Here is a 144,179-nt window from a genome sequence, read left to right on the forward strand (position 1 = left end):
CAGAGCCACTCTAGTGCCTGGGGCAGAGGCCAAGGAGCCATCCCCAGCGCCCGGGGCCATCTTTTGCTCCAGTGGAGCCTTGGCTGCAGGAGGGGAAGAGAGAGACAGAGAGGAAGGAGAGAGGGAAGGGTGGAGAAGCAGATGGGTGCCTCTCCTGTGTGCCCTGGCCAGGAATCAAACCCGGGACTTCTGCACGCCAGGCCGATGCTCTACCACTGAGCCAACCAGCCAGGGCCTAAAAGTTTATTTTAAAAATCAAGAATATGTACTATTTTACATATGGAAAAATTTCAGTAGACTTCAGTTCCTCACTATTCCAATAAGCAGAGTTTTATATGGATGTTTAGGGCATAAACTTCTCTACAAAAGCTCATTACTGAATAAATTCTTGTACTGTTGCCTTGGCCGTCTTAGCCTCCTCAGAAGGAAAGGCCAGATGGCATCAAAGATATGTGTGGAAAAAAAATAAAAGCAAAATCCTGGGATAAATAGAGTATGTAGCTTTTCTCATTCTTCCTTCCCAGAGAATGACACCCCTTTGATGGGAAGAGTGAACAGATTATAAAAGATAGGAAAAACAGAGATATAGTAAGGCAGTGGTTTGGCTCTGAGCTCAGTGAGATAGACAAGAATAGCAGGAGGCTGCCTCTGATGAGTGACCGACCCCACATTTTAGGGTGAATATGCAACAAGTTTTCTGATGTCCTTCTGTGTTGTTTTGCCTAGCTTACCAAGAGACAGTGGTTCAGGGCCTGAGGCCCCCACCCAGAGAAAAAGCCCATATGACTGAAGCAAGGACAGAGTATAAGGTGAGAAAGAAGTCCTCCTCAAACAAACAAAAGTGTGTCCCTAAAAAGGTCACTTAAGCTCCCTTTGGAACAAGTTCCCTGCTCTAATGCTTTTCTCAAATGTTCAGAACCTACAACAGCCATCCTGATGCACTATGCTCTCATAAGCAAGCGCAGCTTTTCGGGAAAGTATACAGTCTTTGGACAATCTTTTTTTGTTTGTTTTTTGCTAATACCCCACCTATTTGGACTTTGGCTGCTATTGAAGGAATGGCCACTTACCACTTACCTGTGCACAAGGTTAGGTTTCACTACATTCTCCCTTTTTTTTTTCTTTTCTGTATTTTTCTGAAGCCGGAAACGGGGAGAGACAGTCAGACAGACTCCCGCATGCGCCCGACCGGGATCCACCCAGCACGCCCACCAGGGGACAACGCTCTGCCCACCAGGGAGCGATGCTCTGCCCATCCGGGCGTCGCTCTGTTGCGACCAGAGCCACTCTAGCGCCTGGGACAGAGGCCGAGGAGCCATCCCCAGCGCCCGGGCCATCTTTGCTCCAGTGGAGCCTCAGCTGCAGGAGGGGTAGAGACAGAGAGGAAGGAGAGGGGGTGGGGTGGAGAAGCAGATGGGTGCTTCTCCTGTGTGCCCTGGCCGGGAATCGAACCCGGGACTTCTGCACGCCAGGCCGACGCTCTACTACTGAGCCAACCAGCCAGGGCCCATTCTCTCTTTTTGAGTAGAATCCAATTCTACTTCTAGTCATAGAAGAGACTTAGGCTAATCAAGAAGTTTAAGTTCTTAAAAAAACCTGTGTGACAGGGGCTGGTGGTAATAATAGTAGAGAAAAGGCAGTAGTAATAATAGACGTTTTACAAGCAGAAAATAAAGGAATCGTGGATTTAGGGTCTGACAGTTCTTCAACACAGATGCTAAACTGAAGGGTGAAATGTGCCAGGGAAAGAGTCAAATAGAACAGTACAATCCATGTACTAAAGGCACCACCTTCCTTAGAAGGTCGTGGTCCAGGCTCTAAGTCTTCCATTAGCCAGAGTTCCCTGAAGCAAGGATTCTGGACTGAGGTTCCTGAAGAGGCCTCTGCAGCACTCTGGGTGGTGAGGGCCTTAGGGCAGCAGGATTTAGGCTGGTTGAAGACAGTCAGTTAAAACTGAGACTTCATGGGAATTGCATTAAATTTGTATATTGCTTTGGGTAATATGGCCATTTTGATTATATTTATTCTTCCTATCCAAGAACAAGGAATATTTTTCCATCTCATTGTATCTTTTTCGATTTCCCTTAACAATGCTTTGTAATTTTCATTATATAGGTCCTTTACATTCTTTGTTATGTTTATTCCTAGGTATTTTATTTTTTTTGTTGCAATCGTGAAGGGGATTATTTTTTTGAGTTCGTTTTCTAATATTTCATTGTTGGCATATAGAAAGGCTATGGACTTTTGTATGTTAATTTTGTATCCTGCGACCTTACTGTATTGGTTTATTGTTTCTAATTATCTTTTTGTGGAGTCCTTCGGATTTTCGATGTATAGGATCATATCATCAGCAAAAAGTGATAGCTTTACTTCTTCTTTTCCGATATGGATGCCTTTTATTTCTTTGTCTTGTCTGATTGCTCTGGCCAGAACTTCTAGCACCACGTTGAATAAGAGTGGAGAGAGTGGACAACCCTGTCTTGTTCCTGATTTAAGGTAGAAAGTCCTCAGTTTTATGCCGTTTAATAGGATGTTGGCTGATGGTTTATCATATATGGCCTTTATCATGTTGAGATATTTTCCTTCTATACCCATTTTGTTGAGAGTCTTAAACATAAAATTGTGTTGTATTTTATCAAAAGCCTTTTCTGCATCTATTGATAAGATCATGTGGTTTTTGTTCTTTGTTTTGTTCACAGTGGCCAAGACATGGAAACAACCAAAAAGCCCTTCAATAGAAGACTGGATAAAGAAGATGTGGCACATATACACTATGGAATACTACTCAGCCATAAGAAATGATGACATCAGATCATTTACAGCAAAATGGTGGGATCTTGATAACATTATAAGGAGTGAAATAAGTAAATCAGAAAAAAACAAGAACTACATGATTCCATACATTGGTGGAACATAAAAATGAGACTAAGAGACATGGACAAGAGTGTGGTGGTTACCAAGGGTGGGGGGGGGAGGGAGGACATGGGAGGGAGGGAGGGAGAGAGTTAGGGGGAGGGGAAGGGGCACAGAGAACTAGATAGAGGGTGACGGAGGACAGTCTGACTTTGGGCGAGGGGTTTGCAACATAATTTGATGACAAAATAACCTAGACATGTTTTCTTTGAATATATGTACCCTGATTTATTAATATCATCCCATTACCATTAATAAAAATTTATTAAAAAAAAAAAACAAAAAAAAAAAAACTGAGACTTCATGTACAAAAGTGTGAAAAGCAACAGCTTAAAGCTAAAACTGAGACACATAACTTAAAAACAAGAGGAAACAGAGAAGATAGGTATAGAATACCACCAAGCAAAAACACAAAGAACCAATGGAGGCAGAGAGTTACCAGAAAACAAAAGATAAATTGGCACCCTGGCCACTTGGCTCAGTGGATAGAGCAGGAGTCGGGAACCTTTTTGGCTGAGAGAGCCATGAACGCCATATATTTTAAAATGTTAATTCTATGAGAGCCATACAACAACCTGTGTATGTTACACATTATCCAATAAAAATTTGGTGTTGTCCTGAAGGACAGCCGTGATAGGCTCCAGCCACCCACAACCATGAACATGAGTGGTAAGAAATGAATGGATTGTAATACATGAGAATGTTTTATATTTTTAACATTTTTTTTTATTAAATATTTGTCTGCGAGCCAGATGCAACCATCAAAACAGCCACATCTGGCTCGTGAGCCATAGGTTCCTGACCCCTGGGATAGAGCATTAGCCCAGCATGCGGACATCCTGGGTTTGATCCCCAGTCTGGGCACATATGAGAAGCAACCATCTGCTTTTCTTCCCTTTCCCCTTCTCTCCTCTCTCTTCCCCTCTCTTAGCCAGTGGCCAGACTGTTTAGAGCAGGGGTCTCGAATTCGCGGCCCGCGGGCAGCATGTGGCACACCAAACAATTTTGTGCAGCCCACAGACTAATCCACGAAGTTCAAAATATTTTGGATAAAATTAAGTAAGCCTAGGGGCCTACTTGTATTTTTCATTTCTCTAGCATCCTAGCTAGATATTAGCTTAGTTAACAGCAGTTGTGATGCGAACTACAGTTTCTGGTTGTTTTGTGACACTGAGTAAACTGCATGTACGATTGTGCTTGTTGTACTGATTTTTTTTTTGTTTTCAACTGCAGTGAGAAAAGTGTTGCATAACAGTTGCCTTTTGTAGACCTAGTGTGGCCCGCCGAACGGCTGTGATCTTGCTCTGCGGCCCACATGCTGAGTTGAGTTTGAGACCCCTGGTTTAGAGCATCCACCTCAGGCATTGATGATAACTCAGTTGATTTGGCCCCAGATGGGGGTTGTCAGGTGGATCCGGTTGGGGTGCATGCAGAAGTCTTGCTCTCTATCTCCTACTGTCACTTAAAAAAAAAAAAGATAAATTCTCCATAGAACTCTTCATGCATCAATATTTACAATAAATCTAAATGAACAGAATTCACCAATAAAATGACAGAGTAACAGACTGGATCAAAATCCAAAATCCAACAATATTACTGCCTTCAGGAGATACAACCAAGCTGGAAAGACAAATACACCCTCAAAGTGAAAGGGTGAAAAATGATTCACCAAGCAAATGGCACTGACAGAAAAGCAGGCATAGCTATACTTATATCTGACAAATAGTTTTCAAGACAAAAGAGGTAATGAGATAAAGATGGAAATTTTAAAATAATTAAGTAGATACTACATCAAGAAGACATAAGCCTGACCTGTGGTAGCGCAGTGGATAAAGCGTTGACCTGGAATGCTGAGGTTGCCGGTTCAAAACCCTGGGCTTGCCCGGTCAAGGCACATATGGGAGTTGAAGCTTCCTGCTCCTCCCCCTTCTCTCTCTTTCTCTCTCTCTCTCTCTCTCTCTCTCTCTCTCTCAATCTCTCTCTCTCCTCTAAAATGAATAAATAAAAAAAAAGATAAGAAGCAATTAAAAAAAAAGACATAACACTTCTCAATATACATGCACCCAATTGAAGAGCACTAAAGTATATTTCTTTTGCAATTGCAACAACAAAATAATAAAATACCCACAAATAAACTTAAAATAATATAAAGGACATAAACACTAAAAACAGCAAAGCATTATTAAAGAAGATTAAGACACAATAAAATCCATGTTCATAGACTGGAAGAATCAACCTAGTTATAATGTCCTTATTGCCCAAAGCAACACACAAATTTAATACAATTCCCATGAAAATCCCAATGACATTTCTTAAAGAAACAGAAAAGAATAATCAGATTTGTATGGAAGCACAAAGACCCCAAATAGAGCAATCTTAAGAATAAAGCCAGAAGTGTAATAATACTCCTTAACTTCATATACTACAGAGCCACAATAATCAAAACAGCATGGCACTGGCAGAAAACAGACACACAGACCAATGAAACAAATTGGGAGCCCAGAAATAAACCCAGATGTATACGGGCAAATAATTTTTTACAAAGGAGCCAAAACATACAATGGAGAAAAGAAAACCTCCTCAATAAATTATGCTGAGAAAGTTGGAAAGCCACACAAAAGAATGAAATTCCACTGCTATTTATTCCCATATACAAATTAATCCAAAATGGATCAAAACCCTAAATATAAGTTCTGAAACAATAAGTTACATAGAAGAAAACATAGGTACTAAACTTATGGACTTTGGTCTTAGAAAGTATTTTATAAATTTGAGCCCACAGGCATGGGAAGGAAAGGCAAAAATACACTGCTAACAAAGATTAGGGGAACAGGGAAAGTGCAGATACTCCAGTACTTTCAGCCTTTTGTATAGAGCATTTTCACCAATGAAATACAAGTTGGTTTTACATCTCATTTGCATAATCAGACAACTTTCTTTCATTTGTCATTTGCTTTTCTGATGTTCTCATTTAATAAAAAAATCAAATGCTTCTTTTATTGTTTCATATTCATTTTGAAATATCCCCTAATTTTTGTGAGCAGTATAAATAAATGGAACTATATCAAACTAAAAAGCTTCTTCTGCACATTAAACAAAATTGCCAAAAAAAAAAAAAGCAACCAACCTAATGGGAGATTTTTCCAAGCAAGAGCTCCTTTAAGCAGTTAATATCAAAAATATATAAAGAACTCATATAACTCAACACCAAACAAACAAATAATCTAATTCAAAAAATGGGCAAAGGACCTGAACAGACACTTCTCCCAAGAAGACACATAAATGGCCAATAGGTATATGAAAAGATGCTCAACTTCACAACTTATTAGGGAAATGAAAATCAAAACTACAATGAAATACCACCTTACACCACCCTTGTTAGATTGGCCATCATCAACAAATAACAAGTGTTGGAGGTTGTGGAGAAAAAGAAACCCTCATTCACTGCTGGTGGGAATGTAAACTGGTACAACCAGTACAGAAAACTGTATGGAAACTCCTCAAAAAATTAAGAAGAGTTACTGTATGACCCAGTAACCCCTGTTCTGTGTATCTACCCAAAATAACTTGAAACATTTATTTACAAATATGTATGCAGCATTACACATGGTGGCCAAGACATACAAACAACTGAAATGCCCTTCAATAGATGATTGGATAAAGATGATATGGTACATATATAAAATTGAATACTACTCAGCCATAAAAAAAGAATACTGCCATTTGTGACATATGAATAGATCTTTTAAAAATTTTTATTATGTATTAGTTTCAGGTGTACAACTTACTCTACATAGTGTTCCCCTCTATATTTCCAATATCCCAAATGGCACCATGCATAGTTATTAGAATATCACTGGGATCTTGAAAATATCATGTTAAGCAAAATGAATTAGATAGAAAAAGAACCATATGATTTCATTCATGTGTGGGATATAAAACTGAAAGCAAAAAATGAACAAACAAGATATACAAAAACTCAGACACAGGTAACAGTATGGTAGTTAACAGAGGGGAGGAGGCGAGGGTAGTAAACAGTAAAGGGGGACAAACAGTGATGGAAGATTTGACTTTGTGTGGCGAGCACACAATGCAATACAAAGATGTATCACAGAATTGTACACTTGAAACCTATACAATCTTATCAACAAATGTCAACCCAATAAATTTAAGAAATCAACAACAAAAGGCTACAGCTTATATGGTGTTTCCCCCATAACTCCCTCTCTGGTGGCTTCAGCCCCCTGTCATTCCCATTCTGACGTTCTGTGTCAGCTACTGCCATTTCCACGATTCCTCTTTGGCTTGAAGCTGAAATAAATTTAGAGAAAAGGGGAAAGAAGACCCATTTGTTTCTCTGATGTCCCATTGAAGGGCTTCTAGGTCAATGTGTATTCTTTTAGCTTCACAGGCTGAGTAGTATGAAAAGAAGAGCAGGACAGGCTCCACTTGTTTGGATCAGGAACTTCACTTTTCAGCCTCTACCCCTCAAAGTCCATTCTTCCTAAGGCATGAACAGGTTGAGGGTGTTTTCTTTTCCCAGAGCAAGCCCATTCTATTACCTTTCATTTTTCCTTAATCCAATTGACCTTTCCCTCTATAAAGAAATCAGTCTGATGAAGGGGAATAAAACTGTACTGGGGGAAAAGAAAACAATGAAACCATGAGAAACAGAAAATGTATTATTATTTTAATAGCTATGTAAACTGGAGCCCTGAGAAGCTGCAAAAGGACTTTCCCAACTAACTTGTGCATCCCTATATGACAAGTACCAAATGAGAGTAGCACATCCAGGAGAACAAAATTAGAATTCAGAAAAAAGGCACACCAGATCCTGATTCCTCTCTGAAATACTATATTATAGTAGTTCTGAGCAAAAATCTTCATAGCTGGTTGCTGAAAGCTAGATCTGATACTGGGGCAATTGTTAAGGCACCAGTTGTCCTGAGGAGGAAGATGAGTACTGTGAAGGAGGGATGGCAGCTTTGTTTCTAGGAAAGTAATAACTGATTAAGGGTAGTCAAGGAAGATACATTTCATCACTTCTACATCAACTTCGCTAAAAATACTAGTTGTCTAGTTTAGTAATTGTTGGAATAACCACTCCAGTTGTATGCCTTTAAGTCCCTTTCACCATGTCATAAACCCTTCAGATGTTGTTAGCACTTATCACTGCTATTGTTGATATACCAGAATACTTCTGATACTGTTTGAATTGTGCAAGCATATAAAACATGACCTCTCAGCTTAGTTTTTCTAGTGATTTAACTACCTTGAAAATCACCACTAAGAATTTCAGTAAGTAAAAAGATATAGTTTCTATATGATTATAACATTTATAGGTCAATCAATTTAGCTTCTTCTAGTGATTTTGGAATTAGTGTAGTAGTTCGAACAATTCTAATTCACAAAACAAAGAGGTTATTATAAGAAAGTACTAGTGTAGCAAAACTAGATTATATCTTAATGGTCAAAATGAATTTCACAGTGTTCCTTAAGAATATATTGAATAGGTTCAGAAATTAAGTAATTCACTTGTTTATATTAGGGAACTTGAATGAAGTTCCTAGAATCAGGCCTTCCTCTAGAGGCATGAAGGAGCTCTAGAGAAATGATGTAAAAAAGATTCACTATGTTACCAAATAAAAATTGTAATTGACCCCTCCCTTCATGTAGCTTTTAATCTATCTTGTTGGCACATAGAAAAGCTTGGATGTATTTGTCTCCTTTGATATAAACAAGTTAGAAAGTGCTTCTTAGATTTTCTCTCATTAAAGAGGGGCAGAGTAAAAACTGGCTGAGGAGGACTTGGCCTTGGATTAAAAAGTGCTACCAGAGGCCCTGGCCAGTTGGCTCAGCGGTAGAGCGGCTTCCTGGTGTGCGGGGGACCCAGGTACGATTCCCGGCCAGGGCACATAGGAGAAGCGCCCATTTGCTTCTCCACCCCTCCCCCTCTCCTTCCTCTCTGTCTCTCTCTTCCCCTCCCGCAGCGAGGCTCCATTGGAGCAAAGATAGCCCGGGCGCTGGGGATGGCTCCTTGACCTCTGCCCCAGGCGCTAGAGTGGCTCTGGTCGCAGCAGAGCGACCCCCCGGAAGGGGCAGGGCATCGCCCCCTGGTGGGCAGAGCTTCGCCCTCTGGTGGGCGTGCTGGGTGGATCCCGGTCGGACGCATGCGGGAGTCTGTCTGACTGTCTCTCCCCATTTCCAGCTTCAGAAAAATACAAAAAATAAAAATAAAAAAATAAAAAGTGCTACCAGAAAATGTAAGACATTTTTCCTTTTGAGCTGAGGGGACACTATTAGAGTAACAAAAGGATACATGTAAGTTGGAATGCCTTTTGCAGCCAAGTATTTCCGTATAAGGCGCTCAGTACCATACCAGTTAAAACCTTTTGTAGCATGTCCAAGGCGTGGAAGATGGACACTTGCTGTTGAAAAGAGAAAAAGAATAGATTATGATGTCTTTCTTCATCAAAAATTGGTTAAGGGAAAAAAAATTGGTTAAGGGAAAAACATCTTTAATTCATTAATAGGTATAATACACAGGAAAAAATAATCTTTAGTCATTCTGTGGTTTCCAATGGACCAAATGTATAAAATCATGGTGCATCTCATTCAAAGCATAGAATTATAATGTCAAAAATACTCTGGGGATGGAAGCATGGAATACTATGCAGCTGTGAAAAAGAAGGAAATCTTTCCTTTTGCAATGGCATGGATGGACCTGGAGACTATTATGCTAAGTGAAATAAGCCAGGCAAAGAAAGAAAAATATCATATGATTTTACTTAAATGTGGAATCTAATGAACAAAGTGAACTGAGGAATGGAATAGAGGTAGAGGTGGGGTCACGGGGACCAGAGGGACAGCTGTCAGAGGGAAGGGGGATGAAGGGATGGGATCGGAGAAGGTGAAGGGATTAGTGAAATTATATATATATATATTTCACTATATATATATAACACAGATTATATATATATAATTATATATATATTATATAACATATAACACAGAGATACAGATAACAGGACAGCAAAGCCCTGAGGGAAAGGGGGAGGGAGTTAGGGGGAGATGGGGAAAAAGGGGTGTAAATAGGGACACGAGGGTGGGGGGGAGGGTGTTATATTCAGTGAGACACTTGAATCCAATTTAATACAATAAATTAAAATTAATTAAAAAAATATTCTGAGGAGGTACTGCTAGGGAAAAAAATTCAATTCACAAGGACCGAAGGCCCTAAAAATAAGTAAGTACAATGGAAACAGAATATGATCAATGGTCAAGATGTAATTAAAATAAGCAAAGATTCTTAAAAAGTCAATCAGTTCAACAAACTCTGAGATATACTGGGTTTGGAAACAACACTAAACTACAGTTTTTGACAGAGAAATATCTGCTGATGTGGACTATGTCTCTCCAAGAGAGGACATAATAAACAGCATTTCCCAACTACATATGACCAGTTTACTTTATCTCTGGTGCTCTGCTTCATCATCTGTAAAATCATGATATAAATACCCCTGTGGGTGTGGATGGTATGCAGAGATCATGGATACAGAAGTGATTTTGAAAGGAAAAAGAGCTTTACAAATACAAGATGACAAGGTAGTTACTTCTGTCGCTTCTCATATCAGGACTTACCTTTACCAGGTAGATTAAATGAGTTCTTGACATTTCTCACCTCAGCTTAAAAATCACACTGTATGCTTGGGAACAGAAATACATCTACTTCTGAGAATAGATGTAAGAACTTACCTTTCTTTTTCTTTGCTGCTAAAAATATCTTCTTCAGGCCCTCTTCCAGGGCTGCCATCTTAATGCCAGACAGGACATTGGAGCAATCACGGTGCTGAGCCACAATTAAGGCCAACTAAGGAGAAACCATCATTAATGGCTGACATGGCATGAGATGGCTACATAGTCAACTAAGTGACCTACCCTTGGATAGAGTGTGCACAATCCTCCAATAGGAACAACCCCTTATGGATCACTCAGGCGTTAGCTTTCAATGCTCTGCCTGAACAGTCATATATTAGCAAGCCGACGATTTCACACACCACTGTAATTGCTCTATTTTGTGGTACCTTTACATAAGCTTTCATTACTCTTTTTAAGATATGTTTAAACATGAGTCCAAGACATGCTAGCCTTTCTAAATGCTCTCAAGGATAAAAAAAGAATTTTTCATAAAAGTCTTTTGAGGAGCAGAAAGGTCTTTCGGGGTTCTTTTACTCGAGCCCACTATCTGGTGATCAAGTAAGCTCTGGTTACGAGGATAAGCAGCCATTCTATCTCTGTTCAAAATGCTAAATATCTCCCACCTCCTAACCTAAGTGGAGTAGAACGGGAGAGAATGTCAGGGAATATCTGGGACTGACATCACTAGTTATATCATAGTCACGGTACCCTACTCACTGTAAACATTTCATGAGTCACTGGATTCTGAGCATCTTATACACAACCACTGTGTCATTTTTATTTTTTAGCATTTTAGAAATAACTGAATTACTGAACAAGCAGAAACCACTTTGCTATTAGGCACTCGGAACAGTAGCCTCAAGAAATGTGTGAGACTAATGAGATTGATGACATCAGAGTAATGGTGGTATGAGAGATACTCCTGATCTCTCCCCTTGAAATTTCAACAAATTCAACAACTATAATGCAGTGAAAGTACTCCAGCTGGGCTCACAGGCATACTTGAAAGATCCACGTACCAAATGAACTAAAGAGGGGAAAGGTTGAAAAGGGGGGGGGTGGAAGATAAAATGCATTTGAGGTTGGCTCTGGAGAGGAGACAAATCAAAGTGACTGGGGTTTTTTTCTCTGCCAGTCTATGGGGAAGAGAGAAGCTCGGGCTGTCTGGGTTTCATCTGAGAGGTACAAAGAGGGAAACCAGGAGTGACTGGGTCTCCTTCTGCCTGGAGGAACAGTGAGATAGAGGGGCACAGGGGGAGATACAAAACCCAAGTGGTGGCAGAACATTGGGTCATGGCCAATGTTCCCATGGTCTTCCTGCAGTCTGTGCTTAGCACAGAGACAGAATAAGTGCAGCCCTACCCCCAGCCTCCCAGATCCCACCTCCCTCACCTCACAGGTACAGAAAGTGGCAGAGACAAACCCCACAGCTAGCTATCCAGAGACACTCTTTCCCCAGAAGAACATAGGTGCTCCACATCTGGTCCCCTGGTCTGTTGAGATGTGGGGAGGAGCACCTGGAGGCCTGAGATTGCCATTGCTAGAGCCTTAAAGCCAGAAAGCCTAAGCCAGAAAGCAGAAGCCATAAAACCCTCCCTAACAACATGCCCCACCCAACCAACGTGATCATGGCCCTGCCCACATCATTGTGACAGCAACATCTCAGTGGAGAACAGCCCAGGAATTTCACAGGGCTAAAACTTGTAACAGCAACACCTGCTGGAAAAAAACAGTAACCTCTCAAAACAAATTTATTTTTCCTTTTCTTTCATATTTTCCTTTTGTCCTTCTTTTTCTTCTTTTTCTTTTTCATTTCATTTTCTTTAATTTTTATCTCATTCTTATTTTATGTGGATTTTTTGTTTTAGATTTTTTGAGTTTACAATCTGTTTTCTGTGTTTTTTCTTTATTAGTTATTATTTTTAAAACTTTTATATTTTATTGTAGTTTTTTTATTTTAATTTTTCATTTTTTGTTGTTTTTGTTAGAATGTTTAACAATACCACTCTCAAATGCCATCAAGGAAGAAGAAATCAAATACCATGGCTACACAAGACAGAGACATAGTTCAGAAAGAAAATGAAAAATCTCTAGAACAATAATCTCAATCACATGGAAATCTTGGAGTTAAATGATAGACAATTCAAAAATTGAAGTTCTGATAATACTCAACGAGATGTGAGAAAACACCAACAGGCAACTTAATGAGCTCACTAAAGAGACTAAAACTCTAAAAACAGAGATGAAGAACTCAATACATGAATTGAAAACAGGCAGAAAGATGAACTAATATAACAAGCCAGATAGAGGAAAGAATCAGTGACATCAAAGAGAGGCAACTAGAGAGATACTAAAGAGACTCATGAATTAAAAAAAAAAAATGAAGGCTCAACAAGAATTGTCTGACTCCATCAGAAAAAGTGATATAAGAATAATTGGTACAGGGGGTCCTTGAGTTACAACAGTCTCAACATACAACATTTCAAGTTTATAATGCTAACTCTCATAAAAACTTTTAAAAATTGAGATGTGAGTGTTTCAGTTATTATGGATGCCTTGCAATAATATAAGTCATCAACCTTCCAGACAAACCTGGAACGATTCTTTTTTTTTTTTTTTTTTTTTTTTTTTTTTTTTTACAGAGAGAGAGTCAGAGAGAGGGATAGAGAGGGACAGACAGACAGGAACAGAGAGAGATGAGAAGCATCAATCATTGGTTTTTCGTTGTGACACTTTAGTTATTCATTGATTGCTTTCTCATATGTGCCTTGACCATGGGCCTTCAGCAGACTGAGTAACCCCTTGCTCAAGCCAGCGACCTTGGGTCCAATCTGGTAAGCTTTGCTCAAACCAGATGAGCCTGAGCTCAAGCTGGCGACCTTGGGGTCTCGAACCTGGGTCCTCTGCATCCCAGTTCGATGCTCTATCCACTGCGCCACTGCCTAGTCAGGCTGGAACAATTCTTTAAGAATAGATCTGCAACAGATCCTGTACCCTCTACATAAGCTGCTTCTCAAAATGAAACACCTGTAGTACAGGTAGAATCATCTCCAGCATCTCCTGAATGTTCCTTAGACAATCCTGATTCACCTGACCCAGTATCTCCAGCACCTTCTGCTGGTTCTCCTGCCTCTTCAGCTTCCTCCTCTCAATAGGTCACTCTCTCTACCCTGCAATGTCCCTTCCAGTGTGCAAGCCAACCACAGGAATAAAGGTAAGAAATTTTTTATACTAATTTTTTTGTCATTTTTTCTTTTACTACAGTACAGTGCCATTCATGACACTATGGATAGACCTTGAGAACATTATACTGAGTGAAATAAGTAAGAACAGAAAAAGCTAAGAACTATGAGGAAATTCCAAGATAGCAACAGAGGTACATGTTCCAACTGCCACCTTCCAGGACCAAATTGGATTACAACTTAATTTAAGAACAATCATCTTGAAAAACTAACATTGGACCAAACAAAGAGGAGTCTATAAACAAGGCTCACAGAAGAAGCCAGAAGACTGGTAGGAAAGGCGGAGACATGGAATGGCTGCCCCAGGCCCAGGAGTGAGCAGTAGCAGAGGATCCCAAGGGATTCTCACTGTGGGGAGGTTCGCCCTGAGAAGGGAGGGTCCTAAGCCTCAGGCCAGGTGCCCCATCCTAGAGCCCAAGAGCCAAGAGGTGTCCACACAGCATTTGGCAATTAAAATAACCGAGGTTTCTGTATGTGAGAAAGAGACACAGGTTCCATCTTAAAGGGCCAGTGCAGAAGGTCTCATTCACAGCCACTTACCCAGGGCTCTGGCAGAGGGAGGGCTGGGAGGACTGAAAGGACTAGAGTTGCATGAGGAGAGTGTGAAGTTGGTGGCTCAGGAAGAGACACTGTGAGGGACAGCCACCAGAACCTCTGTGCTGAGTCACTCTCCAATACCAAAGTTATCATCCTTCTTGGGTGGAGCAGTCCCCTTCAAGCAGCATCAGCCTGGGGGAAAGCAATTGCCCCACCCTTGGGAGTCTCTCTTGTTCTACCCCATGGAGAATGGGCCATTCTGAAAAGTCAGCTAGGAAGCAGGGACATGTAAGTGAATCAGTTTTCCAGTACCAAGGCCAGACCTTGTCCCTGCACTCTCTCAAGCCTATGACTGGTGCTTCCTCCTTAAAGGAGATTCAGTAGAAACTGTCCAGACTGTGAGCAGACCACATCTCTCGGTCTCAGAGGCCACCTCCACTGGACTCCTGGGGCTACACCCTACTGAGGTCTGTGAAAAAAGTCTAGACAGACTGATACCTGGGCCAAACCATACCCACCAACCTTCCTAATCCCTGAATTGTCTGAGGCTCTAGACTCTTCCAGAGATTTTTTTCAGTGGCCGAGCCCAACAAGCAGAGAGAGGCTGAAGGAGGCAGAGCTCAGGGAACCTTGGCCTTTTGCTGACTTTCCCCCAGGCCCAGTGTGGGTAAAAGCCAGCCTAGGTCTGTGACTTGGTATTTGCATGTGCACCTGAGCCGAGCAGAGATAGCCACAAACTCTGGATTGCTTGTAGCTCAAAGAAGGTTGCTAACAGTCATAGGCAGTGTCTCCCAATGGTCTGGGCCAGGTTCCCTCCAGGGAGGCCCTGGGCTGACAGATCCAGTAACCAGCTGCAGAGAGCATCAGTTCAGAACCTAACAACCCTTGCTAGTGGTGTGTCCTAAGGAAAGGTTCCTCATACCAAGTCCAGCTGAGGCAAGTTCCACTATATGTGATTAGCACCAGCACAGTGGCTCATGTACATTGGACAGAGTAGAACTTCAGAGTCAGCAGGAACACATGTTGGATATCGTGCCCCGCTGGGCTAGGTTAAACAGGGGTAAGGTAGAAAGTGGCTAGGAGCACAGACATTTAAAGTGTGGGTCCCCATAAGTCCATTGCTGGGTCTAGTTGAAGGGCTTAGCCAGGTTCAAGGGAGGGGGGGCACAGTCAGCCCCAGGAGAGGACTCTCTCAGTCTTCCTCCCTGAGACCAGGGTCTCACCAGCTTGAAAGACTTCAGCAGAGGGGACTGTTAGCCCCACCCAATCTGAACCTGCTGCTCACCTTCCTGGGAGAAACAAAATTTGAGTATCCAGAAGTGGCTGAGGGATTAGGCTCTAGAGTAGGGGCCACTTTCCTCTTACTAATCTCCTGACCAAGAGATCCCTGATGTAGGGAGTCCCACTAATGCTGTATTCCTACTTCAGCTGCTCTAACTCACCAAGCTTGCTACCTGTAGAGGGGTTGATTGGGTGAGGCCAGTCTGAGCCCCCACTATAGTCTTTCTACAGAATACTCTGTGGGAAGACCTGCAAGCAGCAAGAGGAGGAGGTGAAGCAGAAAAGTGGAGACAAATCTTATGGAGCTTGGGGCTTTTACAGAGCAGCTGTCAGCTCTAAGCAGGAGGAAGCTGAACTTTATACACATGTTGGCCCCTTCCACACTACCCAGGCACAGAAAATGCAGACACAAACAGTAAATAGAGCAGTAGCTCCAGACAGGTAGACCACGGAAGTTTACAAACAACGGCTGATGCCAACCCAAGAAGACCTAGAACCAACACAATCAGTAGTGCATGGCAGACAACACTGACCCTAGACTCAGCTAACTACACAAGCAGCACGCACAAAGGTGGAGTCCACCAGACACCAAACACTGTGGAGAATAACTACACCCAACAGGACAGACACTACTACACAGTGTCTAATACACATGATCAAGGTTGACCCTTAGAGCCAGCCAGCCTGAAGGGATAACGGCACCCACAAAAGGATCAACTGCATTCAATACTCACATACAATCGGAGGGAAAATACTACCCTCAACAAGCATTCCTAGAACAAGGAAATCAGGTGGCCTGGAGGTCAGTACCACTGAGCCCATCTTCCTCATAGACACCACAACAAAATTCAAGGTCAGACAGCACTATAAAATACAGACAAAATGGGCAAAGAAATACGACCAAAATGAATCAAGAGAAATCACCAGAAAAAGAACTAATTTAAATGAAAGTTACCAAACTACCAAATGCAGAGTTTAAAATAATGATTTTTAGGATGCTCAAGGATCTTAGAGCAACATTGGATGGTCACAACATCGGATCATTTACAATAACATGGATGGACCTTGACAACATTATACAGAATGAAATAAGTAAATCAGAAAAAAAACTAAGATGAATCCATACATATAAGGGACATAAAAATGAGACTCAGAGTCATGAACAAGAATGTGATGGCAACAAGGGTGGGGGTGGGGGGAGGGGGGATGGGGTGAAGAAGGAGAGAGGGGTTGGGGGAGGGGAGGGGCACAAAGAAAACCAGATAGAAGGTGACAGAAGACAATTTAACTTTGGGGGAGGGGTATACAGCACAATCAAATGTCAAAATAATCTAGAGATATTTTCTCTCAACATATATACCCTGATTTATCCATGTCACTGCATTAAATTTAATAAAAATATATATATATAAAAAAAAAGAGCAAACATCAAAAAGGACATTGAAATCATAAACAAAAACTAGTCAAAAATGACACATACAATATCAGAAATGAAGTCTGCACTAGAAGGAATCAACATGAAAGCTGGAATGCCCACTAGTGGGCAGGAGAGACCAGGTTGACCAGCACTGCAAAAGTGGGCAGTTTTTATAAAAAGGTGTGCCATCACAGGAATAGACACTTCTCCAAAGAGGACATACAGATGGCCAATAGGCATATGAAAAAATGTTCAATGTCACTAATCATTAGAGAAATGCAAATTAAAACCACAATGAGATACTACCTCACACCTGTCAGAATGTTGCTCATTAACAAATCAACACACAATAAGTGCTGCCCAGAGTGTGGAGAAAGGGAACCCTCCTGCACTGATGGTGAGAATGCAGACTTGTGCAGCCACTGTGGAAAACAGTGGGCATTTCCTCAGAAAATTAAAAATGGAACTGTCTTTTGACCCAGCTATTCCACTATTAGGAATATGCCCTAAGAATACCAAAACACTGATTCAAAAGAAGATATGCACCCCCATGTTTATGGCAGCATTGTTTACAATAGCCAAAATCTAGAAACAGCCCAAGGGTCTGTCAGTGGATGAGTGGATTAAAATGCTGTGGCATATATACAGAATGGAATACTACATAGCTGTGAAAAAGAAGGAAATCTTACCTTTTGTGATGGCATGGATGGACCTGGAGATTATTATGCTAAGTGAAATAAGCCAGGCAGAGAAAGACAAATATCATACGATCTCACTTATATGTGGAATCTAATGAACAAGGTGAGCTGAGGAATGGAACAGAGGCAGAGATGGGGTCACAGGAACCAGAGGGACAGCAGACAGGGGGAAGGGGAATGAGGGGATGGGATCAGAGAAGGTAAAGGGATTAGTAAAACTATATATACGTAACAAATAGATACGGACAACAGGACAGCGAATCTCAAAAGGAATGAGAGGAGGGAGTTAAGGGTGGGAGGAGTAAAGGGGGTTTAATGAGGGGCACGTGGATGGGGGGTGAGGGTGTTATCTTGAGTGGGACACTTGAATCCATGTTAACACAATAAATTAAAAATAATAAAAAGAAAAAGAAAATCAATGAAGAAAAAAGAACTTTATGATTTCACACATAAGTGGGATATAAAACTGAAGCTCATGGACATAGATAAAAGCAAAGTGGTTACCAGGGGGAGGGGTATGGGGGGAGGGCATTTGGGAAAAGGAGTAAAGAGGGACCAATTATATGGTGACAGAAAATAATCTGACTTTGGATGATGAGTATAAAACATAATCAACAGTTCAAATGTTATAGGAACGTTTTCCTGAAACCTATGTACTCTTATTGATCAATGTCACCCTGCTAAATTTAATTTTCTAAATAAAATTTTTTAAGAAATGTGCCTCTCGGCCTAGTTTCTAAATGTCTTTTCTAAGTCAGTAATGTTTAGCTCAAATTTTAAATATGAATTTAAGCCTGGAAAAATTTAGGTAGGTGTGATAAATAATACATATTACAAAAATTCCAAATGGCAGGCAAGTGGGAAACACAAGAATCAAAACAAGAAATTTAGTGCAAGCAGAGGAAATACAGATTGGTTCTCAGATATGGCTGGCTTGAAAACTCAATCTTTTATAGAACTTTTCATGTAAGAAATGATGAAACCTCTCAGAGGTTTTAGTCATGTTTTCTTTTTGTTCAGTAAATGTGTACTGAGCATTTCCTATGAGCCATACTGAAGGGATAAAAAAAAACAAAATTAAACTCTTTGCAATTAAGGGCCTGCCTTCTAGGACAGTGGAGGGTAACACGGGGTAGGGGATGACAGTGCTCCAGAAGCTGTGACAAACAATATGGTGGTTGGGGGAGTGCAGCAGAAGGTCAAGTTCAACCTGCGTATTGTAGGCTGAATAGTGGTCCCCGAAACTAACATATTGAAGCCCTAATGCTTAGTACTTCAGAATGTGACTGTATCTGAGGTAAGACCTTTAAAAAAATAAAAAGGTCTTTAGGGTGGGACCTAATCCAATCTGACTGATGTCCTTATAGTAACAAGAGATTTAGACACAGAGGAAAGACCATGTGAGGACACAGCACGAAGCTGACCACCTGCAAGCCAAGGAGAGAGGCCTTAGGGGAAACCCACCTTGCCAGCACCTTAGTCTTGGACATATGGCCTCGAGAACTGTGAGAAAATAAATTTCAGATTTTTAAGCCACCCAGTCTGTTGGGGCAGCCCTAGCAAACTAATACACAGCTAGAGAGGCCAGTGGGTGAGGAAGAGGTTTCAAGAAGAGGTGATAGGAGTCACATTTTATCTCTGAGAAAGAGATGTAGTTTTTTCACTTACCAAATCTTGCCCTTTGTTTCTTGACTCTTTATCATCAATAGGAAATAAAAGGACACCTCCCAAACTCAAGTCTGAGGTGAAATAAAAAGAAACAACAGAAAGAATATTAAGTTCACTAAGACTGAATCCAATCAGGTATCAAATCTGCATTTTCTCACTCTCCTGGACTAGTCACTGCCTTAGCCAGGTACTCATTTTTTCCTCCTCAAAAAATACTGTTAGACTTTATATTTATTTTACAACAGTTTACTATTTACATTTATTAAATACCCTCTTATCCCCTACTACCCCAGGCATTGTGCTCTAACCCTGGGGATTCAAAGATGAATATAATATTCTCTGTAAGTGCCCTAACTTCTGTCTTTAGAGAGCTCAGTCCTCAAAGTAGCTTCCTGCTCTCAATATAGTGTCACCTGGGCCATTTGAAAGCTGAACCATTTTTGCCTGACATTTATATTTACCACTGTCATTAAGGTAGGACTTAGTTCCCAAAAATACTCAAGTTTTAAAAAATATCATTCCTTCAAAGCCTGGCACAGTACTTTACACATAGAAAGGAATACTTTTTGAATAGAAATTACTTAGCTAAGGAACGTATTTATTTCCTGCCTCATGTACAAGGTTTATTTCTTTATTCTCATCCTCCCAGTCCCCCTCCCCTTTGGCAACCATCAGCTTATTTTCTGTACCAGTGGGTATGTTTGTTTTGTTTATTCATTTGTTTTGTTTTGTTTTTAAATTTCACATGAGTGAAATCATACATATTTGCCTTTCTTTGTTTTGATTTATTTCACTTAGCATAATATCCTCTAGGTCCACCCATGTTGTCACAAATGGCAAAATTTCATTCTTTTTTATTGCTGAGTAATACCTATATGTGTACCACATCCTTTTTAATCCATTCATCTACTGATGAACATTTAGGTTGATTCCGTATCTTGGCTATTACTAATAATACTGAAATAAACATAGTGGTGCATATCTCTTTTTCAAATGAGAGTTTTTGTTTTCTTCAGATAAATATCCAGAAGTGTAATTGCTGAATCATAAGGCAGCTCCATTTTTATTTTTTGAGGACTTTCCATACTGTTTTCTATAGTGGCTGCACAAATTTGCAATCCCACCAACAATGCACAAGGGTTCCCTTTTCTTTACATCCTCACCAGTACTACTTGTTTGCTCCTTTACTTATTGTGGTTTTAATTTACATTGCCCTGATAATTAACGATGGTGAACATCTATTCATGTCTGCTGGCCATCTGTATGTCCTCTTTAAAAATGTCTATTCATTTCCTCTGCCAATTTTTTAATTGGATTGCATGGGATATTTTTAGTGTTAAGTTGTATGAGTTCCTTATATATTGGATATTAACCCTTTATCAGATGTATCATTTGCAAATATCTTCCCCTATTCAGTCAGTTATCTTTTCATTTTGTTAATGGTTTCCTTTGCTGTGCAAAAACTTTTTAGTTTGATGTAATCCCATTTGTTTATTTTCCCTTTTGTTTCCCTTGCCAAGAAGACATATTCAAAAATACTGCAATATCGGAGTTTAGTACCTATGTTTTCTTCTAGGAGTTTTATGGTTTCAGGCTTTACATTTAAGTCTTTAATCCATTTTGAGTTTATTTTTGTATATGGTATAAGAAAGTGATCCACTTTCTTTTGCATGTGTCTTATCCAGTTTTCCCAACACCACTGACTGAAGAGCCTCTACAAATTTATCTATTAAGGGTTATCTAATGTGATGGCACAAAATTGTTCATAGTTGTCTCTTATTGTCCTTTGTGTGTTTATAGATTCAGTTATAATTTTCTCCTCTTTCATTTCTTTTTATTTTTTAATTGAGAGGAGGGAGGCAGAGCGACAGACTCCCACATGCACCCCAATAGGGATCCACCCAGCAAGTCTCCTAAGGGGGACACACTGCCTATCTGGGCCACTGATCTGTTGCTTGGCAACTGAGCTATTTTTAGCATCTGAGCGAGCCCTGGGGCTAACTTGCTCAACCACAGAGCCATGGCTACAGGAAAGGAAGAGGAGAGGAGGAGGGGAGAGGTGAAGGAGATGGCCACTCTCCTGTGTGCCCTGACAGGAAATGAGGTACTCCTACCCCTTCTCTATGCCATGAGAGAATACTGTTCAGACTTCTAAATCCCCCTAGCACCAAACAGCTTTACCCCAAGCTGTGCTAACTTTATAGTACAACCTCCTTCCCTTCAGCACCCAACTCTTGTTAGCACTTTAATGGTGTGTCTGATTTCTCTCTCACAGGTTTCTCACATTTTCATGGGAGATTCCCTATGAAGATGGGGTGAACTGGGTAAGCAATGAAATGCTAAACTTCAATATACATTCAGGGATCAACATTTATCTAAATATTTGCACATTCATTATCCTCATTATAGTCCCATGAAGTAGATGGAATATTACTCACAAGTTACAAATGAAAAAAAAGGCACAGCGAGGGTAAAGAACTACCTCAAAATAACATTACAACTAGCTAATTGATGTTAGAATTCAGACTCCAACTAGCCCTTCTGATTCCTAATCTACTGTTTTTTAAACTCACATACCTGTCTTAAGTGCCCTCTCTTATTCCATCCCTAACCCTTCTCTCTGCTGTGCTCTTTACCTTTCATTTTCCCAGCCAGCTCATATATTTTTCTTGGCTCAGTGGATCGTTTCTCCAGAGCTGTGAATAAACCACCTCTGCCCCAGCGGCCAGAGTCATCTGAAAGAAGAAAGAAAATTTTCTTTTATACAAGGCAAAGTCTAGTCCACAGTCTAAAAAAATAAAGGTACACCAAATAGACTTGTAAAGGAAAATTTTTTCTTCCCTCTGTAATATCAATCTAATCTAGGAATATCATAGGTTGAATTTCTCAAATATGTTTAGGTTTTCTATAGTATACCTGACCATGATAACAGAAAAGCATCGAAAAATTTAATGACCTGAAAGAGCAAAATTTCTGTGGTACTTCTATAATTCCTGGGAAGTGACTGAGGAAAGATGGGAGACAGATGTAGATGTAACATAACAAAGAAAGTTGAAGCACTGGTTCTACAATGCATGACTCCCATTTTACAGGTAAGGAAGAGGAAAGTTTAAATGACTTATTCAATCTGGTGCTAACATAGCTGTTTAGTACCTTGTATTTAGAGTCATTCATTCATACTATAAATATTCATTAGCATGTATTACAGCTAAGGCATGGTTCTAAGTGCTAGAGCAGTGGTAGTCAACCTGGTTCCTACCGCTCATGAGTGGGTGTTCCAACTTTCATGGTGGGTGGTAGTGGAGCAACCAAAGTATAAATAAAAAGATAGATTTAACTATAGTAAGTTGTTTTATAAAGATTTATTCTGCCAAACTTAGAGAAAATCTGACATAAAGTACTTGGTAATTATTATTATATGCTTTAACTTGCTGTAATTCTGCTTTATAAATTTTATTAAGTAAAGTTACTTCCCTACTTTATAAATCACCATTACTGTGGGACCGGTGGGTGTTTAGAAAATTTTACTACTAACAGAGATACAAAAGTGGGCGGTAGGTATAAAAAGGTTGACTCCCCCTGTGCTAGAGTTATAGCAGTGGACAACAAAACACCCTGCTCCCATGAAGCTTATTTTCTAGTGCAATGAAACAGTTAAATAAGCAAATACATATGTAATATATTAGGTGTTGATATGTGCCATCAAGTAAAATAAGGTAGGAAAGGGGACAGAGAAAAGTGGAGGGGTGAGGACAGGTTCTGTTCTATATGAGGCAATCAGGTGAGATCTCTCTGACACAAAGACATTTGAACAATGCTTGACGGTGGCTATCTGGGAAAACAATGTTCCGGGAAGAGGATGTAAAAAATAAAGAGTGCAAATGTCATGAGGGGGGAACATGCTTGGAATTTTGCTTTTTCTCAAAGGATTCGTTTGTCTTATAGATGTTGCCTCCTTTCACTTTCTTAAAAACCTTGTGAAGAGAATAATGTAGATATTATCCCATTATATGGATAAGGAAGTTGAGACCCAGGGAGGTTGGGTTACTCAACCAGGTAAACGAGAGATGAGAGTCAAATCCAGGTCTCTTGATTCTAAAATTCACACTTCTTTTGACCACACAAGATCGCACTGGGCCCATCAATCATGCCTAGGTCAGGGTTCTGCTCATTCTCCCCAGTTCTTGGCACCATAAAGATTGAGGCTCCCACCCTAGGCCGTAACACTTCTCCTACCTACACAGTGCACAATCACAGCATCCTCTGCCCCAGCCTGTGGGTGGGTGACATCACCACTAACATATTTGATGGAGGTCGAGTCTGAATCTTTATAATCCAGATGGGCTGAGGTCGCATCTTCCCTGTCCTCTAGGTCCTCTAGTTCACTCTCCTCAGAAGGCAGGCAGAAGGACTGATAGTTGTTGGACTCCCACCAGGCCACCCTTCAACAGTCCAGAGAAAAAGAAATTAACTGGGAGAATCACAGTTTTCCTAGAGCACATTTTGTAATGCTATTCACAAACAGTAAGTATCAAGTTGGGAAAACAATTAGAAACTCACCCCAATTTTCTGCCTATTTGTGAATACACAAGGTTTACTGATTAGCCTAACTGCCTCCTGACTATACTTCAATAATGAGCAGCCACCTAATATCCTCATTCTTAAGAATATGACTAAAAGTGGCTGTGAGTAAACTACATTTTGTTAGCTACAATAAAATCTTAAATATACTTGCCTCAATTTAAGGTTTTATTTAAAAAATTTTTAATTTTAAATTAAAGTTTGTATCTTGTCTGCCTTAGGCACTCAGGACTTTTTTCACTTAAGTAAACTATTTAGGTTAAAGTTTAGTCTCTCAGACCCTGGCCGGTTGGCTCAGCGTATAGAGCATTGACCCCTGGTGTGCAGACATACCAGGTTTGATCCTTGGTCAAGGCACATATGAGAAGCAACCATCTGCTTCTCTTCTCCTCCCTCTGCCGCTTCTCTCTCTTCCCCTCTTGCAACCAGTGGCTGGACTGGTTCAAGCATCAGCCCCAGGCGCTGAGGATAGCTCAACTGGTCTGAGCAGCAGACTCAGGCACTGAGAATAGTTTGGTTGTTTCAAGCATCAGCCCCAGACAGGGGTTGTCAGGTGGTCTTGGTTGGGGCACATGCGGGGGTCTGTCTCTCTATCTTCCCTCCTCTCACTTAAAAAAATATAAATAAATAAAAAAGTTTAGTCTTTAAAAAAGTATTCCATTACCAATAGGAGCTATTAGCTTTACAGAAGTTTTCTGCAATTTTAAAGTGATGTTCAGCTCTAGACTTACTATACAATTCTTTTATCAATTATGACTCTCAGCTTTATTAATAATACAAATTATACACACATACTTTTTCTTATGTTCCTCTTCTTCCTTTTTCCTCTTCTTCTCCTCTATTAGTCTCTTTCTCTTGGCTGCTGCTTCTTGTCTTTTCTTCCTTCTGTCCTCCAGCTCTTCTGGACTTAAAATCCACTTCCTCTTGGTAGACTTCTCCACAAGGCCTGGGATGAGAACCTGTTGGAAGAAAAAGATCCATAAAAAAAAAGTTTGGGGGATGCCTGTTCCTTCATGAGTCTCATTCAAACCTAGAACACACTCTGTATGGAAGTAACATGTTTAATATTTCACAAATCATTGCATCACCATGCCACATGTGTGCTAGAAAGACACTTCAATTAACACTTCCATCACTCATCTCACAAGCATGGAGACCAGGACATTGTCCTGCTCTAAACTCAACTAAAGCACTGGCATGGCTGGTACAGCAAGGCATCATTTTGATTAATTTCATTAGGAATAAGGTACTTCAAAAAAAATAACTTTTTTAAAATTGAAAGCATATCTTGCAGGATGTCATATTAGGTTTAACCTTTTTTTTTTTTTTCTGAAGCTGGAAACGGGGAGAGACAGTCAGACAGATTCCCGCATGCGCCCGACCAGGATCCACCCGGCACACCCACCAGGGGGCGATGCTCTGCCCCTCCGGGGCGTCGCTCTGCCATGACCAGAGCTACTCTAGCACCTGGGGCAGAGGCCAAGGAGCCAACCCCAGCGCCCGGGCCATCTTTGCTCCAATGGAGCCTTGGCTGCGGGAGGGGAAGAGAGAGACAGAGAGGAAGGAGAGAGGGAGTGGGGAAGCAAATGGGCGCTTCTCCTATGTGCCCTGGCCGGGAATCGAACCCGGGTCCCCCGCATGCCAGGCCGACGCTCTACCGCTGAGCCAACCAGCCAGGGCCTAGGTTTAACCATTTTTAATGGAAATATTCCTACAATTTATTATATTTCTTTCTTAAACAGAATATTGCACATCATGATTATCTCAATAATAGCCGGCACCCAATGAGCACATACTTAGTGCCAAATAATGTGGACATTAGAAATAGTGTTTGAGTTCTTACATTGCCTTTATTTCGGAGTAACCGGCCCTCTTGACTAGTTTTCTCCAAAATGGTTTTCTGAAGATTCATCAGTTGCTCAAATGATTTTCTGTCTTCTTTACTGGGCTCCTTAGAGTAATCTTTACCTTCAAATAAGTACATATGATTTTCTAAGAATATAAAACACAAAAAGAGAAATGTTAGATGCTAAAAAAAATGGATTAGCTCTATTCAAAGCAATAATCAGGGTGAACAAAAAAAACAGCCTAGCCAAAACTTTCAGAACTGTGTTGAATAAGAGTAGAGAAAGTGGGCAGCCTTGTTTTATTCCTGATTTTAGATAAAAAGCCTTACTTTTTTTCACCATTTGGTATATTATTAGCTGATGGTTTGTCATATATGGCCTTTACTATGTTGAGGCACTTTCCTTCTATACCTATATTATTTGTTTTAAACATAAAGAGATGTTGTATCTTATCAAATGCCTTTTCTGCATCTATTGATAGGATCATATGATTTTTGTCCTTTGTTTTGTTGACATAGTGTATTACCTTGACCAGTTTACATATGTTGAACCATCCTTATGCTCCTGGAATGAATCTCATTTGATTGTGATGTATTTTTTTTAATGTATTGTGGTAGTCAACTTGCTAGTATTCTGTTTAGGATTTTTGCATCTGTATTCATTAGAGATATTGGTCTATAGTTTTCTTTTTTTGTGTTGTCCTTGCCAGGTTTTGGTATAAGGGTCATGTTGGCTTCATAAAATGTGTTAGGGAGTACTGCTGCTGCTTCTACTTTTTTGAAGACTTTGAAAAGGATAGGTACCAAATCTTCTTTGAATGTTTCATAGAATTCACTAGTGTAGCCATCTGATCCTGAACTATTATTTTTAGGGAGGTTTTTAATAGGTGTTTCTATTTCCTCCCTGCTTATAGATCTATTTAAGTTTTCCACTTCTTTATCACTCAATCTAGGAAGACTGTATAGTTCTAGAAATTTATCCATTTCTTCTAGATTGTTGAATTCAGTACCATATAATCATTCACAGAGCAATCAGGCAAGAGAAAAAAATAAAAGGCATCCATATCAGAAAAAAAGAAGTAAAGGTATCACTTTTTAAATATATGATCCTGTATATAGAAAACCTTTGGCTTGCTGGCTCAGTGGTAGAGCATTGGCATGGAATGTAGATGTCCTGGGTTTGATTCCCAGTCAGGGCACACAGCAGAAGTGACCATCTGCTTCATCAACCCTACCCCTCCTCATTCTCCTTCTCTCTTCCCCTCTCACAGTATGGCCTGATAGGTTCAAGCATTTTGGCCCTCAGCTCTGAGGATGGCTGTGGAGCCTTTGTCTCAGGTGCTAAAAATAGCTTGGTTGTAAGCATGGCCCCACATGGGCAAAGCATCGGTTCTAGACATAAGACATACGTGGAAGTCTGTCTCTCTATCTCTCTTCTACTCACTTGAAAAAAGGAGAAAAAAAACCCCAAAGGTTCCACAAAAAAACTATTAGAAATAATAAACCAATACAGTGAAGTCACAGGATACAAAATCAATATACAAAAGTCTATTGCTTTCCTATATACCAAAGATGAAACTTCAGAAAATGAACTCAAAAACACAATTCCTTTTAGAATTGTAACAAAAAAATATAATAAAATACCTAGGGATAAACTTAACAAGAGAGCTGAAGGACCTATATGCTGAAAACTATAAAACATTATTGAAAGAAATTGAAAAAGACACAATGAAGTAAAAAAATATTCCATGTTCATGAATTGGAAGAATCAACAGTTAAAATGGCCATATTACACAAAACAATATAAAAATGTTATGCAATCCCCATCAAAATCCCAATCTCATTCTTTAAACAAGTAGAATAAAAAGTCACCAGGTTTGCATGGAACCATAAAAAACCCCAAATAGCCAAAGCAATCCAGAGAAAAAAGAATGAACCCAGAGGCATCACCACTTGACTTCAAATCAAACTACAGAGCCACAATAATCAAAACAGCATGGTATTGGCAGAAAAACCAACATACAGACCAATGGAACAGAATCAGAGCCCAGAAATAAAACCACATATATATGGAAAAATAATCTTCGACAAAGAAGCCAAGAACACACAATGGAGAAAAGAAAACCTCTTCAATAAATGGCGCTGGGAAAATTAGAAAGCCACATGCAAAAGAATGACACTTGACTACAGTTTGTCCCCCTGCACAAAAATTAATTCAAAATGGATCAAAGACCTAAATATAAGATTTGAAACAGTAACTTACATAGAAGAAAACATAGGCACTAAGCTCATGGACGTTGGCCATAGAGAACAATTTATGAGTTTGACTCCAAAGGAAAGGGAAGTAAAGGCAACAATAAATGAATAGGATTATATCAAACTAAATAGCTTCAGCACAAGAAAAGAAACTGACAACAAAACAGACAGCCAACCAAATGGGAGTTGATATTCACAAACAACAGCTCTGATAGGGGGTTAATATTCAAAATAAAGAACTCACAAAGCTCAGCAAAAAACAAGGAAACAATCCAATTAAAAAATGCGAAAAGGACCTGAAGAGAACTTCTCCCAAGTGGACAAATGGCCAAGAGATATATGAAAAAATGTTCATCTTCATTAGCAATAGAGAAATGCAAATGAAAACTACAATGAGATACCACTTCACACCTGTTGGATTAGCTATTGGAGAGACTGTGGAGAAAAAGGAACCCTCATTCATAGCTGGTGGGAATGTAAACTGGTACAACCATTATGTAAGTACAGTGGTTCCTCAAAAAAATTAAGACTAGAACTACCATATGACCCAGAAATCCTTCTATAGGATATCTACCCAAAAAACTTGTAAACAACTCGTAAACATTAGTATGTGAAGACACATGCATTCCCATGTTCATCACAGCATTATTCACAGTTGCCAAGACTTAAAAAAAAACCAAAGTGTCCTTCAACAGAGGATTGGCTAAAAAGATGTAGTACATATATACAATAGATTACTACTCAGTCATAAGAAATGATGACATATTGCAATTTACGACAACATGAATGGACCTTGAAAATATTATAATGAGTGAAATAAGTAAATCAGAAAAAGCTAAGAACTAAATGACTTCACATATAGGTGGAATATAAAACTGAGAATTATGGACATGGATAAAAGTTGAAGTGGTTACGGGGGTGGTGCAGGGAAGGGAGTAAAGAGGGACAAAAATATGGTGACAGAAAATGATTTGATTTTGGTGAAGATTACACAACATAATCAACAGTTCAAATGGTATAAAAATGTTTACCTGAAACCTATGTTCTCTTATTGATCAATGTCATCCCTTTAAATGTAATTTAAAATAAAAAGGAACAGCCTATATTCTAAACGGGGTTAAGACTACCTATGATGAAGGTAGTGCATTTATGATTCCACTGACACTGATGGGTTTGGGATCCACAAGGGGATCTCACACATTAACTTTTCAAAGGAGAGCATAGCTAAAGCCTTTTGGTCGTCTCTAGATGGTCTGTGAGTCTCTGTTATGTACCTCCATCCTGTTGAGTCTTAAATCACTCATCACTTATTCATGCCACACTATTCCTCAGCAAAAATCTTACATTAAGGTATCCAAAAAAACATATTCTAAACATACTTTTAATACTCAACTCATTTCCCCTTTCCTATATATTTTTTTAAAAACCTATCAATTTGATGAGAAATATGAAGAATTATAAATAAAATTCCTTATATAATTCCTTAGATTTACAATAGTCTTTCTAGATTGCATGAAGCATTTTCATGAGCCTATCCACAATCCTGGTATAACTATCCCCACTTAAGAAAGGAAAAACTGAGGATCAGACAGGGATTAAGAGATATCTGAATTCTTACTGCTAATAAGTAAAGAAAGCAGAATTTCTGACTCCTAAGACCAGGAGCTTTTTTCAGTATATTATTATGTCCATAGAAGCAAGGTGAGATAATAGGCCAGCAAATAATAACTACAGCAATAACAACACTGCTTAGATGACATTGTATGCCATCAGAACACTTATACATCTATTATCACATTAGATCTCTGCAACTGTTTAAAAGAGAGAAATAGACATTAACAGCACCATTTTACAGACTGGCACACAAAAGCTTAAAGAGGGTAGGTGATCTGACAAGATCATAAATCACTGATAAGGGAAACTCATAACAAGACTAGCAACCACAGAGATGTGAGATGATTCTAAAGTAAAGTGCATTTAATAGCATGTTACCAAAGAATGTATTTTCACAGTATTATGAAATCAGCTGTTTGTTATAAAAGCAAAACATTTTCATTCTCAAGAGATCAATGGCTTCACACTTGCACCCAAATACAAGCAGCTATAATTTTGATTGGTATTTGCTAATTAAATCAGCAGTGGGCTTTCAATGAAGTGCTCTATCAACATGTGGGAAAAAATACAGAGCTTATAAGTGTCAAATAGAATCAAATATGCATGCTTCATATTGCATGCAATTCTCAACTTACAAACCTGGTAGACTGCCTGAAAAAAACCATTGTGTTTTGGCAGGTGGACTGAGAAATATAATTACCATTCTGAAAACCAGTAAAGATTTTGTTCTAGTAAACATTAGAAAAATAAGATGACATTCATCTAGATGAGTTCAGAAATGGGTCTAAGCTTCAGTTTTTTGTTGTTGTTGTTTTTTTACAGGGACAGACAGGAACAGAGAGAGATGAGAAGCATCAATCATCAGTTTTTCATTGTGACACCTTAGTTGTTCATTGATTGCTTTCTCATATGTGCCTTGACCGTGGGCTACAGCAGACCGAGTAACCCCTTGCTTGAGCCAGTGACCTTGGGTCCAAGCTGGTGAGCATTTTGCTCAAGCCAGAGGAGCCCACGCGCAAGCTGGAGACCTCGGGGTCTCGAACCTGGGTCTTCCGCATCCCAATCCGACGCTCTATCCACTGCGCCACCGCCTGGTAGGCAGTATTTGTTTTTTTAATTAATAAATTAAATTTAATGGGATGACACTGGTCCATAGGAACACATAAGTTTCAGGTATACTTCTCTATAGCATTTAAATTACTCATTGTGTTGTGTGTCCATCACCCAAATCAAATCATTTTCCATTACCATATTATTTGGCCCTCTATGCTGGCCTCCCCCAAATCGCCTCCCTCTGGCAACCACTTCACTTTGTCTGGGTCCATGAGTCTCACTTTTTTATCCCACCTATGTGTGGAATCAAATAGTTCTTAGATTTTTCTGATAGACTTATTTCACTTAGCATAATATTCTCAAGGTACATCCATGATGTCTCAAACGGCAATATTTCATCATTTCTTATGGCTGAGTAGTACTCCATTATATACCATATCTTCTTTATCCATTCCTCTATCAAGGGACACTTTGGTTGTTTCCAAGTCTTAGCCACCATGAATACTGTTGCAATGAATATGGGGGTGCATATGTCTTTGAGAACAAATGTTTTCTAGTTTTTCAGATAGATACCCAGTAGACAGATTGCTGGTTCATATGATAGCTCTATTCTTAATTTTTTGAGGAAACACCATACTGTCTTCCATAGTGACTGTACCAGTTTACATTCCCACCAGCAGTGAAGGTTCCTTTTTCTCCACAACCTCTCCAATATTTATTACCTGTCAACAGCCAGTCTGACAGGTGTGACATGTTATCTCATTGTAGTTTTTATTTCCATTTCTTTAATAGCTTGAGAAGATGAGTATCTATTCATATATCTGTTGTCTGTCTTCATGAGAGAAATGTCTGCCCAGACTCTCTCCCCAGTTATAAACTGGATTGTTTGTATTGCTGAGCTTTGTGAAGTTTTTATATATTTTGGACAGTAACCCCTTGTCAGAGCTGTTGTTTGTGAATATCATCTCCCATTTGGTTAACTACTTTTTGTTTTGTTGCAGGTTTCTTCTGCTGTGTGGAAGCTTTTCAGTTCAATATAGTCCCATTCATTTATTTTTGCCTTTCTTCATCTTTGGGGGTCTTCATAAAATGGTCTCCTTGGTCAAAACATAGTACCTATGTTTTCTTCTATGTAATTTATTGTTTCAGATCTTATATTTAGGTCTTTGATCCATTTTGAATTAATTTTTCTGCATGGGAACAAACTGTAGTCGTTTCATTCTTTTGCAATGAAGTTTCATTCTTTTCTAATTTTCCCAGCACCATTTATTAAAGAGGTTTTCTTTCTCCATTGTGTATTTTTGGCTCTTTTATCAAAGATGATTTGTCCATTTATATGTGGTTTTATATCTGGGCTCTCAATCTGTTTCATTGTTTTATGTATCTTTTTCTTCCAATATCATGCTGCTTTGATTACTGTGGCTCTCTAGCATAATTTGAAGTCAGGTAGTGTGATACCTCCACCTTCATTTTTTTTCTCAGATTTGCTTTGGCTATTAGGAGTCTAAATATTTTTTGTTTTGTTTCTTTAAAAAATTACATTGGAATTTTAATGGGGACTGCATTAAATGTGTATATTCCTTAGTTTAGGTAATATGGCCATATTAACTATGTTGATTCTTTCAATCCACAAACATGGAATATTCATTTCATTGTATCATTTTTAATTTCTTTTAATATTGCTTTGTCTGCCTGACCTGTGGTGGCGCAGTGGATAAAGCATCGACCTGGAAATCCTGAGGTCGCCGGTTCAAAACCCTGGGCTTGCCTGGTCAAGGCACATATGGGAGTTGATGCTTCCAGCTCCTCCTCCCTTCTCTCTCTCTGTCTCTCTCTCCTCTGTCTCTCTCCTCTCTAAAAATGAATAAATTTAAAAAAAAATATTGCTTTGTCATTTTCAGTATATAGGTCCTTTCCTTTGTTAAGTTTATTTATAGGTATTTTTTGTTGTTGTTGCAATTGTAAAAGAAATTGTTTTTCTTCAATTCATTTTCTGAGGTTTCGTTGTTGGCATATACGATAGCAGACTTTTGTATATTGATTTTGTATCCTGCAACTCTGTTTATTGTTTCTTCTAGTTTTTTTGGTGGAGTCTTTGGAGTTTTCTCTATACAGATGATGTCATCTGCAAAAAGTGATACCTTTACTTCTTCTTTCCCAATATGAATGCCTTTTATTCTCTTCTCTTGCCTGATTGCTCTGGCTAGGTCCTAGCCTACATGACGTCCAGAACTACATTGAATGGAGTGGTGAGAGTGGGAGCCTTATCTTGTTCCTAATTTTAGAGGAAAAGCTTTCAGTTTTTCACCAGTAAGCATAATATTAACTGAAGGTTTGTCACATATGGCCTGTATTATGTTGAGGTACTTACCTTCTATAACCATTGAGTTGAGTGTTCTCATCACAAATGGATATTGTATCATACACTGAATGCCTTTTCTGCATCTATTGATAGGATTATATTTTTGTCCTTTTAAACTGTAGTCTATTGATTGATTTTCATATGTTGAACCATCCTTGTGCCTCTGGAATAAATCCCAATTGATCATAATGTATTGTTTTTTTTAATGTATTGTTGTATTTCATTTGCTAGTATTTTGTTTAAGATTTTTGCATCTGTATTCATTAGACATATTGGTCTGTAGTTTTCTTTTTTGTGTTATCCTTACCAGGCTTTGGTATCAGGGCTATGTTGGCCTCATAAAATGTGTTAGAAAGTATTACCTCTTCAATTTTTGGAAGACTTTGAAAAGGACAGTTACCCAAATCTTTTTTGAATGTTTGGAAGAATTCACTAGTAAAACCATCTCATCCTAGACTTTTATTTTGGGAGAGGGTTTTGATAGTTGTTTCTATTTACTCACTGTTTATCAGTCTATTTAGGTTTTCTACTTCTTCATGATTCAGTCTAGGAAGATTGCATAGTTCTAGGAACTTACCTATTTCTTCTAGAATGTTGAATTTGGTGGCATATAGTATTTCATACTATTCTAGGTATGATCCTTTGTATATCTATGATTCTGTAGTAACTTCTCTTTTATTTTGGATTGTTTATATGAGCCATTTCTCTTTTTTCATTAGTGAGTCTAGCCAGGGGCTTGTCAATTTTATTAATCTTTTCAAAGAATCAGCTCTTTCTTGTATTAATATTTTCTATAGTTTTTTGTTGTTTTTGTTCTCTATTTCATTAGGTTCTGCTCTAATTTTTATTATTTGCTTTCTTCTGCTGACTTTGGGTTGCCTTTGTTCTTCTTTTTCTAGTTCTATAAGATGTAATAACAGGTATTTACTTAGAAACTCTTGTTTCTTGAAATAGGCCTGTAATGACATGAACTTACCTATTACTGCTTTTACTGCATCCCAGAAGTTTTTGATATGTCACGTTGTCATTCTTATTTGTCTATATATACCTTTTGATCTCTGGCTTTATTTCTTCTTTGATCCAGTCATTTCTCAGAAGTCTGTTATTTAATTTCCATGTTTTTGTGGGTTTCTTTACTTCATATTTGCAGCTGAGTTATAATTTTAGAGCATTACGGTCAGTGAATATGCTTGGTATAATTTCAATCTTCTTTAATTTATTGAGGCTAGTTTTGTGGCCCAACATTTGGTGTGTCCTTGAGAATATTCCGTGTGCACTGGAATGTATACTTTAATATTCTGGGATAAAAAGTTCTATAAATGTTAATTATTTCCATTTGGTTAGTTTGTCATTTAAAGTTAATGTTTCTTTATTGATTCTCTGTTTGGATGATCTATCTAGAACTGTCAGCAGAGTATTAAAGTCCACAACTATGATTAACTTTTGTCTGTTTATCTCTTTAGTTCTGTTAGTAGTTGTTTTATATATTTTGGTGCTCCTTACTCTGGCACACATATATTAAGAAGTGTTATGTCTTCTTGATGTTGTGTCCCCTTTATCATTATGAAATGTTGATCTTTGTTGTTATCTTGAAGTTAGTATTGTCAGATATAAGAATGACTATATCTGCTTTTCTTTCAATACTATTTGCATGAAGAATCATATTCCACCCTTTCACTTTGACTACATTTGTCCTTGCAGCTTAGATGTGTCTAGATGGTTGGGTTGTTTTTTTAATCCAATATGCTATTCTGTGCCTCTTTATTGGTGAGTTTATAGTCCATTTACATTTAGAGCAATTATCGATGTTTAAGGATTCCCTATAGCCACTTCATGGTTTGTTTTCTGGTAGCTCTGTGCTCCGTTGGTCCTTTTTCTTTGTTTCTGTCCATTGTTTTTGTTTGGTGGTATTCCATACTTCTTTCCTGTTTCCTCTTTTTTAGGCTATGTGTTTCAGTTGTTTTGTTTTTTTGGTGGGTGGTTACCATTAGGTTGTTGAAAAAAAAGTTTCATATATACAATAGTCCTTGTCTTATGAATGCTTCTTCCCTCCATCCTCCTTTGCTAGTTCAGACCTTTATCCCCTCCTTTTATGTTTTTGTTGTCATAGATTATTCATTTATAGCATAAACTTTTTTGAGTTTTACTTGTAGTTTTGTTTTGTTTTGTTCTTTGTATCCAGTATCCAGTAGAATAACCTCAAGTACATCTTGCAGTGGGGGTGATCTGATAAATTCCATCAGCTTCTCTATCTTTGGAAAAGTTTTTATTTCTCCTTCATATTTTAAGAATTATTGTGATGGATACAGTATTCTTGGCTGGTAATTCCTCTCTTTAAACTTTGAGTGTTTGGATCCATTCTCTTCTGGCTTGTAGAGTTTGTGCTGAGAAGTCTGATGACAACCCAATGAGCCTTCCTTTATATGTTAAGCTCTTCTTTCCCCTAGCTGCCTTGAAGTTTCTTTCTTTTTGACATTTTTATTACAATGTGCCTTGGAGAAGGCTGTTCGGGTTGAAGTAACTAGGTGGTGTGTGCTTCATGGATTTGAGAACCTACCTCTTTCCATAGGCCTGAAAGTTCTCATCAATTATTTGTTTGAATAGGCTTTGTGTTCCCTTCTTCCTCTCTTCTTCTAGTATACCTATTATTCTTATATTGCTCTTTCTGATGAAGTCTGACAGTTCTCGTAGAGCTCCAACATTTTCTTGAAATTCTTGAGTTCTCTCTTCTTTCCTCTGCATCACCTCTAGATGCCTGTCTTCGACGTCACTGATTCTTTCCTCTATCTTGCCAGTTCTATTAGCTAAACCTGTTAGTTCATTTTTCAATTGGTATACTGAATTCTTCCATCTCCAGAATTTGTTTGGTTCTCTTTAAAGTTTCAATTAATTTGGTAAAGAACTTGTTTTGTTCATTAATCTGTTTTCTGAGTGCATTAAATTGCCTATCAGTATTTTCTTGCAGCTGAGTTTTCAGAACTTCAACTTTGAATTCTCTATCATTTAAATTCCAAATGTCCAAGTATTGCTTTCTGAATATTTCCACTTTATTTATGAACTATGTGTCTTTCTTATTCATGGTATTCAAAGGACTCCTTCTCGGTCTAGTAAGCATTTGTGAGCACCACTTTCTTAGTACATTCCAAGAGGTTTGTTTCTATTATTTTCCAGTAGGTGGCGCTGGATTTCAAGTTTTAGCTCTGTGAAATCCCCTGGCTGACCCACTGTGATGCTGCAACCACAATGATAGGTGTGGGGCAGGCTGTGAGGACTATCATTTTCTTAGTTCTTCCTCCTGGCAATGGTGATCTTGGGCCTCCACATGTTCTTCCCTGTGTCCTGACAGACCAGGGGCCAGACTTAATCAGAGTAACCCTATTCTTCAGGGGGCACAGTGACTCTGCAGAGTTATCTCTAGGGTATGCTACTATTGCTCTTTGCATCCCACAAAGGGAGGTATGATCTGGGAGCTCAGGGGACTGCAGAGCTTGTATTTCTTTTTCTCTGTCCTAAGGGCAGGCTACAGACAGACTATGGGAGCACCAGCAGTGTCTGAGAGTTTTGTCTTCTGCCCTGTCCATGCACTCAGATGCTGATCTAGTTTTTGCACTCCTCTGAGTACCCACCCACACTGCTCTTCCTGGACACACTAGGTTTTTCTCCTCTCCAGAATCCCACCATGAGTGCTCAGCTGAAGGGCTGCATCTTTATCTTTCACCCAGGTCATTCCTTGCCCACATTTAGTTGTTTCAAATGTGTGGATCTTTCAGACATGCCTGTGAAACAAGTTGGGATTCTTTCACTGAGTTATAACTTTTTCAAATTGTAGAAATTTCAAGGGGAGAGATCAAAGGGATTTTTCACTTCACCATTCCTCTGATGTCACTTTCTGAACTTCAGTATTTTATGTAATTAAAATGTATCTTAAAAATAGGATCTTATGTACCTTTTTCTTTTTCCACCTACAATCACTAAATGGCAGTAAAGGGATTTTTAAAAAACATGTGAGGCAACAGTAAAAAATTAAGAAAAACAAAATCATCTTGTGATTTATATGTATTGCTTCACTAAAAAATTAAAATGGTACCTACACCTCATGGGGTATTGTGAAGATTAAATTAAAAGGGCACATGACACAGTAGACACTTTTGATTGAGTATAGAATAATCAGTGTTAACTAAAATTTAAAAAACAAATTAGGCCCTTGCCGGTTGGCTAAGTGGTAGAGCATTGGCCTGATGTGTGGAAGTCCCGGGTTTGATTCCCAACAGGGCACACAGGAGAAGCGCCCATCTGCTTCTCCACCCCTCCCCTCTCCTTTATTTCTGTCTCTCTCTTCCCCTCCCAGAGCCAAGCCTCAATTGGAGCAAAGTTGGCCCAGGCACTGAGGATTGCTCCACCTCAGGTGTTAGAATGGCTCTGGCTGCAAGGGAGCAACGCCCCAGATGGGCGGAGCATCGCCTCCTGGTGGATTTGACAGGTGGATCCCAGGCGCATGCGGGAGTCTGTCACTCTGCCTCCCTGATTCTCACTTCAGAAAATAAAAAATATTAAAAAACAAATCATTGTACTATTCAGAAAAGAAATTACTATGTAGAGACCACCATACTACAGATAGTAGAATTTACTAATAAAGTGATGTTTGCAACTAAGGGAGGAAAAGCACATTATGGTGGAGATTGATACCACCATAAGCATCAACATTATCAATCTGGTTCAAAGTTCAGCTGTAAGGCAATAGCCAGACAATGTCCAGTCAGTCTAGAAGAGTTCTTGGACCAAGTAAGTCTTAAACAGTGTGCCTAAGATGAGAACAGGGATGGGTAGAAAACAAGATGTTCCAGAGAGCAGCGCTGAGAACCCCATCTCACATTCTAGCTTAAAGTAGATGTACCCTTTGCACTGTTCTCACCCCCTACTTACTTCCTTGCTCTTGCTCTCTGCTTCCTTCTTCTGCTGTAGGCAAGGCATCAGAGATCCACTGGCCATCTTTTGTTTCTCCCAGGATAGACTCCAGGTCTATTTCATCCATGCTGCTCCCCTCAGAGGACAGCAATTTATCCAAACCGAATTTCAGTATCTCACCCAACTTGAATGTAGAAAACAAAGTCCAGTCAGTTTTCATGAGAACAAACATTGAGATATTAGGGATTTGCTAAGTGACTTGAAGATACCAGGCACAGTCTTCCCTAATGGTCAGTCTTGCTTCTCTTCCCAAGATAAGAAACCAATAGCACCATTTAGTAGTTGATGGGTAAACAGAGAAGTGATAAATGATAATCAGAGATGTTGACTTTGACAATTCTCAGTGACAGTAACAATATATAGGCCTCCAATTCTTTTTTTCAAAGAATAACAGTAACTTCTTTCATTACTTTAGCACTTCTGACCAAGTTTTTTCATAAGTATTCCTAATAGCCACATGAGATGTCAAAGACTCTGTTAGCTACTCTTCCACCTCCCCTACTGCCAAACTTCCTGAAAAGAGAAAGCTACACAAGGTACTTACCCTCTGTCATTAACTGAGTTTCTTTCTTCCTTTGGCAATCTGGTTTCCTACTACAGTACTCTATGTAAACCAACTTCACTAAGACCAGTTACAACTCCTGATTGCTGGACCTGAAGACCATTTCTCATCTTCCTGGATGTTCCTCTGGAAATGCACCATCCTGCTTCTCTTCCCTTCTCTCTAATACCCTCAGCCTATTCCCTAGGGCTGTAGGAATCACTCAAAGAGTTCAGTTCATGTAAAAACAAAATGTCTAGCTTGCCTGCCACCATGGTTAAACATGCACTCATCAGTTGGGAACCAAAGGAAAAACAAAAAAAGAAATAAACACATCTTACCCTTGGAGGTAAACAAAAACCAAACAAGTAAACACATAAAATCCAGGGTTACTATTTCTAGTTCTAGTCCTAAAATAAATTAAACCTTGAGCCTTTCCTGTACGTTACTGACTCCCTCATAAGAACAAAATGAGCCTTGTCCTTGGCAAAGCCGGTACGTAAAGATACGTACTAGCCTTTGTGGCTAAAAAAAAATGTGAGAAAACTGCTGTTTCTTTTCTAACCCATGCTCAGATTAATTCTAAACTTGGTAACTCTGATTATAATATTGTGTATTTTTTTTTAGAAATACTTGTATTTTGTTTGCTAAATCAGTCTTTTTAAAGCTGCTCTCACAAACCTTTGCAAATGAAATTCCTGTTTCTAAATTTTTCTCTAACAACAGTTTGTTCATATTTTACCTTTTACTGAAAACTGTTGACTAAAGCCTAAATTATCTTCATTTTCCTAAAATTTTGCTCTACCTTCTATCTTCCTAATTCCTATCCTCATCAGCCAGGCTTAGAACCTTATAGCCATCTTTGAATTTCTATCACCTTAGTTACCCACCTCTAAACAGCAGATGCCTGTCATTTCTTCTTTTGCAATGCTTCTCATCCAGACCCTCCCACTGCGACTGCCCATCAGAGATTTATTGCTCCCTTCATGCCTGGATCTTTCCTGTATCTAAGAGTTGGTCTCTCTGCTTTCAGACCCTCATTCCTGGGTCATAATACAGATTCTAATTTTAACTCAAGGGCTGCAATAGAGTAAATTTAAGCCCTCTTCCAGAAGCAAGCTTTCTCTAAAGTCTTCCAAGTCTGCATGTGTTTCCAATCCAGTATCTCCTTCAACTACATAATTAACTCTAGTTTTTTCATCCATTCTTTCTATGGCATAATTTTGAATTCCCAACCTCGATCATCCTTCTTTGAGTATAAAGTAATGTAAATCTCTGGTCAAAGGGTCTGGGGTTAAGATGGAGGCATGGGATTAATCATCATTTATTATGTGTAATTCTTTGTTTTATCTAACTCTTTTAACATCCCACTGAGGTAGCTTGCAGTATTCTTTCAGAAAAGTAAACAAAGTAGACCTGAGTGGTTAAGATATCTACTCAAAGACACACAGTCAATTAGTAACAAAGGTTGGGTTTGACTCAAAGTCAGATAGACCCAAAGCACATCATTATTCTATATTCTGCTGCCTTTTTATATCATATTCATTTCTAGCTCCTACAGCAGCCTGCATGCAATAGGAAGTATGGGAGATAGAGTTTGGCCAGGGAACAAGTGTGTAGTTGAGAAGAATGGGTGGTACTATTATTCTTTTCATTTATTTTGTCATCTACAGACAGCACTGACTATAAATCTTGACATAGTCTGAAGTCAAGAACAACCTTTTATACCTGGACATCAGCATCAGCTGCAGGCTTCTGGGATCCCAGAGTAAAATGACCTCCCTCTATGATCATGCTGGTGAGTTGCAGCTTGGAGGCAGCTTTCCTACAGATTATTTCTTCCACAGTGTCCCTGCCAATCAGCCGAATAACTTTAACAGATCTGTATAGAAGTCAAAGAAGAAGAGTATGCTATGAGTCTGCAAAGATGGGTGTAAGCATTGAAGGTTGATGCACCTAAAAGGAAATAAACCAAAAATGCCATGTTTGGGGCACAGCTAAAGGGAGACTGTTATCTGTAGACTGAGCATTTGTTAGATCTGATCTCACAAGGTTTTTCACTGAACCTTCCGAAGAGACTCGAGGAAGGGTTGGTGAGGTGTCCAGACTTAGAATTCCTTATCTGTGGCAAAAGGAAACCTCTGGTAGAACTGACTTATCCTCAGGTCAAAGAGTAAGACCCATCTTTTTAGCTTAGTTCCATAACACCGTAACTTCATTTTTTAATTGAATTAGACCTTAACTTAGGAAGGATTCATTAAACTTCTGAAGGTTCCTTTAGTCCTTTCACAATTTGATTTTGCTCTTTTTAACAAAGCAAGTCTAGAGTGAGAATGTACCCTGCCCAGTCAGCAGCAAACCTAGGCTATCACCTAGTGGTCTCTCAGCCTCCTATCTGGGACTGTCACCAGGACTGCATTCTTCACTTTCCTCCCCCACCCAGAACTGCTGAGGAACCAAGAAGTGAAAAAAGTGTTGATGCTTAAATTTCTTACTTGTTCTGGCCAATTCGGTGAGCCCGGGAGGCCGCTTGCAAGTCATTCTGAGGATTGAAATCGCTGTCAACAAAAATAACAGTATCTGCTGCCGTTAAGTTCATGCCAACTCCACCTGAAAAAAAATGCACAAAGCAATGTAATCAGCAGTACATGAACTAGGGACTAGAAAAGAAAGACACAGGCTACAGAGGTCAGATTTATAAACCGGATTGTCAAAATAACTGGCTTCCTCCTTCAAACTCACCCTCATCTCCCACTTTAGAAACTTGTAGTGAATAAAAGTACTCCCTGAGCTTCTATTGCCTGATTTGGAAAATTTACTGAAAGTAACAGAATGAGGGGAGCCAGGGTAAATAGCAAAAGTAGATACTTAAGTTAGTACCCTGAAGCCATTTTAAGTCTTCTGTTCAAAAATTTTGGTTGGTTCGGCCCTGGCCGGTTGGCTCAGCGGTAGAGCGTCGGCCTAGCGTGCGGAGGACCCAGGTTCGATTCCGGCCAGGGCACACAGGAGAAGCGCCCATTTGCTTCTCCACCCCTCCGCCACGCTTTCCTCTCTGTCTCTCTCCTCCCCTCCCGCAGCCGAGGCTCCATTGGAGCAAAGATGGCCCGGGCGCTGGGGATGGCTCTGTGGCCTCTGCCTCAGGCGCTAGAGTGGCTCTGGTCGCAACATGGCGATGCCTAGGATGGGCAGAGCATCGCCCCCTGGTGGGCAGAGCGTCACCCATGGTGGGCGTGCCGGGTGGATCCCGGTCGGGCGCATGCGGGAGTCTGTCTGACTGTCTCTCCCTGTTTCCAGCTTCAGAAAAAAAAAAAAAAAAAAAAAAAAAAAAATTTTGGTTGGTTCAACTAATAATAGTCTATGGAAAATGTCACACGTTAAACATGAGAGACGTCTTCTGCTGTGGTCACTGTTAAGAGAAGAGCACTTAGCATTCATTCCAAGTTACAACTAAGTACCAAGACCCTTGACACAGTTAATGAAATGATGGAACCACATTTATTACATTCTTAGGCAGAGCGAGAAATACCTCCCTCTGTTCTTGTTTCCACATTAATCAAAGAGAAAAAAACAAAACTAACCTCAGGATAAGAATTTTCCATGGGACAACTTTCTGGTCTGCCTTCAGCACTGTTGGAAAAGGGCTGAGGAGGCTCCTTTACTATGAAAATTAATTAAGAGCACTAAAGGCAAATTACAGCCTTCTCTTTGATTAATGTGGAAACAAGTATAAAAGGGACTCCCACTTGCCAGGGTTGTTACAGCTGATTGCTGAAACAAGAAAGCCCAAAAGGGCTTGTTTCAAGAGTCTAGATTAAGGACTACCTTTTGAGATAGGCTACAGACTCTAAACTGGATCTCATAACAAGTCAGGAAAGAATATTCTAATTAAAGCCTTCAAATAGATTAATTTTGGATGACATCAGAGTAATGGCAGTGTGAGAGATACTCCCGATCTCTCCCTTGAAATTTCAACAAATCAAACAACTATAATGCAGTGAAGGAACCCCAGCTGGACTTGCAGGTGAGATTGAAAGATCCATGCACCAAATGGACTAAACGTGGGGTGGAGTGGAAGGGGGGCAAAAGACAAAATGTACCCATGGTGGTCTTTGGAGAAGAGGAGACAAACCTGGAGTGATTGGGTTTTTATTCTCTTCTGGACTATGGGGAAGAGGGAACTCAGGCTCTCTGGATTTTGTCTGAGGGGTACAAACAGGAAAATGCAGAGTGACTAAGTCTCCTTCTGCCAGGAGGAATGGTGAAACAGAGGGGCAGAAAGGGAGATAAACCAAACTGACCAGAGCACAGGGTCACAGCCCCATGTTCCTGCAATCTGCCTGTAGCTCACACGCAGCAGAGACAGAGAAAACTAAAGTGCGGCCACCCCAACTTCCCAGATTCCAACTCTCTCACCTTACGGTACAGAGAATGTCAGAGACAAAACCCACAGCTAGCTCTCCAGAGCCACTCTCCCCTCCAAAGAACAGAGGTGCTCCACATCCAGTCCCCATGTCTGTTGAGACATGGAGAGCAGTGCCTAGAAGGCTGAGATCTCCACTGCTAAAGCCAGAAAGCCAGAAAGCTGAAGCCCTGAGGCTGAAGATGGAAAGCCCTCATAACCTGCCACACCCATCAATGCAACTGTGGCCCCACTTTCATCATTGTGAAAGCAATATCTCAGCAGACAGCCAAGGAACTTCACAGAGCTGAGCTGTAATATACTGACATCTTCTGGAAGAAACCTCTAAAACCAATTTTTCCCCCTTATTTTCCTTTTCTCCCTTTTTTTCTTATTCTTTTTTTATCTTTTTCATTTTTGGATTTCATTTTCTTTAATTTTTTATCTTTTATTCTTATTTTTTGTGAATATTTTGTTTTTTATTTTTTCTTTGCTTTTGATCTTTTTTGCAGTGGTTTTTCTTGTCAGAATTTTTTATTGCATACTTTTTTAAATTTTTCAATTTTTTTAGTTTTTTTTGTCAGGTTTCTTAACAATACCACTCTCAAATGCCATCATAGACTAAGAAATCAAATACCAAGGCTACACAAGACAGAGACGTAGTTCAGAAAGAAAATGAAAAAATCTCCAGAAGGAAATCTCAATCACATAGAAACCTTAAGTTCTGAAAATACTCAACGAAATACGAGAAGATACCAATAGGCAACTTAATGAGCTCAGAAAACAAATTAATGAACAAAACAAATACCTCACCAAGGAAACTGAAACTGTAAACACAAAGATGAAGAAATCAATACATGAATTGAAGACTGGGGTAAGAAGTTTAGCTAATAGAACAAGCCAGACAGAGGGAAAGAATCAGTGACATCGAAGACAGGCAACTAGAGATGCAACAAAGAGAAGACAAGAGACTTACACATTAAAAAAAACTGAGAGTGCTCTACAAGAATTGTCTGACTCCATCAGTAAGAGCAATATAAGAATAATGGGTATATCAGAAGAAAAAGAGAGGGAGAAGGGAATGGAGAGCCTATTCAAACAAAGAACTGAGGAGAATTTCCCAAGCCTATGGAAAGAGTTAGAGCCTCAAATTCAAGAAGCAAACAGAGCGCCAGGTTAGTGCAACCCAAACAGACCTACTCCAAGGCACACTGTAATAAAATTGTCAAAAATCAATGACAAAGAAAGACTCCTCAAGTCAGCTAGGGAAAATAAGACCATAACATATAAAGGAAAGCCCATTAGGTTATCATCAGACTTCTTAGCAGAAACCCCACAAGCCAGAAGAAAGTGGACCCAAACATTCAAAGTACTGAAAGAGAGGAATTACCAGCCAAGAATAGTATATCCATCAAAGTTATCCTTCAAATATGAAGGAGAAATAAAAACTTTTCCAGACATACAGAAACTGAGTGATTTATCACCAGAAAACCCCCACTGCAGGAAATACTCAAGGGGTTATTCTACCAAACACAAAGAAAAAAAAAATCAAAACTACCAGTAAAAACTCCAACCAGGTCACAATAAAAATAAGGATAATCTGTGACAATAACATAAAAGGGAAGAGGATAAAGGTCTGCAGTAGCAAAGGAGAATGGAGTGCAGAAGCACTCATAAGACAAAGAAGTCCTGTATATATGAACATTTTTCTCTTAATAACCTAGTGGTAAACACCCACGAAAAATCCACTACTGAAATACACATCTGTAAATCAGCTGTAAATCTGCTTTAGCACTAGCAGGAGGTAACTGCAGTTTTAACCTACTCTGTAGCCATCTCGGATCCCTATAATCCCAACTAAAAAGAAAAAAAAAACCTAGATTTTTATTAACCTGTTACATTATTCCAGAGATACTTATGGAGAAGGGATAAGTAGTGGATAGGCTATCTGATTTCACAAATTGATGATTGGGAAGGAGAGCTACCTTTACTGAATTATGAATAAAATTTTCCACAAAATTATTGAAATCTGGGACAACTCCAATTCAATAATTAAAGTAGATTAAAATTATTTTTCAGCCTGACCAGGCAGTGGCACAGTAGATAGAGCGTCAGACTGGAATGCAGAGGACCCAGGTTTGAAACCCCAAGGTCACAGGCAGGCTCACCAGCTTGAGCGTGGGGTCACTGGCTTGAGGGAGAGATCATAGACATGAACCCATGATCACTGGCTTGAACCCAAAAGTCGCTGGCTTGAGCAAGAGGTCACTCACTCTGTATAACAACCCCCCTCCATGTCAAGACACATAGGAGAAAGCAATCAATAAACAACTAAGGTGCCGCAATGAAGAATTGATGTTTCTCATCTCTCTCCCTTCCTGTCTATCTGTCCCTATCTGTCCCTCTCTCTGACTCTCTGTCTCTGTCAAAAAAAAAAAATTTCTTCTTCAACAGTCCCAGGTTTCAGCCTTACTTATTTGATGACAGCTTAAATAGGCTGAATATAAAAGAATACCATGCCAGAAGTCCAGTACCTTGATAAACTTATGGCAACTACCTAAATCCCTTTTTTATACTCTTTAGTAGTACCCTAACTTTCAGAGAAATAAGAAAAAACATACTAAGTGTAGGGATGTAAAAGTCCTGTGTCACCCATTATTTGTTGGCCTATGTTTTGTCAATTATTTGTCATTGCCTATTTGTCTTACCTGCCCTGGTACTCAGAAGAAATACAAAAATGGGCTGCTGTCCAAAGTTTTTAATGGCCAGGTGTCTCTCTTCTCCTCTCACAGAACCATCCACACGCTCATAGCTGTAGCCTTCACACACAGGAAGAAAATAAATATTAACCCTTTTTAATATTCTATGCAGAATAAAACACTGTCAGCTCAAAACCAAATGCTAATTTTGTTCCTTTCCATATGCAGGCATCCCCTACTTTATGCAAATCCCATGGACAAAATCTAAATTTAAGGGTAAATTTATCGTTTTACCAAAGAACTCACCATAATGTATTCCTCTGGTTTTTTAAATACATGCAGTTGATGTATTTGACATTCCTGGACTTAATAATTCAGTTCTGACAATCCAAAGCAACCCTAAAGCACACTGTGGACCATGTTATTTGGCAGTTTTCCAATTTTGCTAAGACACAATTCTTACTTATGCAAGCAGTAAGACAAGCACTTGGGAGCTGGTGAGTGAGCCTACCTGATGGCCCAGCAGCTGCCTTTCACAGAAGCTTCAGGCTTCATTACACACCCATGTTGGGAAGGGGAATTATATGCTCAAGCCATGTTTGTAAATCTAAGGAATCCTCCACAGAATAGCATTTGCTGCAATTGTCCACTGAACTATGTATAGGAAAGTACCTGGGGGACATCAAGGGGCTCTGAGAGACCAACTATGAGTTCATTTCTTTTTCTTTTTAATCTTTTTTTATTTTTCAATTACAGTTGACATACAATATTATATTAGTTTCAGGTGTACAACCCAGTGATTAGATATTATATACTTACTAAGTGAACATCCCAATAAATTTCATACCCATCTGACACTACACAGTTATTACAATATTATTTTATTATTGACTATATTCTCTATGCTGTACTTTACATCCCCATAACTATTCTATAACAACCAATTTCTCCTTAATCCCTTCACCTTTTTCACCCATCCCCGAAATGTTAATTTCATCCCTTTCCATATATAGCTCAAAATGTTCTCTGTATCTGTGAGTCTGTTTCTGTTCTAATTGTTCATTTGTTTTCTTAGATTCAATTGTTGACATTTATTTATTGCCATTTTATTTTGTGTGTTTAGCAAGAAAGACAGGGAGAGAGATGAGAAGCATCAACTCGTAGTTGCATCCCTTTTAGTTGTTCATTAATTGCTTCTCATATGTGCCTTGACTGGGAAACTCAAGGCAAGCCAGTGACCTTTGGCTCATCATCTCAATGATCCCATGCTCACACTGGCAATCCCATGCTAAAGCTGGTGAGCCTGTGCTCAAACTGGATGAGCCTGCACTCACGCAGGCAACCTCAGGGTTTCAAACCTGGGACCTCAGCGTCCCAGGTAGATGCTCTATCAACTGTGCCACCACCAGTCAGACATTATTTATTGCCATTTTACTGTTCATATCTTTTATCTTTTTATTCCCCCTTACATTTCATGTTAATATTGGTTTGGTGGTGATGAACTCTTTCATCTTTTCCTTGTCTGGGAAGTTTCTTATACATCCTTCAATTCTAAATGATAGCTTTGCTACATAGAATTATCTTGGTTGTAGGTCCTTGCTTTTCATCACTTTGAATATTTCTTGCCACTCCCTTCTGGCCTGCAAAGTTTCTGTTGAGTAATCAGCTGACAGTCTTACAGAACTCTCTTGTAACAAACTGCTTTTGTCTTGCTGCTTTTAAGATTCTATCTTTGTCTTCAACCTTTTGCATTTTAATTATGATGTGTTTTGGTATGGGATTCTTTGGGTTCATCTTGTTTGGGACTCTCTGCACTTCTTGAACTTATATGTCTATTTCCTTCACCAGGTTAGAGAAGTTTTTCTGTAATTATTTTTTTCTTTTTTGTGTGTGACAAGACAGAGAGACAAAGAGAGGGACAGTTAGGGACAGACAGACAGGAAAGGAGAGAAATAAGAAGTATCAGTTTTTTTGTTGCGGCACCTTAGTTGTTCATTGGTTGCTTTCACATATGTGCCTTGTCTGGGGGCTACAGCAGAGTGAATCCTTGCTCAAGCCAGAGACCTTGGGCTTTAAGCCAGCGACCATTGGGTTCACACCAGCGACCATGTGGTCATGTCTATGATCCCACGCTCAAGCCCATGACCTTGGGCTCAAGCCAGCAACGTTGGGATTAAAACCAGCACCTTTGGGCTTAAGACAGCGACCATGGGGTCATGTCTATGATTTCACACTCAAGCCAGCAACCCCGTGTTCAAGCTGGTGAGCCTGCAATCAAGCCAGATGAGCCTACCCTCAAGCTTGTGATCTCAGGTTTTGAACCTGGGTCCTCTGCATCCCAGTCCAACGCTCTAGACACTGCACTGCCGCCTAGTCAGGCTCATAATTTTTTTAAGTAGGTTTTTTGGGTTGTTTTACAGAGCCACAGAGAGGGATAGATAGGGACAGACAGGAACGGAGAGAGGTGAGAAGCATCAATCATTAGTTTTTCATTGCGACACCTTAGTTGTTCATTGATTGCTTTCTCATATGTCCCTTGACCATGGGGCTACAGCAGACTGAGTAACCCCATGCTAAAGCCAGTGACCTTGGGTTCAAGTTGGTCAGCTTTGCTCAAACCAGATGAGCCCGCGCTCAAGCTGGCGAACTCAGGGTCTCGAACCTGGGTCCTTCGCATCCCAGTCCGATGCTCTATCCACTGCGCAACCGCCTGGTCAGGCCAAACAGGTTTTTCAAATAGGTTTTCAATTCTTCTCTCTCCTTCTGGCACCCCCACCATATGAGTACTGGTACACTTGAAGTTGTCCCAGAGGCTCCTTACACTGTCTTCATTTTGGTGGGATTCTTTTTTTGTTTTGTTTGTTTTAATGCGGTGAAATTGATAAATCAGGGTACATATGTTCAGAGAAAACATCTCCAGATTATTTTGACATTTGATTATGTTGAATACACCTCACTCAAAGTCAAATTGTCTTCCATCACCTTCTATCTGGTTTTCTTTGTGACCCTCCCCTACCCCACAACCACCCTCCGTAACCATCACACTCTTGTCCATGTCTCTGAGTCTCGTTTTTATGTCCTATTTATGTATGGAATCATATAGTTCTTATTTTTTTCTGATTTACTTATTTCACTCAATATAATGTTATCAAGGTCCATCTATGTTATTGTAAATGATCCGATGTCATCATTTCTTATGGCTGACTAGTATTCCATAGTATATATGTACCACAGCTTTTTAATTCACTAGTCCACTGACAGACACTTGGGTTGCTTCCAGATCTTCGCTATTGTAAACAATGCTGCCATAAACATGGGGGTACATTTCTCCTTTTCAAGCTGTGCTATGGTATTCTTGGGGTATAATCCTAAAAGTGGGATGGCTGGGTCGAAAGGCAGTTCGATTTTTAATTTTTTGAGGAATCTCCATACTGTTTTCCAAAGTGGCTGCATGCACCAGTCTGCATTTCCACCAGCAGTGCAGGAGGGTTCCCTTTTCTCCACATCCTCACATAAAATTATTCTGTGTTGTTTTGTTGATGAGCACCATTCTGACTCGTGTGAAGTGATATCTCATTGTGGTTTTAATTTCCATTTCTCTAATGATTAGTAATGTTGAGCATTTTTTCATATGCCTATTGGCCATCTGTATGTCCTCTTTGGAGAACTGTCTATTCATTTCTTTTGCCCATTTTTTGATTGAATTGTTTGTCTTCCTGGTGTTCAGTTTTACAAGTTCATTATAAATTTTGGTTATTAACCCTTTATCAGATTCAATGTCAAATATATTCTCCCATTGTGTAGTTTGTCTTTTTATTCTGTTCTTATTGTCTTTAGCTGCACAAAAGCTTTTTAGTTTGATATAGTCGCATTTGTTTATCCTGTCTTTTATTTCACTTGCCTGTGGAGATAAATCGGCAAATATATTGCTGCAAGAGATGTCAGAGAGCTTACTGCCTATGTTTTCTTCTAAGATGCTTATGGTTTCACGGCCTACATTTAAGTCTTTTATCCATTTTGAGTTTATTTTTATGACTGGTGTAAGTTGGTGGTCTAGTTTCATTTTTTTGCAGGTAGCTGTCCAATTTTCCCAACACTATTTGTTGAAGAGGCTGTCTTTACTCTATTGTACGCTCTTAATTCCTTTGTCAAATATCAGTTGTCCATAAAGGTGTGGGCTTATTTCTGGGTTCTCTGTTCTGTTCCATTGATCTATATGCCTGTTCTTATGCCAGTACCAGGCTGTTTTTTTTTTTGTTTTTTTTTAATTTTTTTTTTTATTTATTTATTCATTTTTAGAGAGGAGAGAGACGAGAGAGAGACAGAGAGAGAGAAGGGGGGAGGAGCAGGAAGCATCAACTCCCATATGTGCCTTGACCAGGCAAGCCCAGGGTTTCAAACCGGCAACCTCAGCATTTCCAGGTCGACGCTTTATCCACTGCGCCACCACAGGTCAGGCTCCACCAGGCTGTTTTGAGTACAATGGCCTTGCAGTATAACTTGATATCCAGAAGTGTGATACCTCCCACTTTATTCTTTCTTTTCAAGATTGCTGAGGCTATTTGTGTTCTCTTTTGGTTCCATATAAATTTTTGGAATATGAGTTTTATATCTTTGAAGTATGTCATTGGTATTTTAACTGGTATTGTATTGAATTTATAAACTGCTTTGGGTAATATAGACATTTTAATGATGTTTATTCTTCCTAGCCATGAGCACGGCATATGCTTCCACTTGTTTGTATCTTCCCCGATTTCTTTTATCAATGTTTTATAGTTTTCCAAGTATAAGTCTTTAATCTCCTTGGTTAAATTTATTCCTAGGTATTTTTATTTTTTTGGTTGCAAAGGTGAAGGGAATTGCTCCCTTAATTTCTCTTTCTGACAGTTCATTGTTAGTGTATAAAAATGCCTCTGATTTCTGAGTATTAATTTTATATCCTGCCATCTTGCTGATTTATCCGGTCTACTGGTTTTTTGACTGAGACTTTAGGGTTTTCTATACACAATATCATATCATCTGCAAATAATGATAGTTTTACTTCTTCTTTTACAATTTGGATGCCTTTTATTTCTTTTTCTTGTCTGATTGCTGCGGCTAGGACTTCCAGAACTGTGTTGAATAAGAGTGGTGAAAGGGGGCACTCCTGCCTTGTTCCTATCATAAGGAGATTACTTTTAATTTTTGCCCATTAGTATGATGTTGGCCATGGGTTTGTCATTGATGGCCTTTATCATGTTGAGGTATGTTCCTTGTATTCCCATTTTGTTGAGAGTTTTGATCATGAATGGGTGCTGAATTTGTCAAATGATTTTTCTGCATCTATTGAAATTATCATGTAGTTTTTCTCCTTCCTTTTGTTTATGTGATGAATCACATTGATTGATTTGCGAATATTGTACCAGCCTAGCCTCCCCAAAATAAATCTCACTTGATCATGCTGTATGATTTTTTTCATATATTGCTGGATCTGGTTTGCTAATATTTTGTTGATGATTTTAGCATCTAAATTCATCAGCGATATTGGCCTATAATTTTCTTTCTTTGTGTTGTCGTTGCCTGGTTTTGGAATCAGAATTATGCTCGCCTCATAAAAGGAGCTTGGAAGTCTTCCTTCCTCTTGAATTTTTTGAAATAGCTTGAGAAGGATAGGAGTTAGTTCTTCTTTGAATATTTGGTAGAATTCACTTGTGAAGCCATCAGGCCCAGGACTTTCTTTTTGGGGGAGTTTTTTGATAACTATTTTGATCTCAGGTCCCTTTAAGAAGAATCCTGGGTCTGAGAAATCTGTCTCTTTCTCACAAACTGTATGCTGACTTGTTTCGCAGCTAAATACTGTTCTAGGCTCTGGGGCTGCAGGCTGGGGCTTTGTTCCTGGGGTTCAGGACCCTCCCCTCTCCGCTAAACTCACTTCCCACCACGCGAGTCTCTCCTGGCTGCCGTTCGCTCCAGGGAGCTGGGCAGCCCTCTCCGCGTTTCCTACCAGTCTCAATGTGGCTTCTTCGGTGTTCCTTGGTTGAAGCGTCTCTTAGTTTAGTCCAAACTTGGTTTTTCCAGATGATGGTTCTGAAAATTAAGTTGTAATCCACTTTGGTTCTGGGAGGCGGAAGTTGTTACGTCTGCCTACTCCATCGCCATCTTGTCCCACCCATTTTGGTGGGATTCTTTTTTTTCTGCTGTCCTCACTGGGTGCTTTTTGCTTCCTTATATTCCAAATCACTGGTTTTGATTCTCAGCTTCATTCACTCTACTGTTGACTGCCTGTAAATTATTGATTTCAGTTAGTGTATCCTTCATTTCTGACTGGTTCTTTTTTACAGTTTTTATGTCCTTTTTCATGTTGTTGAAGTTCTCACTAAGTTCCTTCTAACCATTGTTTAACTCTGTATTTGATAGTTTGCTTTCCTCCTTTTCATTTATTTTTACGAAAATTTTTCCTGTTCTTTTTTTTGAGACCTGTTCCTTTGTCTTTGCATTTCAGTTGCTTCCCCATGTTTGCTTCTATATATTAGGTAGAGCTGTTACATCTCTCAAACTTGGCAGAGTGGCCTTCTGTAGTAGGCGTCCTTAGGACAGTGTTTTTCAACCACTGGTCCATAAGCAGTTTCATGCTGGTCCATGAAAGTTAACTTTCATGTATGAAGACTATAGGAGTCTATAATCATTGGGTCTATAATCTTCAGACACTGTCACAATGGTAACTCTTTTGCAAACCGGCACGAATTTTCTATTGGACCGGCAGTTGAAAAACATTGCTGTAGGTCCTAGTGGCACAGCCCCCCACCCATTCACCCAAGCTGAACTCTCCAGGTATACCCTGTGTGGGCTGTGGGCACTGTCCTGTTGTAGCTGAGTCTTTATTGCTTTTGGGGTCACTGGAAGGGATTGACTCCCCAGGCTGACTGGCTGTAAGGACCAGCTGCGACTACAGTGGACTAGCTGCAATGCAGAAGTTGACTATAGAGAGCAGGACCTGCTTCAGTGGGGCTTTGGTGCTCAATAAGTCTGCCTCTTGATAGTGTCACTCATGGAGGTGGTAGGGTTGTAATCTAACATGGTCTAAAGCTACTCAACAGTGTACTGGCTCTTGGGCCCCCTAGAAGGAGAAAGGTCAACCACTGTCTGTGCCCTGCCTGGCGCCACCTGGTACAAGCTTCAGAGCAATCTACAGATGGCTGGTACTAGTGTCACACTTGGAGGTACCCAAGAGAAGCTAAGCTGCTGCCACTAGTTTTGGGCCTGTGGCCACTTAGCAAGAGGTACAGGGTATGCAGAGGCCAGAGGCTACTTGTTTGTGAGATTTTAGGAAAGTCCGAAGCATAAGCGAGACCATTTATATGGAAAAGTCACTGCAAACGACCTGGGTGGGCCTGCAAGTTGAGTTTGGCAGGGTATCAGGGAATCATCAGGGTTAGATAAATAGTGTGAGCCAGGTTGATGAAGACTCAAATATGATGCCCACCTGCTGGATGTGTTGGGTGGCATCTTAGAAAAGGAACAATTGCCTCTGCCCGCACTTTTATTTGGAAAAAAAGCTATCCCACTCCCCAGCTCTGATGCCAGATAATTCAGTTCCTCCCCATATGCCCCTGGTTCTTTTCAGCTGCTGCCCATGCCAGAGCTCAGAGGGTATGAGTCAAAATAACTCCATGCACAGGCCCTTTAAGAGGACTCCAGCTGCCATTTCCTCAGCCACAATCCCTGTTCGCTTTTTCAGCCAGAAGTTATGGAGACTTCTCTTCCTGGCTCTGGAACCCTGGACTGGAAGGTATGGTATGGGGTGGGAACCCTTGCTCCTCAGGGGAAACTTCCACAGCAGAGATATCCCTCCCGATTTTAAACCGCCACACATGGACATTGGACCAGCCTGTTCTGTGTATCCGCCCCTTCTATCCATCTCGACGTGGCTTCTTCTTTATCCCTATTTGTAAACTTCCATTCAGCTAGATCTCAAGCAGTTCTGAATGATGGCTGTTGTGTAGTTTATTTGTAAATTTGATGTGGTGGTAGGAGGATTCAAGGATCACATTTAACTATGCTGCCATCTTGAACAGAGTCTCACGTTCATTTCTTTAAATGGGAAAGTCTGGAGCTGCTACTTCTTCACCACTGATCTCAAGAGCAACCACTATTATAGCCTTTTCCCATCATCCCACATAAATTTTATTATATATTAAATAATCCCAGATAATAACTTGCATTCTTTGTTGTCTATACAGAAAAAAAAATTTCCTTCACATTTTTACTGTTGGATCTCTAATTTCAGTATTCATTTTTTCTACTAATCATGAACATGTACAGGCAGTCCTCAGGTTAAAAACAAGATAGGTTCTATAGGTCTGAAAATGTTTAAGTATATATATACACAGAAAGGTAAAAATAAATATTATGTTAAGACAAACATCCAAACTCCATTTAATAGGTAAATGTACCTGTTCTAACTTACACACAAATTCAATTTAAGAACAAATCAATAGGCCCTAGCAGGTTGGCTCACTGGTAGAGAATCAGCCTGGAGTGTGGATGTTCCAGGTTTGATTTCTGGTCAGAGCACTCAGGAGAAGCGACCATCTGCTTCTCCACCCGTCCCACCCCCTTCTCTCTTTCCCTCCTGCAGCCATGGCTCAATTGGAGCGAGATGGCCAAGACACTGAGGATGGCTCCATGGCTCCGCCTCAGGCACTAAGAAGGGCTTGGTAGCTGAACAACAGAGCAACACCCCAGATGGGCAGAGCATCACCCTTTTAGTAGGCTTGCTGGGTGGATCCTGGTTGAGGTGCACACGAGAGTCTGTCTCTGCCTCCCTTCTGCTCACTGAATCAAAAATAAAAATAATAATAATAATAAAAGAACAAACCTACAAACCTATTTCTTCATAACCCAGAGACTGCCTGTACTTAACTGTTGAGTTGAATGCTGCAGGACACTGATAGGTCCTTTCTCTGAAACTGTTTATCATACATTTTCACAAATTCTCAACATTTCTGCTACACATATTTTCTTCAGTACCCATATTTTTAAATCACATCACAAATGGGAATATATGTTTATTTCAGCCCTCATGTTTCCATGATGCTGTCAATCCTTGCATCACACACTTCTCTTACTTTCAAAATCTTCCTTTGGTTCTGAGTAATGTTCTTATACTGTTTTCCTCTATAACAGTGGTTCTCAACCTATGGGTCACGACCCTGGCGGGGGTTGAATGACCAAAACACAGGGGTCGCCTAAAGCCATCGGAAAATACATATTTATTATACAATACATTTTAAAATAAAATATGTATTTCCCGATGGCTTTAGACGACCCATGTTTTGGTCATTCGACCCCTGCCAGGGTTGCGACCCACAGGTTGAGAACCGCTGCTCTATAATATCTCTACACCTTAGAGCAGTGGTCCCCAACCTTTTTTGGGCCATGGACCGGTTTAATGTCAGAAAATATTTTCACAGACAGGCCTTTAGGGTGGGACGGATAAATGTATCACGTGACCGAGATAAGCGTCAAGAGTGAGTCTTAGACGGATATAACAGAGGGAATCTGGTCATTTTTTAAAAATAAAACATCGTTCAGACTTAAATATATACAAATGAAAGGAAAATAATATGTTATTTGTTCTTTCTCTGTGGATTGGTAACAAATGGCCCACGGACTGGTACCAGTCTACAGCCCAGGGGTTGGGGACCACTGCCCTAGAGTACTCTTCATGGACCTAAAGGTTTGTTAAATCTAAAAAAGGCTTGAGTAATATAATGGCCAAGGGATGTCACCTCTATAATCCATGTAATCTTGAAGAATATCCAACATCTGAGTCATTTGGGAGAAAAGTAAAACTCGATGGCCCCTGGAGAAAAAAATAAAGTTTCAAGTGAAACTTACCAAAGAATGCAAGTTTATAAGTAAAATAAATGTTATAATCATTTACAGTAACTTCCTTAGAAATGCTAAATGTCTTATGTAAGGACATAGATCCAAATACACTTGTAAACTTCAGAGCAGTTCTCCAACTAGAGTGGGGATATTCCCAGGAGCATGTGTCCGTGCACCAGGGAGTATATGAAGCCCTAGGAAAACCAAGGTGCCTCTTTCTATAATATCAATTTAACAAATGGAAATAAATATACACTTTTATTTTAAAAGAAAATAAAAATATGTGAAGAGTAAAATGCAAAATTCATATGCCCACACACATACACACAAATCCTAAAGAGCTTGTGGTCCTCCATCTACAGTTATTCTCTACTTGGTGGTGTAAGGTCACAATTCTCTCTTCTACAGCTATGTTAGGTCAAAAGTCTTTGAAGCAGTACTTTAAAGAAGCAGGGGGCAGGTGCTATCCCATATGATACATTAGAAAACTTATGAATAGGGACAAGTCACACTACCTCTTTGGTCCTGTCTTATCACCTGTGAAATAAAATGGTTGGAGAGAAGACATTTATGGGTCCTTCTTCAACTTGAACACACTTACAGTAGATGTATCAGAGCTAATAAAATATAGCAAGACATGCTTTATTTGACATGCATATTCCTAATGTGCTTTTGCCAAATCTGCAGTTTTAGGTTGATTTAGGCCCACTTGGGGCAGTTGTTCCAAGGGACTTTGAAATTCTTTGAAAACTGGGACTTCTCTAGACTACTCTGTCCCTCTAAAGACTAGAAGGATCAGGTACAGGCTGGAGACCAGAATACTGAACACTCAGCTGAACTTTTAAGAGGCTCCAGAAGTAAGCTGGTCTTCCATGCCTAACTGATGTCTCTGAAATAAGGCCTCCTTCCAAGTTCTCCCTGAGTTAAAACTAAAATATCACACAGGTTAATAAAAGTGAATATTTACCAAGTCCTTACTATGCACCAGCAGGCATTAAAAAAGAAATGCTTGATGTTATTGTAAGGTTTGGGTTCAGGGTGCCTTTAAATCCAGAGCCCCCACTGTAAGGTTGTAGTTAATTGGCTTGCTCTTCTCTCACTTAATGGCTTCCTTCAAAATGTAACAAAAAATTTATCTTTGCAGAAATGTCAGGGAAAGCTTACAGTGGGAAGGGTCCTGACAATTAGGGGAGTTTGAAGCCCTGGCCGGTTGGCTCAGTGGTAGAGCGTCAGCCTGGCGTGCAGGAGCCCCAGGTTCTATTCCCAGCCAGGACACACAGGAGAAGCGCCCATCTGCTTCTCCACCCCTCCCCCTCTCCTTCCTCTCTGTCTCTCTCTTCCCCTCCTGCAGCCAAGGCTCCATTGGAGCAAAGTTGGCCCAGGCACTGAGGATGGCTCCATGGCCTCTACGTCAGGTGCTAGAGTGGCTCTGGTTGCAGTGGAGCAATGCCCCAGATGGGCGGAGCATCGCCCCTTGGTGGGCATGCCAGGTGGATCCCGGTCAGACACATGCGGGAGTCTGACTGCCTCCCCATTTCCAACTTCAGAAAAATACAAAAAAAAAAGAAATAAAAAAGAAATGGGGTGAGAGGTACAGTTGCACAGGTAGAGCCTGTATAGGGTCTTAAAAAAAGAAAAACTGGAATTAGTCTTAAGAAATAAGCGACTTGCTGACTACACAGTTCAGAGAAGAAAATATGAGCCTACCACCTACCTAGAATACAGGTATGCCAGCAGCTTATCCAATAGGTGAAGTTTCCCACTGGCCTCAATCAGATGCTCTCCAATTTCAAAAGGCTCTGGTTCCACACCTGAAAAAGAAAGAACCCACTCTCAATAGTGTGTCTCCAGTCAGGCCAGGCTCTGTGAATAGAGAAGCCCAGGGCTAGGCTACAGCAAGAGGTCCAGCTCCTTCTAATTAATAATGGGTCTAAGTTTTGTCACTCGTTGAGGCAACTCATTATTGTCTGTCTGCATGGTAACCTCAGTGCTGCTTAACAGCAATCACAGAGCCTGGCACACCCAATATGCCTAATAAATGTTTATCCCAGGAACAAACCTACTCTAGGAAACCAAGACACAGGGAGATACTAAAAACCAGAGACCTAATATTGAAATCTCAAGGCTTTCACTCTAGAAAACAATCAAGAAATAAGTTTAGATATATAAATTAGTAATTCTCAAGGTGGGGGATGGCAGTCAGATTAACCTGGAGGGCTTTTTGCAAAATGGACGTTCCCAACACCCCCCTCCCTGGAAAAAAAAAAGTTCTGATATGCAACTAATTAAGATGATTAACATTTTAAAACAATTCATAGTGCTAGGTGGCAAAAATTCCCTTAAAATGACTGCAGCAAACTTTCCACATTGTTCCTATCCATACTAGAGCCCCCAAAGCCATAGAAGTCCTGGATCTGTCCCAAAAAGGCTACCAATCAGAGTGAATTTTTTAAAAAACAGTTTAAATGAAAATAAAAACATTACATAACAGAATGTATAGACTGCAGCGAAAGCAGCACTTGGAATTTATAGACATCTATAAAATGAAAGGGAAGCAAAAAAGGAAGCTAAGGAGACAACATAGGTGAGAGCCAAGTGAAAAACAAGAAAGAAGTGGTCAACTGTCTCAGAGGTCTTGAGACAATTAAAATGTGAACTGAAAACCACTGGCTGGGCAACATGGAGATCACTGGTGAACTAAGAATGATAGTGATGAAAGGCTGAGTGGGTTTAAGACAAAGGGACATCTTACTATATAAAAATGGAGCAGATAAATCCAGAATATAAGACATCCCCTGAAACAAATAGCCTGATTCTTTAAAATTGTCAATTTCATGAAACACAAAAAAGGACCCCAAAAAAGGAGAGAGATGTTTCTAACTTATAGGAAAAGAGACATGACAAATGCAAGCAGGACTGATGACTGGACCTTGAATTTAAAAAGAAAAAAGAAAAATAAATACATAAGGGATATTAGAGAGGACAACTGAAAAATCTGAATATGATCAACATATTACATCAATAATAGTAACATAAAAATATTAATAAAATGGGGGGAAATAGACAGTAAATATAGGCAATTGTTTTGAAAAGTTTTGCTATCATGCTGGCCACAGAAATGTTAACAGAAAGTAAAGTGAGAAAAGGGGCACTGCCTTACCATCAAATAAATACGGGTGAGCCACACACTTTCGAAGCTGGGACAATATATTCTGAAGTTTAACTTTCTTTGCCATCTCATTTTCAAATGCATCTGAAATTTTTACAGAGAGAAAGAGAGATGGACAGCTGAACAAAAAAGAACAAACCCTCAGGGTTTCCATAATCTTCTTGTAATAACATATCTTTCAAACCTCTATTAATCTCCCAAATTTCACTGAATTGTATTAAGAATTAACAGCACATCCATGAAGCTTCCTTAACCATCACTTAGTTTTATAAAGGAAACTAACTATATATAAATTAAACTCAGTAGTACTTTGTTACTTTTTTGTAAATTCTAAATCTCTTTCTTTAACTGCTGCTCTGGTGGAGACAAGGGACACGGACACACACACACACACACACACACACACAAATTGATTGTTCCATTCCTATCTCTCCCTTTCACTCCCAATTCGTCCCAGTGAATTTGACTCAAGAAAAGTGTTTTGAAATGTTAAATTATCTTACAGGGTGAGAAAATGAAAGTCATGACTAGCACACTTAGAAATATTTGTTTAACTATAGGTAATATGAAAAATGGGGGAGAGGATTTCACAACTGCAACAGACAATAAAGTCTGAGTTATATTAAAGATACTCAGCCAGTTTCACTGCATCTGACCTGAATATATTCAGAATACAAAGTGAGTGTCATTACAAAATATTTCCCTGCATGAAGATCACATTTTCATTTAGTTTCCAAACAGACAAGTGCCCTCTGATTACCTAGGTCTTTCATCAAAATGGCCTTGTAGTATTTTTTCTGTAATGCTGACATGCCATGGTATATCACTACTTCTGTCTTCTTGGGAAGTTCCGTAGCTACCTCAGCTTTCATTCGCCTCAGCAGAAATGGCTGCAAGAGTCTGTGTAGTTCACTTGCTGTGTAAAAAAAAACAGAACAAAACAAAACAGCCCTGGCCAGTTAGCTCAGTTGGTTAAGAGCATCATCCCAAAACAACAAGGGATCGACTGCGGGTTCGACTCCCAGTCAGGGAAAGCAACCAAAAAATACACAACTGAGTGGAATAACAAATTCTTCCCTTCCCCGGCCCCGCTTACTCTCTTTTCCTCTCTCCATCTCTCTAAAAATCAACAAAAATTAAGCCCTGGCCAGATAGCTCAGTCCCAGAGCACAAAGATTGCTGGTTCAATTCCCTGGTTAGGGCCTACATGGGAGCAGTTCTATGTTCCTGTTTCTCTCTCAAAATACACACACAAACACAAGAAGTGTGGGATGGAAGTAAGACCAACTATTAGAGAACATATAGCAATCTGTTTCTCATTTTCATGCTAATTCTGCATTCTAGGCCAATATGGTAATTTTTCAATGTTTCTTCCTTCACTGGGTTTTTTCCAACTCCTTCTGAAATCACTACTACATAGTTCTTAACTCAAGAACTAGGAACACTCAGAGAACTTGATTCTTACCAACAATCTCAGGGATTAGTATAATATTTTAGAACTGCAGGGCAAATAATATTGTCCCCAATGTTAAAGCTAAGTGAGGCTCAGAAAAATTAAGCATCTTATCCAAAGCCACATAGTTAGATGCTACTGTTGCTAGCATTTAAATTAGTTCTTCTGACCTCAACTCCCTTGTTCCTCCCGCAAGTGGTAAACTTGAAAAGCTAGCCAAAATTAGAATTACACTGCATGAACAGTTACCACCTACAGCAAATAAAAATACAAGAGCCCAGTTAAATTTGAATTTCAGATATACAACAAATAACTTTTAATACAAATATGTCCCACATATTATTTCACTAGATGTCATATATTTTATCTGGCAATCCTAAACATGTGAGCAATCAGAGCAAGTTCCCCAGAGAATCTTCAACCTGAGGGTGGGGATTTTTGTGTGAGAAGCCTTTCAACACATACTTACTGAGTACATTCTTACTCGCTAGTACGATGTGTACCGTTTGTTTTGAATAATCAGCCTGAGATGATACTATAGGAATAGATAGATAACTCTATGAGGCAGAGGTGCAAAGATGCAAGAGGAAGAAGCCTACAACTGGCAGCTATATGAACGAGGAAGGCTGCCCTCCTTCACTTTTACCACCCATCCATCCCAGACTTGGTTTTTGGTGCAGTGTTAAAAAAGAAAGCACCAGTGCTGTGGAAGTAATTTGGGGCTATAGCACACACATACTTTTCTGCCTAAGGAAGTAAAGAACGTTAACAAAGTCCCTACAGAAATTACATGTTAGAAAAAAATAAAGTCTGAAAATCAGCAGAAGCTTTCTATTTCTTCCAAAAATGACCCAAAGAAGCCCTATTATAGAATCATGTTACAAATAAGAGTCATAAATAGCAGACAACTGGGAACAGCATGAGAAATCTACCATCATCTAATTTTTGCGTAGCTCCTTATCTTCCTGGAAGGTATCCTCTGGTTATTCTTTCTTTTCTAACTACAACCACTACCTTTTTGCACTAGGGCAGTTTCTGGACCCATACCTCTTGGAAACAATTTGTCAGAAGGGCACTTGCCTGACTCAGAATTTTTCTCAATATCCTGGTAACGCTGAACAAAATCTTCCACCTGCTCCTTGGAAAAGAGATCAGGTTCCACAAAACTCAGAAGGGAGTAGAGCTCTCGGAGGCTGTTCTGGATGGGAGTTCCAGTCAACAGGACATTGAAGACTACTGAGAACTCAAATACATAAAGAAATAAAGTTAAAAATCCTGTTATGGAGATACCATTATAAGGATAGAAAAGTAAAACTACTTTGTGAACTCTGAAGTACTACATGAGTATTCAATATGGTCATTATTCATTATATGGGAATTCAAGCTACATTACCACCTACATGGGGAAGTCTACTGAGGCATTAGAGGTTCGTAGCATATACTCATACAGTTTGGGAAGCCCAAAGTTATAGCAGCAGGCCCCACCACTACAAGCATCAACAAGAAAATCTATATTAAAAGAATGTCCTTTTGTAAAACTTTAGAGCATCACATGTAACACAGCAAGATTGCTGGACATTTCTAGGCATAGGGCCATATACAGCTTAAAATGCAAAGAAATTATTTCTTTCAAAGAAATTATTTATTTCTATTTATTTTGAGCAACAGATGACAACACCAAGAATAAGTGACTAATGAAGTAAAAGGTTAGGAAAAACAGTAATAGATATTAGATCCAGCAAAAAAACCTCTGACCTAACATTAATAAGAATTTATACCATTTGAATTAAATAGTATAGCAAAATGAGAAAACTATATTCTGTGTATGTATGTTATGTTAAATACCAAAATACAATGGTGTGAATATATACTGTATTTTGGTATTTAAAATAATCTATTTTGATTTCAAAAATACACATGCAAATATATGTTTAGGTGCATATATGCATACCAAAGGACATGGTAGTATGTATACCAAATCTTAACACTATATACAGAGGAGTAGAATATTTGGGGAGTTTTACTTTCATCTTGTCTTTGTGTATTCTGATTTGGGAAAAAGTCATATAAAGATACTGTTATTGCTCTGGCCGGTTGGCTCAGTGGTAGAGCATTGGCCTGGCGTGCGGAAGTCCCGGGTTCGATTCCCAGCCAGGGCACACAGGAGAAGCACCCATCTGCTTCTCCACCCCTCCCCCTCTCCTTCCTCTCTGTCTCTCTCTTCCCCTCCCACAGCCAAGGCTCCATTGGAGCAAAGATGGCCCGGGCGCTGGGGATGGCTCCATGGTCTCTGCCTCAGGCGCTAGACTGGCTCTGGTCGCAACAGAGCGACAACCCAGATGGGCAGAGCATCGCCCCCTGGTGGGCGTGCCAGGTGGATCCCAGTCGGGCGCATGCGGGAGTCTGTCTGACTGCCTCCCCGTTTCCAACTTCAGAAAAATACAAAAAAAAAAAAAAAAAAGATACTGTTATTGTCATAATAGATGAAATAACACAATCAATTCAAACTGACTTGAATATGCTTTGTTTTGGTAATTTCTTTTTTTTGTTGTTTTTTTTTAAATGTCTAATCAGTGTCCATGCCTGATCTGCTTTGGGGGCAACTTTCATAGTATTTAAGTATAGAAAATGGGTCAAAAATAAGTTTCCAATAACCTAATCACATTTTTGCAATATCTGTTCAAGCGAAAAAGATGAGAGGACCAAAGAATATGAGTTCACAAAGATAAGCAAGGCTGTTGGTCACTACCATCAACTTACACTATCACATGAGCTAACATTTTTATTCAAAGGAGTGTCTGTTTTGGCATAAAAACTTGTAACTGGGTTAAAAAATTGAGAGACAATCACTTCGTGTATAATGTTTTGTAAACTTTTTTGTGTAATATATTTTACAAATATTTTTCATGTTACTAAATATCCTTCTATATAATTTTTCATGGGTGCCTTACTTTGTAAATGTAGTGTGTGAATAAAGCATAAACTGTAAAACCAATTCACTATTTTTCACATTTAGATTGCTTCCAATTTTTATAAACAAGCTAAAAACAATATTAAAAGGGAGAAAGGGAAGTAACCTTCTCCCCACCTCTCTGCCCAACCAGTAAATGTATTTTTTCCAACCAACTGGTTGTCTGTAATTTATGTACCAGTATGTATGTATGTATGTATGTATTTTAAATTTATTTACTGATTTCAGAGAAAAACAGGATGGGACAGACAGATAGAAACATCAGTCTGTTCCTGTATGTGCCCTGACTGGGGATTGAACTCACAGCCTTTGCATATCAAGACCATGCTCTAACCAATCAAGGTATCCAGCCAGGACTTTTTATTTTATATTTATCTTTTTATTTTTATTTTAGAGAGAGGAAGGGAGGGAGAGAGAGAGATAAACAGGTTGTCTGCAATTTAAATCTCACCTAAAAAGAATGCTCAGATGACACAGAACAATTTCCCCATTTAATCCTTCTAAGCCTTGGGTTTCCTAACAAGAAAAGGCTCTGAGGCCAGCCATAGAACTTAAGTTTCTTCACTCCAAACATAGGGTTCTTTTACTATACCTGCTTCTCTTCTCCCCTTGTAAATTTGTAAACTAACTCGGTAGTTTGTGAAGCAGTTTTTTACAAGGTTAGGTACCAGCATATGTAAACCTCTTGGAGAAGAGACACTGTGTGAAGCAGTTTCTTACAAGGTTAGGTACCAGCATATGTAAACCTCTTGGAGAAGAGACACTGTTAACAAAGCCCTAAAAAGAAAGCAAAGGACTATAGAGCAAACAGGGACTCACCAGGGATAGCAATCTTTGAAACTGGACTAATAAGAGACAGTGGCCATATCGGCTCTAAAATGCTATAAACTGTAACTTTTAGCCAGTAAATATATAAAATCCAGATCCAAGACTTCTCCAAATGACCTCTACATTTATTAACTGATTAAAGGACAGAGACCAAACTTTAATGATGGTCACAGAAATTCACACATGTGGTATCATGAATAAAAGAGCCTTTACTTGGTGAGGGAGACAGGCACCTTATATACACAAGCTGTTCATCCTCTGGCCCCTCAGAACACATGGCAAACCTCGGGCTACAATGACTTTTCTCATCCACTTTGCCAGAATGATGCCAGAGAGCAAGAGAAGGAAATGAGACCAAGAGTGTCATACTCAAATATATGACAAAGAAATCAAAGACTGATGATATTCAAGGGCATGAAATCAGTCTCTTTGTGACTCTATGTGAACTGTCAAATTTTTTAAACAAGTAAATGGTGGGAGGGGTTCACTATATCAGATATATCTGCTATTGCAGACAGAAGAATTGCAATAAAACTCTTTTTAAAATAAATTATCCCTTTAAGAGAGAGTTGAAACACTTCCAAAAATACAATGTATTTTATTGGGGTAGAGACTTATTCACTGGAAAATCAGATTTTAGTAAATGTCACCTCCTGTGTAAAAGACAAGATGAAAAAGAAGTCAGGCTATACTAACTATCACTGCTGTCACCCACAAAACATTCATTCAGCTCTTCAGAAATATGACTGAAAAATGTTTCAACTTAATTGACTCTATACAGGCCTAAACTAATAGTTTTAAAAATGGAGTTATATAAGTTCTGGCCAATGGCACAGTGGATAGAGCATCTTCCTGGAGCCTCAAGGTCGCCAGTTCAATCCTAGGGTCACAATGCTCTGGCCTAAGGATGCTGTCTCAATCCCAAGGTCACCAGCTTGGGCCCCAGTCAGGGCACATATGAGAAGCAATCAATGGCACAACTAAGTGGGACAACAAGGTTTCTTCTCTCTCACTCTCAAAAAAAAAAAAAAAAAGGACAGAGGAATTTTATAAAAACTAAGACTGTCCTGTAAATTTACCTCTGAAAGTGTCTTATGCAGCAAGGAGCTTAAGTTTTTCAACCTGTGAGCTTCATCCACAACAAGAACACTCCAATGGAAGCTGGGAGAAAAAAATCCAAGTTTTCAGTTTTGTGTAGCTAAAATACATATCTCACATACAAAAGTCTTATTGCAAAACTGTGACTACTGTTGAGAAGACAAATATTAATCCCATTCTATTGGAAATACACTCAATAGCCTTTTTATCTGTTACCATGTACATAAGACTATAATCAGCTAACGTACTAAAATTAAAGGAATTTTTTTCCAAGATAGGAGAGACCTATGCCACTGAAGGCAAAAGGCTTTCTTTTGCAAAAGGAAAAGAAAGCAAAAGAAAACAATTATGTTCACCTACTGTGTGCCAGATACTGAGCTTGGATCTTTATGTATGTTATTTAATCTAAAACAGTGTTTTTCAACAGCTGGTCCATGGAGCAGTCCAGAAATTTCCTCCTGGTGCGCAAAAGAGTTAACCACCTTGACGCTGTATAACAACTAAAGACCCAATGATCTTGGTCAAATTTGCTTATGCTCCACGTGATTTCTGCCTTAACAGGCCCTGAAATAATTCTCCTACTTTCACTGGTCCCCAAGTGTAAAAAGTTTGAACATCACTGATCTAAAGGAATATGGTGAGTAGATATTATTGCGCTCATTTTACCAAGGAGACTAAAGCGCAGAAAAATTGGTGACTTGGTCAACATCATAAAGATATTATAAGGCAGAGCTGAGATTCAGACTAAGAAAAGTCAAGAGACAATGGTGTCACAATAACTAAAAAAAAAAAGTATGGTTTTAAAATGCGGAAGTGGTGAATAGGACCAAATGTTACAGATGTCTGGGAAGATACATCCATTGGATTTATTAAAATGAAAGTCATTGGTTGCCAGACCACAGTAGATTACAACAAAAATTTCTCAAAAAGTTTCAAACACTCATTGGAAGCTGTTCCCTTCCGCAAAAAATAATTCAAAATTAAATATATATATATATTTTCATATACTCACAACTGTAAGCCTACTTCTGTCCACCCCTATATGTCAAAAAAATAGTATATCTGTATTTTGGGGATTCATCCTATGAGTCAACATAATAAATGATCCCTGTTATTTCATAAATTCACCCGGAATGAATTCAAGACAGATAACCTGAACAGTGTGAACCTCCTGTGCATGTAGGTCCTTTGAGAAGCTCTCTTACAAAGAAGCTCCACAGCACTAATGCTGGGTTTGGATGTCCACTTTGCAATTTACTAGTGGGAAGGGTTACCTAATCTCTTCCTTTCCTCAGCTATGACATAGATTTACACCCACCTACTACAGTTTTCATGAAGACTAAATAGGATAATTCATATAAAGTACCTAATAACACTTATGACCCAATCTTCTCATTGTTTGAGACTTCCCATATACTCTTATCCCTCTTAAGTCCTTTTAGGGTACTCATGGTTTACCTTCCTGGTATTGCTGATAACTCCCAGACAGTGTCTTTCCAGAAGAGAGATCTTCAACAAATATTAAGTTGGATATTAATTTTAGAAAAAGAGAGGAGCCCTGGCCGGTTGGCTCAGTGGTAGATCGTCAGCCCAGCATGTGGATGTCCCAGGATCGATTCCCAGTCAGCACACACAGGAGAAGTGACCATCTGCTTCTTCACCCCTCTCCCTCTCCCTTCTCTCACTCTCTTTCTCTCTTCCTCTCCCACAGCCATGGCTCAATTGGTTTGAGCACATCAGCCCCAGGTGCTAATGATGGCTCCATGGAACCTCTGCCTCAGGCGCTAAAAACAGCTCAGTTGCGAGCATAGCCCCAGATGGGCAGAGAATCAGCCCCAGACAGGGATTGCCAGGTGGATCCTGGTCAGGATGTATACGGGAGTCTATCTCTCCTCATCTCATTTGGAAAAGAAAGGGAAAAAAAGAGAGGAAAGCATTTCCTCTTCTAAAGAAAAATAAGATCATATGTTCACTTAAATGAAAAGTAAAACAAAATACTGGATGGCATTCAAGAAATCTATAACTGAGCCTTTCATATTTAAAAATAAGATGAAAAAAAATTCAACTCAAAAGAACCTGACTGAGAAGTAACATTTAAAATATTGAAAATATATAAAAACAAAACTTTCTGAATATTAAAGATGCAAATCCTCTCCCAACCCTGTCATAACTATACATACAATGGGGAATGAAACTCTGTCAGCTTATCTTCTTTCCTCATTTACTTAAAGTCTAGCTCTGTTTAGTATACATTATAACTGTTATCTTGACCATATACTGCAACATGTCATCCCTATTATCAGGTGATACCAAGAGTTAAATCTAAGTTTCCCCGTACTTTATGAGCTCATACGAAACCTATAAGCTAATTAAATTAGAAGTCTACTAAAAAAGTTAGTTTTTTTGCTACTATATTTCCAGAAAAAAGCTCAAATCAGTCACTTCCTATATTATAGTAAAATCTTCAGACAGCAGTCCTGAAGGTGTCTGTGCAAGTTGTAATTTAAAGTCTCTAATATCCGTAAACCACCTACCATGCACAGCTGATTTCATTTAAGCCTCACAACAGCCATTCAGGCATCCCCAAACTACGGCCCGCGGGCGCATGCAGCCCCCTGAGGCCATTTATCCGCCCCCCCCCCCCACCGCACTTCCAGAAGGGCCACCTCTTTCATTGGTGGTCAGTGAGAGGAGCACTATATGTGGCGGCCCTCCAACGGTCTGAGGGACAGTGAACTGGCCCTCTGTGTAAAAAGTTTGGGGACCCCTGGATGGAGATTAAGTAAACCAAAGACATGAAGCTAATGAGAAGGGGACTGGATTGTAGGACTCCTGCCATGTACCCTATCTGTAAATAAGGTTCATGGAAGACATACCAAGAAAGAAGCAAAGTACTAAAAGGTGAAGGAAAGACATGGTCTCATGATACATTCAACGCAATTTCTGTAGAAGTGCAACATACTCACGATTTTAGAAACGATGCATCTTTTAAACAAATCTGAAATTAAAAAAAAAAAAATCATAAAGGCTGATACTGGTATAACTCTGATACTATTGTAATAATCTAGTTTCTAGCTAACACTCCCAAACTACAAGGTTTAGCTAAGTCTTTTTCATTCACTAAATAAAGTCATGCACATAATTTCTAAGTAGCATTATCTTACAGACAAGCAAAAGGGAGGTATGAGTAAGCCCTGCTTACAGTGACCCAGTCTTAGCATGAAGAGCAAGGACTTAAAAGAACTAAGTGTCCTCCATTTCCAAACTCCATTAACAGAGACAATGCCTCAGTCCACAAAACCCCTTCCCCTACCTACCTGTCTGCCTCCTATGAATTAACCAAGATGCAGTTCAAGTGCTCCACCCTGCGGAGCCTTCCCCTTTGATCTACTAGGAAAGAGGGAGACATGGTCCTTCATAACCTTTGGTACAGCCCCACAGAGAATCTGACTAAAGTAGACTTCCCAGAAAAATGTGGGCTCTCAAAACACACTAAATATAATTCCAGTGGATTCTACTATGTCTAATGTCCCAGGATAAGAGTTCTTGCTGTATAGAAACAAATGCATACCTCATAGGTAGTTAGCAACACATGAAAATGTGGCTTCTGTCTCAGGTCTTGCTGTAAATGGGCTCTCTCCTCTTTATCACCTGTATATGTTACATAGGAAAGCCCTGGAGCAAATCTGAAACCAAGAAAAGAGGTAGAGGAACACAAATATGAAGCCATGGGAAAGGGCATGGGCGTCTGGAAAACTGCATTTCACGAAAAGACTGCAGATGTGCCAGCTTCAGGATGCCTAGCAATCAGAAAGAGCCTTGGGACTCCGCAATCCTATCTAGACTAACAAGTAAGCCCCTATGTGACTGCGGATGGAGCAGATGAACATCTAGAAAAAGGGGCCTGTGCTAACTCTAAAAATAAAACTATTTTTTTCCCATGTCTCTATGAAAAAGATGGTTTCTACTTTAGTTCAACAAAATGTAAGGCGTCTACAGCCATACCAGCCTGAATGCGCCCGATCTCATGAGATCTCAGAAGCTAAGCAGGGTCGGGCCTGGTTAGTACTCGGATGGGAGAACAAAATGTACTAAAAATGAGAACTGACCTTCAAATTGCCAAAGAGTAATATCATTCATTGGACATCCCCCTATCAGATCCTCAGTATTTATATCATATATACTACTCACAAAAATTAGGGAATATTTCAAAATGAATATGAAGTGATTTTAAAAAAGAAGCATTTCTTTTTATTAAACAAGAACATCAGAAAAGTAAACGAGCCTAACCAGGCAGTGGCACAGTGTTGAACTGGGATATGGAGGACCCAGGTTCGAAACCCTGAGGTTACCGACTTGAGCGCAGGGTCTCTGGTTTGAGCAAGAAATCATAGACATGACCCCACGGTTGCTGGTTTGAGCACAAAGGTCGCTAACTTGAAGCCCAAGGTCACTGGCTTGAGCAAGGGGTCACTCGCTCTCATGCAGCCCCCAGTCAAGACAAATATGAGAAAGCCATCAATGAACAACTAAGGAGACTAAGAAGCCTCAATGAAGAACTAATGCTTCTCATCTCTCTACTTCCCTATCTGTTCCTATCGGTCCCTCTCTCTGTCCCTCTCTGTCTCTGTCATTGAAAAAAAAAGTATCTCTCTGTCCCTCTCTGTCTCTGTCACAAAAAAAAAAAAAGAAAGAAAACGACAAGTCCAAGTTGTTTGATTATGCAAATGAAATGCAAAACCAACTCTTATTTCATTGGTAAAATATACTATACAAAAGGTTAGAAGTACTGGAGTATATGCACGCTCCCTGATCCCCAAATTTTTGTGAGCAGTGTACATTACCTCAGGTCACAGTTTTCTGGAAGAAATAAGTTTCTTGTATAGGACAATATGTTGTTTTATCATATTTCATATATCATTCAAAAAAAAACCTTAATCATATGCAAAAAACAAAATTTCAGCTACATCTCCTCTATACCTTTCCATCTCTTCTTTCCAGTTGTTCAAAACAGACAAGGGACAAAGAATCAGAAATGGTCCTTCATCATTTAATCTTCCTGCCAAGTAAATGAAGAGAGCAATAGTCTAAAACACAGAAAAAGACAGTTTGATCACATTTCCACATATGAAACAACCACAAAGTTCCCACAACGTTGTAGAAAACACAAACTGTTACAGAAGATTTGGTTTACAAAAAAATAATGTACACATTAGGAGAGTCATCCATTCCTAGAGTGAAATCATGTAAGCTTCAATATAACTGAAAAAATAACAATAATAATGTCTCATAAACTTAAGTAGGGGTATAAAGTAAAAAATCTCTCTAAAGCCAAAAAGGCCTACTGTAGGATTAGCTGTATATACTAGAAAAGTTTTGTTTGTTGTTTTTTTTAACTGAAAGAAGGGGAGATAGTAAGACAGCCTCCCATATGCACCCCAACCAGGATCCACCTGGCAACCCCCATTAGGGGCAGATGAATCAACCAAGCAATTTTTAGCACCTAAGGCTGGCCCATTCGACCTACCAAGCTCTATCCTCAGTGCCCCTGTCAACACTGAAACCAATCATGTCACTGGCTGCGGGAGGGAAAGAGGGAGGGTAGGGGGAGTAGGAAGGGGAGAGAAGCAGATGATCTCTTCTCTTGTGTGCCCTGACCAGATATAGAACCTAGGATGTCCATACACCGGGCCAACACTCTATCCACTGAGCTAATCGGCCAGAGCAAGAAAAGTTTCTTTAGAAGGTTGCTGTGCTATACAGACAAAATAGATCTCTTTTATAAAACAAAAAGTCTAAGAAGCCCCCATTTCCAAATGCTGCACTGATTCTGAGAAAATCTATTCTAAGGATATAATACAAAATCCTAAGAAAGCAAATACCCAAAGGTGTTCTTATTGAGTTTAATTTAAAGAGCACAAGAAGAGCGGAACTCACCGTTCCTCATCTGTAGGACACTTTAGTAAACAATGGTCAATTCTCTTGATGGAATATTAAGCAGCAAATAAAAATAATGATTGTGAAGAATAGAATAAAATAGAAAATTACAATGACAGTGTTAGATTAATAAAATACAAACTATAAGTGCTCTATAATTTCAACCATTGTAAAACATACAGTGCCACTCATGGTTATGGTTAGGAAAACATAGGATACTTCCTCTGTACTTCCCTTGCATGCCATAAAAATGGGAAGTAGACCTACTACTCACTGAGGAAGATCAATATTAGCCAGCTAACTTAACTAGATCAAGTATTGCTAAGAAAGCAGAAATAATTTGATCCCTGGGACAGGTATATTTGCTTATAAGAGAAAAACTCTCTGCCCAGTAAATGAAATTCTACATGCCAAGGGCTAAGATGAGGGCAGTGACACAGTTCAAAACTGTCCCAGTGACTAGAAAAGTGAACTCCAAATTCATGATCTCTAAATAAAGGTTCAGGCATTTCATCACCTTGTATAAACATACATACTAGCAGTTGAAGAGAGTAATGAGTTGTAAGAAAGTATTTCAGTGAAGGTGAGCAGTGGTCACTCCACAGTAACATACCTGGCAGGTCTTACCCAGGCCCATCTCATCTCCCAGGATGCAGCCATTCTGACAATGGAAGCGCTGGGCTAGCCAGTTGACTCCCTCCAGTTGATAAGAGCGTAGGTGAATCCCTGGAAATAAAAAATAAAGCAAGTCCAAAGAGCAGACAGTTGAGCACACACACAGACTATGTTCTAAGACTTCAACTGAAGGATATGGCCTAAATCCCCATACCCCCAGCCTTACTGGCCATATCCTCTGCTGGGAAGTTATGGATATATAAACATTTGATTACTCCACACTACTTTTTCAGCAGACTTAGTCACCATTACATTCAAAGCCCTAAAACAGCCTGTCAGTATTATGGGATGCCCATGACAGATGAGAAAGTCAACTTAGGAGTTGGCCTCTACGCCGCCTCTCATGCCAGTGTTTATTCTAGGAAATGAGGCATTACTGATGCAACAACAACACATGGATACATGTGTCTGCTTGCTTAACTGAAACCATTTAAACTTGGAAAAAAAATGAACAGGACTAGACTAAATTATGCTTCAATAGAAGTACAGTGCTGTTAAGACTGAAATGATGTTGCATAGAGGGTGTTTAACAGTGCAAAGACAGCAGGAAACTTCTGCAATCCACATGGAGCTTCTGCCGCCTCTCTTCTCTCTCCGGGAAAGAAAATTCAATTTCAGAGAACAGCCACATCTTGCAGGGAGGGAAGACTCCAAGGATACCTTTAACTATTAACAAAAATATATGATAATTTTCTGGTTTGAACTTATTACATTAAAAAAAAACTAGGCCATATATAATTGTAGAACATTTTTTAAAAAGTTATTTTTATTAAGCCCTTACTAAATATTAGGGAGAACAATAAACACTTTACAGAAGTTAACTCATTTAATACTTATAACAATCCAATCTAGTAGGTATTATCTCCATTCTGTAGGTTAGAAAATTCAACTAACCAAAAAAAGATTAAAACGTGAAATTGGCTTCCGGGAGGATGGAGATCTCCCCCCACCCCATTCCTCTTGCTACCACAACTAAAAACCATGAATGTTGCAAAAAAAACAAACATTAAATCAACTCTGAAAAGGTGGAGAGAAGGGGCAGACCACCTAATGACCTCAGGACCCAAGGAGGAACAAGGTGATGAGTTCCAGGTTTCTTTTTGTCTCCTATATCCTACCCAGACTTGGAGATGAAAAAATAGACATTTTAAAATACAGCATGTGGTGAGAGGGGGACCAGAGGGTAATTCTCCAAGGACTGCGGCGTGCACAGTAAACGAAGAAACCTGGATCTGGGAGCTGAGTCCTGATAGTTTCACTTTACAATTGAGATCCCAGGTTAGGGCTGCGAATCCACCGCACAAAAACTGTAAAACCAAGCCCAGGACGCCACGACGCCCTCCGCTTCTTCAGAGGATGGTCTCTCCTTTAGGACAAGGCTTCACCAAGCTCCCCTTCCCCTGGACCAAGAACTCGGCTCTAGGAATCCCGTGCCTGCTGCGTCCACCGGCCCCGCCCGCTGCGCAGGCGCGGGCAATGGCCCTGGTCCCAGGCGGGGTTCCTCTCCGCATAGCCCCACCGCGGGGGCGGAAGGAGGAGGCCCTGTGGTTCGTAGTGAAACAGCCCACAGGATGATCCACTCGGGGCGCCTAGCACCGTTGGGGCGCAGGGTCCCGGACTGGGAGAAGTGAGGCCGGTTGGCGGACCGGAGGAAAGTTCGCCCGGGGCCACTAACCTGTCAGGCCCCACTGACTTAAGTCCTGCTCCTGCACCTGCGTCCTCAGCCAAGCCGCGTCTGCTCGGCTCTCACTCTGAAGGGCCACTAAGAAGCCTGGCATGTCGCTCCGGCAGGTCTCGGAGTCCGCGCGGTCCATCCCGCTGGAGAGGCTGCGCCCCCGTGGGCCCCTACGCTTCCTTCCCCAGACGCTCCGGCCCGGAGGACGCGCGTCCTGCACTGACTTCCGGGTGAAAGCCCCGATCCGAGGTTGCGGTGCGACTCATCCCGGATTTCCTGCAGCTGTGTGCGTGCAGGGCCGGTGGGTTCTCACTCCCGTGCTTCTGGTTGTGCGTATGCAGGCTGTGGGCGACTAGCTGTTCAGGGGGTCGACATGTGCTCATTATGCACTTACTCAAATTCACTGTCACGTGCTGGGTGTTCTGCTAGGCTCTAAGACTTTAGAACAGGGGTCGGGAACCTATGGCTCGCGAGATGGCTGCATCTGGCTCGCAGACAAATCTTTAATAAAAAATAATAATAACGTTAAAAATATAAAACATTCTCATGTATTACAATCTATTCATTTCCTACCGCTCATGTTCATGGTTGCGGGTGGTTGGAGCCAATCACAGCTGTCCTCTGGGACAACACCAAATTTTTATTGGATAATGCATAAAGTACACAGGTCCTTGTATGGCTCTCACGGAATTACGTTTTAAAATATGTAGCGTTCCTGGCTCTCTCCGCCAAAAATGTGCCCGACCCCTGCTATAGAATAATAGAAGACATCATCATCCATGCTCTCCCGTCTTTTACAGCACTACTTATAAGTTGGTTTCAGCCCTGAAATCTTCTTATTTACTCCCTGTTGATTGTAGGCCATAGTTAGGAACCTCTCAATGGTAGTAAATTAAAATAATGAACGATGTCATTGGCACAGTGGACTTCTCAAGTGAATTATGGGAAGCAAATTGAAGCAATATTTAGTTAGATTAGGGCTCACCATGACTCAACATTTACTTTAAGTGGATTTATGACATAGTAATTTATAATTAGTACTACCAACACAAATATGGTAACAACCAAATAGCTGCATTTATTGATGCAGCTAGAGGTGCTGCCCTAATGTCTTAACATGTATTTATTTTCATGTACCCCTCACAATAATCCTATAAAAGTACTATACTTGTCCCCACATAACAAATGAGGAAATTGTGAAGGGTAATTGCCAAAGCTGGAACAGAACCATGTTATTCCTTAGACAATCTCATCAGAATAATATTTTCACTTAGGTTACTCTGTGCTCCCATCTTCAGTAAACTCAGATTAAAGTTGCACTTCACCCCATCCTTGTCTACCTCAAAATAAAAGGAAGGGATTATTTGGGAGCTACAAAAAAAATGACTTTGGGTTTATTTATAAAAACTCAAAGCACTAGTCTGTGAAGCTAATTTTGTGTCTTAAGTCATTCTGTAAATACTGTTTGAGCATCTACTATGTGCCAAACACTCTTTTGGCACTGGAGATAGAGTTCACTAATCACAAACTTAATTTAAGTAAATTAAATTAAGCTTATATTTTAAAAGGGGGATACAGGTGATCAATGTTAAGAAGAAAAGAAACAGTCATGTAATAGGGTTACATTGATTTTCTACATGGGTATTTTCTCAAAACCGTAAGACAGGTACTAGCTGTCAGGTCCCCCTCGTCCTACTTTTTTCTCCTTCTCCCCACACACACTCCAGGCATATTTTCCTTGTCTCTTTCTCCTAAGCTCTAAGGGACCCCAGGATACTTGCAACCAGAGGAGGGGAGAAATGGGCAGCATCAGCTGGTCCCAGGCAAACCCTCTGAACCTAATCTCCAAAGACCCCTTTCTCTGCCCACTCAGTCCCTTCTGAGTATTCTGCATGTCCAATAAATTCTTGCTTTATTTGCTGGAGAGGAAAGTAAACTTTATGGTAGATCTGTATCCTTTGCTGGCTTCTCTGGAGGGGCTTCTGTCCTATGTGGCTGTTGTGAATAGATTTTGTATCCTGGTTTGGTATTTGACTTATTTTCTCCTATTGGGGGAAAGCCCCAAAAGTCTAAATTCAGGATTGATTTCAAAGAACTAACACATAGCCTTATCCAAATTCATAAAAGCTTTAATAGGAGAAACTTACACACACAGTCAAAACAATTGCTCCCATGATGGGATACAACATAACCATAACCATAATCATGGAATATGGGAAGCAAATCCCATGATGGGATTTTATCTGGGTTTAGGCCAGATAAAATCCACACCCCTTAGCTCTGGCCGGTTGGCTCAGTGGTAGAGGATTGGCCTAGCATGTGAATGTCCTGGGTTTGATCCTCGGTCAGGGCACACTGGAGAAGTGCCCATCTGCTTCTCCGCCCTTCTCCCTCTCCTTTCTCTCTATCTCTCTCTTCCCCTCCCACAGCCATTGGAGCAAAGTTGTTGGCCTGGGCATTGAGGATGGCTCCATGGCCTCTGCTTCAAGCACAAGAGTGGCTCCAGTTGCAACCGAGCAATGCCTCAGATAGGCAGAGCATCACCCCCTAGTGGGCATGCTGGGTGGATCCCAGGTGCATGTGGGAGTCTGTCTCTCTGTCTCCCTGCTTCTCACTTCAGAAAAATTTAAAAAAAAATTTTTTTTTAATCCACACCCCTCCCAGAACAGGATCCCTTAATATAAGGGGTTAATAGCAAAACCATATAGTAGGTAGTCACATAGACCACCAGAACAATCAATGCATTTCTAAGTTAACAGATAACATCAGGCAGTTAGTACACTTTATACAGTCATTAATTTCCCTCCTGGGACATAATGTTTGTCTTTAGTGAAGTTTCAGAAAGTCACAGACAACACAGCATTTCCCAGATGCCTCTGCTGCTGGAGCCACATCGCATCTCTGGAATGCAGGGGCAGTCAACCTTTTTATACCTACCGCCCACTTTTGTATCTCTGTTAGTAGTAAAATTTTCTAACCGCCCACCGGTTCCACAGTAATAGTGATTTATAAAGTAACTTTACTTTATAAAATTTATAAAGCAGAGTTACAGCAAGTTAAAGCATATAATTATAATTACTTACCAAGTACTTTATGTTGGATTTTCACTAAGTTTGGCAGAATAAATCTTTATAAAACAACTTACTATAGGTAAATCTGTCTTTTTATTTATACTTCGGTTGCTCCACTACCGCCCACCATGAAAGCTGGAACTCCCACTAGTGGGTGGTAGGGACCAAGTTTACTACCACTGCTAATGAGTTCCCTTACACTCCATCCCTGATGTAATATGAGTCCTTCCATTCTATGCACCAACCTTCCACAAATTCCCTCAGACCCTTCACACCATAATGGTTTGGAGTCTGAGAGCATAACAGCAGTATATACCACAGAGGTCTAGCACAATCAACAAACAAGTAGTAACAACAATACCTATTAGAGTCCCTTTCCATAGTAGAGATAAAGACTGAAACCAAGATTTCAGAGAGAAATCTGCACATTTGTGAGGACAGAAGAGGTCATTTCTCCACAGACCCAGCAGTTGCTCTCATTCCAGAGTGCCACCAACCTGTGAGCCCAGGTGGCAGATAGGTTACCTGGCACACTATGGCTGGAAAGACAAAGAAGTTACAGGCACAGGCGATAGCAAATCATAAGCCTCAGGCAAAATACAGGCTACTTTGTCATTTGTAGTAAAAATTGTGGCTGGGAGTGGTTTCTGCCCTGGTTTGCAAAACTACACTAAGTCTCTGGCTGGGGATGGAGCAGTTGGGGGCACTCATGTAAGGGGAGGAATAATAGCCAGTGTTTGATTTGACTGGTTCTGCATCACCAGGTGAAGCAGGGGGCATTGGAACAACCAAGGGGTTATCTACAAGTTAACATTTTGTCCTTCCCCATAGGCTCTGATCAACTCAAACCATCTGGGGAGAACCCGCCATACCCAAGATACTCAGAGGTGACTGGTGCCTTGTCCTAGGTCCCATGAAGCTATCAATAATATGGCATTATGTGACCCCAGTTGTGGAGTCCATACAGCAGCCAAGTGTTCTAGCTGAATCCTCATCACTGGTCTGCTGGTTATGAGCTGATATGCATTAGGATATGCTTGTCTGGTGTAGCTGTAGAGTTCCAGTAGAGCTTCCAGTAGCGTGTGCATCCATCCCTTCAAGGAATCTCCTCAGGCTTGCTTCAGAAGTCCATTCATCCTTTCTATCAATCCCATAGCTTTAGGATTGTAGAGCAGAGGGAGGTGCCACATTATATTGTTGGCTCGTTCCTGCACCTGGTGACCAGTGAAATGAGTCCCTTGGTCACTGTCAATGTCCATAGGCCATCCATACATAGCATACAATTGCCTAGGTTCCGTACAATTGCCTTCTGGGTTGCTTTCTTACTCGAATATGCTTTCAACAGGCCAGTGGCAATGATGACACACGTCAAAGTGCATCTGCAGTTCTGAAACAGCAGCAAAGGCCAGATGTAATTCGTGAGATGGCAGGTGCTGCTGTCCTTTCTATCTGCCCAAGATGCCATGGCAACTGTCCTTTTCGTTCAAGAAAACAAGCGCTACATTCCTGGCAGGCCTCCTTAATATGGGCATGGGTGACTTCCCAATGAGTGTGTACCCCCTTGTGTCCGATCTTCCTATGTAGCAAGTGGGCCACTTATTGAGAGTCACTGCCTTCTTCTATGTATCAGACCTGGGCCAGTTGATCTGCCTTCTGATTCCCCAGAGGGCATGTAATAATGTGGGCCAGCACACGATATTTTGTGACCTCCAAGCCTCTTGTCCTTTTCCAGACATCATTCCACACTTCAGATCCCCAAAGTGGGCAGTGCTGAACTTCCCAGTTGTCCTTTTCCATTATCCCATTATCAAAGTAAGGCCTTTGTGACAAAGTAAGATAGCTCAACTGTCAGTCACCAGAGCAATAGAGCTCAGTTCATTCACCAGTACCATCCTAGCTCCTCACACTTGGCTGTATTGCTATTGCAGTCCAGCAATGCGGGTTGCCCTTAGCAGACCCATCAGTGTACCAGGCAGCCAGAGGGATTGGTGCCTGACCTTCTTTAATATGTAACTCTAATAGAGGGTGTGTCCACAGGCCCATGTCAGTGTCAGCAGGCATTTCACTAATATATGGGCTGGGTCCAGAAAGACATGAAGCTCAGCGCTAAATGGACTAGTCAATAGAGCACATTGTTACCTGACCTGCGGTGGCGCCGTGGGTAAAAGCGTCGACCTGGAACACTGAGGTCGCTGGTTCGAAGTCCCGGGCTTCCCTGGTCAAGGTACATATGGGAGTTGATGCTTTCTGCTCCTCCCTCCCTTCTTTCTCTCTCTCTCTCTCTCCTCTCTAAAATGAATAAATAAAATATTAAAAAAAAAAAATAGAGCACATTGTTGCTACAGGTAGGCATACCATTCATGCAGGGCCACTCTCAACTGGAGTCTGGCAAACTCCCGGACCCATCCAACAATACAGTATTGTGTCCTTAGTGTCACTGTCAGAGCTTTCATGCTCTCTACATGCTGTAAACTAAGGTATGCTGCCAGAACGTGTTTCTCCATAGGCCTATACTTCTGCTCAGCTCCCTTCTGTAATTGGCAAAAATCTAGGGGCACCTTCTTCTTGTCCTGTTTTTGCCATAAGCCTCACCCAATGTCCTCTGGATAACCCAGAACATCTAATTCACAAGGGTTGGTTGCACCCACTACCACCAGTTCCTGTGTTTGTTTCACTGCCACCTTTGCACTGGTAAAGGCATCAATGTACTCTTGTTTCAAATTCCAAATAACTCTCTTTTACTAACCTATTTAAGGAATGTAACTGCACTAGATGGGGAATAAAAGGCCTCCCATATCCAAGCAATCTCAAAAATTTCTGCAATCATTTCATTGATTCTGGTATAGAATAATTTTGAATCTTATCCAGTACAGCAGCGGAAGTGAGTTTTATTTTACCAGACCAAACAAATCCCAAGAATTTGACAGAGGAACCAGGCTTTTGCACCTTTTGTGGTTCGTAGCCCATCTCCATCCAACTAGATCAGGGGTCCCCAAACTTTTTACACAGGGGGCCAGTTCACTGTCCCTCAGACCATTGGAGGGCCGGACTATAAAAAAATTATGAACAAATCCCTGTGCATGCTGCACATATCTTATTTTAAAGTAAAAAAAAAAAAAACCAAAACGGTGTAGAGGAACAACCCATTGCATGGCCTTGGATGGAAACACAGCCAACAAGAAAAGAATGTTTTGCCAAGAGAATTGTTTTGTGACTTGAAGGCGGGTCACTGAAACAGGGTTATGTGACTGAAGGCAGTTGCTGGGCTTTTCTCAGTAAAACATTCTCATAAGATTTCTGTTCCTTTCAAGGTTATCCCTTGAGATAAAGAGAGGAATGTTGTGGGAACCATAGAAGCAATAGCAATTAATGCCTTTTGATATTATATTGTTATTAAGCTATCATGTAGGTGTACTCCATGTATCTTTAAGTAAAAGTTATGCTTGATGTTATGCCAATTTCTCAGTAAACAGGCTTTTTGAAATCTTGTGAATAAAAATAGGACACAGCGGCCCTGGCCGGTTGGCTCAGCGGTAGAGCGTCGGCCTAGCGTGCGGAGGACCCGGGTTCAATTCCCGGCCAGGGCACATAGGAGAAGCGCCCATTTGCTTCTCCACCCCTCCGCCGCGCCTTCCTCTCTGTCTCTCTCTTCCCCTCCCGCAGCCAAGGCTCCATTGGAGCAAAGATGGCCCGGGCGCTGGGGATGGCTCTGTGGCCTCTGCCCCAGGCGCTAGAGTGGCTCTGGTCGCAACATGGCGACGCCCAGGAGGGTCGCAACATGGCGACGCCCAGGATGGGCAGAGCATCGCCCCCTGGTGGGCAGAGCATCGCCCCCTGGTGGGCATGCCGGGTGGATCCCGGTCGGGCGCATGCGGGAGTCTGTCTGACTGTCTCTCCCTGTTTCCAGCTTCAGAAAAATGCAAAAAAAAAAAAAAAAAAAAAAAAAAAAAAAATAGGACACAGCGTGAACTCGAGGCCTATGCCTGAGCGAGCAGTGGTCCTTTGCTAGTCCTTGATGATTTTGTCTGCTGATCTCTCTCTCTGCGCCCCCGACTCACAACAACATTTGGCGCCTACCGTGGGGCCTTAAGAAGAGATTGGGAACAGATGAAACCCCGAAAGGGTAAGTTGGATGCACTGTGTATGCAAAATTTTCGGGAAAACTAGCAAAGTCATGGGAAATTCCCATTCATTATTGGACAATTATGTATAAGTTTTAAAATCCCTTTTATTTTTTTAAATTTATTTATTCATTTTTTTAGAGAGGAGAGAGAGAGTAAGGAGAGAGAGAGAGAGAAGGGGGGAGGAGATGGAAGCATCAACTCCCATATGTGCCTTGACCAGGCAAGCCCAGGGTTTCAAACCGGCAACCTCAGCATTTCCAGGTCCATGCTTTATCCACTGCGCCACCATAGGTCAGGCCAAAATCCCTTTTAAAAGGGTCTGGGATTCAGATAAAAGACAAGGTTTTGTTATGTCTTTTAAATGCTATTCAGAAACATTGTTATTGGTATACTCCTGAGCATTGTAATCAATTGAATTTGAATGTTTAGCAACAAGTAAGAAAATCTTTACGCAGTGCTCATCAGCACGGAGATCCACTTGATGCTGAAATGTGGGCTGCTTATAATCTTATTGCTACAGCCCTTAGCCCTTTGCAATCAGATGGAGATTCTGTTAAAGACTTGAGTGAGGTTATTTTTAATGAGCCTGAAGAATTTGATTCAGCACAGAATGAACAGAATAATGATTTGGACAATACTGTCTGTGCTTCTGAAGTTACTGATAATGTTAACGAAATTCAGCCATCCACAGGCTTTCATCCCTCTTTCTTAAAAAATGAAGGAGCCCCTATGGATGATGTTGCCTGTCTAAAACATTTATTAAATAAACTACAATTTACACTGGAACAACAGGAGATTGGAAATCAGTATACTGCTTATCCTGTTCAAAAGCAAGATATATGTGGGTATATGGCTCCTCCAATTCAAGGTAAAAAATTAATTAGTACTGTCAGGGGAAGGATTTTTCAATTCCCTGAAATCTCTGAAATGCAACAGGTGCTTGTGTGTCATGATATTTTAGAATCTAATTCTAGTAATTTTTCTACATCTATTTTTCCAATTATTCAACAGCCTTTTCCTCTTAATGCTCCAGATCCTGGGGGAGGGCATAATATCCAATTTGACCAAATTCAATTTACTTTCTTAAAGCTAGTCAAACAATCTGTTTCTACATATGGACCTCAGTCCTCATATGTTCAAGGTCTTATCTATTCCTATTGTAATGATCATTTAATAATTCCTTTGGATTGGGATTTACTTGCTAGCATGGTTTTATTTGCAATTCAAATCTTGGTGGAGAGAGGAGGCTCTTCGAATATCTCTCATGAACACCAGAAATAATCCCCTGGGAGCTACTTTTGAAATGCTCATCGGAGTTAGCACTTATGCAGCGGAGGGTCAACAAACTGGTCATACTGATGCTGTTATAGTTCAGATTAGATCACTTGTCTTAAAGCCTGGATGCAAATCACTGGAGTTAGACCCAAGAAAGAAAAGCTTGCAGCTTTATATCAGTTGGTACAAATTCAATTAGAATTAGGACTTATAGAAAAATCATGAAGTCCTTAGAATTCTCTAGTCTTTGTTATAATAAAATAAATAAATACTGATTTTCTTTGATGTTTTAGCTATGGTCTTCTGAACTATCATTTTGTTTCTTTCTTATTCTTTGCCTGAAAACTGAGGCAGGGGACATGTGTTGAATCTGACTATAGAAAATATCCCAGCAGTTGCCAAGAGAATTTTCTTGGGGAAATTTTGTTTAGTCTCATCCATTGTCAGGCCCTCTGTCAGAAAATGCCCTGATTAAAATCAGCCAAGCATCTTTCTAGTCTGACTGTGCTCTGAAATCCCAGGTTTCTCTTTGATTTGTCTGGTCTGGTTTGTCTGATTCTAATTTCTGCTTAGTTTTTGTTTGATGTTGTCTAAAATGTGATTTTTAATGCCTGAATTAAGTGTTTACATACAAAGATTAAAAATGCTGGCTTTTATATTGAAAAAAATAGTTTCATCCATATATTTTTTGCTTTAAAGTTAGAAATTATAAGGAGCGCTCATTTAAATTTAAATTAAATAGAATATGGATCCTTAAGACTTGCTAATTTTCCTTTCCCCAGCTGCCGCTAAGGTGCTCGGTTCTTCCGAGGAAGCTAAGGCCGCGTTGGGGTGAGGTCTTCACTTCATCCGGCGACTAGCACCGATCCGGCAGCGCTCGCCCAGCACTCGCCCACACCATGGCCTCTGTCTCGGAGTTAGCCTGCATCTACTCGGCCCTCATCCTGCACGACGATGAGGTGACGGTGACGGAGGACAAGATCAATGCCCTCATTAAAGCAGCTGGTGTAAATGTTGAACCTTTCTGGCCAGGCTTGTTTGCAAAGGCTCTGGCCAATGTCAACATTGGGAGCCTCATCTGCAGTGTAGGAGCTGGTGGATCTGCCCCAGCAGCTAGTGCTGCCCCAGCAGGAGGTTCCACCCCTTCCACCACTGCTGCCCCAGCTGAGGAAAAGAAAGTGGAAGCAAAGACGGAAGATTCTGAGGAGTCTGATGATGACATGGGCTTTGGTCTTTTTGACTAAACTTCTTTTGTAACATTCAATAAAAAGCTGAACTCTGAAAAAAAAAAAAAAAAAAAAGACTTGCTAATTTGGTTAATGCATTGTAAGGTATATTCAAAGTTTGAAATCAAATAAGAATTCAAGTATTAGGACTAATTAAAGTTATATGTTATACTTGTGTTTCTGTGTTGAAAATTGTCTTGTTTGTGTGTAAAATATGCTCAAATTTGTAAAGCTAAGGAATTAAGTAAAATTAAGTCATTTTAAGAATTTATCTCAAGCTGCTTCAGACAGCTGGCTACTTGTAAGGCAACATCCTGAAAAAGGAGGCACTGAGGAAAGCGGGAATTTAGTTCCTCTGATGCCCTATAATAAACTTAACTATACAAAAGACTTAGATATAGAAGCTAATGCATCTGTTATTACTAAGCAACATTAGTTTTATTTTCAGCCCACTTAGGCAGTAGTCACTAAGCTGCATAGCTTAGGGAAAGTCCGTAACAAAGCTCTAAAATTTCTTTTACAATAGGAAAATAACAAGGGTCATTTAGCCTCTAATAAAGAAAAATATTTATCTTATAAATAATTAAAAGAGCAACTTTTTAAATTACAGTCTAAACAAGGAGTTTTTTATACTCATTATGACCAAATTTCTGTCAAAGCTCTTAAAGAGTTAAAAACTACTTGCTCCCAGTATAAAACTGTCTTTATACGCAGGAACTGTTATCCTCCTTCATGGACTCTGAACATTTTATTTCAACAAATTTAGAAATGTTAGCTTGGACTGTTCTTTCAAAAGTGAAAGAGTTACAATTTATGACTTGGTAAGAGAATCAAGCTTGTATTCAAGCTAATCAAAATGCTAATGCTAACCCTCTTATTAATATTATACAAAAGGAACTTTTTAAATGGACAGTTTACTAATTTACAACAGCAATGTAGACAAAATGTAGGGGTGAGAATTTGCTCTTATCTCCACAAATATGGGAGACCAATAAATACCTTCCAGAAGATTGAAGCCTCGGCATAAGTTGAAAATAGAAAAAAGGGAGATTTGACAATTAAATAAATTTACCCAGGAGGCAAAAAATGTTTTAATTAAGACTGACTTCAAAAACATCTTTGACTCTGTGTCTAGCAATGCTAGCTGTTGTGTCTATAACAATAAACAGAACTAACTATTCTTATTAAATTTATATTATTTCCATAAGCAATGTTGAATAGCCCAACACTGTATCAACATTATGTAAATCAACCTTTAAAAAAATATTTGTCAGAAATATCCTCAACCTTTAATAATCCATTATATAAATGACATATTAATAGCTTGTAAAAATAATGCTGAACTTTCAGTCATCCTTAAAAATGCTCCTGAAAGCTTAAATCAGTACAGTTTAATTATAGCTGAAGACAAAATTTAAACATCCTGTTCTATTCACATTGTTACTGATTCACAATATGTAAAACATAGTTAAACTTATAAAAACTATTTATATTTCAAATGATAGTTCTAGATTGCACAAATTGTTTCGAGAGTTACAACTTTTATTATAAAAATGAAATTCACCTGTCTATATAACTCACATTCGTTCTTATACAGCTTTACGAAGACCTATGTCTACTACAAATAATGAAGTTAATCAATTACTCATTGAATCAATAGAAATAGCTACTAAGTTTCATGCAAAAACTTATACAAATAGAAAAGGTTTAATAAAAAAAATTTAAAATGACCAGGCAAGAAGCTCGGAATATTGTTAGAAACTGTCCTCAGTATAGTATTATAAATGCTCCTCCATTACCGAGAGATGAATCCTAGAGGACAACACAGTAATAACCTGTAGCAAATAGATATTGCTCATATTTCTTCTTTTTTAAAAAACTATCTTATGTACAGTTCTATTAATATTTATTCTTCTTTTTGATAGGCCACACCTTTGCCTAGAAAAAAGGCTAATTGTGTCATTCAACATATTATTGAAGCTTTTAATATTATAGGCATTCCTAAAGCAATTAAAACTGACAATAGTCCTGCCTATACAACTACTAAATTTCAACAATTCTTAGCATTTTAGAATATTAAACATACTACTAGAATTCCATATAATCCACAAGAACAAGCGATTATTGAACGCAGTAATTGCACTCTGAAAAATATGTTACTTAAACAAAAAAGGAGAAGGAAAATTATCCCCTAGAATTATATTACACAAAGCTTTATTTACTTTAAATTTCTTATACAGGAGAAGATAATCTGACTACTATAGATAGACATTGGACAAAAAATAACAGTTCTAAGACTAATCAACCTGTGCATTATAAAAGTGAGTTAAATCAGTAGGTACCTAGTGTAGTACAACATTGGGGAGAGGGTTTGCTTGTGTTATTGTAGAATCTGGTGAAGTCCTTTGGAGTCCTGCTCACAGAATTAAACTAACAACATGTATAAGAACAATAGATTCTTTCCATATCTGCCCATTGCTGAGATGAAAGAAATGAATTTCAAAGAAGAATCTTAAAGGTACTGGTGCTTAGTATTGAAAAGGCTAAAATACCAAGTTGGGGTCAACTTAAAAAACAGATCTTTAATGGTAAAAAAATGCTACAAACTACTAAAAAAAAAAAAAGAAAATGCTACTAACCTGTTTTTAGCAATGATTGCTTTGGTAACAATTCCGGTAAGTAGAGCTGAAAATTTTAGTTATTAGGCATATGTCCCTAATCCTCCATTAGGAAAATAGTGCATTTTCTATTTTTTTAATGACTCTAATTGGCTTCCAGGACCTTTTAATGATAGAGGTTCCTTAGCACCTTCGGAAGAAGGCATGAAATTAGAAAATTATACAACAGTAGTTGAGGGATTACCTATAAGTATAGGACATGAGCCACATTGTTTAAACATAAAAGCTCAAGCTTGGCTCTCTATTGTCAAAAATAACAGTAAAGAAAAGAAAACGTTTGTTACAAGGATATAAATTTAAAAGTAATGCATCTGTACATAAAACGTTATAGATTAGAGCCCTGATAGCTCCACCCAAGTTAAAGGGCAGGGTGCTGATTTAAGGTGGCATAAGAAAAATGGTTTAATTACAGCTAGTGATCAAAGTAATCATACTATTATATAGCATAGAGGAGGGATGTCACCTCCAGCTCCTCATATTAAATTTGGTCCTATACAATATCATTTGTAGAAAGTAGCCATGGCACTTAAACATATGTCAACGTAGAAAGGAAAAATCTGGAAAAATTATCCTTCTAATTATATTATGTTAATCTTTAAGAAAAATGAAACACATTTTATATCTGCTTGTGTTAAATTGCTTTATGTGTTTGTGATAAGTGAAACCAAATAGGCAACTGAAAATTATTCAATAACTTGCAATAAGTGTGCTTTTTATACACGTATTAACTCTTCTATTCTTTTTAATAAAAATAGTCAAAGTCTTTACATTTTAAGAACCTGAACAGGAGTCTAGATTCCAGTACAAATACATCGAATGTAGCAGGGTTCCCCTCCCATGAGACTGTTACAACATCTTAAGTCCTTGAAGCAAACCAAGAGACTAGTTGGACTAATCATGACCATTATTATGGGACTAATAACTGTAACCACTGTGGCTGCTGTATCTGGAGTAACATTACATCAAAGTATACAAACTGTGAACTTTGTATAAAAAGGGCATGAAAATTCTGAACAACTGTGGACTTCTCAATAACATATAAATAATAACATTAATACTAAAATTAATGATTTTGAACAGACTATGACTATGTTAAAAAATCAAATTGTTAGCCTTCAAAGACAAATTAAGCTAAAATGTGATTAGAATGTAACTACTTTTTGTGTTACCCCTATTTCTTAAAATCATACTTATTTCCCTTAGGAAAATGTTAAAAAAAACATTTGTTAAATCATAATAATATGACTAAAGAAATTATTGAATTACAAAGATATATTCATGAAGCTTTTCAAAGAAAATTAGAAATTTTGACAGGCCAACCTATATTGAAGAGGTTAATAAATAATTTATCGCAATTAAATCCTACTGAATATATTTTTAAAAATTGGAGATCCACTGTGGAACTTTTTATAATAGTATTAATTCTATGGTTTTTTTTATATGTAGTCTGTCAACAAATGAAAGCAAGAAAATAAGGGATGAATGACAGAAGGCTGTGTTTTCTGTAGTGCCTCATAACATTCAGCATAAACAAAAAGGGGGAAATGTAGTGGAATAACCCATTGCATGGCCTTGGATGGAACACAGCCAACAAGAAAAGAATGTTTTGCCAAGAGAATTGTTTTGTGACTTGAAGGCGGGTCACTGAAACAGGGCTATGTGACTGAAGGCAGTTGCTGGGCTTTTCTCAGTAAAACATTCTCATAAGATTTCTGTTCCTTTCAAGGTTATCCCTTGAAATAAAAAGAGGAATGTTGTGGGAACCATAGAAGCAATAGCAATTAATGCCTTTTGATATTATATTGTTATTAAGCTATCATGTAGGTGTACTCCATGTATCTTTAAGTAAAAGTTATGCTTGATGTTATGCCAATTTCTCAGTAAACAGGCTTTTTGAAATCTTGTGAATAAAAATAGGACACAGCACGAACTCAGGGCCATTTACCTGAGCCAGCGGTGGTCCTTTGCTAGTCCTTGATGATTTTGTCTGCTGATCTCTCTGCGCCCCCAACTCACAACAACAAAATGGGAACAAATACAATATTTAAAATAAAGAACAAGTAAATTTAAATCAACATACTGACCAGTATTTTAATGGGAACTATGGGCCTGCTTTTGGCTAATGAGATAATCAATGTTTGGTTCCATAATTGTCACTGCTAGCCATAACAAGTGATATGACACTCTTCAAGAGCCATGACGCGTGGATGCCACATCCCTGGAAGTAGTACTGTACATGAGCAATGCAGTGCTTTGCGGTGCCACCACATACAGTACTCCAGGAGCACAGGATGCATCCTGTGTTCCTCTCACTGACCACCAATGAAAGAGGTGCCCCTTCCAGAAGTGTGGCGGAGGCCAGATAAATGGTCTCAGGGGGCCACATGCAACCCGTGGGCCATAGTTTGGAGACCCCTGAACTAGATGCTCTGGAAGACTCTCTGATGCCTTATGTAAAACAGCAAAGTCATTACCAGTTAGCATAATGTCATCAATATAATGATGTAATGCTATCCCCTCCCCACTTTTCCACAGAGATATATCCTTTGCTACTAAACCATGACAGAGGGTGGGGCTATGCAGATATTCTTGTGGTAACACCTGAAACATCTCATATTCTGCATTCCAGCTGAAGGCAAACTGGTCTTGGCTTTGTGGGTCTATGGGAATGCTGATGAAGGCATTAGCAAGATTTAAGACAAAGTGATATGTCCCCAGAGACTCACTGACTTTGTTTAGTAATCGGGCAATGTTAGAGACAGCAGCATGGATTGACAGAACTACATTATTAAGCTCCTGAGGGTCCACTGTCATTCTCCATGATCTGTCTGTCTGATGGACTGGCCTGTTGTGAACCAATATGACTCGTAATTTTGCAGGTCTCTGGTGGGAGCAGCAGAGGTTTAGAAAATAAACACAGAAAGAAAAAGGATGAGATCAGGAGGACCCATTGAACTGTTGTAAAGTACTGTTTCACCGGGTTTATATAGAGATACCAAGTCCAAATGAATTTTTAAGGAGTTTTATTAATGTTGACCGAGGGCGCACCACGAAGACTCTAGACCCAAGTGTGTGGGTAAAACAGAAGAAAAAGTTTATTACACTCGCGAGCGGGCTCAAGGCAAGGAGGTGGCCAAGAGCACTCTCAGTCTTTTTGCAAGGGCTTTTATACTTTGGTAGGCAAGCAAGCAACCGTTTACAGAAGCTGAGTTGGCAGTTAGTCGTTAACCCTTATCCTATCTCTATCTTTATCAGGAACACATACCTATTCGAGTAAGCAGGTTGGGGTCCAGCTGCCTCCTGTGAACTAGCTCTAAGCAAATTTCTAAGTAGTTTATGGTAGGGAGCGGTCAATTCCTGCTTTCTTTAATTTTAGTCAAAAGGTCAAGCAGATTTTTCCACTCACGGTTACAATTAAAAGGAGGAAATTTAATATGCCGGCTGCATATGGCTAATACGGGGCACAGCTGACCCAAATCATGCGCACCACGCACAGTCCTGAGGCAGGTTATATATCTTTGATCACACACAGGTTGATGGGAAAAGGGGGAAGGGGAGTGATGACACAATTCATTAGCAAGCTTATAATATTTGTCTATAGGATTTATAAAAAATATTCCTATATATTAAAACTTATAAGGTAATACAATAGCGAAAAATGTTGCTTTTTATATTAAAAGACATTTCCAAATTTTTCATTGTTTATTTGCTATTCCTTTATCTAGAGGTATATGCATTAACTATACGCTTTCAGGATGGGGTGGGGAGTCAACATGGCGCCAGAGAATAAGCTTTTGTAAATGACTCATTAAAGTAAGAAAGAAAGAAAAAGGAAAATGGCTTGCCTTATCTCTCCCACTCCTCCCCACACCTGGCTGGTGTTTACCCTGTTTCTCACAGAGGTGGGGGAGGGGGAGTCTCCTCAGCACAAAATCTCTTTACAATACAATGTTGTTGTTTATCCCGAGTTGGTGCAAATCGCACACAAGTATATATAAAAATCATATTTACAAAATCTCTCTGTATGCCTAACCCAAATTATAAAATGCCCTTTAGACCTGCAGTGGTGCAGTGGGTAAAAGCATCGACCTGGAACACTGAGGTCGCTGGTTCGAAACCCCGGGCTTCCCTGGTCAAGGCACATATGGGAGTTGATGCTTTCTGCTCCTCCCCCTTCTCTCTCTCTCTCTCTCTCTCTCTCTCTGTCTCCTCTCTCTAAAATGAATAAATAAAAAAATCTAAAAATAAACAAATAAAAATAAATAAAATTTTTTTAAATGCCCTTTAAGCCTCCTGGTAAAAAGGGGTTTCTTACACAGTATGTCTCTGCAAGCCAGAAAACTCCCACATCCCTTTACTTTCACTCCCTACAGAAAGGAGAGGACAAGAAACCTGACTTTAAAACATCAATATTAATTTTTCAATTCTTTGGTACTTTACCACAGAACAGTTGATGGCTTGCAAGAGCAAGTCTCTACCCCCAAACTGCTTTATTTCTAGCTCAGAGCAAAGTCATTAGCAAAACAAAGAGATCTCTGATATGAAGTGTTGGAATCCATGGGAGTCCAAAAGACCAGAGTAAAGGGCTTTATTGAAAGGAAGAAAGAAACCCTGCCGGGCGCTTCTCCACGGGAGAAGAGCACCAGCTACAAACTAGGGGTGAATTATATAGTGTTTGGGAGAGCCTGAGGGGATACTGAGGCAAAAGTTCTGGTATGTTCCCTTTTACTGTTTTAGGATTTCAGCTTTCTGGAATGCTCCTTCTTGGGGCAGGTTGATCAGCTTTCTGGAATTCCTCTGTCTCAAGGGCAATAGTCCAGTAAGGGTGAGGTCTAACAGATAAGCAGAACATCAAGAGGGCAGTTTGGAATACACATATCTATCACAAAGTCACATTTCTGAGGCAACTCAAGAATTCTTCCCAGTGCAGAAACCCCCACCACATATAACACCTTGTTGGGCAGATAAAATGTATTATGCTCACTTTGTAAAAGATAACGCTGCCTACGTGGAGGTGCCCAGGTGATATTAATGTGTGTTGGGGGCAGGCAGAATTGTTGTAGCCTGGGGCTTGGTTTTGGGATTAAGCCTTTCCCACCCTTTTTGATGTGGGAACAATCCCATCATGCCTCAGAGAAGTGACTTTGTATTAGAGACTTCCCTATTTTGTATATTGGATTAAAGGTTTTGAATCTACACTATAAAATGGGGGCAGAACGAGAGCTTGCGCTCTTGGTTCCTGGGATGATTAGCATGAGAGAGCAGAGGGAGCAGAGCAGAGAGCAGCGGAAAGAGGCCATGTGGCCAGGAAAAGCAGCCAAGATGGCAGAGTGCTGAGTGAGATGCCAGTTTGTGTGCAGTTTATGTAGGGAGAAGGAAGGAGATGGGGAACAGAGGAGAATAAGGCTGGTGAGCTAGAAACCTTTGATTCTAGGAAACTCGGATAAGTCAGTGGCTTTGTGAGCACTGAATGTGAGTGGGTTTTGGAGCCCAGTGTGTGTTTTTACTTGCCCGCCGAGTGCAATCTAGGATTAAAGACTATGGCCCACCAGTTTTTGGCTCCGTTGTTTCTTTACCAACTGTCCGAATCCAATGCGAACCTGCATGGGCTGGGCGGCTGTGATGGTTGCCCTGGCCTTAGATACTGGCTTTACACACCTTAACTTCACAAAACAAAGGGTAAAAAGCAAACTGCCTCCAGACTCTTCAAGGGATGTGGGATGAGACCAACAGCTAACATGGAGATGTGGAGAAAAGCATAGCCTTTAGCAACTTAATCAAACAATCAGATTTGTGGGGAAGAACTTACTTACTTAGCCTTTTGGCTTAAGTCTTAAACTGAGAAGATATTTGTTAACTTGCAGTCTCCCACACCGGCCAGACAGGGCTTTTAAAATAACTGTTGGTGGGGTGGGTTATACTCACTCTATATAGCTCGTTAACCTTATTAGTGATCTCTGCATACCCCCCAGGTAACCAATACTGTCTCACTGATATCACCCACTTGGATGTGGGGAGCTTCACAGTTTTCCATTTCACCTTTCCCTTGAACATAGGCTTAATTGCTCTCTTCCACAAATGGAACTCTCCTATTGTTGTGGATATTTGCCCTAATTGAGCTAAGATGTTGTCAGGTTTCAAGGGGCCCTTTGGGAAGTGAGGCAGTGCCAAAGGAAAAGAATGTGTGAGGAGTCCACATAGGGGAAAGTTACAGAAGCTGCTGCACACTTGATTTCCCAAGGCCAGTTTTATACAGTGCAGAGAAGTTCATGGATGTGCGACCCCCCCCTTCTGCTGAAGTAAACTATAGATAAGGCAGCAAGTTATATAACTGTAGGAGCCACTGTACATACACTCCCACTTCCAGGTCATGTCCTTTGGCATAGCTACTGCTCATAGCTGGGCTCTCACAATCTACCCCCCTAGAGTTTGGGGCACCTGGCCTTTTCCCTCAGGGCACTCCTTTGAGCCAAGAGACCAGAACAGCAGTAGAGGGAACAACAGGCTACTACCAGTCCCCCTGCTATGCCTGCTAAAATAAACAAGGCCCATCTTCAGAATATTCCCAGGGGGTCCTCTGACAGGGCCTAGAAAACTGACACTTCACTATCCATCTCCTGAAAAGCCTCTCAGATCTGCTACTGATCATGGCAGTCACATGCACAAGGGCACAAGTACCGCCCTGCACTGCAGTAAGAAAATATAAGGCCATGTGGTTCTGCAAAACCACCTTCTCCATCTGGGTAGTCTCATCAAGAAAGAGACTCAGGGACTGGCAAGTGACATTCAAGGCTTAAGCTACATGTTGGGCCAATGCCTCAACCTGCAATTCTACATCAATAGTTCCACCCCCCAGTACAAAGAGAGCCAGAGGGCAAAACCACCAGGCAACTCTCTTCTTCCTGCACCACCAGTGATACATGGGGTTCCAATCCTGGGGCTTCTGTGGCAATGTCTGTACCACCTTGCCATATGTTGTTATAAAGTACTACACCCCAGATTCTTTTTTTTATTTTTATTTTTTGTTGTTGTATTTTTCTGAAGCTGGAAACGGGGATAGACAGTCATACAGACTCCCGCATGCGCCCAACCGGGATTCACCTGGCACGTCCACCAGGGGGCAACGCTCTGCCCACCAGGGGGCGATGCTCTGCCCCTCCGGGATGTCACTCTGTCGCGACCAGAGCCACTCTAGCGCCTGGGGATGAGGCCAAGGAGCCATCCTCAGCGCCCGGGCCATCTTTGCTCCAATGGAGCCTCGCTGCGGGAGGGGAAGAGAGAGACAAAGAGGAAGGAGAGGGGGAGGGGTAGAGAAGCAGATGGGCGCTTCTCCTGTGTGCCCTGGCCGGGAATCGAACCTGGGATTTCTGCACGCCAGGCCGACACTCTACCACTGAGCCAACCGGCCAGGGCCTACACCCCAGATTCTTAAAGGCATTGTATCTCACTTCATCGAGTTCACGTAGAGACACCCAGTCCAGATGAATTTTAAAGAGTTTTATTCAAAAATAAAATTTATTAAATATGCCAGCCATATATGGCTACTACGGGGCATCAGACCCAAATTGTGCAGTCCCCCAAAATAGTTCAGGGGTTGCTTATCACACATGGGCGGGGAGAGTATGATGTCATGGCACAAGCTGACAACATTTGTTTAAGGGATACATAGAAACATTAAGACTTTCAAGGTAACACAATCAAAGATGTTTACAAATCTTTTAGGGTTCATCTTCCCTTACTAGCCTAGAGGTATTTTACTCTCAAGATTCCAGGAATGGGGAGGAAGTACAATCAATGCAAGATGGTATGTAAATTCTGCCTCCTATTGAAAGAGAAGAAGTTTCTTGGTTAACCTTTATTTTAGATTCAAAACTAAATGACCTATTGTTCTTGCAAGCCGGAAACTTCTACATTCTTCTCCTTCATCTCCCCAAAGGAGGGATGGGACAGGAAAGCCTGACTTTTTCTCCCAGAATATCAATATTAATTTTTAGCTTTTTGGTACCTTACAACAATCCCCACTGGTTTTATTTGCTAAGTCAAATCCTTAGCTTACTGAAGAGCATGAGGCTGTTGTGTAGGGATATTAACTTATAACATGTAACAGATATTTAACAGACAGCATTAATAGCAATACATTTCTTTTACTATTTAATTTATGCATTTTATTTGCCCTGAACCTTTTGGGTGCCTATGGGCACAATGTAACTTCAAATTAGCTTCTAATTAATATTGAGTTCCTTTTCTATCAGCTTTGAGAATGTGGATACAAATGCAGGTCCATTTCTAGAATGGGCAAGCTAAACCTGGAAAGAATTCTATATAGCAATTTTCTAACAATTGTCAATTATTCCATTAAAGTCTATTTTTAAACATTTACCTGGGAAAGCCTTTTTCCCTGTTTTTTATAATTTTCTTATTTTGCTTAGTATTCACTTAGGCACAAATTAAACATTCAGATATTATGCCTTCTGTAATACATTCTAAGTCTGGCTTTTCTTTTTTCTTTTTTTTTTTTTTTTGTATTTTTCCAAAGCTGGAAATGAGGAGAGACAGTCAGACAGACTCCTGCATGTGCCCGACCGAGATCCACCTGGCACGCTCACCAGGGGCAATGCTCTGCCCACCAGGGGGCTATGCTCTGCCCCTCCAGAGCGTCGCTCTGTTGCAACCAGAGCCACTCCAGCACCTGGGGCAGAGGCCAAGGAGCCATCCCCAGTGCCCGGGCTATCTTTGCTCCAATGGAGCCTCGGCTGTGGAGGGGAAGAGAGAGACAGAGAGGAAGGAGAGGGGGAGGGGTGGAGAACAGATGGGCACTTCTCCTGTGTGCCCTGGCTGGGAATCAAACCCAGGACTTCTGCACGCCAGGCCGACGCTCTACCACTGAGGCAACTGGCCAGGGCTAAGTCTGGCTTTTCTAATTATCCCTTTCTATTTGGCAAAATCTCAACATATTAACATAATTTTACTAAGTCTATGTTGACATTCTCATTGCTTTATATTATTTGCAAATGTAATTCAATTTTACTTTAGTCTGAGAAATGTCCAAAGAGTAGGAGTTACACATATATTCAGGAAAAGTCCATAGGGCATTGGAGTTGTGGTCACATTCTATACTTTACAGCTAGAGTGCAAGTCCTAATGACCACTGCTTCTAGTTGGAATTAGGAGCAGGTCCCTGCCAAAAATAGGCATAGGGGCATTGAGACAACAGGAATAAAGGATACACTATACATTAAATAAAGCAGTAAAAATCAGACTGTTAATACCTACAGTAGAGGTCTTCAAGGGATAAATAAAACTCAAATATTCAGGCAAGGCATAGTAAATGGCCCTTGGGTTTACAAGAAATGAGATCAGTTTACCTACTACTTGGAAGAAATTCCCTAGGCTCAATCACAGTGATGTGAGATGGAGTCAATGGCCCTGGGCACCTTTTAGCCTTCAGTGGCAAGTCCCAGCATGATGGGCAAGGTCAGATCACAGGTAGCTGGATTAGGGCTTGAAGAGACTGAACCCTCCCTCAGTGGAGCAAGGAGGCAGCTTACCTTCTCATGTCCCTTTTTTCACAGCAAAGGCATGTTCTCTGGTGGGGCCGAGAAGCCTGGCAGGTTTTAGCTCAATGACCTTCCTTTCCACTCTTGAAGCAGGGCCCTGATGAAATTCGATGAAGCCCCTTTGGGATGCTGGAGCCTTTAAGGGTATATGCCAAGACCTGGTATTTTCCTGATCTCTTTTGGGCCTTATTTGCCTTTTCTGTTACTATCCTGGTCATTATAGACCTTAAAAGCCATGCTCAGAAGATCTCACTGAGGGGTTTGGGGGTCCTTATCTGTTTATATAAACTTTTGGAAAAAGACAAAAGCAGTGTTATTGGATGGATTAAATCAAGAAAAAGAGGTTTTGGTGTCTCCTTTAGGATTCCAGAGTCTCTTCACTGCTGAATAACTGTATATTAGCATTCAAAAGAAATTTTAAACAAAGAGCATGATAAAAATAGATTTGTAAGAGTTTCAGGATCTGACTCTTTTTCTTAAATTACCTAGCATTGAACAATATTGTTTCAAAATGATAATAAACTAAACATTACATAAAAAAGATATTATTAACCATTTCCAATATTTAAACTAATATTTCAATATTACAGGGCTATAAAACAGTAAATAAAAGAATTAACAAATGGCCTTTAAAATAACATACATTTCTAACATGGAAAATATTTTTACACAATAAGGGATTCTTGGTACAAACTGCCCAGCTGGCAAAGAGATATTAACTTTCTTTTGACCCACAGTAATTTACACTATTAAGTCAACATGAGGAGTGGGATGGATGCCTGAGGGAAGCAGACTCTAAGAACTGGGAGCCTGTCACTTTTACCCCTTTTTTATCTTTTCTGCCATTTGTCCTGCAGCCAAGCTCTTTAACAAGATAATGGGGCTTCTCCCAAGCAGGACTTGAATCAATCCACCACCTGCAAACTAACTGCTTTCCTTTGAGCCACTAATTAAAATATAAATTTTACAAAATTACTTTCCCAATAGTGAGTTGCTTTAGCCTATATGAGGTTTCCAATTTTTTCCTGCAATTTCCTGAAAATTTTTACAATTTTTACTATTATGGCTAATGCTGTGGGTCTTCCCGTATTTCTGCTGTTACTATAGGCTCTCAGGGGTTCAATGAAAAATCTTTGGCCCTTTCAGTCTTCGAGATTTAGGACCTTAGAACTTCCCTTGACTGCTGTAATATGGGACATTTAATTTTCCAATGTCCCTCTTTCTTGCAATACGCACATTGATTTCTTCTCAATAGAGCCCTAGTTCCCCTTGAATTGCTTCCTTCCTCACCTTCTTTATTTTGCTCCTTTGGAGGCCCCTTATCCTGAAAAGAGTTTGTCTCTTGGAGCACTGCTTCTACTACTTTAGCTAGTCTTTTATCCTGTTTTACCTCAATTGTCTCCCTATTATGAAAAACTTTCTGAGCTATTGAAATTAACTGGGACTTACTCATGCCCTCAAACCCTTCTAGCTTTTGAAGTTTCTTGTTCATATCTGGGGCTGACTGAGTCACTAAAGCCAAATTAATAGCCATGCTGTTTTTGGTAGCATCCAGGTCTATGGGGGTATACACCCGGTATGCTTCACAAAGGTGTTCAAAAAATGCAGCAGAGGATTTATGTGGATCCTAGATAATTCCAGCAACCTTCAAGAAGTTGGTAGGCTTTCAGGCTGCAGCCTTTAGTCCCGCTAAGAGATACCGGTAAAAAGCATCCAATGAGGCTTTTCCATCCTGGGAGTTGTGACCCCATTTAGGTCTAGTGGAAGGGAAAGCCGCCTAGATGCGGTCCCTATTTTTTTCTATTGATCCCCCTCCAGGCCCCAGGGCTGCCTTTTTACCTTCCAGTCTAATTCTATCCCTCTCTTCTGAAGTGAAGAGGGTATTTAAAAGTTGCTGGTAGTCCTCCCAGGTAGGTCTATGAGTTTATAGGACAGACTTTATAAGCCCTAACAGAGCTTGAGGCTTCTCTGAGAATGGGGGATTTTGGCTTTCCCAATTGTATAGATCACTGGGGGAGAATGGGACATACACAAGGAAGGGCTGTTCCTCATGGTCAGGATCAGTTCCCGAAGGGGGGGCTTCCCTGAGTGGTAAGATAGGATCCTTTCTCTGCCCGTACTCTGATCCACTCTGAGTGTAGGCAGGAGAAGTGACAATGGAAGTTATAGCCTCTTCTTGTAGCTGCTGTGCAGGCTCAGGGGCTCTAGCTTTTGACCTATAGGAGGGTGGCAGCTCAGTTTCCTCAGGAGGCTCTGTAAGAATGAGAAGTCCTGGGGCACTCCTTATATTCCCTTCTTGCTATAAACTTAAATCTGGCCTGACTAGGAAGATGTGGCACCCTCTTTGTATTGAGCAAGCTTTTAGCCATTGTGGTGGCTTTAATGTTAAATTTAGCCATTGATTAATGTATGGAAACTGATCAGGACAGCCTGGATTCCCAGTTAATAGATTCCAGACTGCCCTTACTATCCGGGGATTAAAGGTTCCAGTCAATGGCTACCTAATCCCCAAATTTGGCCATTCTGATTCACAGAGAGTGTGTAGCCTATTCTTAGACCATTTAATTCCATACCCACAGTTGACTTTATAAGCTTCTTGAAAGTGCTACAAAAAACAACTCAAAAGGGTCTTCTGTGAATTGGCCCCTCCTCCCATATTTAATAGCAAAGACTACCAATTGCAAAATTAAAACCACTTCAGGAAAATCCAGATATTAGTGCACTAATAAATAATTTACTTCAGGAGAGAAATCTAACAGGGCACCCTGAAGCCAAAATTTGAGAACAAAGAGAACCACTTAAGAATGCTTTTTATTCAGAAGCTTCCAATTTTGACACAAAAGACTCAAGCCAGGCCTTAAAACAGACACATTTAGACATTAAACAAAGACTTATACACATAGGTGATGTCACAGAAATGGTGCCGTGAGCAGCGTGTCCAACAGATCTCCCCAAAATCTCAACAAATTTATCAACTAGAAACAGAAAAATTTATCCTCGGAGCATTCCGGAGTTCCACACACACACTGAAAGCAAAAGGACTGTTATCACTTGAATCTGAAAGACGGGTCAGAACTGACGGCGCGAAGGAAGCTAACTACCACACGGACGTTCATTCAAGCCGAGGAGGGAGTACGCCTGTGGTGAGTCAACCCACGCGTGCAACTGCCCGCCCACACTCGGGGAGCGGCAGCCTGGACGCTGGCGGCTGCTGGTGTGCCCTGAGAAACCATGCGCGCGCCCCGTGCCATGGTCCGGAGAGTCCCCAACCACCGGCGTGCCCTGAGAAACCGTGCGCGTGCCCCGTGCCGCGGTCCGGAGAGTCCCCAGCCACCGGCGTGCCCTGAGAAACCGCACGCGGGCCCCGTGCCGTGGTCCGGGAGGGGCGCCAAGGCTGTCTTCCCTAGTCGGGAGATTCTCTCCGTAGGCAGGGCACCTCACCCAGCCATTCAAGCTAACAATCAAGCATTGGGGGAGGGGCGCGCAGGCAGCCTGAAATACTTTCTGGAGCACAGCTGCGGATCTAATCACTGAAATTAGCTTAACCCACGACATCTGCGCACCCACGGGGCTCTAATTGATAAGATCTCTCCCAGTTCAGCGATCCAAGACAAGAGGCGTGATATTTTTCAATGCCCTTCGCTAAAGGGGCGGGGCAACTTCTGATTGACAGAGCCTCCATATTCAGGGATATGCCTAACAAGAGGGACTTGGCAGATATTAAGATCTATACAGGCCCTGGCCGGTTGGCTCAGCAGTAGAGCGTCGGCCTAGCGTGCGGAGGACCCGGGTTCAATTCCCGGCCAGGGCACACAGGAGAAGCGCCCATTTGCTTCTCCACCCCTCCGCTGCGCTTTCCTCTCTGTCTCTCTCTTCCCCCCCCCCCCCCGCAGCCAAGGCTCCATTGGAGCAAAGATGGCCCGGGCGCTGGGGATGGCTCTGTGGCCTCTGCCTCAGGTGCTAGAGTGGCTCTGGTCGCAACATGGTGACGCCCAGGATGGGCAGAGCGTCGCCCCATGGTGGGCGTGCCGGTGGATCCCGGTCGGGTGCATGTGGGAGTCTGTCTGACTGTCTCTCCCTGTTTCCAGCTTCAGAAAAAAAAAAAAAAAAGATCTATACAGCAAGCAGCGACTAGTGCCTCTTCTTCCCAGCCAAAACAGGCTACAAAGTGTGGAAAGCCTGGGTTGAGTGGTCCAACTGAATGGTAGGCGCTGAACAGTCACCTTGACAACAATTGCCTCCCAGCCCCAGAGCCTTACCCAGAGCCTTGCGCTGAGTGAGGATAGAGTGCAGATTTCCCAGCTCTTTGAGCCTCTTACTCCCCAGACAGAAGCAGTGGCAGCCTCATAGCTGGATCACCAGGATGCTAATTCAGGAAAGGGAGACTAGGAGAGAGACTCCAGGAAAGCAAACTCTCTCATTGTTGGACTCTGCAAACGCCAACAAGCCTTGACTACCAGCAAGACTAAAGCCAATTATATGACATTGCCATAGAATCCCATCAACTGCAAATCCCTACCTAAGCATGACACAGGGGCAGAGCCTGGGGTACAGAGTCACCGACCAGGAAGAGGGAGAGAAAAGAAAAAGGAAGAAGTTAACCTCTCAAAATCAAGAAAAATCCACAGACTTTATAACTTGTTCCACTAATTCTTTGCTGTTGTTGTTTCTTTCTTCTATCTTATTGCCTTTATTATTATTTCTATTTCCTCCACCTCGGTCCTTTTATTCTCTGCCCATCTTATGCTACCCTTTTCTTGAATTACACTACCCATGAGTGTTACATTTTATTTCTTTTCTTCATCCTTACTCTCCTTTAGGGTTACACTCCAAAACTCTTAACTCTCACTCTCTCCCCCCCTTTTTTTTCTTTCCGTTTTTTATTCCTTCGTTTCTCTCTTTTTCTTATTTTTTCCTTTCTATTCGTTTCTTCTTTTCTCCTTTTTCTTTTCCTCCCATTCAATCCTCAATCACGAACAAATTATTTAATTTGGGACTCGTTTTTTTGTTTGTTTGTTTGTTCTTTCTTTTTTTTCTGCTTTTGTTCTTGGTTTTCCTTTATTTTTTGTTTTTGTGGCATTTTGGGTACTTTTCACATTGCTTTTTAACTCATAGCATTCCTCCCAACCCAAAGTCTCCATTGTATTTAGTCTTCGCTCCACTTAATACAACAGATTTTTACTTATTATTTTTATTTTTATTTATTTCTTCTTTAATTATTATTATTTTTTCTCTCCTTTTTTCTGTTTCCTTCTCATCCCTCACATTATATTTCTTAGTCAACCATCACTTACAAGCAAATCATTTTATGCTTGTCTAAGATTTTCTCCTTTTTTTTTTTTTTTTTGCATTTAGTAGGTCCCTATTCCCTTTTTTGCCCCTTGATCTCTTCACCCCAAATCAGGCCCTCCATCATAGGCAGTTTTTGTTCCATTTAGCATAATATAATTCACAGGTCATCACAATATTTCCCTAAGGAAGTGAGAGGAGGGGAAGAGAAGAAAGAAAAAAGGGGGAAATAATAAATTATTACTTTTTTTTTGTGGAGTGTTTTCCCTTTTTTTTCCCTTTTTATTCTTTATTAATTCTAATTAACACTATCAACAAGACTACCTTCAGATGCCAATAAGAAAAAGGAAATCGAATATTATGAATATAAAAGATAGAGAGGTAACACAAATAGATGTGAAAAAATCTATGGAGAAAAGATTTAACATATTGGAAGCGTTGGAGCCAAATGACAGAGAATTTAAAATAGAAATCTTAAAAATACTCAGAGATATACAAGAAAACACAGAAAGGCAATTTAGGGAAATCAGAAAACAACTCAATGATCACAAAGAATATATTACCAAGGAAATTGAAACTATAAAAACAAATCAAACAGAAATGAAAAACTCAATTCACGAGCTGAAAAATGAGGTAACAAGCTTAGCTAATAGAACAGCTCAGATAGAAGATAGGATTAGTGAAATAGAAGACAAACAACTTGAGGCACAACAGAGAGACGAAGAAAGAGACTCAAAAATAATAAAAAACGATAAAGCCCTACAGGAATTGTCTGACTCCATCAGAAAGAATAACATAAGAATAATAGGTATATCAGAGGGAGAAGAGAAAGAAAATGGAATGGAGAATATACTCAAACAAATAATAGATGAGAACTTCCCAAACCTGTGGAAAGAACTAAAGCCTCAAATTCAAGAAGCAAACAGAACACCGAGTTTTCTTAACCCCAACAAACCCACTCCAAGGCACATCATAATGAAGATGACACAAACCAAGGACAAAGAAAAAATTCTCAAGGCAGCCAGGGAAAAGAAGAATACAACATATAAAGGCAGGCCTATTAGATTATCATCAGATTTCTCAGCAGAAACTCTACAAGCTAGAAGAGAGTGGACCCCAATATTTAAAGCCCTGAAAGATAGGAACTTTCAGCCAAGAATACTATACCCATCAAAGCTATCCTTCAAGTATGAAGGAGATATAAAAACATTCACAAATACAGAAAAGATGAGAGAATTTATCATCAGAAAGCCCCCACTCCAGGAAATACTAAAGGGGGTTTTCCAACCAGATTCAAAGAACAAAAGAAAACAACACCACAAGTAACAGCTCCACCAAGAAAACAATAAAACCAAACTTAAACTGTGACAAAAGAAAAAAAAGGGGAGAAAGGATGAAGATTAACAGTAGCAAAGGACGATGAAGCGCAGAAATACTCATAAGATAGGGTACTACAATGAACAGGGTAGGAACCCTTTTCATTACTTAATGGTAACCACCCTTGAAAAAACCTCCACAAAAACACTTGACTTAAAAAAGGTAGCAACAGAGGAAAGAAGTATGGAATACAAACAAACAAAAACAAATGATAGAAAAATGAAAGAGAAGAATCAAATAAGATATAAAACTAACAGAAAGCAATTTAAAAATGGCAATAGGGAAACCACAAGTGTCAATAATTACACTAAATGTAAATGGATTAAACTTACCAATAAACAGACACAGAGTCGCAGAATGGATTAAAAAAGAAAATCCAACTGTATGCTGCCTACAAGAAACTCATCTAAGTAACAAGGATAAAAACAAATTCAAAGTGAAAGGCCGGAAAACAATACTCCAAGCAAACAACACCCAAAAAAAAGCAGGTGTAGCAATACTCATATCTAATAATGCTGACTACAAGACAGAAAAAGTACTCAGAGACAAAAATGGTCATTTCATAATGATTAAGGTGTTACTGAATCAAGAAGACATAACAATCCTTAATATATATGCACCAAATCAAGGAGCACCAAAATATATAAGACAGCTACTTATTGACCTTAAAACAAAAACTGACAAAAATACAATCATACTTGGAGACCTCAATACACCGCTGACGGCTCTAGATCGGTCATCCAAACAGAGAATCAATAAAGATATATTGGCCTTAAATGAAATACTAGAACACCTGGATATGATAGACATCTACCGGACACTTCATCGCAAAGCGACAGAGTATACATTTTTCTCTAGTGTACATGGAACATTCTCAAGAATTGACCATATGTTGGGCCACAAAGACAATATCAGCAAATTTAGAAAAATTGAAATTGTACCAAGCATATTCTCTGATCATAAAGCCTTGAAACTAGAATTCAACTGTAAAAAATAGGGGGGGAAACCCACAAAATTGTGGAAACTAAACAATATACTTCTAAAAAATGAATGGGTCAAAGAAGAAATAAGTGCAGAGATCAAAAGATATATACAGATAAATGAAAATGAAAATACGACATATCAGAATCTCTGGGATGCAGCAAAAGCAGTAATAAGAGGAAAGTTCATATCACTTCAGGCCTATATGAACAAACAAGAGAGAGCCGAAGTAAACCACTTAACTTCACACCTTAAGGAACTAGAAAAAGAAGAACAAAGACAACCCAAAACCAGCTGAAGAAAGGAGATAATAAAAATCAGAGCAGAAATAAACGAAATAGAGAAAAGAAAAACTATAGAAAAAAATCAATAAAACAAGGAGCTGGTTCTTTGAAAAGATCAACAAAATCGACAAACCCTTGGCAAGACTCACCAAGAAAAAAAGACAGGACTCAAATAAATAAAATCCAAAATGAAAGAGGAGAGATCACCACAGACATCATAGATATACAAAGAATTATTGTAGAATACTATGAAAAACTTTATGCCACTAAATTCAACAACCTAGAGGAAATGGATAAATTCCTAGAACAATACAACCTTCCTAGACTGAGTCATGAAGAAGCAGAAAGCCTAAACAGACCAATCAGCAGGGAGGAAATAGAAAAAACTATCAAAAACCTCCCCCAAAATAAAAGTCCAGGCCCAGACGGTTATACTAGTGAATTCTATCAAACATTCAAAGAAGACTTTGTTCCTATTCTACTCAAAGTCTTCCAAAAAATTGAAGAAGAAGCAATACTTCCAAACACATTTTATGAGGCCAACATAACCCTCATACCAAAACCTGGCAAGGATGGCACAAAGAAAGAAAACTACAGACCAATATCTCTAATGAATACAGATGCTAAAATACTAAACAAAATACTGGCAAATCGAATACAACAACATATTAAAAAAATAATACATCATGATCAAGTGGGATTCATCCCAGAATCTCAAGGATGATTCAACATACGTAAAACGGTTAACGTAATACACCATATCAACAAAACAAAGAACAAAAACCACATGATCTTATCAATAGACGCAGAAAAGGCTTTCGATAAAATACAACACAATTTTATGTTTAAGACTCTCAACAAAATGGGTATAGAAGAAAAATATCTCAACATGATAAAGGCCATATATGATAAACCATCAGCCAACATCATATTAAATGGCGTAAAACTGAGGACTTTCCACCTTAAATCAGGAACAAGACAGGGTTGTCCACTTTCTCCACTCTCATTTAACGTGGTGCTAGAAGTTCTGGCCAGAGCAATCAGACAAGACAAAGAAATAAAAGGCATCCATATCGGAAAAGAAGAAGTAAAGGTATCACTTTTTGCTGATAATATGATCCTACACATTGAAAACCCAAAGGACTCCACAAAAAGATTACTAGAAACAATAAACCAATAAAGTAAGGTCGCAGGATACAAAATTAACATACAAAAGTCCATAGCCTTTCTATATGCCAACAATGAAATATTAGAAAATGAACTAAAAAAAAATTCCCTTCACGATTGCAACAAAAAAAATAAAATACCTAGGAATAAACATAACAAAAAATGTAAAGGACCTATATAAAGAAAACTACAAGGCATTGCTAAGAGAAATAGAAAAAAACACAATGAGATGGAAAAATATTCCTTGTTCTTGGATAGGAAGAATAAATATAATTAAAATGGCCATATTACCCAAAGTAATATATAAATTTAATGCAATTCCCATCAAAATTCCTATGACATTTTTTAAAGAAATGGAACAAAAAATCATCAGATTTATATGGAACTATAAAAAACCCCGAATAAAAAGCAATCCTAGAGAAAAAGAATGAAGCTGGGGGCATTACAATACCTGACTTTATAGTATAGGGCCACAATAATCAAAACTGCATGGTATTGGCAGAAAAATAGACACTCAGACCAATGGAACAGAATAGAAAGCCCAGAAATAAAACCACATATATATGGTCAAATAATCTTTGATAAAGGGGCCAACAACACAAAATGGAGAAAAGAAAGCCTCTTCAACAAATGGTGTTGGGAAAACTGGAAAGCCACATGCAAAAGAATAAAACTCGACTACAGCCTGTCCCCGTTTACTAAAATTAATTCAAAATGGATCATAGACCTAAATATAAGATCTGAAACAATAAAGTACATAGAAGAAGACATAGGTACTAAACTCAAGGACCTGGGTTTTAAAGAACATTTTATGAACTTGACTCCAATGGCAAGAGAAGTGAAGGCAAAGATAAATGAATGGGACTAAATCAGAGTAAAAATTTTTTGCTCAGCAAGAGAAACTGATATCAAAATAAACAGATAGCCAACTAAATGGGAAATGATATTTTCAAACAACAGCTCAGATAAGGGCCTAATATCCAAAATTTACAAAGAACTCATCAAACTCAACAACAAACAAACAATCCAATAAAAAAATGGGAAGAGGACATGAACAGACACTTCTCCCAGGAAGAAATACAAATGGCCAACAGATATATGAAAAGATGCTCAGCTTCTTTAGTTATTAGAGAAATGCAAATCAAAACTACAATGAGATTCCACCTCACACCTGTTCGATTAGCTATTATCAACAAGACAGGTAATAGCAAATGTTGGAGAGGCTGTGGAGAAAAAGGAACTCTCATCCACTGTTGGTGGGACTGTAAAGTAGTACAACCATTATGGAGGAAAGTATGGTGGTTCCTCAAAAAACTGAAAATAGAACTACCATATGACCCAGCAATCCCTCTACTGGGTATATACCCCAAAACCTCAGAATCACTGATACGTAAAGACACATGTAGCCCCATGTTCATTGCAGCACTGTTCACAGTGGCCAAGACATGGAAACAACCAAAAAGCCCTTCAATAGAAGACTGGATAAAGAAGATGTGGCACATATACACTATGGAATACTACTCAGCCATAAGAAATAATGACATCAGATCATTTACAGCAAAATGGTGGGATCTTGATAACATTATACGGAGTGAAATGAATCAGAAAAAAACAAGAACTACATGATTCCATACATTGGTGGAACATAAAAATGAGACTAAGAGACATGGACAAGAGTGTGGTGGTTACCAGGGGTGGGGGGAGGGAGGACAGCAGGAGGGAGGGAGGGAGAGAGTTAGGGGGAGGGGGAGGGGCACAGAGAAAACTAGATAGAGGGTGATGGAGGACAATCTGACTCTGGGCGAGGGGTATGCAACATAATTTAATGACAAGATAACCTAGACATGTTTTCTTTGAATATATGTACCCTGATTTATTAATGTCATCCCATTAACATTAATAAAAATTTATTTAAAAAAAAGACTTATACACATAAACAATGTGCGCCTTATTTCAATTAAATAATTCTGGATAATCTGATAAACAGACAAAGCTTCATAGACAAGGAAAGGGCTCCCCCTCGTGGCCTCTCAGATGCATGCAGGCCAGAGTACCAGAGATTTCTTTAAACCAGGGATTTTCAGACAAACACATTAAAAACAAAGACTGAAATCTCAACAAATACAAAGGTGACCCTGAAAGTTCTGAGACAGGACTGATCAGCTCAGTACCAACTGAGTCCCTACTCAGGTTTCTTCCTGAGAACACCACCAAATGTGGAGACTAGTTTGGAAGAGCAAAGTAGTTGGTTCTACCTATGCTGGAGTTTCACATCAGCAAAGCTGAAATTCTGCTTCACTTACATGCTACTGGAGTTTTAAATGAGTAAAGCAAAGGGTTTGCTTTATGTAAAGTCAGTAGCCACAGCCACCATCAGAGCTGCCTGGCTTGTGCAGGTTCAGGTTTGATTTGGACAGATGGTAATGAAACAATGGCACCAATAACTGGTTGGCCATTAGCTTTAATCCTAGCTTGCAGCCGGTGGGCAAGCAATACACACAGTGGGAAGATACTTCTCTTTCCATTCAGGGCTCCCAAAGCCACTGACTTATCCAAGTTTCCTAGAATCAAAGCTTTTTAGCTCATCAGTTTTATTCACCTCTGATTCCCATCTCCTTCTCTCTACACACACTCTGCACAAACTGCCTTCTCCTTCAGCACTCCACCATCTTGGCTGCTTCTCCTCTCCTCCACATGGCCTTTTTCTGTTCTCCTTTCTCTGCTCTCTTCTAATGCTAATCTCAGGAACCAAGAGAGAGCAAGCTCCTGGTCTGCCCCATTTTATAGTGTAGAAATCAAACCTTTAATCCAACATACAAACAAGGAAGTCTCTGATACAAAGTCACTTATATGAGGCATAATGGGATTTCTCATAAGAGTTCACCACCCCACATCATGCAATCAGTCAAGGGTGTGGGGAAAAGCTTAGTCTTAAAACTAAGCCTTAGGCTATAATGTCCCGGCCTGCTTACAGCCTGTCCCCCACACCCAGTACAAACTATAAGCGAGCAAACATATATATCATATATATAAACTTATTTGACCAACATTCCACCTCTTTTGCTCGCTTCACAATCTAAAGCACAGGTATTGCTGCACAAGGAAATTAGGCACATTACACAAATTACAACATCACAAATCATACAATTTCAACAATTACAAAGATACACTTCACCAGTCTCTGAGCAGTTTGCCAAAAGCACAAAATGTCCTGACTTCTTTCTAGCCATGGGAAAAGCTTCCTGGGGCAGGGCAGTGCTTCGAGCAAAGCCGCCCTCACCCCCATCAGGGTATTTCACATTGTCCCAAATCTGTAAGTCCATCCAACAAAGGAGCCAGTGCCACTCCAGTCATAGTCCAGGAATCAGTCCAAGCACAAGGGGCCTCAGCCACCCCCCTCATCCCTGCCATCCTGGCAGGTCTTACACTGTCCCAAAGAGGAGCATGTGGCAATGGTAGTCAGCATTTCTATCTCTGCTCCAGAAAGCATAATGGCATTCACCCCTATGTACCAAAATCACAGACCTACCAGGGGCGTAGTAAGTACTCCTTGCTGCTGGGCTCTCACCCTCTGGAGACTGCAGATCACAACTCCAGCTTGATTCTTTCATCCTCCAAAGAAGAACCAAAAATACCAGCTGCCAGGCTTGAATGCCAGGTGACCGCCACCTTTTGCTCTGTGGTCCTTGCAGCCCCAGCTCCAGCCTCAGCCTCAGCCCCAGCCTCCTGCCATTGCTGGCTCTCCACAACATCCAGGGCAATCTGCAACTCACACACTTGTGATTTCTTCTCCAGTGCCTGCTCCATTTCCAGGTGAATCTCTCAAACCTGGTCAGCCTCTTCTGGTGCTTGCTCCAGCTCCAGAGTTGGCATCTCTTTCTCCCACGTTTGCTCCAGCTCCTTCCACTGCTCAGTTTGCAGGTCATGGGCAGCCTCTTCCATAGAGCTCTTGGTTTCCTCTCGCATGGCTGTAAAAGTCAGCCAGCCTACAGCCCCCAAAAGAACAGCCATGGGGAACCATAACAGCAGCCAGTCCTCTACTCCACCACTCAAAGGTGGTGGTGGCTCCATACCGAACTGTATCAAATCCTGCCACAGACTATGCCAACTGTAAAGCCAATAGCCGCAGCCACCATCAGAGCCGCCTGTCTCATGCAGGTTCAGGTTTGATTTGGACAGATGGTAATGAAACAATGGAGCCAATAACTGGTGGGCCATTAGCTTTAATCCTAGCTGTACCTGGTGGGCAAGCAATACACACAGTGGGGAAACACTTCTCTTTCCACTCAGGGCTCCCAAAGCCACCACTTATCTGAGTTTCCTAGAATCAAAGCTTTCTAGCTCACCAGTTTTGTTCACCTCTGTTTCCCATCTCCTTCTCTCTACACAAACTCTTCACAAACTGCCTTCTCTTTTAGCACTCTACCATCTTGGCTGCCTCTCCTCTCCTCCATGTGGCCTTTCTCTACTCTCCTTTCTCTGCTCTCTCTTCTAATGCTAATCTCAGGAACTGAGAGAGAGCAAGCTCCTGGTCTACCCCATTTTATAGTGTAGAAATCAAACCTTTAATCCAATATACAAACAAGGAAGTCTCTGATACAAAGTCACTTATCTGAAGCATAATGGGATTTCTCATAAGTGTGCACCACCCCACATCATGCAATCAGTCGAGGGTATGGGGAGAAGGTTAATCTTAAAACTAAGCCTTAGGCTATAATGACGTGGCCTGCTTAAAGCCTGTCCCCATATCCAGTACAAACTATAAGCGAGCAAACATATATATCATATTTGCAAAGTTATTTGACCAACACTTTACCTACAGGCTGCCAGAGTTTCAGATCGGCAAAACAAAAGATTTACTCTACCTACAGACTGGAATTATGAGTTAGTAAAACCACAAATCTAGATTGGCCATACATCTAGATTGACCTTACCTACAGGTTTTCAGAGTTTCAAATCAGCAAAGTAGGAGATCTGCCTTATCTACACACTGGATTACAAATTAGTAAAGTCACAAGTCTACTTTACCTACACCTAGTCCCAGACCAGTACCAGTCCTAAACAGAAAAGCGAAAGCAAGAATTCAGAGGAAAGCCAGATAATTCAGTAAAGCAAAAAGAGTTGCTTTACCTACCTCCTTGATCTCTCTGCTGAATTGTCTAAATTGTCGAATTTGGGAATCAGGAGGCATCTACCAGAGAACTGTCTGGACCCCACAGGAAGACTGGGAGCCCTGAAAAGTCTCAGGTGGGCAGCTCAGTGGAGAAACCAGCCGATTTAGGGTGTCTCTATCCGGTGATACAAAACACTGGATCCTGGACTAGCCCCCATATGTTATATAGTACCGCACCCCAGATTCTGAAAGGCACTATACCTCACTTCATCAAGTTCATGCAGAGACACCCAGTCCAGATAAATTTTGAAGAGTTTTATTCAAGGAGGAGATTTATTAAATATGCCAGCTGCATATGGCTGACACGGGGCATCAGACCCAAACTTGCGGTCCCCAAAAATAGTTCAGGGGCTGCTTATATACCCTTAATCACACACGGGCAGGGAGAACATGACATCATGGCACAAGCCAACAACATTTGTTTAGGGGATACACAGAAACATTAAGACTTTCAAGGTAACACAATCAAAAACGTTTACAAATATTTTAGGGTTTATCTTTCCTCACTAGCCTAGAGGTATTTTACCCTCAAGATTCCAGGAAGGGGGAGGAACTATAATCAATGCAAGGTGGCATGTAAATTCTGCATCCTATTGAAAGAGAAGAAGTTTCGAGGTTAACCTTTATTTTAGATTTAAAACTGAATGACCCTTTGTTCTGGCAAGCCAGAAACTTCTATATTACATTCTTCTCCCTCCCCTCCCCAAAGGAAGGATGGGAAAGGAAAACCTGACAGGAAAGCCTGACCTTTCCTCCCAGAAAATCAATTATCAACAACAATATAAATGAGTGACTCCAGGTACAGCAGCTAATCCAGTGAGCTGGCAGGTAGGGCCAGCCATATCTACCACAGACCCACAACCCGTCTCCTGGCAGAAAACATATAGGCTTTATAGGCTTCATACCTACAAGCTTTCTCTGATCCCACTAGCAATTTGTGATGGGAGACACTGTCAGGTTGGCACTGTTGTAAAGGACCGTACCTCACTTCTGCGGGTTTATGTAGAGACACCAAGTCCAGATGAATTTTGAAAGGTTTTATTAAAAGGAGGAGATTTCTTAATATGCCAGCTGCATATGACTAACACGGGGCATTGCAGACCCAAATCATGAGTGCCAAACACATCTCAGAGGCTGGTTATATACCCTTTGACCACATAGAGGTTAGAGGGTGCATGACATCATGGCATGATTATTAACAAACTTATAACATTTTTTAGGGGATTCATTGAAATGTTAAAACTTTTAAGGTAATGCAATCAAAGACATTTGCAAATTTTTTAGTGTTTATCTTTCCCCCTTTGCCTAGAGGTATGTTACTCTCAGGATTCCAGGAAGGGGGGAAGAGCCAAAAATCAATGCAGGATGGTATGTAAATTCTGTCTCTTATTGAAAGAGAAAAGAAGTCCCTCAGACAACTTTTTTTCTATAGTTAAAACTAAATGACCCATTGTCCTTGTAAGTCAGGAAGCTTCTTCACTCTTTTCCCTCCCCTCCCCAAGGAAAGGAAAAGACAGAAAGCCTGACCTTTCTTCCCAAAATATCAATATTAATTTTGCAACATTTTGGTACCTTACCACAGCACACAAGTCTGTGGGCAGCTAGTCCACAGTATGGTCAGGCACATTTTCATTGCACTGCTCTATACAAAAAGGGGCTACCTGCAAAAACTCTACATGAATGCCTGCCACCCATCCCCAACCGTTATACACAGCTTTCCCCAGCAAGGAGGTTCATTGTGTCGTGAGTTCCAAAAAAGTGTCTCAATAGTCTGTCAACATGCATTTCATTCCGGACTCATGCAGTGGGCATTCCAGACTCACAACTCAGTCCAGTTCTGGAGGGATGCAGGGGTGATACACCAGAGAAGCCCTTCTGCCATCTCTGCAGGCAGCTCAGTGCAAATCCAACAATGGGATACTGGATGCACCCACACAAAAGTATGGCCCCATGACATGAGACTGTTGCCAGCAGTAAACCTGATCAAACAACACCCAAAAACTTGGCAGAGTAATCAGGTCCCTGGACCTTGTCCTTGGTGACAGCCCACCCCCAGCTGGTCAGGTTCTCTCGAAAACTTTGGGCTGTCATTTCAAGATCCACAAGAGAATCAGAGGTTAGCATCATGTCATCAGTGTAATAGAACAATTGTACCATCTTAGGGTGGTTCCATGTGGCCAAATCTTGGGCCGCCAAGCCATGACATAGAGTAGAGCTATGCTGTTATACAGTACTGTACTTTAATTCATGAGTCACATAGAAACACCAAGGCAGGATACAGAAGAAATTGTAGAAGATTTATTAATAAGCTGACTACATATGACTGACATGGGGTATAACTAACCCAAATCGTGCAGCCTAGATCATAGCTCTGAGGTTGGTTATATAGACATGATCACATACTGGTTGGGGGGATAGGAAGGGGAGCATGATACAAAAGTCATTTACTGATAAGCTTACAACATTTATCTATAGGATCTATTAAAAGAAAAAACATTCCTACACATCAAGACGACACTATAACACAGTAGTGATAAATGTTTTACATATCAACACAGTAGCAATAAATGTTGTTTTACATATTAAAGACATTCCCAAATCTTCTAGGGTTTTGTTGGGGTTTTTTTTTTCTCCTCAGAAGGGAGGCATAAGGGGGGGGGGGGCCTGGCTCTTCTTTTTGAAATACGAGTATCAACAGTTTTGCAGTTCCTTGACAATTTATCACAATGTAACTGTCCCTGTGGCAATACTTGACATTTCCATGGCTGGGCTTCCCACATGAAGGCAAACTGCTCTTAAATAACAGCATCAATGTCAATAGAAAATAAAGCATTAGCCAAGTCAATTACATAGTGGTATCAGCCCAGTTCACTGACACCTGATCTGTCAGCTCATTGGTGTCCAGGACAGCAATGTGCAGAGGCAGGGTGATCTTGTTTGGCTCTCAGTAATCTACTGTCACATGCCAGGAACCATCAGGCTTCAGGACAGGCCACACAGAGAAGTTGTAGGAGCTGTCAGCTGAATGATCCCAGTTTCCTCCAGCTTTAATATGGTAAGGCCATTTTCCTCATGGTCCCCAGGCAAGCGATACTGCTTCACTGACATGACTCAGATCGCCTGAAGGAGGTGCAGGGGAGTGTGGTGGGGATGTGCTCTCACCATGGTCTTCACCACTCATACCTGTTAGGTTTCATTTCTTTAACACTGCCAGTAAGTCTCCTTTCAGGGCTTGCAGCAGACGACCAACCGCAAAGGAATGTCTGACGTCACAAGCCAAGAAGTCCTGAATGATTGAAAACCCCACGACCCTTCCCACTCCTCCTCCCCTAAACCCTTAAAGAGCTCGTTCTAGCCTGTGCCTGGGGCACGACTCCCCTTATGAGTCAGCCCAGCAGGGTTCCTTTCTTCCTTTCAATAAAGCCAGTTACACTGGTCTTTTTGGACTCCGATGGATTCTAAGATTTGGTGCCAAAACCCATGACAGGGTAACGAATGCCTGGATGGTCCCCTTCACCAGCCAAACTTACTACCAGGGAAGCAGTGGGCAGCAGCAGCTTGTCCCGGGCTTACTCCCTGATTCTGTTTGGTTGTGTGAACATAGGTTGATTGGCCGGCTATCTGACCCTGTCTCGAACCCCCTGCCAAACCAGAAGGTAAGGAATTTCTGCTCTTTCCCATCTGTAGTAGGCCTCTATTTGTCCATCACCCTCACTCTCTCTTTCTACTCTCAGGGTTGCTAATTGAGAGGTCTCTACTCTGGGCAGCCTGTAACTGGGCTTTCCTGAAAGTCTAGGCATCTAGCCAGGTTGCACCACTCTCTTTTTTTTTTTTTTCATTTTTCTGAAGTTGGAAACAGGGAGAGACAGTCAGACAGACTCCCGCATGCGCCCGACCGGGATCCACCCGGCACGCCCACCAGGGGCGAAGCTCTGCTCACCAGGGGGCGATGCTCTGCCCATCCTGGGCGTCGCCATGTTGCGACCAGAGCCACTCTAGCGCCTGAGGCAGAGGCCACAGAGCCATCCCCAGCGCCCGAGCCATCCCCAGCGCCCGGGCCATCTTTGCTCCAATGGAGCCTTGGCTGCAGGAGGGGAAGAGAGAGACAGAGAGGAAAGCGCGGCGGAGGGGTGGAGAAGCAAATGGGCGCTTCTCCTGTGTGCCCTGGCCGGGAATCGAACCCGGGTCCTCTGCACGCTAGGCCGACGCTCTACCGCTGAGCCAACAGGCCAGGGCTGCACCACTCTCTTTTGAAAGCGAGATTCCTGGTGATGATCAGCCTTCTTGTTTTCCACATACAGTATAAAAGATAGTTGAAAGAGTCAGAGGATGCTCTTCTCTTTCTCTATTCTCTGCCCACATAGGCTCCTCCCAGTCTCGACCCTCAGAGACTACTCCTTTGGGATGCCTCTTAACTTCTTCTGTAACAACACGGCATGGCCTCAGTATAGACTAGATAATGGCTCCCACTGGCCCGAAAAATCGAACTTTTGATATTAACATCCTCTGGGACCTAGATAATTTCTTTTTTTTTTAAACTTTTGTGTGTGTTTTTTTTAAATTAATTAATTTATTTATTCATTTTAGAAAGGAGAGAGAGAGGGGGAGAGAAGAGAGAGAGAATGGGGGGGGGCAGGAAGCATCAGCTCCCATATGTGCCTTGACCAGGCAAGCCCAGGGTTTCGAACTGGCGACCTCAGCATTTCCAGGTCGACGCTTTATCCACTGCGCCACCATAGGTCAGGCAAATAATTTCTGTCACCGGACGGGGAAAGTCTCAGAAATTCCTTATGTGCAAGCTTCCTTTTACATTCGCTCCTCTCCTTAATCTCTGTGCCGCCTGCTCTACACCAGGTCGTTTTTGGCCAGAGAAACTTCACCTAAAGCATCCGCTTCTAATCTTTCCTTCTCCACGGGCTCCCAACTGTTTCCCTGTAAAGCCAGGAGGCAAGGCCAGGACCACCATCACAGCAGCCTGGCTCTTGCAGGTTCGCATTGGATTCGGACAGTCGGCAAAGAAACAGCGGAGCCAAAAACTGGTGGGCCATAGTCTTTAATTCTAGCTTTGCACCCGGCGGGCAAGTAAAAATACACACTGGGCTCCAAAACCCAGTCACATTCAGTGCTCACAAAGCTACTGACTTATCCGAGTTTCCTAGAATCAAAGGTTTCTAGCTCACCAGACTTATTTACCTCTGTTCCCCATCTCCTTCCTTATCCCAGATACAAACTCTACACAAACTGGCATCTCACTCAACACTCCGCCATCTTGGCTGCTTCTCCTGGCCTCCTCCACGTGGCCTTTCTCTGTTCTCCTCTGCTCTCTCTTCTAATCTCAGGAACCAAGAGGCCAAGCTCCCACTTCGTCCCCATTTTATAGTGTAGCAATCTAAACTCTTAATCCAATATACAAAACAGGGAAGTCTCTAATACAAAGTCACTTCTCTGAGGCATGATTGGATTGTACCGCCCTACATCAAAAAGGGTAGGAAAGGCTTAATCCCAAAACCAAGCCCCTGGCTACAAGGATTCTCCCTGCCTTTAGCCCACCCCAACACACATTAATATCACCTGGGCAATGGCCTCTTTAACAAAGTGAGCATAATACATTTTATCTGCCCAACACTCCCCCTCTTGCCTGAGCCCCGGGGTCACCCCTCTCTCAGGACCCCTCTCTGATCCCTCTGCAGATCTCTTACACTTGAGTCTCTTCCCTCCAGAAAGCCCCCTCCCTTCACGAATCCTGTTTCTCATTCACTTGCAAATACCTCTCTTCTCTTTGTCCCAACCCTTCTTAGAAGCTGTGGCTCTGGCAGCAATGCCTGTCTCTCCTTCGCCCCAAACCCCTCCTCACAGGCTCTGCCTCTCTCTTCTCCAACCCCTCTGTTGGTCAAATAAGTTTGTAAATATGCTATATATGTTTGCTTGCTTATAGTTTGCATTGGGTGTGGGGGACAGGCTGTAAGTAGGCAGGGTGGTTATAGCCTAAGGCTTAGTTTTAAGACTAAGCTTTTTCCCTACACCCTTGAATGATTGCATGATGTGGGGTGGTGCACTCTTATGAGAAATCCCATTATGCCTCAGATAAGTTACTTCATATCAAAGACTTCCTTGTTTGTATATTGGATTAAAGATTTTGATTTCTATACTATAAAGTGGGGCAGACTGGGAGCTTGCTCTCTCTCGGTTTCTGCTATCACCATTGCAGGGGCCTCCCTGATCCCTTGCCCTTCATGGGAAAAGCTGGTTTTCTGCTTTTCCCTTGTCTTCTCTTGTGGTTTGCCTGTCTTGGTGAGACACCAATAAACAGAATGGCCCACAAGCCTCCGACTCCACCATTTCTTTACCATCTGCCCGAATCCAATGAGAACCTGCATGTGAATGGCCACGATGGCGGCTCCTGGCCTTATACCCTCCTTCCTCCTTACAGACTGCAGCTCTCCCTTTTTCTTCTTTGACCCATTTTCCCTCCCCACTGGCTTCGGTTGTATCTTTCTCGACCCATCCTCTCTCCCCACCAGCTTCAGCTATATCTTTATCTACCCATCCTCCCTCTCCACCAGCTTCGGCCATCCCTTTAACCATCCTTTCCCCTCCTCAGTAACTGCGACTGTGTCTTCCACTCCCCCTCGTACTCTCCCGTCTCCTCAGAGCTCTAATCATTTTAACTACTCTGACCATGTGATGCCACCACCAGCACTTCAACCTCCTCCCCCTCCTTCTGCAGATTATGACCCTCCTTCTTTCCATAAATCAAGGCTTACTCATCCCCGTGGAATCTCCCTGCAATACCTCCATCTTTCCTGTTCAAAAACCTTCAGGGGCTTATCGCCTCATACAAGACTTACACCTAATCAATGAGGCGATAGTTCCCCTCCATCCAGTAGTTCCTAATCTCTACATGTTACTGTCACACATTCCCTCAAACACCACTCACTTCAAGAATGCCTTCTTTACCATTCCTCTACACCCTGACTCTTACTTTCTGTTTACCTTTACTTGGACTGACCTAGACTCTAATGCAGCCCAGCAACTTATGGACTGTCTTACCCCAGGGGTTCAAAAATGGCCTACACCTGTTTGGGCAGGCACTAGCTTAGAATTTAGCAGCATGCCATCTCAAAACTAATACTCTCTTACAATATGTAAATAACCTACTCCTCTGCAGCCCCTTTCTGCCTGCCTCAAAAAGACACACTGCCACTCTTCTTAACTTCCTCGCCATGAAGGGATATCATGTCTTCTCTGCTAAGGCTCAACTTCACTCTTAGTCCATGGCCTATCTGGACATCGCCTTAAACCCCACCACCTAACTTGAACTCAGACCCTCCGCAGTCTCCAACCACCTACCACAGCAAATCAAATCCTTTCTTCCTTCGGCCTAATAGGCTTCTTTAGTCATTGGATTCTCAATTTTGCTCTTTTAGTCAAGCCCCTCAGTGAGATCTTCTGAGCATGGCTTTTAAGGTCTATAATGGCCAAGGGAGTAACAGAAAAGGCAAATAAGGCCAAAAGAGATCAGTAATTACCAGCTTTTGGCATACACTCTTAAGGGGTCCAGTGCCCTAAAAGGCTCCATAGGATTCCATCAGGGCCCTGCTTCAAGAGTGGAAAAGGTCATTGAACTGAATGAAACCTGCGAGGCTTCTTGGCTCCACCAAGGGACACATCTCTGCTGTGGAAAGAGGGACACGAGAAGGTAAGCTGCCCCCTTGCTCCATGGAGGGAGGATTCAGTCTCTTCTAGCCCTGCTCCAGCTACCTGTGACATGACCTTGCCCAGCATCCTGGGGATTGCCACTGAAGACCCAAGGACATCATTCACGAACCTAAGGTATTTCTTCCAAGTAGCAGATAAACTGATCTCATTTCTTGTGAACACAAGGGCCATCTACTATGCCTTGCCTGAATATTTGAGTTTTATTTATCCCTTGAAGATCTCTACTGTGAGTATTGACAGTCTGATTTTGTTGCTTTATTTAATGTATAGTGTCTCCTTTATTCCTCTTGTCTCAATGCCCCATGCCTATTGTAGGCTGGGACCTGCTGCTAATTCCAGCTAGAAGCAGTGGTCACTAGGACTTAAACTCTAGCTGCAAAGTGTAGAAATATAACCACCCTTTCCCTAAGTACTTGCAGGATTTACAGGTTACTCAACAAACTGTTCAAAGACTGTCCACGAGGCACTTCCAGCAGTACCTCACCCAAGGACTGACTTTCATGTGGACAGGTCCATACACCATGCTCTTAACCACTCCCACTGCTACTAAAGTAGAAAAATGGCATGCCTTCTCCAGCCACAAACCAGAAGCTGATTGGTCTATGTATAGCGAATATATGAAGAAACTAAAAACTCTTTTAATCAGACTTTGGGAAAAGGGAAACTAGGATAAAAGAAAGTCAACTTAATTGTTACCAAAGGTTAAAGATTTTTAAATCAAGAGTTCTGACTAGAAAGAAATTGTATGGTTTTGATAATAGAAAGTATAAGTTATGGAAATACTTTTGAAAGAAAAAGGAAAAAGCAGGTTGTTATGAAGACCAGTTATTTCTGGATAAGAAAGTTTATGAAAGTTGAGGGTTTATGTAAGTTGTAGAAGGTTTGTGCAGGTTGTAGGAGGTTTGTACAGAGAAAAAATAATTTGAACAGTCAGAAAACTGGTTTTTGAAGAATGTTTAATTAGTCACCCTAGCTAACAATTCTCTACTCTCTCCTCTTATTGAGGCGGCTCTTTCCTCTACCTTGGTCATCTGGAGCTCAGAAAGAGAGAAACAAAACTGACCCTTAGTTCTTCTATTCTCTATTTACCTCTCAGCCTACCTCACCCAATCAGGGGCTTTCTACTTGTGTGGGACCAACACCTATATGTGTCTCCCTACTAATTGGACAGAAACCTGTACCCTAATCCAGTGGTTCCCAACCCCCGGGCTGTGGACCAGTACCAGTCTGTGGTACCATTTGGTACTGGTTCACAGAGAAACAATAAATAACTTACATTATTTCCGTTTTATTTATATTTAAGTCTGAATGATGTTTTATTTTTAAAAAATGACCAGATTCCCTCTGTGACATCCATCTAAGACTCACTCTTGATGCTTGTCTCATAAGTTTGACAATTATATTTAAAAATACCACAGTTTTTACACCAGTCGCATAATTTTATTTTGTGCATTTATCCATCCCACCCTAAAGGCTGGTTCATGAAAATATTTTCTGACATTAACCAGTCCGTGGCCCAAAAAAGGTTGGGGACAACTGCCCTAATCTATCTCACCCCAAACATCAACCTAAGTCCACCCCGTGAACCTGTTACAATTCCTAGTTCACTACTCGTCAATCTAAGGACCAAACGAGCTATACAGGTAATTCCTCTCCTTGTTGCTTTAAAATTTTCTATAAAAATAGGTCTAGGGGCAGGGGGACTGGCCACTGCCCTGTCTTATTCCCACTCTCTCTCTCTCTCTCCCTCTCTCTCTCTCTGAAGCCCAGTGAATTTGTAAAAAACAAACAGAGTCATGGAATCAGTGGTTTTGCACAAACTGGGTGTCTTGACTATTGCCTTTCATGGGTCCACTCACTCTCCTATTTATTTTTTTAACTTTTGAACCCTGCCTCTTACATTTACTCACTGGTTTCTTACAGAACTGCATGCAGACCTTCCCTGATCAGAAAATTGAAAAAATCTACCCAACCCTACACACCAATCCTGAAACCTGCTCTTGCGAAACCGAAAAATCTGGAACCCTATAAATACACCCCTACCCAAAAAGAAGCCATCACTGCATCTCTCTACCCCTCACTAAGAGTAATTTTTTTAAGTTTATTCATTTTAGAGAGGAGAGAGAGAGAGAGGAGAGACAGAGAGAGAGAGAAGGAGGAGGAGCTGGAAGCATCAACTCCCATATGTGCCTTGACCAGGCAAGCCCAGGGTTTCGAACCAGTGACCTCAGCATTTCCAGGTCGATGCTTTATCCACTGCACTACCATAGGTCAGGCCCACTGAGAGTAATTCTTAAAGAAGCCATAACCCCTCACCACCCCTACTCAGCAGGAAGAAGTTACAGAAGATAATGACCTCTGTCCCCTTTTCCCTTGATGCCTCTCTAGGAACCGCTCTCTTTTCTTTTTTATATATATCAAAAGTCGGGAATCTTAGGTTTCATTTCTTTAACACTGCCAGTAAGTCTCCTTTCAGGGCTTGCAGCAGATGACCAACCACAAAAGAACATCTGACATCACAAGTCGAGAAGTCCTGAATGATTGAAAACCCCACGACTCTTTCTGCTCCTCCTCCCCTAAACCCATAAAAAGCTCATCCTAGCCTGTGCCTGGTGCGTGACTCTCCCTTACAAATCAGCCTGGCAGGGTTCCTTTCTTCCTTTCAATAAGCCTGTTACACTGGTCCTTTTGGACTCCAATGGATTCTAACAATACCCACAACTGGAATTCTCTCTAGGTGGTGGTCACAGCCAGTCTGGCCAGCACATTTACCCCCAGAATATATTCTGCAATAGGGGATATATAAACCTCATATCCCCTAGCAGGCAGTATGCCAATTCCCATCATTATTGTGGTCTTACAAACTCATATCTGGTGTCCTCATAACGCTCTTTGGTTTCCAGGGGTCCCCAGAACAGGTCTGGGTTGTCAAAAATCAAAGCAGAGTCTATAGCTGTGTCCACCAAGGCAAGGATATGGTGAACATTACAGGGGGACCAATAAATGGTTTAACAAAAGGCCTCTAGTCTCCTGGGTTCCTTGGTCCCCCACTCCCAGTCAGGCAGATAATTAGCTAAAGCAGGCTTGCTGCATGGATTTTGCAAACTTTGCTGCTACCTTGTGGCAAAAGATGGAACTGCTGCTCCAGCATATTGCCAGCATTGTCCCAAAGTGCCTTGGCTGCCTCCAGTAAATCATGCCACAGCTGCCTCAGTTAATTTTCAGGGGCTTACCCTCAGTCCCGTGCTTTGGGGCATCGTTCCCCCTCTCCATCCTGTCTCACAGCTGTAGCTTCTCGCTTGCTCGTACCAGGAAGAACTGACATTGACAGCATATGTTCACATTGTCCAGGTGCTGTTCCAAGTCTTTTTCCTTGCACCAAGCCAGGCCACCTGGCCCGCCCCTTCTCGGAGGGCTGCCAGGATGTTGGACTCCAACTGTTCCAAAGTTCTCCAGATTCCCTCTGGCCAGGGATGGATCTTCCAATCCTCTGGCAGTGCCCAATTTGTTAGGTATGCTGATACTGGATACCATAACAAGCTTGGGGTCCAAAATTCTGCCCATTCCCCCTGGGCGTGGGCCTCCACAGGGGTGGGCATTCCCCTGCACCACTCACTTCATCCTGCGGACCCTGCTCACTCTGCCACTTGTCAGCGTCAAGAGGGTCCTTGGGAGGTGAGGTGGTGCCAGGGAAAAGAATGCATGAGGAGTCGACATGGGGGAGAGAAAGTCACAGAATCTGCTGCACACTTTTATTTCCCAAGGCCAGTTTTATACAGTGCAGAGGAATTCACGCATGTGTGACCCCCCCCCCTTCTACTGAAGTAAACTATAGATAAGGAAGCAGGTTATATAACTGTGGGAGCAACAGCGCATGTGCTCCGACTTCCAAGTCATGTCCTTTGGCATAGCTACTGAGCAGGCACTCCGGGCTCTAGCTCATAGCTGGGTTCTCACAGATGTGAATACCCAAAATATATTCAGGCAGGGGCAAAACAAACATTTGACTGGACCTCAAAGGCACGTGCCCAGTCGGTGTACAGTGCAACTTGCTTCACCTTTACTGAACTACCCCCATAGCTATCTATAGCAGTAAATAGCCCTCAAACTATATTACCTTAGGTCAATGTACATTCTGCACCAGTATCTACTAGAGCCAATACACATCATTTAATTTGCAGTGTCCAGTGGACGGTTAGGTCCCTGTGGGGCCACCAGTCCACAGAACCATCCTTACCAAGGGACTTTGGCCATTTTGCTTACCTAGCAGTTCAGGCTCCTCCCATAAAGAGGGAGCAGACTAGGGAGTGCACAGCGCTGCCAATTCCCATCTGAGCAAGATCCTTTCTTAAGTGGCAGCTTCTAAAACTGCTGTTCAGGCTTTAGTTTCTACCACAGTCATACCAAAACAGTGTTCGGCTGTTGGTCAGTTTTTTCTAAAGGCCTGCTCACTTTCATTAAATCAAACCAGTTGTCGGTGGGAGACTCTGATAGGACCAGTGATGGGACTCACTGGTTTGGCAAAACCAATACCTAATTTTTTGTTGAATTTAGCAAACCAGATGTTAAAATGTCACTTTTTTTTATTCTGTTTCTTTTCTTTACTCACTTGATAAGATTTTAGGATTTTTATAAATGGGCAAGAATTCAAAGAAATTAGAAACTGCTTGGATTTTTTTTGTATATAAATAAAGATAATAAAATATATAGGGTGATAGTACATTGTGTAAAACATCAGAGAAATAGAGTTTGCAGTTAACCTAGATTGGTGTGTGGGCCTGTCTGGGCCTCTGGTCATCCACTAGTTGAGAAGGTCAACTCTCCTGATTTATAGGAAGATAGTCTCATTAAAGCCAATCGAACCTGTATCATTGCCAAAGGCAGCTGGGATCTTTAGTCTTTGAATAAACTATTAGATAAAGGTAGAAATCACCACCAGAGTTTGGCTTTGCTACCACTATAATCCTCCCAAGATTCTGCTTAGATTCCTTTCTTTTTTTATTATTGATTTTAATTTATTGTGTTTACATAAATTCTATTTTTGCCCTGAATGCATCACCCCTTCCCCTGTATTCCCCTCAACATCTCCCTTGCCCCCTGTGCCATAGCGCCCTCTGCCCTTCCTTTCAGGTTTATCCCATCCTATCATCCCCTTTCCCTCTGTCCTCATTTCCCCTGGTCCTACTGATCCCTCCTCTGTCTCAATTCCATTCCTCAGTTCAAATTGTTCATTGACTTCCTCAAATGGGCGAGGTCATATGATATTTTTCTTTTTCTGATTGGCTTATTTCACTTAACATAATAGTTTCCAGGTCCATCCATGTTGTCGAAAAAGGTAAGATTTCCTTCTTTTTCATGGCCCCATAGTATTTTATTGTATATATGTACCACTACTTTTTAATCCACTTGTCCACTGACAGACACTTGGGCTGTTTCCAGACCTTTGCTATTGTAAACAATGCTGCCATAAACATGGGGGTGCATTTCTTCTTTTGAATCAGTGATATGGTGTTCTTGGAAAGTATTCCTAAAAGTGGAATGGCTGGGTCAAAAGGCAGTTCCATTTTTAATTTTTTTGAGAAATCTCCATACTATTTTCCATAGTGGCTGCACCAGTCTGCATTCCCACCAACAGTGCAGGAGGGTTTCCTTTTCTCTACATCCTCGCCAGCACTTATTACGTGTTATTTGTTAATGTGCACCATTCTGACTGGTGTGAGGTGGTATACAATTGTGGTTTTAATTTGCATTTCTCTAATAATTAGTGATGTTAAACATTTTTTATTTGTCTATTAGCCATCTGTATGTCCTCTTTGGAAAAGTGTCTATTCATTTCTTTTTCTCATTTTTTGATTGGATTGTTTATCTTCCTGGTGTTGAGTTTTACAACAATTTATTTATTTATAAATTTTGGTTATTAATCCCCTATCAGACGTATTGTCAAATATGTTCTCCCATTGTGTAGTTTGTCTTTTTATTCTGTTCTTATTGTCTTTAGCTGCACAAAAGCTTTTTAGTTTGATATATTCCCATTTGTTTATCCTGTCTTTTATTTCATTTGCCTGTGAAGATAAATCAGCAAATATATTGCTGCAATAGATGTCGGTGAGCTTACTGACATGAAACCATAAGATGCTTATGGTTTCATGACTTACATTTAGATCTTTTATCCATTTTGAGTTTATTTTTGTAAATGGTGTAAGTTGGTGGTCTAGTTTCATTTTTTTGCAGGTAGCTGTTCAATTTTCCTAACACCATTTGTTAAAGAGGCTGTCTTTACTCCATTGTATACTCTTACCTCCTTTGTCAAATATCAATTGTCTATAAAGGTGTGGGTTTATTTCTAGGTTCTCTGTTCTGTTCCATTGATCTATATGCCTGTTCTTATGCCAGTACCAAGCTGTTTTGAGTACAATAGCCCTGTAGTATACAAATTTGATATCAGGAATTGTGATACCTCCCACTTTATTCTTTTTCAAGATTGCTGAAGCTATTTGTGTTCTTTTATGGTTCCATATAAATTTGATTCCATATAAATTTTTGGAATATGAGTTCTATATCTTTGAAGTATATCATTGGTATTTTAATTGGTATTGCATTGAATTTATAAACTCCTTTGTGTAATATAGACATTTTAATGATGTTTATTCTTCATATCCATGAACACAGTATATGTTTCCACTTGTTTGTATCTTCCTTGATTTCTTTTATCAATGTTTTATAATTTTTCAAGTACAAGTCTTTAAACTTCTTGGTTAAATTTACTCCTAGGGCTTGACCAGGTGGTGGCACAGTGGATAGAGCATTGGACTTGGATGCAGAGGACGCAGGTTCTAAACCTCGAGGTCACCAGCTTGAGTGCGGGCTCATATGGTTTGAGCAAGAAAGCCCACCAGCTTGAACCCAAGGTCGCTGGCTCCAGGAAGGGGTTACTCGGTCTGCTGGAGGCCTGCAGTCAAGGCACATATGAGAAAGCAATCAATGAACAACTAAGGTGTTGCAATGCGCAATGAAAAACTAATGATTGATGATTCTCATCTCTCTCCATTCCTGTCTGTCTGTCCCTGTCTATCCCTCTCTCTGACTCACTCTCTGTCTCTCTTAAAAAAAAAAAAAAAAAAAAAAAATTTACTCCTAGGTACTTAAATTTTTTGGTTGCAACAGTGAAGGGGATTGTTTCTTTAATTTCTTTTTCTGACAGTTCATTGTTGGTGTACAAAAATGCCTCTGATTTCTGAGTATTAATTTTATATCCTGACACCTTGCTGAATTCATTTATCAGGTCTAGTAGTTTTTTGACTGAGACTTTAGAGTTTCCTATGTACAGTATCATATCATCTGCAAATAATGATAGTTTTACTTCTTTTTCAACTTGGATAGCTTTATTTTTTCTTCTTGTATGATTGCTGTGGCTAGGACTTCCAGAACTATGTTGAATAAGAGTGGTGAAAGGGGCATCCCTGCCTTGTTTCTAATCTTAAGGGCATTGCTTTTAATTTTTGCCCATTGAGTATGATGGTGGCTGTGGGTTTGTCATAGCTGGCTTTTATCATGTTGAGGTATGTTCCTTGTATTCCCATTTTTATGAGAGTTTTCTTCATAAATGGATGCTGGATTTTATCAAATGCTTTTTCTGCATCTATTGAAATTATCATGTGGTTTTTCTTTTTCCTTTTGTTTATATGATGAATCACATTGATTGATTTACAAATATTGTACCAGCTTTGCCTCCCCAGAATAAATCCTACTTGATCATGATGTATGATTTTTTTCATATATTTTGCTGGATCTGGTTTGCTAATATTTTGTTGAGGATTTTAGCATCTAAATTCATCAGGGATATTGGCCTATAATTTTCTTTCTTTGTGTTGCCTTTGCCTGGTTTTGGAATCAAAATTATGCTCGCCTCATAAAAGGAGCTTGGAAGTCTTCTTTTCTGTTAAATTTTTTGAAATAGCTTGAGAAGGATAGGAGTTAGTTCTTCTTTGAATACTTGGTAGAATTCACCAATGAATCCATCTGGCCCAGGGCTTTTGTTTGTTGGGAGTTTTTTTATAATTATTTTGATCTCATTGGTCATAATTGGTCTGTTTACATTTTCTGATTCTTCCAGATTGATTTTTGAAAGATTATATATTTCAAGGAATTTATCCATTTCACATAGGTTGTCTAATTTTTTGGCATACAATTCTTCATAGTATTTTCTTACAATCCTTTATATTGCTGTTGTGTCTGTTGTTATTTCTCCACTTTCATTTCTAATTTTATTTATTTGAGTCCTCTCTCTTTTTTCCTTGGTGAATTTGGTTAAACCTTCATCAATCTGTTTACCTTTTCAAAGAAGCAGCTCTTGCTTTCATTGATCCTCTGTATTGTTTTTTTAGCCTCTATGTCATTTATTTCTGCTCTGATCTTCATTATTTTCTTTATTCTACTACCTCTGGGCTTTACTTGCTGTTATTTTTCTAGTTCTTTTAGATGCAGGGTTAAGTTGTTTATTTAAGCTTTTTCTAGTATTTTAAGGTATGCTTGTAGTGCTATAAACTTTCCTCTTAGAACTGCTTTTGTGTGTCCCATAAATTTTGAGTTGTTATATGCTCATTATCATTCTTTTCTAGGAATTTTTTATTTCTTCTTTGATCTCATTTTAACCCATTCATTATTTAATAACATGCTATTTAGTTTCCAAGTGTTTGAGTATTTTTCATTTTTTCTGTTGTGGTTGATTTCTAGTTTCAAGCCATTGTGATCAGAGAAAATGCTTGATATGATTTCAATCTTCTTAAATTTGTTGAGACTCTGTTTGTGTCCTAGCATGTGGTCTATTCTAGAGAATGTACCATAAGCACTTGAAAAGAATGTATATTCTGCTGCTTTAGGGTGAAAGGTTCTGAAGATATCTATTAAATCCAGTTGATCTTTAAGTGTGTTCTTTAAGTCTGCTGTTTCTTTGTTAATTTTCTTTCTTGAGGATCTATCTAGTGATTTTTGTGGGGTATTGAAATCCCCTATTATTATAGTATTGCTGTTAATCTCGCCCTTTATATCTATCAAAGTATGCTTTATATATTTAGGTGCTCCTATATTAGGTGCACAGATATTTAAATGATTATATCTTCCTGTTAGATTGCACCCTTTATCATTATGTGGTGATCTTCTTTATCTCTTACTATAGCCTTTGTCTTTGTTTTGTTTTGTTTTTACAGAGACAGAGAGAGAGTCAGAGAGAGGGATAGATAGAGACAGACAGGAATGGAGAGAGATGAGAAGCATCAATCATCAGTTTGTCATTGAGACACTTTAGTTGTTCATTTATTGCTTTCTCATATGTGCCTTGACCGTGAGCCTTCAGCAGACCAAGTAACCCCTTGCTCGAGCCAGCAACCTTGGGTCCAAGATGGTGAGTTTTTGCTCAAACCAGATAGCTTGCGCTCAAGCAGGAGACCTTGGGGTCTCGAACCTGGGTCTTCCACATCCCAGTTCGATGCTCTATCCAATGCACCACTGCCTGGTCAGGGTATAGCCTTTGTTTTAAAGTCTATTTTGTCAGATATAAGTATTGCTACCCCAGATTTTTTCCATTTTCATTTGCATGAAATATTTTTTTCAACCTTTTACTTTCAGTCTATGTGTATCTTTTGTTCTGAGGTGTGTCTCTTATAAACAGCATATGTATAGGTCCTGTTTTCTTATCCATGCAACTACCCTATGTCTTTTGAATCGATCAGTTAATCTATTTACATTTAAGGTTATTATTGATATGTAGTTGTTTATTGCCATTTTATTCTTTCAAGCTACAATCCTCTTTTACTGTATTCTTCCCCTCCTTTGTTCTGTTTACAACAAGCCCCTTAACATTTCTTGCAGCATTGGTTTGGTTGTAATAAATTCCTTGAGGTTTTTTTTTTGTCTGGGAAGCTTTTTATTTCTCCTTAAATTGTAAACAATAGCCTTGCTGGATAAAGAAGTCTTAGTTGTAGGCTTTTGTTCTGCATTACTTTGAATATTTCTTGTCTTTCCCTTCTGGCCTCAAGTGTTTCTGTTGAGAAGCCAGATGTCATCCTTATGGAGACTCCTCTGTAGGTAATAGACTACTTTTCTCTTACAGCTTTAAGTATTCTTTCTTTATCTTTTAGCTTTGGTATTTTAATTATTATGTATCTTGGTGTAGATTTGTTTGGGTTTCTCTTTAATGAAATTCTCTGTGCTTCTTAAACCTGTGTGACTTTTTTCTGCATCAATTTAGGAAAGTTTTCAGCTATGATTTCTTCGAACAAGGTTTCTATCCTTGTTCTTTCTCTTCTTCAGGAACCTCTATGATGTGAATGTTATTTCTCTTCATGTTGTCACAGAGTTCTCTTTGAGTTTCCTCAGACTTTTTCAGTCTCTTTTCTTTTTGCTGTTCTGCTTTCATGCCTTTGTTTATCTTGTCCTCTATCTTGTTGACTCAATCCTCAGCTTCATTCACCCTGCTTTTAATTCTTTTTATTGTAGTTTTCATTTTTGATATTGTATTTGTCATTTCTGACTGTTTCTTTTTTATTATTTCAATGTCCTCTTTATACTTGCTATTTCTTTATTTAGGTGCTCGTTATGTCCATCCATTGTTGTTCTAAAATCTTTGAGCATCATCAAAATTATTATTTTAAACCCTGCATCTGGTAATTTGGTTATACCTTACTCATTCAAGTTCTTTTCTGAGGATTTCTCTTGATTCAGTGGGGTTGAATTTCTCTACCTTCCCATTTTGTCTGTGTATAAGAAGGGTGTGGCCACAGAAGTCCAATGGGTGTGGCCTCTGTGTTCCCTAAGTTAGATCTGTCTTCAGAACCACCACCCCCTCACTGCTGCCTCTGGCGTTCTGGTATGGGCATTGCCAGTACCGGCCCACTGCCACAGTCACTGTGGCTTCTGCCTCTCCTACATGGGCAGGGCTGTGTTTATGTGCCCAGGCTACAAGCCCTGGCTGGCCTTGGCCTTTGCGCCATTCTCACAGGTGGAGCTGACCCCATGCACTGCACTGGGCTGCAAGCCTTGTCCCTGTGGGCAAGGCTGTACTAGCACACAGGGCCACAAACCCCACCTGGCAGGCAGGGCTGCACTCTTGTGCTCAGCTTCAGGTCTCTGTAGGTTCCCCGGCTTTTGCCTTGCCCCTATGGGTGGGACTTCAGGCAGGACTACTCTTGTTCTCCTGGCTGGTCAGACTGCCTTTATGTTTCCCTTCTGCTGCCACGGCTGCTTTCAACCTCCACTCCCATCAGGCGGAACTGAGCTGGGCCTCAGTCATGGCCAGCCTGGCTTCCACTCCCGCCAACCGAACTGCACTTCTGCATCCCCCCACTGCCTGCCTTTTGGTGAGCACTCAGCAGTGTGGGTGGGGCTGATGCAGCTGAGACCTTAGCACTCAAACTGTATCCCTGATGGGTCCCTCATTCTAAGCAACCCTGCTCTGAGTCCTGCAGGGGAGCTTCTGTTTTGCTGGTGTCCTGCTTTTCTTTGCTGGTATTGCTGGTTCCAGGGGAAATATTCACTTTAGATTTGGGGAGTGACTCAGCCCAGGGGTTAGGGTGGCTGTCCCTCATAGTGTTTCTTCCTGTGCCTTCTAGATTACACTCTCTTCCTGCTACTCTGGTCCTCTCTTCTCTCCCCATCCCCCAGATTCCCAGGTGAGTGGGTGTGAAAGAGATTTTCTGCATGGTTCCTTTAAGAGGAATACTGGGTCTGAGAAATCTGTCTCTTTCTCACAAACAGTATCCTGGCTTGCTTTGCAGCTAAATACTGTTTATACACCCCTTCTAGGCTCTGGGGCTTCAGGCTGGGGCTTTGTTCCTGGGGCCCAGAACCCTCCCCTCTCAGCTAAACTCACTTCCTGCCACGCGAGTCCCTCCAGACTGCCATTCACTCCTGGGAGCTCAGCAGCCCTCTCCACATTTCCGCTATTCCTACCAATCTGAGTGTGACTTCTTCAGTGATCCTTGGTTAAAGTGTCCTCTTAGTTTAGTCCAAAGTTGGTTTTTCCAGATGATGGTTCTTAACATTAAGTTGTAATCCATTTTGGTTATGGGAGGTGGAAGTTAGTACATCTGCCTACTCCACTGCCATCTTGCCACCCCTAAAATGGCACTTGTAATAGGAGTTCTCTACCAGGTGGGTGCCTGGCCAACACCAAATGTGGAAATCACAAATTTACATTCCTTCCTATTTTTTAAACATTTTTCTGAGCAACAGCATATTCTAAGCACCATAGTAATGTTCATTCAATTCATAGGTGAAAAAAAATTGCAAGTGAGGATGACAATCAAGAAGCAACTTAGAAATATCTTAAATAGCAGTTTTATTGTTTTTATCAGGTATTATTTAATATTTTTCATTAATATTTTAAACTTTCTTATAACATAATCTATTTTTGTGTACCTCTTTTATTGTCCTTATTTAAGTATTAAATGCATAAAATAATAAACTACTTTTGGTATATCTTTTTTTTTAATATAATTAAAAAGGTCATTAAGGCATAGAACCAACTGTTAAATTATTTAAATCCCACCACTGGATAGGACCCTTCTCTCTGCACTTCCACCCTTCTTGCTGGTTGCCAGAATATTAGCTCATGTTTTGGTTCTCTTATTTTCTCCTAAATCTGTAATAGCCTGTACCACTTGATTTATTGACCACCCAACCATGGGATTCAGGATTGACACTAGGGTTCCTACCACTGGTTGGGGAGAGACTGTAATATTATATCTTTTATGCATGAGGTAAAGAGCTCATTATCAGGACCCCAGAAATGCTGTGCATAAATAGCATTCCTCATTCCCAACTCTCTAATCAATTTCTATAGCTGTTCTCTAGTCTGCCAACCAGGGGGAAGGAGGGAAAATAGCCCACAATTGGCTAAACTCCCTAGAATGCCCCTGTATCCATGCCAGCAAAGAGACCACCTGCTCTTAATTCAAAGCTCCATAGTGGCACTGGCTCAAAGGTAGTTGCATGGTTACCAAGGCTAACACTTTCAGCACCTAAATCCCACAAGTGCAGCATCTAGTCTGCTCCAGACTCCTTTCCTTTCTGTCTATGCCTGTTTCCCAACTCTTCTAACTCAGCTGAGATTTATTTTATTATTGAAGTGAATTGACTGATGCCTTTCCTGCACAGAGAGATCCTGCAGTCATGGTTCTTGTTTTAATTTTTGCTATCAATACTGGTTGTGCTAGTAACTCCAGTATTTCTCTTATGTCCCCCTCTTCCTCCTTTCATGGGGGCAAACAGAGTGATGAAATTTTGGTGGGGTTTGAAGTCTTGGGATCCCAATTTGCCTTGACAATGACTATCTGGACTCAGAAGCATGAAACTGACTTTCTGTAGGAAAATGGCCATAGAATGCTGTCCTGAAACAAGTTTTTTTTTTTTTTTTCTGAAACAAGTTTTTGGTGTGGACTTTGGAATGCCAAGTCCTATGAGGGCAGAACACTGCCCCAGCAGGCACTGATAAGATTGTTTAAAGGAAACAGCTGATCCCTATGGCCTTTTCCCTACATACCTGAAAGGTATTAGTTAATCATCCTTCTCTGCACCTGAATCCATTCTAGGCTAATTTGACCCAGGCTCTGTTAATTTGCTTGATGAGTACAGAAACAAATAAAAACGATGAGGCTGCAGAGATCTGGGCTCTCAGTCCTAGAGGCTGAGAGTCCCCTGTACCCATCTTTTCTCTATGTTGCGTCATGTGTGTGTGTGTGTTTTAAGTCCTGCAGTGCCTTTCTTTCATGCATACCCATTGCCGACCTGGTTGCAGAAAGTGGCACCCATACAGGGATCCAATTGAACAGGGACCCTATTGGAACAGTGACCCAATTGGAAGAAGGAACACCAGAGCAATAAATAAAGTAAGGAAATAACTGCTGGACTCTGAGGGGAAATAGAGGCCTCAGTTCAGTCAGTCACTGGAGAGTGGTAAGGACATCCTTGGAAAGATACAGGATAACAATGGGAAATGGGGACAGTGTTATGAAATGTTGTCCTTATATCTGTGTCTTAAAACAATTGTTGAAGGCAGGTGGGGCTAAAACCAGCAAAGTGAAACTTTTAGAATTACAGCAAGTAATTGGGAAACATTGTACTTGGTTCTCTACTTTAGGAAGTTTAGATTTACAAGACTGGAAAAAGGTAGAAAATGAGTTAAAAAATTATATACTCAAGGGGTTCCATTGATGGTTATGTTGTAAAGTACCATACCTCAGATGCTGAAAAGTACCATACCTCTCTTCTGTGGGTTTACAAAGAAATATCAAGTCCAGATGAATTTTGAAAGGTTTTATTAAAGGAGGAGATTTATTAAATATATCGGCCACATATAGCTGATGCAGGGCATTTGCAGACCCAAATCATGTGCACCAAATACATCTCAGGGGCTTGCTATATACTCTGTCACACACAGGCTGAGGGAAACATGACATCATGACAGTTGTTAACAAACCCACAACATTTGTTTAGGAGATACACAAAAACATTAAGACTTTCAAGGTAACACAATCAAAGACATTTACAGTCTTTCAGGGTTCATCTTTCCTCCTTTGCCTAGAGGTATGTTACTCTCAAAATTCCAAGAAGGGAGGTATGTAAATTCTGTCTCTTATTGAAAGGTAAAAGAAGTTCCTCAGTTAACCTTTATTCTATAGTTAAAACTAAATGACCCATTGTCCTTTCAAACCAGAAACTTCTACATTTTTTTCTCCCTCCCCTCCCTGAAGGAGGGATGGGACAGAAAACCCTGACCTTTACTTCTAAAACATCAATATTAATTTTGTAACTTTTTGGTACCTACCTACATTCCCCACTGGTTTTATATCCTAAGTCAAATCTTTGACTTAATTTACCAAAGGGCATGAGGCTGTTGTTTAGGAATATTAACTTATAACATTTAACAGATATTTAACAGAGAGCATTAATAGCAATATGGTTTATTAAAAAAACAAATGTTATTGATTAATTTCTTATAAACTGCACAAATCTTTTGCAACTTACATAAAACTAATTGGCCTTTATAATAGTTTACTTTTAGTCAGAACTCTTAATTTAAAAATCTTTAACGTTTAGGGACAATTAAGCTAGCTTTTGTTTTACCCTAATTTCCTTTTTCCCTAAAGTCTGATTAAAAGGGAGTTCTTAGTGAGTTTCTTCATGCATTAGTCATAAGTAGACTGACCAGCTTCTGGTTTGTAGTTGGAGTAGGGCATGCCTTCTACCTTGGTAGCAATGAGAGTGGTCAGGATCACAGTATGTGGACCCATACATGTGGGAGTCAGTTCTTGGGTAATGTACTTCTTTACCCAGACTGAGTCTCCATGCTGAAAAGGATGTAATGGTTCCCCTGGCATTGCTGAAAGTTCCTTTTGGCCAGTTTTTTGAACAGTCTACTGAGTAACCTGCAGACCTTGCAAGTACTTAAGGAAGGAGTGGTCACATTTTCTTTATGATTTGATTCATGCATTTTACTTGCCTTGAACCTTTTGGGGCCTGTGGGCACAATGTAACTTCAAATTAGTTTCTAATTAATATTAGGTTCTTTTCTTACTAGCTGTGAGACTCTGGACACAAATGCAGGCCCAACACTAGAATGGGCAAGCTAAACCTGGAAAGAATTCTATATAGCAACTTCCTAACAACTGTCACTGTGGCCCCCCTTTTAGAAGGAAAAGCTTTTATCTATCTGTCAATTATTGTATTAAAGTCCATTTCTAGATGTTTACCTGGGAAAGCTCCTTTCTCCCTGTTTCTTTCTACAATCTTCTTACTTTGCTTAGTATTCACTTGGACACAAACTAAACACTCAGATATTATGCCTTCTGTAATAGATTTTAAGTCTGGCTTTTATAATTATCCCTTTCCTGTTGGCAAAATATTTTTCTAATTGGTTGCTAATTAACCATTAGTAACAAAGGTTTTAGTGAAGTTCCTAAAATCCCCACTGAGTTTGGGTGGCATCTTCCTATTCATTTGAATTCCTAATTCCTATGTTCTGATTTTTGAGGTAGACTGGAAAACTATAAAGTAAACAACTAAATTAAAATAGCTAATGTTAACAGATACTATAACAAGTGTCCTAATACAATGAAGTAATTGAAACCTATTAGATTATCAAACAAAGTCCTAACCAATATAACAGGATTCAAAATAAAATTCTTACAGTCTTAAATGTCCTTAACATATTAATGTAATTTCACTAAGTCCATGTTGACACCATTATTGCTTCATATTATTTGCAAATGTAACCTAAACCTACTTCAGTCTGAGAATTGTCTCAATGAGCAGGAGTCACACATATTCAGGAAAAGTCTACAAGGCACTGGAGTTGTGGTCATATTTTTACACTTTGCAGTTAGAGTCCAAGTCCTAATGACCACTGCTTCTATCTGGTAATGATTCGGGTAGACTTAGAAAGACCTCTGCAGCATGGAGATGGAACTTCTTTTTTCTTTTAAACTGGAGACATGAACCCAGGAGGGCTTCCCCTGGGGCTCTGCTACTGTGTTCTGGTAAAGAGAACCCTAGGATACACTGTGCTGGGTGGCAGAGGTAGATTTGTCTAAATTAGGAGCAGGTCTCAGCCTAAAATAGGCATGGGGCACTGAGACAAGAGGAATAAAGGAGACATTATACATTAAACAAAGCAACAGAAAATAAGACTGTCAATACACCCAATAGAGATCTTTGAGGAATAAATAAAATCTGAATTTTAGGAAAGGTATAGTAAATGGCCCTCATGTTTACAAGAAATGAGATCAGTTTACCTGCTACTTTGAAGAAATACCTTAGGCTTGTCCACAGTGACATGAGATGGGGCCAACTGCCCTAGGCACCTTTAGCCTTCAGTGGCAAGACCCAGCAGGCTGGGTAAGGTCAGGTCACAGGTGGCTGGAGCAGGGTTGGAAGAGACTGAACTCTCCCTTAGAAAAGTGAGGAAGCAGCTTACCTTCTTGTGTCCCTTTTTCCCACAGCAAAGGCATGTCCCTGGTGGGGGTCAAGAAGCCTGGCAGGCTTTAGCTTAATGACCTTTCTTTCCACTCTTGAAGCAGGGCCATGATGGAGTCCTATGAAGCCCCTTTGGCATTGGAGCCTTTAAGGGCATATGCCAAGAGCTGATATTTTCCTGATCTCTCTTTTGGGCTCTATTGCCTTTTCTGTTTCTCTTGATCATTATAGACCTTAAAAGCTTAGCTCAGAAAATTTCGCTGAGGGGCTTGAGGGCCCTTTTCTTTCTATATAAACTTTTGGAAAAAAGACAAAAACAGCATTATTAGCTGGATCAAATAAAAGAGGGTAAAAGCTTGCAAGAGAAACAGGTTTAGCATCTCCTTTAGGATTCCAGAGTCTCTTCACTGCTGAATAACTCAGTACATTAGCATTCAAAAGAAATCCTTAAATAAAAAGGATGACAAAAGTAGATTTGCAGGAGTTCCAGGATATGACTCCCCTTCTTTATATTATTTACAATTGACCTTTAACATTTGTTGAACACACTTTATTTATGCAGTAATTTTACTGTTAGGTTAATCAATAGTAATATCTGTTCCTCTGGGTTTTGGTGACTTAACACTGAACGATACTGGTTCAAAATGATAATAAACTAAACATTACATAAAAAGATATTATTAATAATTATTACATATTTCCCTAATATCTAAACCAAGATTTCAATATCACAGGGCTATAAAACAGTAAATAAAAAGAACAAAAGGCCTTTGAAATAATATATACATTCCTAACATGGAAAATACTTTTTACATAATAAGGAATTCTTGGTACAAACTACCCAGCTGGCAAAGAGATACTAACCCTCTTTTAACCCACAGTAATTTATACTATTAAGTCAATATGAGGGTCAGGGTGCCTGGGATTCTTACAGCAGGCTCCGAGAGCTGTGAGAGAAAAGCTTGCTGCTTTTTTTTTTCTTTTCTGCCATTTTTTTCTGCAGCCAAACTCATTAGCAAGATAATGGGTTTCTCCCAAGCAGGACTTTCATCCAATTCACCACCTGCAACTAACTGCCTCGCTTTGAGCAGCTAAATAAAAAATACAAATTTTACAAGATTTACTTTCCCAACAGTGGGCTGCTTTAACCCAAATGAGGTTTTTAATTTCCCCGCAATTCCCTGAAAATCCTTTTTACAATTTTTACTATTATGACTAACGCAGTGGGTTTTCCCCATAAACCCCATGCCTCCATGTTGGACAACAACTATGCCATATGAAGAAATTGGGAGACTCGGAGGGGACTCAACACCTGCTCTAGCCCCACAGGAGAAAGTAGGAATCCTTCTCCCAGTGCTAGTCTTGTACATTTTACATTTATTTTTCCTTCTATAATATTTTACATACTAGTGGAGGGCAACCACCAACCACCCCCAACCCACGGAGGACCCATACAATCCCTGTGTCCTAGGGAAAGGAAAGGGAGAGGCAGCTGGAGGGCCTGTCTCTGATAATTCCATTTCTTATAATCCTATTATTCATTCTGGAGCTGCAATTTATTTCAAGGAACTGATAACCAGCAAGGTACACACTCTTGGTTTGTTAATTTCTAAATCCTTTTACCTGGCTGTTTTTTTTTTCTAAAATTTTTCTAAAGCAAAGTTCTAATTTTTAATACTATTGCTACCCTATATTTTCCAAATGGGCAAAACTTCTTTTGGTCAGTAGGTGGATATCTAAAACTAGTTTTTATTCTATACTTCCTCCAGTCACTTCACCTTTACTCCAGCACCCTTCCCCCACCATTCTGCACACAGCACATCCTGGCCCTGCCTTCCACTCTTCTCTCACCCAAATTGCTTACTTGCCAGCCCTTCACCCCCAAAGGCTGGAGAAAAACTTTCAATTTGTGGGCTCTGCTTTTCTCTCACCCTTGTGGCTGCTAGTAATATGGGACATCTCTTTTTCCAATGTCCTTCTTTCTTGCAATATGCACATTGATTCCTTCCCAGCAGAACCCTAGCCCTTCTTGAATCGCTTCCTTTTTCCATTGATTCCCCTCCTGGCTCTAGGACTGCCTTTCTATAATATTGAAACTTGTCCTGGAAAATCCAGGAATTAGCACACTACTAAAAACAAAAAATAAGACAGATAGTAACTAACACTCAGAATAAAGGATGTTTGACTATAGAGGTATTAATTATTACACAAGACAAAGGGGAAGGGCCAACAGAAGATAATAATTTCTTTAGGGGAGGAATCTAACAGAGTGCCCTGAAGCCAAAGGTCTTAGATCCAAGAACAAAGAGAATTTACAATACAAACAATTCACCATTTAAGATTGCCCTCTAGTTTTAAGCCAGAAACCTCCAATTTTTGACACAAAAACTTAAACCAGGCCTTAGAAACAGACACATTTAGACATTAAACAAAGACTTCACATACAGAGATTACAAATCAAGAAGTTTAAATGAGCATGCTTTATTTATTTCTATTAAAATTATACTGGATATTTTTTCCTGACAAAGACAAAGCTCAATAGACGAGGAAAGGGTTCCCCCCTAGTGGCCTCTCAGGTGCTCACAGGCTGCATCCCTGGAAGGGCTTTAGACTCAAACTCAGGGGTTTCAGACAGAAACAATAAAAAGCAAAGAACAAGATCTGACAAACAGAGATGTTTCTGGAAGTCCAAGATGAGATCGATCAATCTGGTTAACTCAGTCTCCACTGATGCAGTGCGATGAGAGACTGATTAATCCTGGCTAATTCAATCCCCATTATGCCTTCCTAGAGTGAACAAATGTCCTCACTAATATCTTTTACTGAGAGCACAACTAGATACCTCTGGAAGTCTGAGGTGAGATCTGGTCCCCACTAATGCCTTCCTAGAGCATAACCAGATGTCTCCCAGCAAACCCCAAGGCAGGACCAAAACACTCCCCACCAATGTCTTGGTCTTGGAGAGTCCACTGCGAGAGTGTGACTGCATCCAGTCTTCTAGCAGCAGATCCAGACAGACACAGCAAAGCAAAAGACTGGCCCTACCTACACCTCCGGAGTTCCAAACAGCAAAGCAGAAGATCTGCCTTACCTACATATTTCTGGAGTTACAAATCAGCAAAGCCAAAAATCTGCCCTACCTACATCCTAGTCCCAAACAGATTGACCAGTACTAGTCCCAAACAAAATTCATTAAAGCAAGAATTCAGAGGAAAGCTAGAATTCTGTAAAGCAAAAGAGTTGTTTTACCCTACATCCTTGATTTCTCTGTGAATTGTCCAAATCATCAAATTTGGGAACCAGGAGGTGTTTGCCAAAGAACTGTCAGAACCCACAGGAAAACTGGGAGCCCTGGAAAGTCTCATTTGGTGCCTCTCCTCGAGATTCAAGCGAGGTTGGGCAGCTCCCCAGAGAGAAGCCAATTTGGGATTCTCTACCCAGTGATGCAAAACACTGGAGCCCCACATTGGGTGCCAAATGTTGTAAAGTACTGTATCCCATATACTGAAAAGTACCATACCTCTCTTCTGCGCATTTATGTAGAGACACTAAGTCCAGATGAATTTTTAAATGTTTTATTAAAGGAGGAGATTTATTAAATATGCTGGCTGCATATAGCCGACACAGAGCATTTGCAGACCAAAATCGTGGGTGCCAAATACATCTCAGGGGCTTGTTATAAACCCTTTATCACACACAGGCTGGGGGAAGCATGACATCATGACACAACTGTTAACAAACCCACATTTGTTTAGGGTATACACAAAAACATTAAGACTTTCAAGATAACACAATCAAAGACATTTACAATCTTTCAGGGTTCATCTTCCATCCTTTGCCTAGAGGTATGTTACTCTCAAGATTCCAGGAAGGGAGGTATGTAAATTCTGTCTCTTATTGAAAGGTAAAAGAAGTTCCTCAGTTAACCTTTATTCTATAGTTAGAACTAAATGACCCATTGTCCTTGCAAGCCAGAAACGTCTACATTCTTCTCCCTCCCCTCCCCCAAAGGAAGAATGGAACAGAAAATTCTGACATTTTCTTCTAAAACATCAATATTAATTTTGCAACTTTTTGATACCTTACTACAGTTACTATCTGAGAAACTTGGACAAAATTATATATTCAAGGTGTTCCATTGATGGTTACTATCTGGCAAATTTGGACCTTAGTAAAATCTGTTTTAGAATCTATACAAACTGATGATAATAATAATGAGGGAGATAAAGAGTTTGAGGATATTAAATACACTGAACCTGAAAGTGCTCCAAAGGTTGACAAACGTTCTGCACCATCTGCTCCTTTCATTGGTTTTGTAGAACCTTGCTGGCCCTTCCACGGTCTGTTTTTGTACCTAGAGAGTATCCACCATAGTTATCAGCTCTTCAGAAAGAAATATTACAAGCCCGTAGAGAAAGAGATTTGGATGCATTACAAATGTCTTTTCCAGGAACAGTTACAGAGAGTGTGGCTTCTAGGGTGGATCCTCAAGACCTTAGTAGTGTTTATGAATTCACCCATAAGTCAATTCCTTTTAAAATACTGAAGGAATTGAAATTAGCTGTACAACAATATGGAACTGATTCTCCTTTCATTTACAACCTGATTCAGGGTCTTGCTGAAGGTCCTCACTTAATTCCTGTTGTTTGGGACACTTTGGCTCAGACTATATTAAGTTCTGGGGAGTTTTTGCAATTTAAGACTTAGTGGCATGACCATGCCGAAACTCAAGCTGCACATAACAGAGCCTATAACATTCCTATTTCATTAGAACAATTTGTGGGCTCCTGGAGCATGGGCAGGTGTCCCAAATCAACTTCCTATGAACAATCAGGCCATTGCCCAAGATAGGAAATGTTTCTTGTGAGCTTGGAAGAAAACTGAATCTAAGGCACAAGCAGCTGTCTCTTTTCACAAGGTATTGTAAGGACCAAAGGAGCCCTATACTGAATTCATTGCCTGGCTGCAAGAGGCTATTTTTTTTTCATTTTTCCGAAGCTGGAAACAGGGAGGCAGTCAGACAGACTCCCGCATGCGCCCGACCGGGATCCACCCGGCATGCCCACCAGGGGGCGATGCTTTGCCCCTCTGGGGCATCACTCTGTTGTGTCCAGAGCCATTCCAGCACCTGAGGCAGAGGCCATAGAGCCATCTCCAGCTCCCGGGCCATCTTTGATCCAATGGAGCCTCGCTGCTGGAGGGGAAGAGAGAGACAGAGAGGAAGGAGAGGGGAGGGGTGGAGAAGCAAATGGGCACTTCTCCTGTGTGCCCTGGCCGGGAATCAAACCCAGGACTCCTGCATGCCAGGCTGACGCTCTACCGCTGAGCCAACTGGCCAGGGCCTGCAAGAGGCTATTAAAAAACAAATTATCAATGTTGAAGCTGCTGATACTTTACTCCAACTATTAGCATTTGAAAATGCTAACCAAGATTGCCAAAAGGCTATCGGCCCAATGAAAGGAAAATTAGACTTAACTGGATACATTAAAATATGCTAAGGAGTTGGCACAGAGCTACAGGGCTACTATAATGGCTCAAGCTATGGCAGGATTAAAGTTAAACTCAAAATTTCCAGGAAGATGCTATAACTGTGGCAAGTTAGGACATATATACTAAGTAGGATTGTAATTTTAAAAAGGCAATAAAATAACTCCTCAGCAAAAACAAAGGAATGAGGGAGGAAAGCCACCTGGAATATGCCCATGTTGTAGGAAAGGTAACCACTGGTCTAACCAATCCCAGTCTCTTTATAAAAATGGAACACCACTTCAGGGAAACAATCAGTGAGGCATGTTCCCAGCCCTGTTCCCAAAGGGAGCATACCCAGTGCAGCAGGAAGGTTTCAGGCTTCCTCAGGAGTAATACCCTGCAGTATCCTGGAATTATCCCCAGCCACAGCAGGGAGTGCAGAAGTAGATATTACTACCAATGAGGGTATTCTTTTAATCCCTGGACAGGACCCTTTAAAGGTCAAGACCAGTTTATGTGGACCACTACCTCCTAATACAGTGGGACTTTTGCTAGAATGTTCCAGTTTAACATCAAAAGGAGTCCAAGTTCATACTGAAATTACTGACAGTGACTATACTGGGGAAATTTTAGTCCTGATGTCTTCCTCAATCCCATGGAAAGCAGATCCTGGAGAACAGATCACTCAATTTTTATTTTTGCCCTATAATCCAGTTGGGTCAAAAGGTCCATGGCTCACAAGGATTTGGAAGCTCTGGACAAGCAGGGGTCTTTTAACAGAAAAAAACTAGACAAACATCCTACCTGTAAAATTACTATACAAAATAAAAAATTTAAGGGGCAAGAGGCCAATATCTCTGTAATTGACCTAGGTACTGCAAGAGGTTTAAAGCAGTGTTAACATATACTCTTGCTCTGGACCAGATGGTCAGCCTGTGACATGACAGTCCTATGTTGCAGAACTTCCTATCAATCTTTGAGGAAGAGACCTTTTAGAACAATGGCAAGCAGAAATTCATATTCCCACTCTCCCACAGCACAGCAAACAAAGCCAGAAAATTATGAAGCACCAAGGATGTATTCTGGGGAGTGGCATTGGTAAACATCACCAAGGCATTCTAGTACCTTCAGCTGCATGCAATGCTACAGTTGACAAACTGGTTATGCCTGCTCTTACAGAGGCAAATCAAATGCACGATTTGACTCATGTTAATGCTTCAAGACTCCATGCTAGATTCCAATTGTTTTGGAAACAGGCTAAAGGCATTGTACCTCTGTGTCCTAAATGTCAAATTATTTACATACCCAAACAATTACCTCCTGGGACTAATCCCTGAGGCTTGGAATCAAATCACATTTGGCAGATGGATGTGACACATTCCATCTTTTGGTAAAAATCACCTTCCAAAAGATTTATTTGAATGCTAATCACTGCTATCACAGGCATTATAGCCTTTACTATTTCTGCAGCACATCAGGGGTAGCCTTATATCAAAGTGTTTAAGCTACTGAATTTATTCAAAAACGACATGAAAATGCTAGTTTAGCATGGGGAAGTCAAATTCACATTGATCAAGAAGTCAACACCCTTTTTGATGTGGGGGTGGTACAATCCCATCATGCCCCAGATAAGTGACTTTGTATTAGAGACTTCCCTATTTTGTATATTGGATTAAAGGTTTTGATTTCTACACTATAAAATGGGGGCAGAATGGGAGCTTGCTCTCTTAGTTCCTGAGATTATCATTAGAGAGGAGAGCAGAGAAAAAGGCCATGTGGAGGAGGCTAGGAAAAGCAGCCAAGATGGCGGAGTGTTGAGTGAGAAGCCAGTTTGTGCAGAGTTTGTGCAGGGAGAAGGAAGGAGATGGGGAACAGAGGTGAATTCTGGTGAGCTAGAAACCTTTGATTCTAGGAAACTCAGATAAGTCAGTAGCTTTGTGAGCACTGAATGAGTGGGTTTTGGAGCCCAGTGTGTGTTTTTACTTGCCCGCCGGGTGCAAGGTAGGATTAAAGATGATGGCCCACCAGCTTTTGGCTCTGCTGTTTCTTTGCCGACTGTCCGAATCCAATGTGAACCTGCATGGGCCAGGCGGCTGTGATAGTGGCTGCGGCTACTGGCCTTACACCATGGCTGTGGCTACTGGCTTTACATAGAGCTTAAACTTCATTGTGACTGGAATCACACCTCCTTTTGTGCAACCCCACACAGTTATAATGAGACTATTATGTTTTGGAATAGTGTCTGTCATCATAATCTTAGTTTAGACCTTGTACAGCTTCAAGCTGATGTTTTTAATGTGCAAAATGCAGTTACAGTTTTAATCTGCTTCTAACATTGTGCATGGTATTGCTGATAGTCTGCAATCCCTTAATCCTATTTCTTGAATAAAACAATGGGTTACTGAATTATTGGGAGGTCTCATTAGAATATGTATTATTTTAATGAGGAAAGAGATCCCCCTTCAAATAAGAGACTTCAAAGATATTTTATAGAGGCCAAGTGTTCAGAGAGATTTTGTAAGTATGAATTTATACTTGTTTAATTTACAACAGCTTAAAATGGCTGATCATACTCTTGCTTAGGAAGGGCTTTTATATTGTAAATAAAGAGGTTTTCAAACTTAGAAGTCTTAGGTTTTATTTCTTTAACCCTGCCAGTAAGTGTCGTTTCAGGGCTTGCGGCAGATGACCAACCACAAAAGAATGTCTGATGTCACAAGCTAAGAAGTCCTGGATGATTGAAAACCCCACAGCCCTTCCTACTCCCCCTCCCCTAACCTTTAAAAAAGTACGGTCCTTCCTGTCTGTGCCTGGCGTGACTCTCCCTTCCGAGTCATCCTGGCAGGATTCCTTTCTTCCCTTCAATAAAGCCTGTTACACTGGTCTTTTCGGACTCCAATTGATTCTAACATTTGGTGCTGAAACCCTGGACAGGGTACTGGACGCCTAGATAATCTCCTTCACCAGCCAAACTTACTACCAGGGAAGCAGTGTGCAGTGGCAACTTGTCCCGGGTTTACTCTCTGATTCTGCTTGGCTGTGTGAACATAGGTTGATTGGCCAGCTACCCGACCCTGTCTCAAACCCCCCTGCTGAACCAGAAGTAAGGAATTTCTGCTCTTTCCCAATCTCCAGTAGGCCCCTATTTATCCCTCACCCTTACTCTCACTCCTCTTGGGGTCGCTAATTGGGAGGTTTCTACTCTGGGCAGCCTGTAACTAGGCTTTCCTGAAAGTCTAGGCGCCTAACCAGTTTGCTCCACTCTCTTTTGAAAGCGAGATTCCCGGTGACTGTCGGCCTTCTCGTTTTCCACGTTCAGTATAAAGAATAGTTGAAAGAGTCAGAGGATGCTCTTTTCTTTCTCTATTCTCAACCCACATAGGCTCCTCCCAGTTGTGACCCTCAGAGACTACTCCTTTGGGATGCCTCTTAAAAAACCTCACCAAACACGGTCTCTCAGATCTCAAACCAAAAAAAATTCATCTTCTTCTGTAACATGGCATGGTCTCAGTACAAACTAGATAATGGCTCTCATTGGCCTGAAAATGGAACTTTTGATATTAACATCCTCCAGGACCTAGATCATTTCTGCCACCAGACTGGGAAGGTCTCAGAAATTCCTTATGTGCAGGCTTTCTTCTGCCTTCACTCTCACCTTTTGCTTTGTGTTCCTAGCTCTGCCTTTCTTCTCCTTGCCCCAACCCCCTCCTCACAGGCTCTGCCTCTATTCTCTTCGACCCCTCCTCCCTTCTTACAGACTGAAGCTCTGCCTCTCTCCTCTTTGTCCCCTCCTCCTCTTTAGAAGCTGCAGCTCCGGTGGCAGTGCCTGTCTCTCCTTTGTCCCCTCCCGCTGCCTCACTGGCTGCGGAGGCGGTGCCTTTCTCTTCTTCAACCCATCCCCCCTCCCCACTGACTTTGGCTGTCCTTTTCTCTTCTTTGACCCATCCTCTCACCCCTTCCCCCTCCTCAGAGACTGCGACTGTGCCTTCCACTCCTCCTATTTCCCTTCCCTTCTCCTCACAGGCTCTAATCTTTTTAACTCCTCTTACCACGTGGCACCACCACAAGCACTTCAACCCTCTCCTCCTCCTCCTCCTCCTGCAAATTCTCACCCTCCTTTCCATCCAGCTGTTCACGCTGTTTATCTGTCTGCTTTCTCTCTTCCTCCCCTCTATGATGACAACACCCTGACATCTCAATTTATATGTAAAATCTTTGTTTAATGTGTAACTGTGTCTGTTTCTTTGGCCTTAAACCAATAATTAAGCTGCCTCTTAAATCAAGGCTTACTCATCCCCACAAACTCTCCCTGCAATACCCACATCCTTCCTGTTCTAAAACCTTCAGGGGCTTATTGCCTTGTACAAGATTTACA

General features: G+C 40.6%; 1 protein-coding gene and 1 pseudogene across 3 annotated transcripts; one reads left to right on the forward strand and one right to left on the reverse strand.

Moving 5' to 3' along the window:
- Nucleotides 1-6,442: 6,442 nt before the first annotated feature.
- Nucleotides 6,443-73,912, reverse strand: CHD1L (chromodomain helicase DNA binding protein 1 like). Of its 3 annotated transcripts, none has more exons than XM_066261785.1 (23): nucleotides 73,447-73,912; nucleotides 71,710-71,822; nucleotides 70,140-70,246; nucleotides 68,731-68,845; nucleotides 68,126-68,157; nucleotides 65,141-65,222; nucleotides 61,339-61,505; nucleotides 59,570-59,721; nucleotides 58,801-58,893; nucleotides 57,355-57,451; nucleotides 55,541-55,614; nucleotides 45,780-45,890; nucleotides 41,168-41,282; nucleotides 40,401-40,554; nucleotides 38,090-38,255; nucleotides 25,879-26,027; nucleotides 24,831-24,994; nucleotides 23,691-23,896; nucleotides 22,091-22,189; nucleotides 19,455-19,525; nucleotides 10,669-10,783; nucleotides 9,233-9,341; nucleotides 6,443-7,919 (listed from the first exon to the last, which is right to left on the reverse strand). In XM_066261785.1, exons 1-23 carry the CDS (start codon nucleotides 73,583-73,585, stop codon nucleotides 7,841-7,843), a joined length of 2,709 nt encoding a protein of 902 aa, XP_066117882.1. In that variant the 5' UTR covers nucleotides 73,586-73,912; the 3' UTR covers nucleotides 6,443-7,840. The 3 variants fall into 3 exon arrangements, with proteins under 3 accessions (XP_066117882.1, XP_066117883.1, XP_066117881.1); XM_066261784.1 differs by having other exon boundaries at nucleotides 6,444-7,919; nucleotides 59,570-59,725; nucleotides 61,343-61,505; nucleotides 73,447-73,910; XM_066261786.1 differs by lacking the exon at nucleotides 73,447-73,912 and having other exon boundaries at nucleotides 59,570-59,725; nucleotides 61,343-61,505; nucleotides 70,140-70,218; nucleotides 71,710-71,741.
- An 8,778-nt stretch (nucleotides 73,913-82,690) lies between these two features.
- Nucleotides 82,691-83,187, forward strand: LOC136323353 (large ribosomal subunit protein P1 pseudogene; annotated as a pseudogene).
- The last annotated feature ends 60,992 nt before the right edge of the window (nucleotides 83,188-144,179 follow it).

This window comes from Saccopteryx bilineata, chromosome 2 (assembly GCF_036850765.1).
Source record: "Saccopteryx bilineata isolate mSacBil1 chromosome 2, mSacBil1_pri_phased_curated, whole genome shotgun sequence".
NCBI classification, from domain to species: Eukaryota; Metazoa; Chordata; class Mammalia; order Chiroptera; family Emballonuridae; genus Saccopteryx; species Saccopteryx bilineata.

Excerpts from the sequence above, each read along its gene's own strand:
- CHD1L (XM_066261785.1), bottom strand. The coding sequence starts at position 73,585 with ATGGACCGCGCGGACTCCGAGACCTGCCGGAGCGACATGCCAGGCTTC. Across the intron at positions 68,158-68,730 it reads TGTTGCTAACTACCTATGAG|ATTTGTTTAAAAGATGCATC; the intron begins GTATGCATTTGT and ends TTTTAATTTCAG. Across the intron at positions 26,028-38,089 it reads CAGAGAGCAAGAGCAAGGAA|AAAATCATATGTACTTATTT; the intron begins GTAAGTAGGGGG and ends TTATATTCTTAG.